The sequence below is a fragment of the Salvelinus alpinus genome, chromosome 1 (assembly GCF_045679555.1).
Source record: "Salvelinus alpinus chromosome 1, SLU_Salpinus.1, whole genome shotgun sequence".
NCBI lineage: Eukaryota > Metazoa > Chordata > Actinopteri > Salmoniformes > Salmonidae > Salvelinus > Salvelinus alpinus.
Window position 1 is genome coordinate 71930278 of NC_092086.1, and position 121896 is coordinate 72052173.

General features: G+C 43.1%; 2 protein-coding genes and 2 long non-coding RNA genes across 9 annotated transcripts; 1 reads left to right on the forward strand and 3 right to left on the reverse strand.

Annotated features, from left to right (window-relative positions):
* Positions 1–30051: 30051 nt before the first annotated feature.
* LOC139584674 (ATP-sensitive inward rectifier potassium channel 1-like) lies at positions 30052–36736 on the reverse strand. The gene is made up of 2 exons (XM_071416795.1): positions 32943–36736; positions 30052–32208 (listed from the first exon to the last, which is right to left on the reverse strand). The coding sequence occupies exons 1-2, from the start codon at positions 32957–32959 to the stop codon at positions 31056–31058; spliced, it is 1170 nt and encodes a 389-aa protein (XP_071272896.1). The 5' UTR covers positions 32960–36736; the 3' UTR covers positions 30052–31055.
* Positions 36737–60046: 23310 nt separating this feature from the next.
* Positions 60047–71825, reverse strand: LOC139584683 (uncharacterized). The gene is made up of 2 exons (XR_011676806.1): positions 71490–71825; positions 60047–61364 (listed from the first exon to the last, which is right to left on the reverse strand). It is a non-coding gene; the product is annotated as an uncharacterized lncRNA (long non-coding RNA).
* A 1737-nt stretch (positions 71826–73562) lies between these two features.
* Positions 73563–80609, reverse strand: LOC139584714 (uncharacterized). The gene is made up of 2 exons (XR_011676816.1): positions 80435–80609; positions 73563–75953 (listed from the first exon to the last, which is right to left on the reverse strand). It is a non-coding gene; the product is annotated as an uncharacterized lncRNA (long non-coding RNA).
* Positions 80610–80739: 130 nt separating this feature from the next.
* Positions 80740–118310, forward strand: LOC139584688 (BRCA2-interacting transcriptional repressor EMSY-like). Of its 6 annotated transcripts, none has more exons than XM_071416820.1 (21): positions 80740–81066; positions 82196–82271; positions 83698–83794; positions 83938–84037; positions 84218–84292; positions 84415–84590; positions 84804–84959; positions 85196–85455; positions 85919–86162; positions 91551–91769; positions 91962–92111; positions 92316–92489; positions 102973–103109; positions 105973–106149; positions 106679–106883; positions 107251–107424; positions 114269–114427; positions 114924–115081; positions 115356–115919; positions 116628–117062; positions 117189–118310. In XM_071416820.1, the coding sequence occupies exons 2-21, from the start codon at positions 82224–82226 to the stop codon at positions 117387–117389; spliced, it is 3909 nt and encodes a 1302-aa protein (XP_071272921.1). In that variant the 5' UTR covers positions 80740–81066; positions 82196–82223; the 3' UTR covers positions 117390–118310. The 6 variants fall into 6 exon arrangements, with proteins under 6 accessions (XP_071272921.1, XP_071272931.1, XP_071272940.1 ...); XM_071416830.1 differs by having other exon boundaries at positions 83701–83794; XM_071416812.1 differs by having other exon boundaries at positions 80741–81066; positions 83686–83794.
* The last annotated feature ends 3586 nt before the right edge of the window (positions 118311–121896 follow it).

Genomic DNA, 121896 nt, shown 5'->3' on the forward strand with positions numbered 1-121896 from the left:
TGAAAATAAGGAAACATATTCTGTACAGGCACTAAAGTAAATCTGCAAAGAAATTGACAAAGAAATGTACTTTATGTCCTGAACACAAAACGTTATGTTTGGGGCAAATCCAACACAACACAACACATCATTGAGTACCACTCTTAATACTTTCAAGCATGGTGGTGGCGGCATCATGTTATGGGTATGCTTTTCCTTGGCAAGGACTAGGAGTTTTTTTAGGATAAAAATAAACAGAATAGAGCTAAGCACAGGGAAAATCCTAGAGGAAAATATATTTCAGTTTGCTTTCCAACAGACACTGGGTGTCACGCCCTGACCTTAGAAAGCCTTTTTAGGTCTCTATTTGGTTTGGTCAGGGTGTGATTTGGGGTGGGCATTCTATGTTTTTGTTTTCTATGATTTTGTATTTTTATGTTTTGACCGGGTATGGTTCTCAATCAGGGACAGCTGTCTATCGTTGTCTCTGATTGGGAACCATACTTAGGTAGCCCTTTCCCTCCTTTCAGTGTGGGAAGTTAACTTTGTTTGTGGCACATAGCCCTTAAGCTTCACGGTTGTTTTGTATTGTTTATTGTTTTTTGTCGGCGTCATCCTAAATAAAAGGAATACGCTCACCACGCTGCGCTTTGGTCTACTTCATTCGATGGCCGTGACACTGGGAGACAAATTCACCTTTCATCAGGACAAAAACTAAAACACAAAGCCAAAAATTCAGTGGAGTTGCTTACCAAGATGACATCACTACCTTGATTACTTCCACTTTATTTAGCACTCTATAGCCTCATTCATCAGGCACTATTACTTCTGTTTTCTTGTCCAGATGTTTCTCTTGTTTTGTATCACTCCATGTTCATTATTATTAAACTCACTAACTGCACCTGCTTCCAGACTCCCTACATCTCTGTTACAGAGTGCTGCCTCAACAAATGGAAGCAGCAGATAATCAAGACATCTCCCAGATGGTCGGCGAACAGGGACACCTACTTCGCCAACACCACGACCAGCTGGCGCAACTGGGGACGGCTATGGATGAGGTCCTCCACGTTATTCCACGCCTTGACATTACCCAAGGGGCGTCACCTCCAACTAGCGGAGGATTCTCTACCACTAGTTGACCCAGCACCCCAGCTCATCCAGCAGTCCACCCAGGTCAGCGATGCCCGGTTGTCCCTCCCGGACAAATATGACGGGACTCTATCTAAATGCCGTGGCTTCCTACTCCACTGCTCCCTCTATTTCACCCATTAGATGGAAGCCCCCACCCCCAAGAGGTCCATGGTTATTTCCCTGCTGACAGATGGGCGTTGGAGTGGACTACGGCTGTCTGGGAGAGAGGAGAGCTGGGTTCCACCAGAGGGCAGAGAGGGGGGTGAGTGCCTACTCCGACTACAGTAGGTAGGCCAGACCACTGCGGAGTACGCCCTCACCTTTCCGGATAGTGGCCGTGCTTCTATACCTGCATTGCTTGCTGTTTGGGGATTTAGGCTGGGTTTCTCTACTACACTTTGTGACATCAGATGATTTAAGAAGGGCTTTATAAATACATTTGATTGATTGATTGATCCATCAAGAAAGTCTTCCTCATAATTAGTGCACCCGTACACAAGATCATCCTCGGCCTCCCATGGCTCCAATGTCAATCACGGACTGGGCACCCGAATGCCGGAGGACCTGCTTTCCCTTCCCCTGTGGTTCCATGTCGGTTGAGTGTCCTGTGGTTGCTCTTCAGCCTAACATCCCGGAGGTATACCAAGAACTGCGGGAGGTTTTCTTCAAGACCAGCATCACCTGTCTCCCTCCTCATCGTGCTCTGGGACGTAGGTGTGACCATTCTCCATGGCTTGGAGAGGGCAACCGCGCCTGCTACCTGTCCTCCTGAACGGACCTACGTTGCTACAGGGATACGGGATCGGCTGTTGACCTGGGCGCACACAGCTGTCATCACTGGACATCCAGGTTTCGCCCGCACTAAAAGTGAAGAGAAGGGGGAGAGAAAGAGAGAGGGTCAAATGATCTTGTTCCACCCCATTCCCAGTCTCCTATGGCAATGTCAGGAAAACATACTTTTAACTTATTTGTCTCTTCCATCAGGTCTTGTCAATGTGAATTAGTAGCTGGATAAAGAATGAAGTGATGATCAAATCAAGTGTTGCGTTGTGTCAATTTAGACGTTCCTGAGAGGGTCCTCCCTGGTTGTCTCAGTGGAAGGGACTTTCTCACATTATCAGGATCCGTGAATTTGAATTCCCAGCTGATGACTGACTGACAGGATGTGTCGTTCAGGAGTTCCAACAGAAACTGCCACAACTGGATAGGACCCCCTCCTGTGGAAGCACAACCAAGGACATATACTGTTTGTTACTTGAATTTGTTGTGGTTTGTTTCTTTGGCATTCATTCAAACAGTTACCAGGTAGTCAGCTATTGTGTTGAATTTTTGGGTAACACACACATACACACATGTGTATCCCGCAAAAGCTACTGCTGGTATGACCGACTTGGCTTTGGTCAGGTCCGTGCGCTGAAGTAGTCTTTGAAGGTGCCCTTGACCGTGTGACCATGCAGCATGGCAGGGTAGTCCTCCAAGTCAAAGCTGTTGTAGGAGGGCACGCGCTGCAGGCTGCAGAATGGGGAGTGGCTGCCCAGGACTGGGTTAGATGCTCACAAGCCTCTAGGCTCTCTACACTCTCAAAGGAATCTTAGCCTCCAAGTTTACCTAGAAGGAAAGTGTGGGATACCAGCCCCCCCCCCCCCCCCCCCACACACACACACACACAGTGTACTCTATGTTTGTCAGCTAGGGGGAGAAGTTAGTGGAGGAGTGGCGGAGCGAGGTCTGGGCCATCTCTGCCCAGGGCACGAACGCTGCCCTCTCCCCCGGCCGGTCCTGGCAATAAGACCTCAGAAACCTACCCACATCCTGGTTTACTCTCTCCACCTGCCCATTACTCTTGCGGTGAAAACCCGAGGTAAAGCTGATCGAGACCCCCAGACGTTCCATGAACGCCCTCCAGACCCTCGAAGTGAATTGGGGACCCCGATCAGACACTATGTCCTCAGGCACCCCGTAGTGCTGGAAGACGTATGTAAACAAGGCCTCCGCGGTCTGTAACTCCTCCTGCTGCCCAGGAGACCGGGCAGCAGGAGGAGACGGCAGGACTTAGAGAAACGATCCACAACAACCAGGATCGTGGTGTTTCCCTGTGATGGGGGAAGATCGGTCAGGAAATCAATCGACAGGTGTGACCATGGCCGCTGTGGAACGGTTAAGGGTGTGGCTTACCTCTGGGCAGGGGCCTAGGAGCCTTACACTGGGCGCACACCAAGCAGGAGGAAACATACACCCTCACGTCCTCAGCCAAAGTGGGCCACCAGTACTTCCCACTCAAACAGCGCACCGTTCGAACGATGCCTGGATGACCAGAGGAGGATGACGTGTGGGCCCAATAGATCAGCCGGTCACGGGCAGCAGACAGAACGTACAGACGCCCGGCGGGACACTGGAGGGGAGCGTGCTCTGCACGCAACACCTGCTCAATGTCTGGGTCCAGCTCCCACACTACCGGCGCCACCAGGCAGGAGGCCGGGAGAATGGGGGTGGGATCCATGGGCCGCTCCTCTGTGTCATACAGCCGGGACAGTGCGTCTGCCTTACAGTTCTGGGAACCTGGTCTGTAGGAAAGAGTGAAAACAAAACGGGTGAAAAACATGGCCCACCTTGCCTGGCGAGGGTTCAGTCTCCTCGCCTCCCGGATGTACTCCAAATTGCGGTGGTCAGTCCAGATGAGAAAAGGGTGTTTAGCCCCCTCAAGACAATGTCTCCACGCCTTCAAAGCCTTAACAACAGCAAACAGCTCCCGGTCCCCCACGTCATAGTTTCGCTCCGCGGGCTGAGCTTCCTCGAGAAGAAGGCACAGGGGCGGAGCTTCGGTGGCGTACCCGAGCGTTGAGAGAGCACGGCTCCTATCCCAGCCTCGGACGCGTCCACCTCCACTATGAATGCCAAATAGGGATCCGGATGGGCCAGCACCGGTGCCGAGGTAAACAGAGCCCTCAGGTGACCAAAGGCCCTGTCCGCCTCAGCCGACCACTGCAAACTTACCGGTCCCCAATTCAGCAGTGAGGTAATGGGAACCGCTACCTGACCAAAACCCTGGATAAACCTCCGATAGTAATTGGCAAACCCTAGAAACCGCTGCACCTCCTTTACCGTGGTGGGAGTCGGCCAATTACGCACGGCTGAGATGCGGTCACTCTCCATCTCCACCCCTGAGGTGGAAAAGAGGTACCCTCGGAAGGAGACGGACTGTTGGAAGAACAGAAATTCTTCAGCCTTGGCGTACAGGTCATGCTCCAACAGTCGACCAAGCACTTTGCGCACCAGGGACACATGCTCGGCGTGTGTAGCGGAGTATATCAGAATGTCATCAATATACACCACTACACCCTGCCCGTGCAGGTCCCTGAAAATCTCGTCTACAAAGGCTTGGAAGACTGATGGAGCATTCATCAACCTGTACGGCATGACGAGGTACTCATAATGCCCTGAGGTCGTACTGAACGCCGTCTTCCACTCGTCTCCTTCCCGGATACGCACCAGGTTGTAAGCACTCCTTAGATCAAGTTTGGTGAAGAAGCGCCCCCCGTGCATTGACTCAATAAGAGGTAGCGGGTAACTGTACCTCACAGTTATCTGATTAAGACCTCGATAGTCAATACACAGGCCCAGACCTCCCTCCTTCTTCACAAAAAAGAAACTCGAGGAGGCGGGGGAAGTGGAGGACCGAATGTACCCCTGACGCAGGGATTCGGAGACATATGTTTCCACCTGTGACAGAGGATACATGTGACTCCTGGGAAGTGCAGCGTCTACCAGGAGATTTATCGCACAATCCCCCCGTCGATGGGGTGGTAATTGAGTCGCCTTATTTTTTGGAGGAGGCGAGAGCCAAATCGCCATATTCGGGGGGGAATGCGCACGGTGGAGACCTGGTCTGGACTTTCCACCGTAGTAGCACCTACAGAAACCTATAAACACCTCCCCGAGCATTCTCGCGACCACCCTGTGAGAGCCCTCCGTAGCCATGAAACAGTCGGGTCATGACAAGCTGACCATGGAACGCCTAGCACCACGGGAAACGCAGGAGAGTCAATGAGAAAGAGACTGATTCTCTCCGTGTGACCCCCCCTGCGTCACCATGCCCAGAGGACCGGTGGCCTCCCTAATCAACCCGGCCCAAATGGTCGACTATCTAAGGTGTGAACTGTGAAGGGCGTAGCCACAGGAACAATGGGGATCCCTAAACTATGGGCAAATGATCTGTCAATAAAATTCCCAACCGCGCCTGAATCAACGAGCGCCTTATGCTGGGAATGCGGGGAAAACTCGAGAAAAGTGACGAACAAAAACATGTGTGCCTCAGAGGGCTCTGGGTGAGAATGGTGCCTTCTCACCTGGGGTGACGCCAGAGTGCCCTGCCTGCTGCCTCGACCCCCAGAGGAACCAACCCGGCACCGACCGGCAGTGTGACCTCTGCGTCCACAGATGGTGCCCGAGATGGAACCTCCTCCGGTCTCCCTGAGCGCAGCACCTCCCAACTCTATGGGCATCGGAGCGGTGGTGCTGGGGGATATGGAACCAACAGACCCCGATCTGGACGTCTGCGGGTAGCCAGCAGGTTATCCAGTCGAATGGACAGGTCCACCAGCTGGTCGAAGGTAAGGGTGGTGTCCCTGCAGGCCAACTCTCGACGGACGTCCTCACGCAAACTGCAGCGATAGTGGTTCATCAGGCCCCTGTTATTCCATCCCGCTCCGGAGGCCAGGGTCCGAAAGTCCAAAGCAAACTCCTGTGCGCTCCTCGTCCCCTGTTGCAGGTGGAAAAGATGTTCACCCGCCGCTCTGCCCTCGGGCGGGTGGTCGAAGACTGCCCGGAAACGACGGGTGAACTCCTCAAAGTGGTCCAGCACCGCATCTCCTTCCACCCACATGGTGTTGGCCCACTCAAGGACTTTCCCCGAGAGGCATGAGACGAGGGCGGACACCCTCTCATGGCCCGAAGGAGCCGAGATGGTGGATCATTGCCTCTTGCTCCAGGACGCGCTCCTCGACCCCTATACCAGGGGCACCTGCTCCTGCTGACTCCATCTGTAAGGGGTGCATAACTGGTGGCAGGGAAGTCAGACGTAGGAGAGCAGAGGTAATAGGTAATATCCGGAGCAGTTTGATTGTAAAACCAACGGCATAACGAAATAAACAAACATGGGTACAAAACCCGACGCGCACCAGTAACATGAGCACAAGCACTTACAATAAACAATTCCACACAAAGACATGGGGGGAACAGAGGGTTAAATACACAACAATAAATGAGGGAAATTGGAACCAGGTGTGTAGGAAAACAAGACAAAACAAATGGAAAATTAAAAACTGATCGACGATGGCTAGAAGACCGGTGACGCCGACCGCCAAACACCGCCCGAACAAGGAGAGGAAACGACTTCGGTGGAAGTCGTGACATCATTAAAGAAAACCTTTTGAGTTCTATTAGATAGATAGCTCTGAATCCACAATATGGCAGAGGTTGAAAAGCCATAACACAAGTTTTTTCAACAACAGGTTATGGTCAATATTATCAAAGGCTGCACTGAAATCCAACAGTACTGCTCCCACAATCTTCTTATTAGCAATTTCTTTCAACCAATCATCAGTCATTTGTGTCAGTGCAGTACATGTTGAGTGTCCTTCTCTATAAGCATGCTGAAAGCCTGTTGTTAATTTGTTGACATAGAAATAGCATTTCATTTGATCAAACACAATTTTTCCAACAGTTTGCTAAGAGCTGGCAGCAAGATTATAGGTCTGCTGTTTGAACCAGTAAAGGCCGCTTTACCACTCTTGGGTAGCGGAATCAATCCTGCTAACTACACAGCTAATCACAGGAAACCCTCTGTTGATGTATTCTATGACATTAAGGGGTGAATTCTAACTTTCACTTAACCCTATCAATCCCTAGACTAATAAAAAAAACGGTGTTTTATTTATCTGCATTTCAAGCCTTTACATTTATACTCACAATTAAGTGTTTTACCATTTTCTTTTCAGGAAAACCCGGGCTACAAGTACAACAAAAACCAATTTGACATAAACAGTTGTCTCCATGACAAATGTCAATAAAAATAATTATGTCCGCCAAAGCAAAAAACAGATAATAAATGAATTTATATGAATGCTGTACAGAAATGAAAGTACAGAAATGATTTGCTCAGTTGGAAATGAATATCCAACTAGTCAGTGACAACTGTGTGGAGTTTGGGGTTTGTGACGTCTACAGACGTTTTTGTAGAAAGACCCAGCACCGGGCCCCTTCGGGATCTGCCCTTGTCTCAAAAACACAGCTCTAGCTCAGCCCCTATTAATCACACAGAAGCAAAGTATCACCAGCCACATCATATCATGGTGATGTGGCCGGTGACACTTTGCTTCTTGAAAGTCCAATATCTTAAAAAACTCGACTGCTGACTTACAAAGCAATTTTGGACTGTATCAACAGTGGACTAATAAAAAGTCAAACTGTGACGTATTGACAGCATTACAGTGACATCCATGCCTTACTAAGTGAAAATTCAACTTAAGTGGACAGGATTCACCCCTAAATCAGCAAGTCTTTGGGCGTAATACAACATAAAAGGTTTATCCTCTACTGGCTTGGTTTACAGTGCATTCAGAAATCATTCACACCCCTTGACTTATTCCACATTTTGTTATGTTACAGCCTAAATTTAAATGTAATTAAATATTATTTTTCCTCACACATCTACACACACTACACCAGTAATGACAAAGTGAAAACATGTTTTTTGAAATATTTGCAAATGTATAAAACATTTAAAACAGAAATATGTAATTGACATAAGTATTCACACCCCTGAGTCTATCAATCAATCAAATGTATTTATAAAGCCCTTTTTACATCAGCTGATGTCACAAAGTGCTGTACAGAAACTCAACCTAAAACCCCAAACAGCAAGCAATGCAGGTGTAGAAGCACGGCGGCAAGGAGAAACTCCCTAGAAAGGCCAAAACCTAGGAAGAAACCTAGAGAGGAACCAAGCTATGAGGGGTGGCCAGTCCTCTTCTGGCTGTGCCAGGTGAAGATTATAACAGAACATGGCCAAGATGTTCAAATGGTCATAGATGACCAGCAGGGTCAAATAATAATAATCACAGTGGTTGTCAAGGGTGCAACAGGTCAGCACCTCAGGAGTAAATGTCAGTTGGCTTTCATAGCCGATCATTCAGAGTGTCTCTACCGTTCCTGCTGTCTCTAGAGAGTTGAAAACAGCAGGTCTGGAACAGGTCAGTGTTCCATAGCCGCAGGCACAACAGTTGAAACTGGAGCAGCAGCACAACCAGGTAGACTGGGGACTGCAAGGAGTCATCAGGCCAGGTATTCCTGAGGCATGGTCCTAGGGCTCAGGTCCACCGAGAGAAAAAGAGAGAGAGAATTAGAGAGAGCATACTTAAATTCACACAGGACACCGGATAAGACAGGAGAAATACTCCAGATATAACAGACTGACCCTAGCCCCCCGACACATAAGCTATTGCAGCATAAATACTGGAGGCTGAGACAGAAGGGGTCGGGAGACACTGTGGCCCCATCTGACTATACCCCCGGACAGGGCCAAACAGGCAGGATATAACCCCACCCACTTTGCCAAAGCACAGCCCCCACACCACTAGAGGGATATCTTCAACCACCAACTTACTATCACCGGAGACAAGGCCGAGTATAGCCCACGAAGATCTCCCCCACAGCACAACCCAAGGGGGTGCACCAACCGAGACATGAAGATTACGTCAGTGACTCAACTCACTCAAGTGACGCACCCCTCCTAGGGACAGCATGGAAGAGCACCAGTAAGCCAGTGACTCAGCCCCTGTGCTTCTACACCTGCATTGCTTGCTGTTTGGGGTTTTAGGCTGGGTTTCTGTACAGCATTTTGAGATATCAGCTGATGTAAGAAGGGCTATACAAATACATTTGATTTGATTTGATTTAATAGGGTTTGAGGCAGAGAATTCCAGTGGAGAGAGGGGAACTGCCCAGGCAGAGACAGCAAGGGCGGTTTGTTGCTCCAGTGCCTTTCCGTTCACCTTCACACTCCTGGGCCAGACTACACTCAATCATAGTACCCACTGAAGAGATGAGTCTTCAATAAAGTCTTAAAGGTCGAGACCGAGTCTGCGTCTCTCACATGGATAGGCAGACCATTCCATAAAAATGTAGCTCTATAGGAGAAAGCCCTGCCTCCAGGTGTTTGCTTAGAAATTCTAGGGACAGTAAGGAGGCCTGCGTCTTGTGACCGTAGCGTACGTGTAGCTATGCAATCTGGTTTCCGAGCTGGTCATGGGTGCACCTCAGCCACGCTCAAGGTCCTAAACGATATCATAACCGCCATCGATAGACAGTACTGTGCAGCCGTCTTCATCGACCTGGCCAAGGCGTTCGACTCTGTCAATCACTGCATTCTTATCGGCAGACTCAATAGCGTTGGTTTCTCAAATGACTGCCTCGTTCTGGTTCACCAACTACTTCTCAGATAGAGTTCAGTGTGTCAAATCGGAGGGCCTGTTGTCCGGACCTCTGGCAGCCTCTATTGGGGTGCCACAGAGTTCAATTCTCGGGCCGACTTTTTTCTCTGTATATATCAATGATGTCGCTCTTGCGGCTGGTGATTCTCTGATCCACCTCTACGCAGACGACACCATTCTGTATACACCGACCCTTTGGACACTGTGTTAACAAACCTCCAAATGAGCTTCAATGCCATACAACACTCCTTCTGTGGCCTCCAACTGCTCTTAAATGCTAATAAAACTAAATGCATGCTCTTCAACCGATCACTGCCCGCACCTGCCCACCCGACTAGCATCACTACTCTGGACGGTTCTGGCTTAAAATATGTGGACAACTACAAATACCTAGGTGTCTGGTTAGACTGTAAACTCTCCTTCCAGACTCACATTAAGCATCCTTCACTCGTACTGCCAAACATACGCTCGTAAAACTGACTAACCTACCTATCCTTGACTTCGGCGATGTCATTTACAAACTAGCCTCCAACACTCTACTCAGCAAATTGGATGTAGTCTATCACAGTGCCATCCGTTTTGTCAACAAAGCCCCATATACTACCCACCACTGCGACCTGTATGCTCTCGTTGGCTGGCCCTCGCTATATATTCGTCGCCAAACCCACTGGCTCCAGGTCATCTATAAGTCTTTGCTAGGTAAAGCCCCGCCTTATCTCAGCTCACTGGTCACCATAGCAACACCCACCCGTAGCATGCGCTCCAGCAGGTATATTTCGCTGGTCATCCCCAAAGCAACACCTCTTTGGTTGCCTTTCCTTCCAGTTCTCTGCTGCCAATGATTGGAACAATTTGCAAAAATCACTGAAGCTGGAGACTTATATCTCCCTCAATAACTTTATGCTTCAGCTGTCAGAGCAGCGTACCGGTCACTGCACCTGTACACAGCCCATCTGTAAATAGCCCACCCAACTACCTCATCCCCATATTGTTATTTGTTTTCTCTTTTGCACCCCAGTATCTCTACTTGCACATTATCATCTGCACATCTATCACTCCAGTGTTAATGCTATATTGGAATTATTTCACCACTATGGCCTATTTATTGGCTTACCTCCCTAATCTTACTACATTTGCACACACAGTATATAGATCTTTCTATTGTGTTATTGACTGTACGTTTGTTGTTGTTTTTGTCGCACTGCATTGCTTTATCTTGGCCAGGTCGCAGTTGTAAATGAGAACTTGTTCTCAACTGGCCTACCTGGTTAAATAAAGGTGAAATAAAAAATAAATAAAAATCTACGGCAGTACCAAATCAGAAAGATAGGTAGGAGCAAGCCCATGTAATGCTTTGTAGGTTAGCAGTAAAACCTTGAAATCAGCCCTAGCCTTAACAGGAAGCCAGTGTAGACAGGCTAGCACTGGAGTAATATGATCACATTTTTGGGATTTAGTCAATATTCTAGCAGCTGTGTTTAGCACTAACTGAAGCTTATTTAGTGATTTATCCGGGTAGCCGGAAAGTAGAGCATTGCAGTAGTCTAACCTAGAAGTGACAAAAGCATGGATAAATTTTTCTGCATCATTTTCAGACAGAAAGTTTCAGATCTTTGCAATGTTACTTAGATGGAAAAAAGCTGTCCTTGAAACAGTCTTGATATGTTTTTCAAAAGAGAGATCAGGGTCAAGAGTGACGCCGAGGTCCTTCACAGTTTTATTTGAGACGACTGTACAACCATCAAACAACCATTAATTGTCAGATTCAACAGAAGATCTCTTTGTTTCTTGAGACCTAGAACTAGTAACTCTGTTTTGTCCGAGTTTAAAAGTAGAACATTTGCCGCCATTCACTTCCTTATGTCTGAAACACAGGCTTCCAGGGATGGCAATTTTGGGGCTTCACCATGTTTCATCGAAATGTACAGCTGTATGTCATCCGCATAACAGTGAAAGTTAACATTAAGTTTCCGAATGACATCACCAAGAGGTAAATATATATAGTGAAACAATAGTCGTCCTAAAACGGAGCCTTGAGAAACACCGAAATTTACAGTTGATTTGTCAGAGAACAAACTATCTACAGAGACAAACTGATATCTTTCCGACAGATAAGATCTAAACCAGGCCAGAACTTGTCCGTGTAGACCAATCTTTCCAAAAGAATGTGGTTATCGATGGTATCAAAAGCAGCACTAAGGACTAGGAGCACGAGGACAGATGCAGAGCCTCTGTCATTTACCACCTTCACAACTGCAGTCTCAGTGCTATGATGGTGTCTAAAACCAGACTGAAGCATTTCGTATACATTGTTTGTCTTCAGGAAGGCAGTGACTTGCTGTGCAACAGCTTTTTCAAAACTGTTTGAGAGGAATGAGAGATTCGACATAGGCCGATAGTTTTATATATTTTCTGGGTCAAGGTTTGTCTTTTTCAAGAGAGGCTTTATTACTGCCACTTTTAGTGAGTTTGGTACACATCCCATGGATAGAGAGCCGTTTATTATGTTCAACCTAGGAGGGCCAAGCACAGGAAGCTGCTCTTTCAGTAGTTAAGTTGGAATAGGGTCCAGTATGCAGCTTGAAGGTTTAGAGGCCATGATTATTTTCATCAATGTGTCAAGAGATATAGTATTAAAAAACTTGAGTGTCTTGCTTTATCCATCAAGACATGATATAATCCCCATTGGCAGCAATTACAGCTGTGAGTCTTTCTGGGTAAATCTAAGAGCTTTGCACATCTGGATTGTACAATATATGCACATTATTCTTAAAAACAATATTCAAGCTCTGCCAAATTGGTTGATGATCAATGCTAGACAGCCATTTTCAAGTCTTGCCAAAGATGTTCAAGCCGATTTAAGTTAAAACTGTAACTAGGCCACTCAGGAACATTCAATGTTGTCTTGGTAAGCAACTTTAGTGTATATTTGGTCATGTGTTTTAGGTTATTGTCCTGCTGAAAGGTGAATTTGTCTCCTAGTGTCATTTGGAAAGCAGACTGAACCAAGTTTTCGTCTAGGATTTTGCCTGTGCTTAGCTCTATTCTGCTTCTTTTTATCCTAAAAAAAACTCCCTAGTTCTTGCCAATGACAAGCATACCCATAACATGATACTGCCACCACCATTCTTGAAAAGAGTGGTACTCAGTGATGTGTTGTTTTGGATTTACCCCAAACATAACGCTTTGTGTTCAGGACATAAAAGTCATTTCTTTGCCACATTTATTGCAGTTTTACTTTAGTGCCCTGTTGCAAACAGGATGCATGTTTTGGAATATATTTATTCTGCACAGACTTCCTTCTTTTCACTCTATCATTTAGGTTAGTATTGTGGAGTGATCCATCCTCCGTTTTCTCCTAAGCCACCATTGGCCTCCAGGTGAAATCCCTGAGTGGCTTCCTCTCCGGCAACTGAGTTAGGAAGGATATCTGTATGTTTGTAGTGACTGTGTGTATTGATACACCATCCAAAGTGTAATTAATAACACCATGTTCAAAGAGATATTCAATGCCTGCTTATTACATTTTTTTATCCATCTACCAATAGGTGCCCTTCTTTGCGAGGCATTGGAAAACCTCCCTGGTGTTGGTGGTTGAATCTGTGTTTAAATGTACTGCTCGACTGAGGGACCTTACAGATAATTGTATGTGTGGGGTACAGAGATGAGGTAGTCATTCAAAAATCACGTTAAAAACAAGTATTGCACACAGAGTCCATGCAACTTATTATGTGTTTTACTCCTTAATTTCTATAGGCTTGCCATAACAGAGGTTGAATACTTATTGACTCAAGACATTTCAGCTTTACATTTTTTATTAATTTGTAATTATTTCTAAAAACATAATTCCACTTTCACTCCACTACCGTTTCCTCCCTACTGTTTTCTTCCTGTCATTTAGGTCAAACAAACCAGAACAGAATTAGGGTTTCTATACGGCAACAATACCTCATGGCCATTACACAAACGTGCATATTCATTTCTCAATTTCTCCATATTTACTTTTTTTGACAGCTATGAATTCATGTATGTTCATAGAGGTACATATGCAGTTTGACTCTCTCTGTGTATTAATTCCTGTGTTCTCATATGAGTTTGAAAGTATAGTTAGCCAAGCTTAGTCTCCAGCACAGAAGCATATGGGTCATTCCACGAAATTAGTTCCTTTTGCATCCCTTTGATATTTTTTGTAGAAATTGTCAACCAATATTGAATTTTAGAAGCCTGCTATAATTAAGTGCCCTTTAAGAGACCACATGGAGAATTCAATGAATCAGAATTTCGATATGAATAAAGACTTGCTAAAGTACCAGAATTCAGCATTTTGACATGCACCGTCTGTTATTTCTAGGAAGATTTTAACACACTTAACCACAACATTTCAAAAGAAATTCACCATCATTGTAAAGCCCTGGTTATTTTGTTGAATATTATTATTTATTTCATGTGATTTGTGATTCATTTACATCTGTTCCTCATTTTAAGGTCAACCCTGTTATGTGAACTGAACTCTTGTTTTATTAATATGGTAAAACTATTAATTCTTTCATTTTAAAGAAACATTGAAAATCGTATAGTCAAATCATAGTGTAAAAGCAGGTGAGCTGGTTCTACTCTTTTCTGGTGTTTTCTGGTGGATAACTGAGCGGGTCAAGCATAACACATCAACCCTATTACCCATAGATAGACAGGCTACAAATGTTTTATTAAACAATTTTTTTATCATTAAGCTCACATTCAATTGCTCCTCCCTGTTGCATACAACAATCTTCCATTCCCCCTGTCACAAAGGATTTTTGGCTGATTTAGGATGAAATCGTTAACCCTGTTACAGTCAACCATACTACTTCATTTGGCACTTAATAGGCACTTAATATAGGTGGGAAAACATGTTTTTTATGACAATGAACATGTACCCATTATGACATCAAGTTTTTCCAAGTTACACTTCTCAAAATGCACCAAATTGGTGCAATTATTTAAGTCATGCATGGTCTCCCTTTGTTGTTATGAACTATGAGCCAGGTCGTAACACAGGTCACTGACCTCCTCCCTGTGATCTGGCCTACCACCGTCGTGTCGTCAGCAAACTTGATAATGGTGTTGGAGTTGTGCGTGGCCACACAGTTGTGGGTGAACAGGGAGTAAAAGACGGGACTAAGCACACACCCCTGTGGGGCCCCTGTGTTAAGTGTCAGCGTGGTGGAGGTGATGTTGCCTACCCTCACCACCTGGGGTCGGCCCGTCAGGAAGTCCAGGATCCAGTTGCAGAGTGAGGTGTTCAGACCCAGAGTCCTAAGCTTGGTGACGAGCTTGGAGGGGATAATGGTGTTGAATACTGAGCTGTAGTCAATGAATAGCATTCTCACATAGGTATTCCTCGTTATCTGGGTGGGTGAGGGCAGTGTGGAGAGTAATTGAGATTGCGTCATCTATGGCTCTATTAGGGTGGTATGCAAATTGGAGTGGGTATAGGGTGGCTGGGATTGTGGAGTTAATGTGTGCCATAACCAGAGTCTCAAAGCACTTCATGATTACAGACGTGAATGCTACAGGGCGGTAATCATTGTCGGCATGAAGCATTAGAGTTCTAGGAACAGGAATGATTGTGGTCATCTTAAAACATGTGGAGATTACAGACTGGGACAAGGAGAGGTTGAAAATGACCGTGAATATGCCTGCCAGCTGTTCTGCACATGCTCTGAGAATGCGCCCTGGAATACCGTCTGGGCCTGTGGCCTTGCGGGTGTTGACTTGATAAAAGACCCTTCTCACATCGGCTTCGGAGAGCGAGATCACCCAGTTCTCTGGATCGGTGACTGCTCTCACACCTGACTTGACAATATTTTTCTATGGACACAGTAGGGATTCACAGGAAGTTAACTTTGATAAATCTGGTCTCATAGAAACCCGCCAAAATAAATATAAATAATTTATTGAATAGTTTGATTTCTTAAATGTTATCTAGCCCACTACCTGGAATAAGAGTCAAGGACATTCAGGATAAAAAATTAACAGTCAACATTGCCCTCTTGTGGAAATATCATTGTTAAACACCATTCAGTCCAAGGACAGGACCCATATCAACAAAATGGCTTTTTCACCTCACCTGCAAATTATTTGTAAACCATAATTAACTTTTTCACTGTCTGTATTTCACCTGTAATAATATGTGCAAATAGATAAATTAGAATCTATTAAGCAGCTTGAAGTGTTAAAGTCTACTGTGTGCTCAACCCACCTCGGTTCTCTCACCATCTGCCCTTTTCTGTCACTTTCTCTGTATCTTGCCTGTTGCTGTCTCAGGCTCTTGTTTGTTACTATCTTCTTTGTCTATTGTCTTCTGTTATGGCCTGTTCTGTTCTTCTGGTGTCTCTCTCCATCATATGGCACCGGAGAAGGCAGACATTTTACGTGTCCCCAACCAATTTGCGTTTTTTGTAACATGTTTTTTACTTATTTTGTACATAATGTTGCCGCTACCGTCTCTTATGACCGAAAATAACTTCTGGACATCAGCACTGCGATTACTCACAACGGACTGGCAGAATCCTTTTTTTCCTTTAACGAGTCTGACAAGCCCAACGCGAACGATATACTGCTTTCTCGGGAACAGGCCCAGATCCCCCTCATTTGCGTGAAGAGGAGGCGGAGAAAAAGGGGCCAAAGGGTGGGCTGCCTTCTGAGAATTCGTGGGCGATCGAATAAACACCAACTCCCTTCCATTCTGCTAGCAAACGTGCAATCAAAACTGTAATATCTTACGCTTCACGGAGTTGTGGCTGAACGACGACACTATCAACATACAGCTGGCTGGTTATACGCTGTACCGGCAGGATAGAACAGCAGCGTCTGGTAAGACAAATAATAGCTGGTGCACGATATCTAAGGAAGTCTCGAGCTATTGCTCGCCTGAGGTAGAGTATCTCATGATAAGCTGTAGACCACACTATCTACCTAGAGAGATTTCATCTGTATTTTTCATAGCTGTTTACATACCATCGCAGTCAGAGGCCGGCACTAAGACAGAATTGAATGAGCCTTATTCCACCAAAAGCAAACAAGAACACGCTCACCCAGAGGCGGCGCTCCTAGTAGCACGGGACTTTAATGCAGGGAAACTTAAATCCGTTTAACCAAATTTCAATCAGCATGTTAAATGTGCAACCAGAGGGAAAAAAACTCTGGACCACCTTTACTCCACACACAGAGACGCATACAAAGCTCTCCCTCGCCCTTCATTTGGCATATCTGACCATAATTCTATCCTCCCGATACCAAGCAAAAATTAAAGCCAGGACTGTTTTCCTAGCACAGACTGGAATATATTCTGGGATTCCTCCGATGGCATTGAGGAGTACACCAGATCAATCATTGGCTTCATCAATAAGTGCATCAATGACATCGTCCCCCCACATTGACCGTACGTACATACCACAACCAGAAGCCATGGAATACAGGCAACGTCTGCATTGAGCTAAAGTCTAGAGCTGCCGCTTTCAAGGAGCGGTTCTAAAACCCGGAAGCTTATAAGAAATACCGCTATGCCCTCCGACCAACCATCAAACAGGCAAAGCGTCAATACAGGACTAAGATCGAATCGTACTACACCGCCTCCGACGCTCGTCGGATGTGGCAGGGCTTGCAAACCATTACAGACTACAAAGGGAAGCACAGCCGAGAGCTGCCCTGTGACACGAGCTTGACAGATGAGCCAAACTACATCTATACGCCCTAGTAAGCAAATAACACTGAAACATGCATGAGAGCACCAGCTGTTCCAGAAGACTGAGTGATCATGAACTCCGCAGCCGATGTAAGTAAGACCTTTAAACAGGTCAACATTCACAAGGCCGCAGGGCTAGACGGATTACCAGGACGTGTACTGCGAGCATGCGCTGACCAAATGGCAAGTGTCTTCACTGACATTTTCAACCTCTCCCTGTCCGAGTCTGTAATACCAACATGTTTTAAGCAGACCATCATAGTGCCTGTGCCCAAGAACACTAAAGTAACCTGCCTAAATGACTACTGACCCGTAGAACTCACGTCTGTAGACATGAAGTGCTTTGAAAGGCTGGTCATGGCTCACATCAACACCATTATACCAGAAACCCTAGACCCATTCCAATTTGCATACCGCCACAACAGATCCACAGATGATGCAATTGCTATTGCACTCCACACTGCCCTTTCCCACCTGGACAAAAGGAACACCTGTGTGAGAATGCTATTCTTTGAATACAGCTTAGTGTTCAACACCATAGTGCCTTCAAAGCTTATCAATAAGCTAAGGACCCTCGGACTAAACACCTCCCTCTGCAACTGGATCCTGGACTCCCTGACGGGCCGCCGCCAGATGGTAAGGGTAGGTAACAACACATCCGCCACGCTGATCCTCAACACAGGGGCCTCTAAGGGGTGCGTGCTCAGCCCCCTCCTGTACTTCCTGTTCACTCATGACTGCACAGCCAGGCACAACTCCAACACCATCATTAAGTTTGCAGATGACACAACAGTGGTAGGCCTGATCACCGACAACAACAAGAGAGCCTATGGGGAGGAGGTCAGAGACCTGACCATGTTGTGCCAGAAGAGCAACCTCTCCCTCAACGTGATCAAGACAAAGGAGATGATTGTAGACTACAGGTAAAAGAGGACCGAGCACGCCCCCAGTCTCATCGACGGGGCTGCAGTGGAGCAGGTTGAGAGCTTCAAGATCCTTGGTGTCCACATCACCAACAAACTAACATGGTCCAAGCATACCAAGACAGTTGTGAAGAGGGCACGACATAACCTATTCCCCCTCAGGAGACTGAAAAGATTTGTCATGGGTCGTCAGATCCTCAAAAGGTTCTACAGTTGCACCATCGAGAGCATCCTGACTGGTTGCATCACTGCCTGGTATGGCAACTGCTCAGCCTCCGACTGCAAGGCACTACAGAGTGTAGTGCGAACGGCCCAGTACATCACTGGGGCCAAGCTCCCTGCCATCCAGGACCTCTATACCAGGCGGTGTCAGAGGAAGGCCCTACAAATTGTCAAAGACACCAGCCACCCTCGTCATAGTCTGTTCTCTCTGCTACGGCATTATCTATGCATAGACACTTTACCCCTACCTGCATGTACAAATTACTTTGACTAACCTGTACCCCCCCACATTGACTCGGTACCGGTACCCCCTGTATATAGCCTCGTTATTGTCATTTTATTGTGTTACTTTTTATTTTATTTTTTACTTCAGTTTATTTAGCAAATTGTTTAACTCTATTTCTTGAACTGCATTGTTGTTATAGAGCTTGTAAGTAAGCATTTCACGGTAAGGTCTACAGCTGTTGTTTTCGGCGCATGTGACAAATACAATTTCTGGAGAGACAGCGATGCTCCCCATCCAACCTGACAGAGCTTGAGAGGATCTGCAGAGAAGAATGGGAGAAACTCCCCAAATACAGGTGTGCCAAGCTTGTAGTGTCATACCCAAGAAGACGAGGCTGTAATCGCTGCCGAAGGCGCTTCAACAAAGTACTGAGTAAAGAGTCGGAATATGTATGTAAATGCAGTGGTGTAAAGTAAAAATAATTTCAAGTCCTACTTAAGTTGTTTTTTGGGGTATCTGTACTTTACTATTTATATTTTTGACAACTTTTACATTTACTCCACCACATTCCAAAAGAAAATATTGTACTTTTTACTCCATACATTTTCTCTGACAACTCAAAGTACTCATTACAGTCAAATTCATGCCCTTATCAAGAGAACACGTGGTCATCCCTACTCCCTCCCTCGGACACACTAAACACAAATGCATATTTTTTAAGTACTGTCTGAATGTTGGAATGTGCCCCTGGCTATCCATACATTTAAAAACAAGAAAATGGTGCCGTCTGCTTTGCCACTTTACCACTATTTGAATACAGTTGAAGTCGGAAGTTCACATACACTTAGGTTGGAGTCATTAAAATTCGTTTTTTCAACCACTCCGCAAATTTCTTGTTAACAAACTATAGTTTCTGCAAGTCGGTTAGGACATCTACTTTGTGCATGACACAAGTCATTTTTCCAACAATTGTTTACAGACAGATTATTTCACTTATAATTCACTGTATCACAATTCTAGTGGGTCAGAAGTTTACATACACTAAGTTGACTGTGCCTTTAAACAGCTTGGAAAATTCCAGAAAATGATGTCATGGCTTTAGAAGCTTCTGATAGGCTAATTGACATAATTTGAGTCAATTGGAGGTGTGCATGTGGATGTATTTCAAGGCCTACCTTCAAACTCAGTGCCTCTTTGCTTGACATCATTTTCAAAAGAAATCAGCCAAAACCTCAGAAAAGAATTGTAGACCTCCACAAGTCTGGTTCATCCTTGGAAGCAATTTCCAAACGCCTGAAGGTACCACGATCATCTGTACGAACAATAGTAGGCAAGTATAAACACCATGGGACCACGCAGCCGTCATACCGCTCAGGAAGGAGACGCGTTCTGTCTCCTAGAGATGAACGTACTTTGGTGCGAAAAGTGTGGCAAAATGGCTTAAGGACAACAAAGTCAAGGTATTGGAGTGGCCAGTACAAAGCCCTGACCTCAATCCAATAGAAAATTTGTTGACAGAACTAACAAGGCGTGTGCGAGCAAGGAGGCCTACAAACCTGACTCAGTTACACCAACTTATTGTGGGAAGCGTGTGGAAGGCTACCCAAAACATTTGACCCAAGTTAAACAATTTAAAGGCAATGCTACCAAATACTAATTGAGTGTATGTACATTTCTGACCCACTGGGAATGTGATGAAAGAAATAAAAGCTGAAATAAATCATTCTCTCTACTATTATTCTGACATTTCACATTCTTAAAATAAAGTGGTGATCCTAATTGACCTTAGACAGGGAATTTTTATTTCAATTAAATGTCACGAATTGTGACAAACTGAGTTTAAATGTATTTGGCTAAGGTGTATTACCTCAATTACCTCGACTAACCTCAGCACATTGACTCGATATCTGTACCCCCTATATATACTGTAGCCTCGTTATTGTTATTTTATTGTGTTACTTTAGTAAATATTTTCTTAACTGCATTGTTGGTTAAGGGTTTGTAAGTAAGCATTTCACGGTAAGGTCTGCACCTGTTTTATTCGGTGCATGTGACAAACACATTTGATTTGATTAATATAAGGAATTTTAAAAGATTTATACTTTTTCTTTTGATACTTAAGTATATTTAAAACCAAACCTTTTAGACTTTTACTCAAGTAGTATTTTACTGGCTGACTTTCACTTTTACTCTAGTAATTTTCTATTAGAAAGGTATCTATACTTTTACTCAAGTATGACAATTGGTACTTTTCCACCGCTGTGTAAATGTGATATTTCGAGGGGGGGGGGGTTACATTTGCAAAACTTTCTACAAACCGTTTTTATTTTGCCATTATGGGCTATTTTGTGTAGATTGATGATGGGGAAAAAACTATTCAATACATTTTAGAATAAGGCTGTAACACAACAAAATGTGGAGAAAGTGAAGGGGTCTGAATACTTTCCAAATGCACTGTATTTTAACAAATCAAATTATATTGGTCGCGTACACATATTTAGCAGATAGGATTGAGGGTGCAGAAATATCTAACAATTCACAACAATACACACAAATCTAAAAGTAAAAGAAAGGAATGAAGAAATCTATAAATATTAGGACGAGCAATGTATATACAGTGTATATATAACATGCTGTGCCTTGAGGAACTCTCAGGTACATAGCTGTGGGACGTAGGGGTGCTGAGGGTGCTGTAGCAACATAAATATATTTCTCTGTCAAGTAATTTATGCTAAGATAGCAAGAGCCAGTGTCTGGAATGTGTTTAATAAGACACTTCTTCTACAACACCTTGGGGGTGGCACGTAGCCTAGTGGTTAGAGCGTTGGCCCAGTAACAAAAAGGTTGCTGGATTGAATCGCCGAGGGGAGGGTAAAAATCTGTCGTTCTGCCCCTGGACAAGGCAGTTAACCCACTGTTCCCTGGTAGGCCGTCATTGTAAATAATAATTTGTTCTTAACTGACTTGCTTAGTTAGTTAAAAAAAATCTTGCTACGAAAATAGCTTGCAACCCAGTTTCAAAGTTTCATTATGTAAATACATGTTACCATGGAAATGGTATCAACTGTGAATTGAATGCCTGGTCTTGAGTCAGCTCAGCTGTCCTAAAACACAATATTCTATAACTTTCCAGTCTCGTCTCTCCTTATGTTCGCTGTTAGAGCTTTTCTGGAGACAAACCCCAGAACTTGCTCCTGAGTGGCGCAGTGGTCTTATGCACTGAATTTCAGTGCAAGAGGTGTCACTACCACTAGTCCCTGGTTCGAATCCAGGCTGTATCACATCTGGCTGTGATTGGGAGTCCCATAGGGCGCCGAACAATTGGCCCAGCGTTGTCCGGGTTTGACTGGGGTAGGCCGTTATTGTATAAGAATTTGTTCTTATCTGACTTGCCTAGTTAAATAAAAGGTAAAACTAATAATATCCCTACAACAGGTATAGGCTACATGTCGACATTACACAAACAATGCACAGCTTGAGTGTAGATACATCAACAACAACAAAAATTGGTGAGTGTGTTCGTGTTACAAAGACCAATTATTTTGCTGTAAATATCATATTGATGTGCTTATAAAGACAGCATGCCTACACTTACCTAGTAAATAAAAATAAGTTGTCTGTAGAGTATAACTTCAGCTGTCTAACCAGAACTAGAATGCATTCTATTTGTCTATTTGGCCAAATCTAAGGATTTGGCTGTCTAACCACACAGCACATGCACAGCCCTCTGGGTGAGGTTCTGTCTTCAAGTTTCCAGTGGGTGATGAAGTCACTTCCATCTATGTAATGGTTTACAGGTTATGGACAGGTGCAGTCAGGTTGCATGAAGGGTGAAGTGCATGACACTTCATCCTGGATATGACAGAGTTTGCCTCATGGGTCCAGCAGGCAGAGTTCAATAACTACAGGCAGATGTGAGATGCAGTTGGATGGCACTCTTATCATACCACTCTGTAGGCTACTGACAAATGCAAAGCGTCCTCCAGGAGTCAGTAGCCTTCAGAGTTGCTATTGCATGCAATTGCTGAACTTATTAGGAAGAGTTGATGTGTGACATATATTGAAAGGGTGATATTACTAAACACTTATAATGTAGTGTCTTATCAGTAATCACCTTTTGTCCCTTCTGAGGTGTTTACCAATGCCTGATTGCATTGCAGCATAGATCAGCTTCTATATTGGACCCAGCTCCCTATATTGGACCCAGCTCCCATACCACAGAGAAGGACTGTTACCATACAGTCATGGAAGCCAACAATAAATACACGGTTGAACAGCCAATCAGAGATCCTGATTTACAGCTAATTCACAAGGGATATGTGCCAGCAAAGTACTGACTGTTTGGCACTACTCAATTGGGCCCATGAGTAGTCCATTGGCACAGTGGAAGGGGGCACCTCCTTACAACATACAAGACACACATCACAGATTACATTATCAATGGTTCTTAGGTGAATTCCAGGACATAAAGTAGTTTGACCGTTGAGCAGATCAAATGTGACCAAGCTGATTCGAGTGTCTTCCATTACTCTGAAGCAGGACTGGGGTCTGGCCTCAGACTTCTGTAACAGCATCTGATATGGTAGTCAGTGGCATATACTCATGGATGCCAAGGGAAGCCAGGCTTCTCCAAAAATGTTATCAATAAAAAAAGATGAATGTATCTTTCGTCTCTCTGTGTTTCATAATTTTCCTTCAATTCGCAAGAGCCTGAACGTACACTACATGACCACAAGTATGTGGGCACCTGCTCGTCGAACATCTCATTCCAAAATCATGGCCAATAATATGCAGTTGGTCCCCCCTTTGATGCTCTAACAACCTTCAATCTTCTGGGAAGGCTTTCCACTAGATGTTGGAACATTGCTGCAGGGACTTGCTTCCATTCAGCCACGAGAATTAGTGAGGTCGGGCACTGATGTTGGGCGATTAGGCCTGAGTTCCAATTAATCCCAAAGGTGTCCAATGGGGTTGAGGTCAGGGCTCTGTGCAGGACAGTCAAGTTCTTCCACAACGATCTCGACAAACCATTTCTGTATGGACCTCGCTTTGTGCACGGGGGCATTGTCATGCTGAAACAGAAAAAGGCCTTCCACAAACTGTTTGCATAAAGTGGGAAGTACAGAGTTGTCTAGCATGTCATTGTATGCTGTAGTGTTAAGATATCCCTTCACTGGAACTAAGAGGCCTAGCTCGAACCATGAAACAGCCCCAGACTATTATTCCTCCTCCACCAAACTTTACAGTGGGCACTATTTATTCGGGCAGGTAGTGTTCTCCTGGCATCCGCCAAACCCAGATTCGGCTGTCAGACTAGACTGCCAGATGGTGAAGCGTGATTCATCACTCCAGAGGACGCGCCAATGGCAGCAAGCTTTACACCACTCCAGCTGACGCTTGGCATGCACATGCTGATCTTAGGCTTGTGTGCAGCTAATTGGCTATGGAAACCCATATCATGAAGCTCCCGACAAACAGTTATTGTGCTGACATTGCTTCGTGAAGCACTTCAGAATTTGGTAGAGAGTGTTGCAACCAAGAACAGATGATTTTTACGTGCCATATGCTCCAGCACTCGGCGGTCCCATATTGTGAGCTTGTGTGGCCTACCACTTTGCGGCTGAGATTTTGTTGCTTCTAGACGTTTCCAATTCACAATAACAGCACGAACAGTTGACTGGGGCAGCTCTAGCAGCGCTGAAATGTTATGAACTGAATTGTTGGCATTCTTTGTTGAAAGTCACTAAGCTCCTCAGTAAGGCCATTCTACTGCCAATGTTTGTCTATGGAGATTGCATGGCTGTGTCCTCGATTTCATACACCTGTTAGCAACGGGTGTGGCTGAAATAGCCAAATCTACTAATTTGAATGGATGTCCACATACACTAAATATACACACAACAGTATATAGAACACAACATAGACATACAAATACTAGATCACCCCCTATCCACGCCCTGACCTACTGTACCATAGAGAAACAATGGCTCTCTATTCTCAGGGCGTGACAAGATAATTATTTATTTCAGCTTTTATTTCTTTCATCACATTCCCAGTGGGGCAGAAGTTTACATACACTCAATTAGCATTTAGTAGCATTGCCTTTACATTGTTTAACTTGGGTGAAACGTTTCAGGTAGCCTTCCACAAGCTTCCCACAATAATTTGGGTGAATTTTGTCCCATTCCTCCTGACAGAGCTGGTGTAACTGAGTCAGGTTTGTAGGCCTCCTTGCTTGCACATGCTTTTTCAGTTCTGCCAACAAATGTTCTATAGGATTGAGGTCAGGGCTTTGTGATGGCCCTCCAATACATTGACTTTGTTGTCCTTAAGCCATTTTGCCACAACTTTGATAGTATGCTTGGGGTCATTGTCCATTTGGAAGACCCATTTGCGACCAAGCTTTAACTTCCTGACTGATGTCTTGAGATGTTGCTTCAATATATCCACATAATTTTCCTGCCTCATGATGCTATCTATTTTGTGAAGTGCACCAGTCCCTCCTGCAGCAAAGCACCCCCACACCATGGATGCTGCCACCCCCGTGCTTCATGGTTGGGATGGTGTTCTTCGGCTTGCAAGCCTCCCCCTTTTTCCTCCAAACATAAGGATGGTCATTATGGCCAAACAGTTCTATTTTTGTTTCGTCAGACCAGAGGACATTTCTCCAAAAAGTACGATCTTTGTCCCCATGTGCAGTTGCAAAACGTAGTCTGTCTTTTTTATGGTGGTTTTGGAGCAGTGGCTTCTTCCTTGCTGAGCGGCCTTTCAGGTTATGTCGATATAGGACTTGTTTTACTGTGGATATAGATACTTTTGTACCTGTTTCCTCTAGCATCTTCACAAGGTCCTTTGCTGTTGTTCTGGGATTGATTTGGACTTTTCGCACCAAAGTACGTTCATCTCCAGGAGACAGAATGCGTCTCCTTCCTGAGCAGTATGACAGCTGCGTGGTCCCATGGTGTTTATACTTGCGTACTATTGTTTGTACAGATGAATGCGGTACCTTCAGGCGTTTGGAAATTGCTCCCAAGGATGAACCAAACTTGTGGAGGTCTACAATTTATTTTCTGAGGACTTTTTTTTTTCTTGCCCGTGTTGTCAAGCAAAGAGGTACTGAGTTTGTAGGTAGGCCTTGAAATACATCCACATGTACACCTCCAATTGGCTCAAATGATGTCAATTAGCCTATCGGAAGCTTCTAAAGCCATGACATCATTTTCTGGAATTTTCCAAGCTGTTTAAAGGCACAGTCAACTTAGTGTATGTAAACTTCTGACCCACTAGATTTGTGATACAGTGAATTATAAGTGAAATAACTTGTCTGTAAACAATTGTTGGAAAAATGACTTGTGTCATGCACAAAGTAGATGTCCTAACCGACTTGCCAAAACTATAGTTTGTTAACAAGAAATTTGTGGAGTGGTTGAAAAACGAGTTTTAATGACTCCAACCTAAGTGTATGTAAACTTCCGACTTCAACTGTATTTTGAACTTCTCGCAGCTCTGGTATGTAAAGCTTTTTTGAGGCCTTACTCACAATTCATTCTGTGGCAGCACAATGACCAATTTATCAGAACACAAGGTGAGACCAATATGCAGACACAGGAGGCATATGGTTGGAGTCTTACAATGTTTAAATCCAAAGGGGTAGGCAATAGAATGGTCGTGGACAGGCAAAAAGGTCAAAACCAGATCAGAATCCAGGAGGTACAGAGTGGCAGACAGGCTCGTGGTCAAGGCAGGCAGAATGGTCAGGCAGCCAGGGGTCAAGGGTCAAAACCGGGAGGACTAGAAAAATCGAGAATAGCAAAAGGAGTACGGGGGAAACACGCTGGTTGACTTGACTAAACATACAAGACGAACTGGCACAGAGAGACAGGAAACACAGGGATAAATACACTGGGGAAAATAAGTGACACCTGGAGGGGGTGGAGACAATCACAGGAACAAGGTGTGACACAAACGAAATATTGTATGTGAGGCTCTTGATCATATTTTTTATCATGACACTGGTGAGGAGGAGAGAGTCCTTGTTAAACTTTGACACAAAGTAGTGTGTGATAAATAGCACAATATGTTTCATTTGAGTATTTGCTATAGTCAAAATAATCCATACATTATGATTTTTTTACTCAAAAACAAGTTGTATGAGCTCAGGTCAATGAGGCCTACAGGCCACAAATAGCAAATAGAACTTAAGTTGATAAAAAAAGATCTAACACAACATTAGGTGATAATATATGTATTATCATGGATTTATAATCAGCTTTAATGGGGCGGTCATTTTGGACCGGGAACACAGAATAAAAATAACATGAAACGAACACAACAGGAGGTTTGAACAGACTGTCTCAGCCTGACTGAGCTGGAAAGAACATGACATGAACTTGGTGGGTGGGGTGTACATTCGTGGCCAAAGGTTTTGAGAATGACACAAATATAAATTTTCACAAAGTCTGCTGCCTTAGTTTGTATGATGGCAGTTTGCATATACTCCAGTATGTTATGAAGAGTGATCAGATGAATTGCAATTAATTGCAAAGTCTCTTTGCCATGCAAATGAACTGAATCCCCCAAAAACATTTCCACTGCATTTCAGCCCTGCCACAAAAGGACCAGCTGACATCATGTCAGTGATTCTCTCGTTAACACAGGTGTGAGTGTTGACGAGGACAAGGCTGGAGATCACTCTGTCATGCTGATTGAGTTCGAATAACAGACTGGAAGCTTCAAAAGGAGGGTGGTGCTTGGAATCATTGTTCTTCCTCTGTCAAACATGGTTACCTGCAAGGAAACACATGCCGTTATCATTGCTTTGCATAAAAAGGGCTTCACAGGCAAGGATATTGCTGCCAGTAAGATTGCACTTAAATCAACCATTTATCGGATCATCAACAACTTCAAGGAGAGCAGTTCAATTGTTGTGAAGAAGGCTTCAGGGTGCCCAAAAAAGTCCAGCAAGCGCCAGGACCGTCTCCTAAAGTTGATTCAGCTGCGGGATTGGGGCACCACCAGTATAGAACTTGCTCAGGAATGGCAGCAGGCAGGTGTGAGTCCATCTGCACGCACATTGAGGTGAAGACTTTTGGAGGATGGCCTGGTGTCAAGAAGGGCAGCAAAGAAGCCACTTATCTCCAGGAAAAACATCAGGGACAGACTGATATTCTGCAAAAGGTACAGGGATTGGACTGCTGAGGACTGGGGTAAAGTCATTTGCTCTGATGAATCCCCTTTCCGATTGTTTGGGGCATCCGGAAAAAAGCTTGTCCGGAGAAGACAAGGTGAGCGCTACCATCAGTCCTGTGTGCCAACAGTAAAGCATCCTGAGACCATTCATGTGTGGGGTTGCTTCTCAGCCAAGGGAGTGGGCTCACTCACAATTTTGCCTAAGAACACAGCAATGAATAAAGAATGGTACCAACACATCCCCCGAGAGCATCTTCTCCCAACCATCTAGGAACAGTTTGGTGACGAACAATGCCTTTTCCAGCATGATGGAGCACCTTGCCATAAGGCAAAAGTGATAACTAAGTTGCTCGGGAAACAAAACATCGATATGTTGGGTCCATGGCCAGGAAACTCCCCAGACCTTAATCCCATTGAGAACTTGTGGTCAATCCTCAAGAGGCAGGTGGACAAACAAAACCCCACAAATTCTGACAAACTCCAAACATTGATTATGCAAGAATGGGCTGCAATCAGTCAGAATGTGGCCCAGAAGATAATTGACAGCATGCCAGGGCGGATTGCAGAGGTCTTGAAAAAGAAGAGTCAACACTGCAAATATTGACTCTTGGCATCAACTTCATGTAATTGTCAATAAAAGCCTTTGACACTTTGACACTTATGAAATGCTTGTAATTATACTTCAGTATTCCATAGTAACATCTGACAAAATATCTAAAGACACTGAAGTAGCAAACTTTGTGAAAATTAATATTTGTGTCATTCTCAAAACTTTTGGCCACCACTGTAGTAGAAGTCTTTGTTAGAAGGTTGCATGTAGTTGTTGGTCTGAATTTCCTGGGCACATAAGTCGCTTGATATTTGGAGTAGAGAGAACATGTTGGTCTCATTAGAAAGCTAGGATTCATTACTATAAAACTCCAAATGTGTTTTGGGGTCAATGTCACTGATTTATGATAGACCAAGTCACAAATATCCTCATGGCAGCTGGGGCGGACCACAAATTGGGCATCATTGGCATAAGTAGGCATGTAAATAATCCATACCCAACCCTCCAGTAAGTCGTGATGAACTCACTTACAAAACTCAATTTTGTACGAGACTGACTTTATGACCAAAATGATCTTCATTTTACACTATGTAGAACATTTTCACACTAGAATGAATGTTTCTGACTCATATCAATGCCACAAAGGCCTCTTAAAACCAGAGAAATTGGTTCTAAGGGGCAGTTACCTTTTAAATGGAACATGGCTACATTTGTGTCTTTGTTTTAAGTCCAGTGCCTCAGGCTGTTGTTACATTTGTATCATTTGAGGGGTGTGCATCAAGAGCAAAGTAATTTGTTTCATTTAACTTTTTCTGTGAAAACCATTAGCACAGACAGGTCTGATTAGGCTGAGCCAGAGTCATTTATTTCTTAATATATGTCTCTGGTAGGGCTTACATATGCCACAGCCTCTGTCATAGAAACAAACGGAGCATGGCTTTGTGTCTGTAGCCCAATCATTCAAAACTAAAGACCTATTTTACCTGACCTACATGTTTCTACTTTCTGGCTCAGACTCCCGGGACGCTCTTAATGGATACACAGAAATTAATCATCATAAGTAACGAACTATCAAAACTATGAAAACATTTCAAATAAACCCTATTTAATTAATCTATAAATAACGTGTCTCACAGAAAATAGATGATTAGCATTATTGATCAGATGAGATGGAGGTCATTACCACTAAATACATTTATTTTAGGTGTGCCGAAGAATTTTCTGTCCCATCATGGTGTGTCACGGTTCCAAAAAGTTTGGAAACCACTGTTTTAGACCATTCCATTGGTCCTTAAGTGAAATCTCCACTCAATCGGGGCCCTGGGCCATGCAAAATGAACTCGCCCACGGTCAATGAGCGTCATCACTATCTTTCCTTTGTGGTACATCAAACAATCATTATTACCAGCTGAGATAAACATTCATGAGTTGATTTTACTCCTGGCTCAGAGTTTGTCTGGGCAGTGTCTTAACATCATTTTAAAATCTACTCTGAGCTGTGTTTTTTTGTTGTCTTAAAACAGGTTTTAACAGGATTCCTAGGACCTTTTCTGAGATGCTTTGAGGGATACAGGCCCAGGTGGCAGAAAGGAAAATACTCAAGGCATTGTCAAAAAACATGTATTTATTCTAAACAGGAATGCTGCATTCCCTGAGAACAAGTAACTCAATATTACAAAATAAGACATCTACACAATGTAGATTAGTCACATTAATATTCCCAGTCAGTGCAATTAGCAGCTATTCACAGTATTCTAAAGGAATTAAGGCATACGTGATGAATCTGTTATGGCACATAATATGTACTCTGTCATTCCAGTTAAGAAAAAGACTATGTAAAGACTCTAGGGAAGCAAGTTCTACCCTATTGTTATTCCTCCATCCCTGACATATTTCATTAAAACAGGCTCAGGTCATAAGCTTCTCATGAATACCCCCTGTGCTTTACTCTCTCTCCCACTCTCTCCTTCAGGTCATGACCAAAGCCCTTTTTAATAGTTACTGTACCTAGTACAATAGTTACTGTTTGTATGTCACAAAGGTGCTTTGAGTGTAATGAGCTGTTCTTACCAACAGTTTAGCTCCTACCGGAGCTTGAAAACACCAGTTCAACATTGACAAGAGCGAACCTCTCAACACATAGCAATGTCTTTTTTCAGCTCTGCTGTAAATGTTGTTTTTCCAGGGATCATTGATTTATTCGGTCTTTTGCATTGTATGTCATTTTTTTAAACAACACATAAAGGCTGATATTTTGTCTTTTAAAGGCATAGACGTAAATAATACTGAGTTGTTCGGTCTTAACTCAAATGTAATACCCAATGCTCACATGAAGCAAAGTAAAGATTTGCACCATATCCAAGGTGTACATTATTCTTTGGCTCACTGGTAATTAGAACTGGGGCTACCTGTTCATTGTCTATGACTCACTATGAGCCCCTGACCCCAATGTGAGCTTTCTGTCATCCACATCAGACTATAGAGAGGACATGAATACTCTCATAAACAAGTGCTTAATCCACATCTCTCTCGGCGAGCCACGTCCCACATCCTGGGGGCTGCTGTCTGTTAGTCTGTGGTTTACAGCGGAAACTTTCAATTTCACCCTCTTTCCTCCGGCTCACATTTTTGTGATATCCATTGTGTCTTGAATGTCAATCACCTCGAATCCGGGGTTGTCAATACCTAGCTTCCTGTGGTGGTTGTTTTGGCTATTGTTGTGGTTGCGTTGGTCTGGATCACTCTGAAAGCATTGGACACAGTGTGGGGTCGTCACCGGCACGGTTCTGGAGAAGTTGGAGAAGTCCACACGGTACTTGCCTGTCTTGGTGCGGGAGATGATGGGCAGGAAGCTGTATCCCCATTGGACCTCCTGGGGGATGAAGGAGGTCCGTACCTGGCAGGCGGAGCTGGTGGACTCGGCCATCCCGTCCAGGAAGACCACCAGCTCAAAGTCCTGCTGCTGGAGGGTGTCCGCTGACATGTCGTAAAACGGACTGGCCTTATCGATGATGTGGTACAATGTCAGCGGGCAGACAAAAAACAGGTTGTCCTTGCCAGCGTCCACTGCAAAGTCAATGCCTACCTGGTCGAGAATTATAGTCTCACCTTCCGGCGTGACAGTTGTCCTAAGCAGCTTGCCGTAGATTTGGCTCCCGATGAGCAAGGTCTTGCGGAGGTTGGCCACTCGGATAAGCAGGCACAGGCTGCCCTTCTTCAGGCAGATGACCGCTGTGTTACTGAAGGTCACTGTCTTTGCCCTCTTCTTGGGAAGGGAGATCTTGGCCAGGATCACCCCACACATGAAGCAGTTGACAAAGACGCCAATGAGGGATTGGACGACAATGAGGGCCACGGTGGCAGGGCAGTGCCCAGTGAGTGCCCGTCCACCATAACCAATTGTTGTCTGGGTCTCCAAGGAGTACAGGAAAGCCGTGGTGAGACCATTGACATTGTCTATACAACGGACGTGGCTGTCTGTGCGGTTCTGTCCAATCAAATCACCATTGCTCTTGGCAATCCAGTACCACAGAAGGCTGAAGACGAACCAGCTGCCTGTGAAGGAGGCGACGAAGAGGAGGAGGACGAAACGCCAGCGAATCTCCACAACCGTCGTCCAGAAATCCCCCAGGTAGGCAAATTGGTTGTGGTACTCGATGTTGCCAAACTCAATGTTGCAGCGGCCATCTTTGGTCACCAGACGAGTCCGGTGGATTATGCGCTCCATCAGGTGGTCGTGGATGTGCCTCTGGACGAACTGGAACATCCTGGAGCTTTGGGAAAAAAAAGTGTATAAGACCGGGATAAACCACAAACGTGGTCAACTAGCAAACACTAATTTAAGTTGGATATAGAAAATGAACATCAATAAAATGAATATATATATAAAAAATATATTATAACCTAAGTGTTGTTTATCTCAGTCGAAGTTTTGGGAACTAACCTTTTTGTTTCATAAAACACCTCGTCAGCAATAGATTTGAAAATGTATCTTTGATATTCCCTCATTTCTATTCCTAACAACACATACTACATTTGTCTTAGATATATGAGATAAAAACACAACATTTTGAGTGTCTCAGGAGATTAAATAATTGATAAAAGTGACATTTAAGATTTCACAGTTACTCACCCTACAAAGTGGTGAGGGTACATTTGTGGTTCTAATTGTTCCACAAAACTAATCCCTGGCAGCAGTTCCACTGAAGGGAAACCAGACAAAAGTAATGACCTTGCACTTTAAAACTTGCTGGCCTACATGACTATGGCAACACAATTAACTGTTTAACATAGGTCACTCATCCTCTAATAAACCTCAATGAGGCAACACCATTTCTGTCTTTTTTCAAAATTAGAAAAGTGAAAACGTTCACCCTCCTCTCCTATTCAGCAAAGAAAAACACAAAACGTCTCACTTTATGAAAATCCCATAACAATACTTAAGAAATAGATCACTGTCACACTGTCGGTCTGTCTATCTGAACAGCAGAAAATCCACTTCACGTACCTGCTAAGTGAAACCATGGGCCAAACTGCAGAGACAGGATCAGTCTGGGACCTCACACTCCTCAGAGTGAGTTGCAATGTAGGCGTTGCAAAGGTTTTAATCCACAGGGAAATGTCCTAATCCCAGCCACATGCCACGGTGTACAGCCCTCATACAGACAGACAGACAAGAGAGGCAAGTCGGAATGTTATGACAGTGCGTCACCATTTTAGCTCTTAGATCCAAGTCAACATCCCACCACACACTCCTCCAGAGTCCCCAGTACAGCCACTCACTCCATCCCCAGTCAGGGTGTTGTGGTTGGCTGTGGCTCCCTCCCCCTGACCATGGTATCCACCACCACCACCACAAGTGAAGGCTCAACTCCAAAAATGTAGTATTCTGGATTCCATGGCCGCACAGTTTGCCAGAAGGCACACAATAACTATGGTAGACAGAAGGTGCACCTATTGGAGAAGGGGCAATGTAACCAGTGCAGCACTCATGCTGTTGTTGTTTTCAACTCCACTGAGAACATTAGGGCTTTACTTTGAGGCCCACACAAAGAAATCCTTGAATCGCATTCCCCTTTTTTTCGCTAGTCCCCAACCACCCCTCCTCCTCAAAACTTCAGCCTTCTTAGTATTTGCATCAGAATGAAGTATGCTGGAGTGGCAGGGAGCGAGTTTCCAGTGGCAGAATGAGTTTGGAAAATAACATTTTTCTCAACTGTGGAACACATAGTCGGATTGGCCATCTGGCAATTGCCAGAATGGCCAGACCATCTTTTATTGGGGTGGGCTGGTCAAATCATTTTAATAAATAAATAAGACCGATTTCTAGGATGTCTCATGGTCTGACAAACACCACTCTAGCTCTGTCACTTTTCACCACAGATGCAAAAGTGCAACATAAGCGGATGCATCCAATGAAAAAAACTGATTTATTAAATTGTATTAGTCACATGCGCCGAATATAACATTTCACCTTACAGTGAAATGTTTACTTATGAGCCCCTAACCATCAATGCAGTTAAAAAATATGAATAAGAAAAATAAATACATTTAGAAGTAACAAGTAATTAAAGAGCAGCAGTAAAATAACAATAGCGAGACATTGTACAGGGGGGTACCGATACAGAGTAAATGTGCACGGGCACCGGTTAGTCGAGGTAATATGTACATGTAGGTAGAGTTATTAAAGTGACTATGCATAGATGATAACAACAGAGAGTAGCAGCGGTGTAAAAGAGGGAGGGGGGATGTAAATAGTCTGGGTAGCCATTTGATTAGATGTTCCGCCTGGTATAGATGTCCTGGATGGCAGGAAGCTTTGCCCCAGTGATGTACTGGGCAGTACGCACCACACTCTGTAGTGCCTTGCGGTCGGAGGCCGAGCAGTTGCCATACCAGGCAGTGATGCAACCAGTCAGGATGCTCTCGATGATGCAGCTGTAGAACCTTTTGAGGATCTGAGAACCCATGCCAAATCTTTTCAGTCTCCAGAGGGGGAATAGGTTTTGTTGTGCCCTCTTCACGACTGTCTTGGTATGCTTGGACCATGTTAGTTTGTTGGTGATGTGGACCCCAAGGAACTTGAAGCTCTCAACCTGCTCCACTGCAGCCCCGTCGATGAGAATGGGGGCGTGCTAGGTCCTCTTTGATTGCATCATCTGTGGATCTGTTAGGGCAGTATGAAAATTGGAGTGGGTCTAGGGTTCCTGGGATAATGGTGTTGATGTAAGCCATGACCAGCCTTTCAAAGCACTTCATGGCTACAGACATGAGTGCTACGGGTCGGTAGTCATTTATGCAGGTTACCTTGGTGGTCTGCTTAAAACATGTTGGTATTACAGACTCGGACAGGGAGAGGTTGAAAATGTCAGTGAAGACACTTGCCATTTGGTCAGCGCATGCTCGCAGTACACGTCCTGGTAATCCGTCTGGCCCTGCGGCCTTGTGAATGTTTACCTGTTTAAAGGTCTTACTCACATTGGCTGCAGAGAGTGTGATCAGTCTTCCGGAACAGCTGGTGCTCTCATGCATGTTTCAGTGTTATTTTTGCTTACTAGGGCGTATAGATGTAGTTTAGCTCATCTGGTAAACTCGTGTCACTGGGCAGCTCTCGGCTGTGCTTCCCTTTGTAGCCTGTAATGGTTTGCAAACCCTGCCACATCCGACGAGCGTCGGAGACGGTGTAGTACGATTCGATCTTAGTCCTGTATTGACGCTTTGCCTGTTTGTTGGTTCGTCGGAGGACATAGCAGGATTTCTTATAAGCTTCCGGGTTAGAGTCCCGCTCCTTGAAAGTCGCAGCTCTAGCCTTTAGCTCAATGCGGATGTTGCCTGTAATCCATAGCTTCTGGTTGTGGTATGTACGTACGGTCACTGTGGGGACAACGTCATCGATACACTTATTGATGAAGCCAATGACTGATGTGGTGTTCTCCTCAATGCCATCGGAGGAATCCCGGAACATATTCCAGTCTGTGCTAGCAAAACATCTGCTTCATCTGACCACTTTTTTATTGACTTAGTCACTGGTGCTTCCTGCTTTAATTTTTGCTTGTAAGCGGGAATCAGGAGGATAGAATTATGGTCAAATTTGCCAAATGAAGGGCGAGGGAGAGCTTTGTATGCGTCTTTGTGTGTGGAGTAAAGGTGGTCCAGAGTTTTTTTCCCTCTGGTTGCACATTTAACATGCTGATAGAAATTTGGTAAGACCGATTTAAGTCTCCCTGCATGAAAGTCCCTGGCCACTAGGAGTGCCGCCTCTGGTTGAGCGTTTTCCTGTTTGTTTATGGCGGAATACAGCTCATTTAGTGCGATCTTAGGGCCAGCATCAGTCTGTGGTGGTATGCTACAAAAAATACAGATAAACTCTCTAGGTAGATAGTGTGGTCTACAGCTTATCATGAGATAATCTACCTCAGGCAAGCAAAACCTTCGAGACTTCCTTAGATATCATGCACCAGCTGTTATTTACAAAAATACATAGTCCCCCACCCTTGTCTTACCAGACGCCGCTGTTTTATCCTGCCGATATAGTGTATAACCAGCCAGCTGTATGTTGATAATGTCGTCGTCAGATTCGTTAACGTAAAAAAAGGATTCTTCCAGTTCGTGGTGAGTAATCGCAGTTCTGATTTCAATAAGTTATTTTCGGTCATAAGGGACGGTAGCAGCAACATTATGTACAACATAAGTTTAAAAAATAAATGACAAACAAAAAACACAATTGGACAGAATCACGTAAAACATCAGCTTGAAAGATTATTATGGGGATGTTTTTATTATGCTAATTATATTTCTGCGAGGGCACAGACTTCAACCTTATCAGAAAAACAACAGCATTTGGTTTTCTGTGTTCACAGCAATGCTTAAACCACATCAGAGGACGACTTTTGAGGTCGGGGAAAAATGTAAGAAACTTTGATTCTTGGTTCTTGAGTGTAGTTGCCCTTTAATTCAGTGTGCATGCCCTACACTCATCACAGTTTGCAAATCAAATGCCCACTTGTAGTGCCACTGGACAGAAAAAAAACAAGTAAGTTAACCTTTATTTATGGTAATTTAAATTAGTTTGTAGTAGTTAAGTGTTGCGTTAGATTACATAGCTAATTCAAATAATTTTGGTGACTTCATAGAAATTGCTAGCTAGATAGCTAGCACGCTCAGCAAAATAAAAATGAATATATATATACAGCCTCGTGTCATATACAGCCTAGTGTCATTCATATCATAAAATTTGTAAATGAAAGAGGAACATAATAATATGAATCTAATGGAGTTTCCCCATCTCCCCATTTAGAGTATTTCTGGGCAGCACAAAAATGCCACTATCCAGATGGTGTGACAAAGGCATTTCCTAACAGACCTGCTAACTTTCTTTGTTGTTACTTTTAAGGTTGGAACCAACATGCAGTACCTCCAGCAGGCAGAGAGGCAAGAACATTCGTCCGCCAGCTCAGGGAAAAGTTACACTATTCACAGCCCTGTGTAATGTTCAATGTAATGACATTGCTGAACTTTTTGAAACGTAATGTATTTGTATTGTTGTGAAAATGTAAAAATCAAAGGAAATGTATGGTTTAAACATGTCTTTAATGTTTATTCTTGTTAGCTCTTAGTGATAATACCAAGTGTTAATACATTTGTGTTTGCATCATAATGACCAAAGGTGTCTGACTTTATATGATAAGGCATTTATGTATGCTTTTTGTCATTCATAAGGGGTCTGACTTTAAAGTAAGTACAGCATCATGCGATATAGTGTCTTTATGGATGTGTTATAAGTGACCGAAGGTGTCTCACTTCAAACAAAGTATTACAGGAGATTACATAGGTTACTAACATTCTGCTGATTTATTAAGGACAGCCACAAAGTCCTAAATAGTTTGATGTGTTGGTGCACCAGATCTTCCGCGCATTTGGGCGGAATTGTCTGGGAATGAGATTAGGTTTAATGTGACTATAAATGACTTCACTTTAGTGCGTGTGCCAGGCTTTATGAAGCCTTTATAAACTGAACGCCATTTAAAGCTGGACTGAATGTGCCACTATAAACAATTACATGATAATTAAAACATTATAAATTACTCATAAAATGTAGTTAGGTAACACTAAATGGCTCCACTGATTTATCGGCTGATGTTGAAGAACTACTCAAATAAATAAAAAATGTAAGTAATTGTAACTCAATTAGGACAACCAAATGATGAATTTACCTTTTTTTACTAAGAGCTTGTGAAAACTACAGAGACAAGTATGGTAGTTATCAGTTGATGGAAAAAAGTATATGGACACCCCTTCAAATTAGTGGATTTGGCTATTTCAGCCACACCCTTTGCTGACAGGTGTATAAAATCGAGCACACAGCCTTGCAATCGCCAGAGACAAACATTGGCAGTACTGAAGGGCTCAGTGACTTTCAACGTAGCACCGTCATAGGATGCCACCTTTACAACAAATCAGTTTGTCATATTTCTGCGTCGCTAGAGCTGCCTTTCTTTTTGTCCTTGAATGCACTTAAGTCGGAAGTCAGATATTTCGCAGCTCCGAGTTCCCAGTTGCTGTTAACGCGCATTAAAAAAGATTATGCCAAAGTCTCCAGTCGTAAAATGATGTTGAATTGCATGAAATCCGTTTATAAAAGGCCAAAAAAGGGCCTCTACTCAACTGCTCAATGCCACTACGCAAATGATATGATATGCATGCAATGCATTATTATAAAGGTGTTTTGTTTTATCTCTTGCGTTCCGGTACCTCAGAGCTCCCCAGGTCACCCCCCTTTCGCGCTCACTTTTTGTTCTTGCACATCCCGATTGACAAATGAAGCACTGAGAGTATACCATTTAAAGTGAAAAAAGTGAGTGAGAGAAAATAGTTTCCACAGACTTGACTAGACAGTATTGAGTTTGTGGTTGAACCGTTGAGAAGAAGGTCAGGTGGAGATTTTCAAATGGGTGTGACAGCCTAGTTCCGTTGGAAGTTTACATACACTTAGGTTGGAGTCATTAAAAATCGTTTTTCAACGACTCCATTAATTTATGTGTTAACAAACTATAGTTTTGGCAAGTCAGTTAGGACATCTACATTGAGTAATTTTTCCAACAATTGTTTACAGACAGATTATTTCACTGTATCACAATTCCATTGGGTCAGAAGTTTACATACACTACGTTGACTGTGTCTTTAAACAGCTTGGAAATTCCAGAAAATGATGTCATGGCTTTAGAAGCTTCTCATAGGCTATTTGACATAATTTGAGTCATTTGAAGATGTACCTGTGGATGTATTTCAAGGCCTACATTCTAAATCATTGCCTCTTTGCTTGACATCATGGGAAAATCAAAAGAAATCAGTCAAGAACTCAGAAAAGAATTGTAGACCTCCACAAGTCTGGTTCATCCTTGGGAGCAATTTCCAAATGCCTGAAGGTACCACGTTCATCTGTACAAACAATAGTATGCAAGTATAAACACCATGGGACCACACAGCTGTCATACCGCTCAGGAAGGAGACGCGTTCTGTCTCCTAGAAATTAACATACTTTGGTGCGAAAAGTGCAAATCAATCCCAGAACAACATCAAAGGACCTTGTGAAGATGCTGGAGGAAACAGGTACAAAAGTATCTATATCCACAGTAAAACAAGTCCTATATTGACATAACTTGAAAGGCCGCTCAGCAAGGAAGAAGCCACTGCTCCAAAACCGCCAAAAAAAAGCCAGACTATGGTTTGCAACTGCACATGGGGACAAAGATCGTACTTTTTGGAGAAATGTCCTCTGGTCTGATGAAACAAAACTATAACTGTTTGACCATAATGACCATCGTTATGTTGGGAGGAAAAAGGGGGAGGCTTGCAAGCCAAAGACCACCATCCCAACCATGAAGCAAGTGGTGGCAGCATCATGCTGTGGGGGTACTTCGCTGCAAGAGGGACTGGTGCACTTCACAAAATAGATGGCATCATGAGGTGGGGAAATTATGTGGATATATTGAAGCAACATCTCAAGACATCAGTAAGGAAGTTAAAGCTTGGTCACAAATGGGTCTTCCAAATGGACAATGACCCAAGCATACTTCCAAAGTTGTGGCAAAATGGCTTAAAGACAACAAAGTCAAGGTATTGGAGTGGCCATCACAAAGCCCTGACCTCAATCCTATAGAAAATTTGTGGGCAGAACTGAAAAAGCGTGTGCGAGCAAGGAGGCCTACAAACCTGACTCAGTTACACCAGCTCTGTCAGAAGGAATTGGCCAAAATTCACCCAACTTATTATGGAAAGCTTGTGGAAGGCTACCTGAAACATTTGACCCATTTAAACAATTTAAAGGCAATGCCATCAAATACTAATTGAGTGTATGTAAACTTCTGACCCACTGGGAATGTGATGAAAGAAATAAAAGGTTGAAATAAATAATTCTCTCTACTCTTATTCTGACATTTCACATTCTTAAAATAAAGTGGTGATCCTAACTGACCTAAGACAGGGATTTTTTTACTAGGATTAAATGTCAGGAATTGTGAAAAACTGAGTTTAAATGTATTTGGCTAAGGTGTATGTAAACTTCCGACTTCAACTGTATTATTCGAAAGCTACACCACTTTTTTAATTGTACCTTTATTTAACTAGGCAAGTCAGTTAAGAACAAATTCTTATTTACAATGATGGCCTAGGAACAGTGGGCTAACTAATTTGTTCAGGGGCAGAACGACAGATTTTTACCTTGTCAGCTTGGGGATTCGATCTAGCAACTTTTCGGTTCGTGGCCCAACACTCTAACCCCTAGGCTACCTGAGCTCAAACCTTACTGTTGGGATGTCACAAGAATGCCTCTGCCTCGTTTCCAATGGAAAAAATTCAGAGGAAAAGCAGATTGAAGTTTCCTCGCCTGTCTGTGTTATTTAAAAAAACAAGGGTCATTTTAAGATGTCAGGTCTGAAATTCCATTTAGCCATTTTCGCACAGTAAGTCACTACCCAAACCAGACACATCTGGTTTCAAGTGGCCAAGATGCATCGTGTGATCTTCTACTGCAATCTAGTGGACGAACTGGGAAATTGCATGAGCTCTGATGACGTCAGTGAAAAGGTTATGACTTCAGCTTTCTCCTCATATGTATATCAGTCCTCTAAGATGAAAAATTAAGACACGCACAAGCCATGCACAAGTGTATACATGTGTGACCGTGTGTGTGCATGCGTCTGTGCATGTTTGTGTGTGTCTAATCCTGGAACATCCCAAATGTTGCGAGCTCCATCTACACAGTCGGTATACCAAAGTAGGATTAGTTTAAATCACCCTATTGTTGCAGTTAATATCCGGCACAGAAGTTAATACAAACTTGTAATGTATTTGAGGTATAAAGGCTTCTAAAGTATGTCATTTTCACTTTTACATTTCAGACTTGATTTGCCCTAGCAAAAAATGTATCAACCCCCACAAAAATGTCCATTAATTATAATCCACACAATAATTCACATTAGCTGTGGCTGCACGGTTATTTTCCTGCTGTGAGAAAATGCTCAAATTAAGACCCTACATCAGTAGATAGACCTCCTATATAGTAAATTTGTGATCCTTTTCCCGGTATGCAGCAGATACACCCACCTAGAGTATGATTGCCAATACAGTGCCTTGCAAAAGTACTCACCACCATTGGCGTTTTTCTTATTTTGTTGCATTATAACCTGTAATTTAAATGGATTTTTATTTGGATTTCATGTCAAATTCATGTAAAATTAAAAATGGAAAAGTGGTGCGTCCATATGTATTCACCCCTTTCGCTATGAAGCCCCTAAATAAGATCTGGTGCAACCAATTACCTTCAGAAGTCACATAATTAGTAAAATAAAGTCCACCTGTGTGCAATCTAAGTGTCACATGATCTCAGTAGCTATACACCTGTTCTGAAAGGCCCCAGAGTCTGCAACACCACTAAGCAAGGGGCATCACCAAGCAAGCGGCACCATGAAGACCAAGGAGCTCTCCAAACAGGTCAGGGACGAAGTTGTGGAGAAGTACAGATTAGGGTTGGGTTATAAAAAATATCCCACCGAGCACCAATAAATCCATTATTAAAAATGTTTAAGAATATGACACCACAACAACCTGCCAAGAGAGGGCCGCCCACCAAAACTCATGGGCCAGGCGCGGAGGGCATTAATCAGAGAGGCAACAAAGAGACCAAAGATAACCCTGAAGGAGCTGCAAAGCTCCACAGTGGAGATTGGAGTATCTGTCCATAGGACCACTTTAAGCTGTACACTCCACAGAGCTGGGCTTAACGGAAGAGTGGACAGAAAAAAGCCATTGCTTAAGAAAAAAATAAGCAAACACGTTTGGTGTTCGCCAAAAGGCATGTGGGAGACTCCCCAAACATATGGAAGAAGGTACTATGGTTAGATGAGACTAAAATTTTGATTTTTGGCCATCAATGAAAACGCTATGTCTGGCACAAACCCAACATCTCTCATCACCCCGAGAACACCAGCCCCACAGTGAAGCATGGTGGTGGCAGCATCATCGGCAGGTACTGGGAAACTGGTCAGAATTGAATGAATGATGGATGGTGCTAAATACATGGAAATTCTTGAGGGAAACCTGTTTCAGTCTTCAAGAGATTTGAGACTGGGACGGAGGTTCACCTTCCAGCAGGACAATGACCCGAAGCATACTGCTAAAGCAACACTCGAGTGGTTTAAGGGGAAGCATTTATATGTCTTGGAATGACCTATTCAAAGCCCAGACCTCAATCCAATTGAGAATTTGTGGTATTAAAGATTGCTGTACATCAGCGGAACCTATCCAACTTGAAGGAGCTGGGCAAGTTTTGCCTTGATGAATGGGCAGAAATCCCAGTGGCTAGATGTACCAAGAGACTTGCAGCTGTAATTGCTGCAAAATGTGGCTCTACAAAGTATTGACTTTGGGGGGGGGTGAATAGTTATGGACACTCAAGTTTTCCGTTTTTTTGTCTTATTTCTTGTTATATTCACGAGAAAAAAAAATATTTTGCATCTTCAAAGTGGTAGGCATGTTGTGTAAATCAAATGATACAAACCCCCCAAAATCTATTTTCAGTCCAGGTTGTAAGGCAACAAAATAGGAAAAATGGCAAGGGGGTTGAATACTTTCGCAAGCCACTGTATGTATTTGCAGTCAGTATATTCAGCTGGTAAAACATTATGGCACGATTGAATCTTGTTACAGATCTATCCAGAAAGATGCCTGTTTGCACCTGGTACTAACTGCATTAGAGTTACACCCCCTTATCATAAATGTCATCATTCACTTTTCGTATCACAGATGTTCACTTTCCCAATTGCTGAAACTTAGAAGGAGACGAGTGCTCAAGACCAGACAAAGAGCATTTGTTTTGCCATTCAAAAAGGACAGCTGTCATGGAAGAAGCTAACACAAGATTAGGGCACAATGTAAATCATCAAATACAGATTGCAAATACTGATGAGACCAATTGTCAATGTCAACCTACTGAGGCTCATGAACATTTGCTCCATATTGATGGAAAAGTACACTGATTTGCACTAGACCCCCCCCCCAATGCCTTATCTGTCAGAATTAAAAAGTGTTAGGATAAACATGAATGCAGGTATGAATGCATACAGTGCATTCAGAAAGTATTCAGACCCCTTGACTTTTTCCACATTTAGTTTTACATTACAGCCTTGTTCTAAAATGGATTAAATACACATTTTTCCTCATCAATCCACACACTACCCTATCATGACGCAGTGGTCTAAGACACTGCATCCCAGTGCAAGAGCCGTCACTGGCCGTGATTGGGAGTCCCATAGGGCGGCGAACAATTTGGCCCAGCATCGTCCGGGTTTGGCCGGGGTAGGCCGTCATTGTAAATAGGAATTTGTTCTTAACTGACTTGCCTAGTTAAATAAAGGTTAAATAAAATATGACAAAGTGAAAATAGATTTTTTAAATATTTTTTAAGCAATTGTTAAAAAAAAAAAACGAAATACCTTATTTACATAGGTATTCAGACCCTTTGCTATGAGACTCAAAATTGAGCTCAGATGCATCCTGTTTCCATTAATCATCCTTGAGATGTTTCTACAACTTAATTGGAGTCCATCTGTGGTAAGTTCAATTGATTGGACATGATTTGGAAAGTCACACACCTGTCTATATAAGGTCCCACAGTTGACAGTGCATGAGCTCCGAGACGGGATTGTGTCGAGGCACAGATCTGGGGAAGGGTACCAAAACATTTCTGCAGCATTGAAGGTCCCCAAGAACACAGTGGCCTCCGTCATTCTTAAATGGAAGAAGTTTGGTACCACCAAGACTCTTCCTAGAGCTGGATGCCTGGATAAACTGAGCAATCGGGGGAGAAGGGCCTTGGTCAGGGAGGTGAACAAGAACCCAATAGTCAATCTAACAGAGCGCCAGAGTTCCTCTGTGGAGATGGGAGAACCTTCCAGAAGGACAACTATCTCTGCAGCACTCCACCAATCAGGCTTTTATGGTAAAGTGGCCATATGGAAGGCACTCCTCAGTAAAAAGGCACATGACAGGCCGCTTGGAGTTATCTATAAGGCACCTAAAGACTCTCAGACCATGAGAAACTGGTCTGATGCAACCAAGATTTGCCAAGCGTCACGTCTGGAAGACACCTGGCACCATCCCTATGGTGAAGCATGGTGGTGGCAGCATCATGCTATGAGGATATTTTTCAGCGGCAGGGACTGGGAGACTAGTCAGGATCGAGGGAAAGTTGAACGGAGCAAAGTACAGAGAGATACTTAATGAAAACCTGCTCCAAAGCCACTCAGGACCTCAGATTGGGGTAAGTTCACATTCCAACTATCAGGTATGAAGGTAAGACCCAGATGCAGACCACGTCAAATAAACAATAGTTTAATATTCCAACAGGGGTAGGCAATAGACAGGTCAAGGCAGGCAGGGGTCAATAAATACCTGCCTGCCTTGGAAACGAGAGACAAAGGGCTGTGAGACAAGGGTTTGACTCTGGACACATGAACGGTGGGATGTATACGAAGGATACAGGGCAACAGAAGATGAACAGCAGAGGGGCTAATGATCTTGGAGATGGGGAACGGGCCGATAAATCGGGGGGAGGGTTTGCGGGATTCCACCCAGAGGGTCAGATCCTGGGTGGTTAGCCATACCTTCTGCCCAAGACGATACCGGGGTGCCGTGGTCCGATGGAGAACCGCTTGTCGTCGATACCTGGAGGTAGTCTTGATGAAGACCGACCAGGCTCTCCTCCAGGTACGACAACAGTGGCGGACAAACAGCTGGGCAGAAGGTATGCCGACCTCCTCTTCCTGCTCCGGGAAGAGTGGGGGCTCATACCCCAGGGAACACTCAAACGGTGATAGGCCCGTGGCAGAGCAGGGAAGGGTGTTGTGGGCGTATTTCACCACACCAACTACTGGCTCAAAGTGGTGGGGTTGGCGGAGACCAAGCAGCACAGGGTGGTCTCGAGGTCCTGATTGGTTCGCTACGACTGTCTGTTAGACATGGGGTTGGAACCCGGTAGACAGGCTGGCCGACAACCAATGAGGGTGCAGAACGCCTTCCAGAACCAGGATAAGAACTGAGGGCTGCGGTTGGAGACCATGTCCACGGGCAGTCCATGGATCCGGAAGATGTGCTGCACCATGAGCTGGGCCGTCTCCTTGGCAGAGGGTAACTTGGGGAGAGGAATGAAGTGGGCGGTGAGGATGGCGGTGTTGCTTGATAAAATCGAGGGAGATGTGAGATCAGGGGCGATGAGGGATCGGCAGAGGTTGGAGGAGGCCAGCTGGAGTTTGTCAAGGGGTCTTGTTCCATGCACAGACCGTGCAGGTGGCGACAAAGGCGGCGACACCCGGAACCATGGTAGGCCACCAAAAGCATTGTCACACGAAGGCCAGCGTCTGCCGGTAGCCCGGGTGGTAGGCAAGCCTGGAGGAATGGGCCCACTCCAGGACCGTGGAGCAGACAGCATCAGGCACGAACATCCGGTTATCTGGCCTCCACCCAGGGTTCGGCTAGGACTGCTGCGCCTCCGGGACCTGTTTCCCTTAGCTGAGTGCTGTCGCTAGGCACGAGGTGGGAAGGATGGTCTTGGGCTCCGGGGTGGTAGCGGTGGGGTTATAGCGGCAAGACAGGGCATCCGGCTTGGCGTTCTTGGACCCTGGTCAGTAGGAGAGGGAGAAGTTGAACCGGGTAAACAGCAGGGCTTATCTCGCCTGCCTGGATTTGAGGCGCTTGGCGGTGCAGAGATACTCCAGGTTTTTGTGGTCGGCCCACACAATGAACGCATGTTCCCGAGAGATTTGGACTAGTTTCTCCACAGCAGAATGGGGTGTGAGTAAGGGAAGCAAAGTTTCCCATATGGCCCACCAGAGTACTCGCTCCTACCGGTGAGCCTGTTTTTTTACTGGGCACGAGGACACAAAATGACCAAAAGTCCCGCAATACAAACAGCTCCTTGTGCTGATCCGGTGTTGCCGTTCCGGTGGCTGTAGCCCAGCCCTGCCTAGATGCATGGGCTTGGGAAACAGTGCCTTGGTCCTCCTCGGTGACTCTCGAGGAAGGACTGAGGGGCAGCTCCGGACTGAGGGGTAGCTCAGGACTGAGGGGTAGCTCAGGACTGAGGGGTAGCTCCGGACTGAAGGGCAGCTCCGGACAGAGGGGCAGCTCCGGACAGAGGGGCAGCTCCGGACAGAGGGGCAGCTCCGGACAGAGGGGCAGCTCCGGACAGAGGGGCAGCTCCGGACTGAGGGGCAGCTCAGGACTGAGGGGTAGCTCAGGACTGACTGGCAGCTCCTGACTGGCGGGCGGCTCTGGCGGCTCCTGACTGGCGGGCGGCTCTGGCGGCTCCTGACTGACGGGCGGCTCTGGCGGCTCCTGACTGACGGGCGGCTCTGGCGGCTCCTGACTGACGGGCGGCTCTGGCGGCTCCTGACTGACGGGCAGGTCTGACGGCGCTGGACAGACGGGCGGCTCAGGCGGCGCTGGACAGACGGGCGGCTCAGGCGGCGCTGGACAGACGGGCGGCTCAGGCGGCGCTGGACAGACGGGCGGCTCAGGCGGCGCTGGACAGACGGGCGGCTCAGGCGGCGCTGGACAGACGAGCGGCTCAGGCGACGCTGGACAGATGGGCGGCTCAGGCGGCGCTGGACAGACGGAAGACTCTGGCCTGCTGAGGCGCCCAGTAGGCCTGGTGCGTGGTGCCGGAACTGGTGGTACCGGGCTGGGGACACGCACCTCTGGGCGAGTGAGGGGAGCAGGAACAGGGAGTACTGGACCCTGGAGACGCACTGGATGCCTGGTGCGTGGTACCGGCACTGGTGGTACCGGGCTGAGGACACACACCTCAGGGCGAGTGAGGGGAGGAGGAACAGGGCGTACAGGGCTCTGGAGACGCACAGGAAGCCTGGTGCGTGGTGTTGGCACTGGTGGTACTGGACTGGTGCGAGGGACTGCCACAGGCGGACTGGTGCGTGGAGAAGGCACCGGATAGACCGGACCGCGGAGCTTATTTTTTCCTGAGTTCCCTGTTGTCTTGAACTCCCTGAAGTCAGATTTCCCAGCTCTGAGTAAAAAATTGTTTTGAGCGCGGCAGAAATCATGCTTGAATGCCAGCATGGCCAATGTTGAATGTTTATCATTTTAAGCTTGGAAAAAAGACCCCTAAACCCAGACTTGGGACTACACAGCCACTCAACTGAATATCAGGCTAGTGATTGCTTTGCAATGCTTGCAGTTAGCCACTGATTCCTTCCAAACCATTCGTTGTTGAATTTGCAATTCCCAACTTATTGTGTAATGTTTAGGTCCAATGGACGATGAGCAGCGATATGTTTTATCTATAATTTCTCTTCATTATTTCTCTTCATATGACAAGAATTAAAAAGGATTTGCCAGTAGATTGTTGACTTACTCCATGATGATGACTGCTAGCTTGCTAGCTAAGATTTTGAAAGTATGATGTTGACATGATCAGTCCAATCAAAGTGACGGTAGATATAACGTGATTTGACGTTGTTTTATCTGTGGCCAATGTCCTTGAGCATTCTTGGATGGACACTTCTAATGTAACTCTATGGTAGCACCCAAGGGGCTTGAATATTTTAGCTCTACCCGTAGATTTGGCGATGACGTAGTGTCTCCATGAGTGACAGAACACTGACCCAATCATAGCGAAACTAAATACATTACCAACCCCTATGCTCTGTATTTTCCGCTGGCTGCCCGACCTCCACAGAAAGCACTGAGCTAGGCTGAAACACCTGCATTTTGTAGCTGCCATACTCACTAAAGCAAAAAAGAGACCATGTTTGTATGCGGCTTTAATAACGCAATGATTTTTTTAAATGTGGGACTCTGAATGACGGGTCGCCACTGGAAATTACAATTAATTTATTCAGAGTATTGAGTCTCAATCCTTGAGTCTCAAAATACACTCTCTCCACACTTATTAGTCTCAGTGTATCTTCAGCATCGTTGTCGGTCCTCTTCAGTACTTTTTGGAGATGTGAGAAAGACTGTCTGAGCTGAGACAGAAATTTGAAGACTTCCTTAAATGAGAATGGACCAAGATCTCCACTAGAGGTGGGTTGAAAATAATACTGAAATATACTGTATGTTTTGTAAGAACAAAAACTGTACACCAATGAGATATAGCCATTTCTTCATATTGTGTCATATGGTATTGCAATCATATCCCATCTCTTTGTGAATGTGTTTGTGTGCCTGTAGTAAAACAAGTGGATGTTTTACTGCCTCCAGAGCCCAAGACCAGAGAAGACATCTTACAGTGCAAGTCTCTTTATTCTGAAGTAACTCTTTTTCGAGACAATCCTCACAAACTAAGATCAAAATACAGTAGGTAACAATAGCAGATCTAGTCCAAGAAGACAGGGTAGACAGGGTAGATACAGTATCTGACTTAACTTATTGCTCCAACTCCCCTCATTTGTCTCTGCTCTTCTCCAGATTCTTGTCAGCTTACACTGGACCCAAACACAGTAAACAAGGAAGTCTCTCTGTATGAGGGGAATAGAAAGGTGACATATAAAAACCCAATCATATCATGACCATCGAAACAGATTCACTGGCTTGCGGTAGGTGTTGTGTAGAGAGGGTCTGATTGGACGATGTTACAGGGAGGTGGAGTGGCGTGGTAATGGTGTTTGTACAGCAGTCTCATATAAAGACATCAGCAGAAAAGGGCAAGGCAATGACTTATCATTTGGATACAATGACAAGTCCTGTAGTTTACAGTGATCTGATAGTGGTTGTTTCAGTCACAATAATGTTCAGACTGAAGTATCAACACCTCAGTCCTCCAGAATAGGAGTACAACTTGATCACAAGGCAGGTATTCTATCCTACATTGTCTCTAAAACAATGACCCTCCTCCACAGAGTCCAAGCCACATTCACACAGCCCCTATATACAGGATTTTGGCCTTGTGGATGGTATGATTGTACTGCTGAGCTTTTTCAGCTGGAGTAGAGGTACTATAGAATATGGTTGTTTTATCATTTTAATATTATATAATATCATATTGTTAGTTTTTCTGTACAATTGTTCTCAGTGAGTTGATCTTAAGAGAAATGGTTAGTTGAATGCACTGACTACGTCTCTCTGCATAAGAGCATCTGCTAAATTACCAAATATAAAAAATGTAATAAAAAGTATAAATATTTTAAAGCAAAAATCTGGAATTGGTTTGCAGCAAAACTGCCACCTCTTGAAATTGTACCCTAATATAATGTATATCCAACTCTGCTCTTGTGGGAAAAAAACAGCAGATGTATATTCTATACGAACTGTATACAATGGTTTATACAGTTTAAGTCTGAAGTTTACATACACCTTAGCCAAATACATTTAAACTCTGTTTTTCACAATTCCTGACATTTAATCCCAGTAAAAATTCCCTGTCTTAGGTCAGTTAGGATCACCACTTTATTTGAAGAATGTGAAATGTCAGAATAATAGTAGAGAGAATTATTTATTTAAGCTTTTATTTCTTTCATCACATTCCCAGTGGGTCAGACGTTTACATACACTCAATTAGTATTTGGTAGCATGGCATTTAAATTGTTTAACTTGGGTCAAACATTTTGGGTAGCCTTCCACAATAAGTTGGGTGAATTTTGGCCCATTCCTCCTGACAGAGCTGGTGTAACTGAGTCAGGTTTTGTAGGCCTCCTTGCTCGCACATGCTTTTTCAGTTCTGCGCACAAATTTTATATAGGATTGAGGTCAGGGCTTTGTGACGGCCACTTCAATACCTTGACTTTGTTGTCCTTAAGCCACTTTGCCACAACTTTGGAAGTATGCTTGGGTCATTGTCCATTTGGAAGACCCATTTGTGACCAAGCTTTAACTTTCTGACTGACGTCTTGAGTTGTTGCTTCAATATATCCACATTTTCCCTGCCTCGTGATGCCATCTATTTTGTGAAGTGCACCAGTTCCTCCTGCAGCAAAGCACCCCCACAACATGATGCTGCCACCCCTGTGCTTCACAGTTGGGATGGTGTTCTTCGGCTTGCAAGCATCCCCCTTTTTCCTCCAAATATAACAATGGTCATTATGGCCAAACAGTTATAGTTTTGTTTCATCAGACCAGAGGACATTTCTCCAAAAAGTACAATCTTTGTCCCCATGTGCAGTTGCAAACCGTAGTCTGGCTTTTTTATGGCGGTTTTGGAGCAGTGGCTTCTTCCTTGCTGAGCGGCCTTTCAGGTTATGTCGATATAGGACTCGTTTTACTGTGGATATAGATACTTTTGTACCCGTTTTCTCCAGCATCTTCTCAAGGTCCTTTGCTGTTGTTCTGGGATTGATTTGCACTTTTCGCAACCAAAGTATATTCATCTCTAGGAGACAGAACGCGTCTCCTTCCTGAGCGGTATGACGGCTGCGTGGTCCCATGGTGTTTATACTTGCCTACTATTGTTTGTACAGATGAACATGGTACCTTCAGGCATTTGGAAATTGCTCCCAAGGATGAACCAGACTTGTGGAGGTCTACAATTTTTTTGGGAGGTCTTGGCTGAGTTCTTTTGATTTTCCCGTGATGTGAAGCAAATAGGCACTGAGTTTGAAGGTAGGCCTTGAAATACATTCACAGGTACACCTCCAATTGACCCAAATTATGTCAATTAGCCCATCAGAAGCTTCTAAAGTGATGACATCATTTTCTGGTATTGTCCAAGCTGTTTTAAGGCATAGTCAACTTAGTGTATGTAAACTTCTGACCCACTAGAATTGTGATACAGTGCATTATAAGTGAAATAATCTGTCTGTAAACAATTGTTGGAAAACTGACTTGTGTCATGCACAAAGTAGACATCCTAACCGACTTGCCAAAACTATGGTTTGTTAACAAGAAATTTGTGGAGTGGTTGAAAAACGAGTTTTAATGACTCCAATCTAAGTGTATGTAAGCTTATGACTTCAACTGTATATAGAATTGATGCTTTTTAATAACAATGGAGAAAAAAAGTATGACAATCCGGTTGGAGAAGGTATACAGCCAACAGTATCCTGCATAGTAAACTAGATTGATCAGTGTCAATAAAATGTCACACTAATATTATATGATGACTTCATGGCATTTTATGATGATTCATGCAGGAAAGTTAGGGGTGATACCTCTAGTTTTGGACTAACTCCAACAGTTTTGGATCTTTGTTAGGATATAGATTGTCATTTGTTTAGAAATGTATGAATAAAACTCAAGACATGAAATATATTGGGTTATTTATTATGTGCATATTTGCTCAATTCAACATATCAAACATTTGAATTGTAATAAAGGAAATTCATCCAAATATACATTATGAGTACAGATGTGAACAAAAATGACCAAGAAGAACCATTTGACATAAGGTCCGGTCAATACCTAACAAATAAAATGTCACTCGGGCGGCAGGTAGGTATTTACACTGCCGATATGAAAAGAGTAGGAGAGAGAGTACCGCTACCCGACACACACATCAGCAGAAGAGACTGCCTAGAGTGTAGCCTGTTTGCCAGATAGCCAGTAGAGGATGGATAAGACACACCAATGTGAACACAGCACAGGGGGTAACCCAACTAACAATATATCATGCAATAACGGTTAGAGCAACTCCGGGACAACTTCATAGAGGCAATAAAGAACCCAGTTATCAACGTTAGATTATTTGCAATCATTTGTATTCATTCACAGCGAGGAGTATGTAGGTGCACAAATGTGTGTGTGTGTGTTTGTCCAAAACCAAAATGTCCCAAAGTCTTTTAGGCCATACACATTAGTCCCACAATAAATCCATTCATTCAGTTCAAACTATATACCACATTCATAGCCACAGTGCAAACATTAGGGCTTAGGCCTAGATTCAATCAGACCATTATGAGCAAAACCACACAATCTGGTTTTGTTTTTATGTTGTTTTAACTGGAATGATGTGGTAAAGCCTTTTTTGCACAAAGAACATCTATATGGTCTTTCCCCTGTGTGATTCCTCATATGCACTCGCAGATGTCCAATATGACCATAGCATTTCCCACATTCAGTGCAGAAATAAGGTTTCTCCCCTGTATGGGTCATCATATGCCTTTTCAAAGAAGATTCCCAATTGAACCATTTGCCACAAACATGACACCTGTATGGTTTCTCCCGGTTGTGAGAAACCATATGCACCTTCCTCATATGCCGCTTTAGATGTCCAAACTGACGATAGAATTTGTCGCAGTCATTACAGCGAAAAGGTTTCTCCCATGTATGGGTCTTTATATGCCTTTTAAAATCCCAGTTACATTTGAAACATTTGCCACAAATATGACAAGTAAGTGTTTTATCTGATACACTGTAGCAGTCTCCATCAGGTTCTGTTTTCATCACTTCAGTTATGTTGGTGGGTGAATCCACAATTTGGATTTGGAAAAAATGTGAGGGCTGAGATGGTTCCTGATTTTCCACAGTGGTAGGAGTAAATATGAACTCTTTGGTATCAGACTCTAGCCCTTTAAGCTGCTCTCCACTCTGACTTGTCCAGACTTCCTCATGTTCCTCTAATCTGTTTGGACTCTGGGTCCTCTTGCCCCAGACTGGGTCTCCACTCCTGCCCACAGTACTGCTTAGGGGGAACCTCTTCAGAGACCGGGAGAGAAAGCTGCTGGAGGTCTGGAGAGAAGGATAGCAAATAAAAATACGTTTTATACATATTTTCAGAAGAATTGGCACATTATGGCCTATGGGGTTGTTTTACATTAATTCAAATCACTGACTGCCCCCCTTTTAATTTTAATGAAACCTTCCATACTTGCCCATGGTAGAAGTGGTCAGAAAGTGGGCATAGTTTTTCTGAAGTTATCTATCGGGATTTCGCCTTTCGGATAGGATTAAATGCATAGAAATAGAGTGGACAAATCATTGACTTAAATGGGGACTTGTTCTATTAATTCTATTTGTATGCATTTAATTGCATCCGAAAGGCGAAATCCTGATAACCTTTGAAAAACTGGGCCCAGGAGATATATGTGCTCAAAGTTCCCCAATTTTGCATACCTCACCCTACCATGAGACATCCATGTCTTCATCACTGAAAAAAATATAAACGGTTGAGTCTGATATCATTTGAAAGCTTACAAACAGGGTTGTCAAACATTTTTATGATTTCTTGAATGATTCTTTGTTTTTTTAAATTAAAATTACTTTAACCTTTGAGGGCAAAGATCTAAAAATGGGTAAACTCATTTTCATAAATGTTGTAGTTTAGACCCTATTTCACATCATCAGAGGTGTTTTTGCTGTGCCTGTCATCGTTGAATACAGGTTGGGGTCATTACAATCATAGAAATATAATCAATAGAATGGATCTATCCCTTCAGACCACTGCAATTTAGCTGGTAGACCATTGAAATGTACATTGAATTGAAACTTTAACTTCCAATTATTCTACTACCAGAAAGATGCTCGCCAGGCCTCCCAATATCTAATGTCAACTTTAATGGGAATGTCTATTCTATCATCTATATTTCTATGATTTCCTATTGAAGGTTAACAGTTTAATTTATAACTATGGATATTCCCTCTCATGTGCGGCGCTCAAACCATCTTTGTGGTACCATTTGGAAGTGAAAATATAGATGAATTTTTTTTTATTGCCTTTATTTAACCAGGTAGGCAAGTTGAGAACAAGTTCTCATTTAACACTGCGACCTGGCCAAGATAAAGCAAAGCAGTGCGACAAAAACAACAACACGGAGTTACACATAAACGTACAGTCAATAACACAATAGAAAGATCTATGTACAGTGTTTGCAAATGTAGAAGAGTAGGGAAGTAAGGCAATAAATAGGCCATAGAGGCGAAATAATTACAATTTAGCATTAACACTGGAGTGATAGATGTGCAGATGATGATGTGCAAGTAGAGATACTGGGGTGCAAAAGCGCAAGAGGATAAATAACAATTTGAGGTAGTTGGGTGTGCTATTTACAGATGGGCTGTGTACAGGTACAGTGATCAGTAAGCTGCTCTGACAGCTGATGCTTAAAGTTAGATAGGGAGTTATAAGACTCCAGCGTCAGTGATTTTTGCAATTCCTTCCAGTCTTTGGCAGCAGAGAACTGGAAGGAAAGGCAGCCAAAGGAAGTGTTGGCTTTGGGGATGACCAGTGAAATATACCTGCTGGAGTGCGTACTACGGGTGGGTACTGCTATGGTGACCAGTGAGCTGAGATAAGGCGAGGCTTTATCTAGCAAAGACTTATAGATGACCTGGAGCCAGTGGGTTTGGCGACGAATATGTAGTGAGGGCCAGCCAACGAGAACATACAGGTCGCAGTGCTGGGTAGTATATGGGGCTTTGATGACAAAACGGATGGCACTGTGATAGACTACATCCAGTTTGCTGAGTAGAGTGTTGTTGGAGGCTAATTTGTAAATGACATCGCCAAAGTCAAGGATCGGTAGGATAGTCAGTTTTACGAGGGTATGTTTGGCAGCATGAGCGAAGGAGGCTTTGTTGCGAAATAGGAAGCCGATTCTAGATTTAATTTTGGATTGGAGATGTTTAATGTGAGTCTGGAAGGAGAGTTTACAGTCTAACCAGACGCCTAGGTATTTGTAATTGTCCACATTTTCTAAGTCAGAACCGTCCAGAGTAGTGACGCTAGTCGGGTGGGCGGGTGCGGGCAACAATCGGTTGAAGAGCATGCATTTGGTTTTACTAGCATTTAAAAGCAGTTGGATGCCACATGAAGGAGTGTTGTATGGCATTGAAGCTCATTTGGAGGTTTGTTAACACAGTGTCCAAAGAAGGGCCAGATGTATACCGAATGGTGTCGTCTGCATAGAGGTGGATCAGAGAATCACCAGCAGCAAGAGCGACATCATTGATATATACAGAGAAAAGAGTTGGCCCGAGAATTGAACCCTGTGGCACCCCCATAGAGACTGCCAGAGGTCCGGACAACAGGCTCTCCGATTTGACACACTGAACTCTATCTGAGAAGTAGTTAGTGAACCAGGAGAGGCAGTCATTTGAGAAACCAAGGCTATTGAGTCTGCCGATAAGAATGCAGTGATGTGATTGACAGAGTCGAAAGCCTTGGCCAGATCGATGAAGACGGCTGCACAGTACTGTCTTATCGATGGCGGTTATGATATCATTTAGGACCTTGAGCGTGGCTGAGGTGCAACCATGATCAGCTCGGAATCCAGATTAATAATCTGTAATAATTAGTAATCACATTTTAGTATATTTACCAGCCAAAACATGACACACCAACACCTCAAATAATGTAAAATAGGGTCTAAGCTGCTACACACACATACACACTCAACAAAAATATAAAACACAACATGCAACAATTTCAAATATTTTACTGAGTGACAGTTCATTTAAGGAAATCAGTCAGTTTAAATACATTCATCAGGCCCTAATCTGTGGATTTCACGACTGGGAATACAGCTATATATCTGTTGGTCACAGATACCCTTAAAAGAAAAAGGTAGGGGTGTGGATTAGAAAACCAGTCAGTATCTGGTGTGACCACCATTTCAAATCAAAGTTTATTTGTCACGTGCACCAAATACAACAGGTGTAGTAGACCTTACAGTGAAATGCTTACTTACAGGCTCTAACCAATAGTGCAAAAAAGGTATTAGGTGAACAATAGCTAGGTAAAGAAATAAAAAGACAGGCTATATACAGTAGCGAGGCTACATACAGACACCGGTTAGTCAGGCTGATTGAGGTAGTATGTACATGTAGGTTAAAGTGACTATGTATATATGATGAACAGAGAGTAGCAGTAGCGTAAAAGAGGGCGGGTGGTGGGTGGGACACAATGCAGATGGCCTCATGCAGCACGACACCTCTCCTTCACATAGAGTTGATCAGGCTGTTGATTGTGGCCTGCGGAATGTTGTCCCACTCCTCTTCAATGCCTGTGCAAAGTTGCTAGATATTGGCAGGAACTGAAACGCGCTGTTGTACACATCGACCCAGAGTACACCAAAAATGCTCAAAGGGCGACATGTCTGGTGAATATGCAGGCCATGCAAGAACTGGGACATTTCCAGCTTCCAGGAATTGTGTACAGATGCTTGCGACATGGGGCCATGCATTATTATGCTGAAAAATGAGATGGCGGCGGATGAATGGCATGACAATAGGCCTCACGATCTCTTCATGGTATCTCTGTGCATTCAAATTACCATTGATAAAATGCAATTGTGTTAGTTTTCTGCAGCTTATGCTTGCCCATACAATAACCCCATTACCACGGGGGAACTCTGTTTACAACTTTGACATCAGCAAACCACTCCCCCACACAACACCATACACATGGCCGAATTCTCTAAAACGACATTGAGGCGGCTTATGGTAGAGAAATTAACTTTCAATTGTCTGGCAACAGCTCTGGTGGACATTCTTGCAGTAAGCATGCCAATTGCACGCTCCTTCAAAACTTACGACATCTGTGGCACTGTGTTGTGTGACAAAACTGCCCATTTTAGAGTGGCCTTTTATTGTCCCCAGCACAAGGTGCACCTATTTAATGATCATGCTGTTTAATCAGTTTCTTGATATACCATACCTGTCAGGTGGATGGAGTATCTTGGCAAAAGAAAAATGCTCACTGACAGGGATTTAAACAAATTTGTGCACAAAAGTTGAGAAAAATAAACTTTTTCTACATATAGAACATTTCTTGGATCTTTATTTCAGCTTATGAAACATGGGACCAAAACTTTACATGTTGCGTTTATATTTGTGTTCAGTGTGCGTACTGTATGCATGTACAGTGGGGAGAACAAGTATTTGATACACTGCCGATTTTGCAGGTTTTCCTACTTACAAAGCATGTAGAGGTCTGTAATTTTTATCATAGGTACACTTCAACTGTGAGAGACGGAATCTAAAACAAAAATCCAGAAAATCACATTGTATGATTTTTAAATAATTAATTTGCATTTTATTGCATGACATAAGTATTTGATCACCTACCAACCAGTAAGAATTCCGGCTCTCACAGACCTGTTAGTTTTTCTTTAAGAAGCCCTCCTGTTCTCCACTCATTACCTGTATTAACTGCACCTGTTTGAACTCGTTACCTGTATAAAAGACACCTGTCCACACACAATCAAACAGATTCCAACCTCTCCACAATGGCCAAGACCAGAGAGCTGTGTAAGGACATCAGGGATAAAATTGTAGACCTGCACAAGGCTGGGATGGGCTACAGGACAATAGGCAAGCAGCTTGGTGAGAAGGAAACAACTGTTGGCGCAATTATTAGAAAATGGAAGAAGTTCAAGATGACGGTCAATCACCCTCGGTCTGGGGCTCCATGCAAGATTTCACCTCGTGGGGCATCAATGATCATGAGGAAGGTGAGGGATCAGCCCAGAACTACACGGCAGGACCTGGTCAATGACCTGAAGAGAGCTGGGACCACAGTCTCAAAGAAAACCATTAGTAACACACTACGCCGTCATGGATTAAAATCCTGCAGCGCACGCAAGGTCCCCCTGCTTAAGCCAGTGCATGTCCAGGCCTGTCTGAAGTTTGCCAATGACCATCTGGATGATCCAGAGGAGGAATGGGAGAAGGTCATGTGGTATGATGAGACAAAAATAGAGCTTTTTGGTCTAACTCCACTCGCCGTGTTTGGAGGAAGAAGAAGTATGAGTACAACCCCAAGAACACCATCCCAACCGTGAAGCATGGAGGTGGAAACATCATTCTTTGGGGATGCTTTTCTGCAAAGGGGACAGGACGACTGCACCGTATTGAGGGGAGGATGGATGGGGCCATGTATCGCGAGATCTTGGCCAACAACCTCCTTCCCTCAGTAAGAGCATTGAAGATGGGTCGTGGCTGGGTCTTCCAGCATGACAACGACACGAAGCACACAGCCATGGCAACTAAGGAGTGGCTCCGTAAGAAGCATCTCAAGGTCCTGGAGTGGCCTAGCCAGTCTCCAGACCTGAACCCAATAGAAAATCTTTGGAGGGAGCTGAAAGTCCGTATTGCCCAGCGACAGCCCCGAAACCTGAAGGATCTGGAGAAGATCTGTAGGGAGGAGTGGGCCAAAATCCCTGCTGCAGTGTGTGCAAACCTAGTCAAGAACTACAGGAAACGTATGATCTCTGTAATTGCAAACAAAGGTTTCTGTACCAAATATTAAGTTCTGCTTTTCTGATGTATCAAATACTTATGTCATGCAATAAAATGCAAATTAATTACTTAAAAATCATACAATGTGATTTTCTGGATTTTTGTTTTAGATTCCGTCTCTCATAGTTGAAGTGTACCTATGATAAAAATTACAGACCTCTACATGCTTTGTAAGTAGGAAAACCTGCAAAATCGGCAGTGTATCAAATACTTGTTCTCCCCACTGTATGTATGCATTTATTTTTGCTCGTCGAACATCTCATTCCAAAATCATGTGCATTAATATGGAGTTGGTCTCGCCTTTTCTGGGAATGTTTTCCACTAGATGTTGGAACATTGCAGGCTCTTGCTTCCATTCAGCCACAAGCATCCGTGAGGTCGTGCACTGATGTTGGGCGATTAGGCCTGGCTCCCAGTCACCGTTCCAATTCATCCCAAAGATGTTCGATGGGGTTGAGATCAGGGCTCTGTCGAGTTCTTCCACACCGATCTTGACAAACCATTTCTGTATGGACCTTGCTTTGTGAAATGCTTTGTGCATTTCCCTTCACTGAAACTAAGGGGCCTAGCCCGAACCATGAAAAACCCAGACCATTATTCCTCCTCCACCTAACTTTACAGTTGGCACTATGCATGGGGGCAGGTAGCATTGTCCTGGCATCCACCAAATCCGGATTAGTCTGCCAGATGGTGAAGTGTGATTTATCACTTCCACTGCTCCAGAGTCTAATGGTTGCGATCTTAGGCTTGTGTATAGCTGATGGGCCACGGAAACCCATTTCATGAAGCTCCTGACTAACAGTTCTTGTGCCAACACTGCTTCCAGAGGCAGTTTGGAAGTTGGTAGTGAGTGTTGCAACCAAGTACAGACGATTTTTAAGCGCTTCAGCACTCAGCGGTCCCATTCTGTCTGTGAGCTTGTGTGGCCTATCACTTCACGTCGGAGCCGTTGTTGCTCCTAGACGTTTCCACTTCACAATAACAGCACTTAAAGTTGACAGCTCTAGCAGGGCAGAAATTTGACAAACTGACTTGTTGGAAAGGTGGTATCCTATTAAGGTACCACATTGAAAGTCATTGAGCTCTTTAGTAAGGGCATTCTACTGCCAATGTTTGTCTATGGGGATTGCATGGATGTGTGCTTGATTTTATACACCTGTCAGCAACAGGTGTTGATGAAATAGCCAAATCCACTAATTTGAAAGGGTGTCCACATACTTTTGTATATATACACTACCGTTGAAAAGTTTTATTCAAAAACATTTTTTTAATAGATCATTAAATAGTTTGACAACTCTGTTTGTAATCTTTCAAATTATATAAAACTCAACCGTTTATCTGAATAGTGTTAAAGACATGGATGACTCATATTAGGGTGGGGTATGCAAAATAGTTCAACTTTGAATGGCAGGTAGCCTAGTGGTTAGAGCGTTGGGCTAGTAACCGAAAGGTTGCAAGATCGAATCCCCGAGCTGACAAGGTAAAACTCTGCCGCTCTGCCCCTGAACAAGGCAGTTAACCCACTGTTCCTAGGCTGTCATTGAAAATAAGAATTTGTTCTAAACCGACTTGCCTGGTTAAATAAATAAATAAAAAATTGATTATTTTGGGATTCAGGTCCAAAATAAAATCACTTTCTGACCACTTCTACCATGGGCAAACATGTTTGAATTGTTTTGTTCAAAACTACTGCAAAGGGGTGCAGCCATACCGTTTTTGAAGTCATATGGAACGACCCTTTGGTAATGCTAAGACAACTAAATATACAGTAGATATTAAGTATTTGAGTAGGGAAACTAAATACACAAACATTGTCTTGGTGAATTGACTACAGCCAAGGTATTTGAAGTAAGTAGAAGGAGGTATTGTGAGATTAAACTAGGACATGAAAGGCATATACATCAACAAAATAAAATGTTCTTTAAAATTAGATCCATTTAAAACACATCTTTATTAAAACATACATTTGTTTTTAACACAGTAATGTTTGTCCCAGAAAAGACAGACTGTTGTATGCCGGTCATGTTTAAGAGCATCTGTAAAAACATCTGCCTCCCAACCTGCAGAGGATAAGAGTTTGCAGGAAGGAAACAGAAACACATGATCAATTTAGATGGGGATTGACTGGGAATGTGCTCATCCCCAGGTTCAAAATGTTAGATTCAATGGTCAATTTTAACACACCATATTCTAGAATACAGCTGTACAACTTTTATTCATAAAAGTTTGAGACTGCTTACAAATCCTAAATATCTTCGCCAAAAACAACAAATGTGATAATGTAAGTCCATTAGTCAACTCATACTGATCCAAATGACACGTTCATGTTTCCTCCCTCTGGTGAATAAGGTGTTTCTCATTTACTTTTCAAGATATCCGAATCCAATCTTTCCAAACCATTTTCTGAGGTCCTTGCACTGATGTGGATTGCACTTGTTTGAATTCGTTGCTGGAGCATTAAAATGTGGCCACAAAATACATTTTCTCCTCTGTGTAAATCATGTTAAAAAAAAATGTTCCACTCCAGTTGAAGCATTTGCTGCATTAATTGCTCCTGTGTGATTCCTCATATGCCGTAACAGGTTCCTCTTCTGCCTGAAGGATTTAACACATTCCTTGCACTGATACGGTCCATCCCTAGTCTCACGACTGTTACCAGCACACAAACGAGATTTGTTTTTGGATGTCCCCGGGATTATGTTACTCCCCTGCGTGTGAGTGATTTTATGTGATTTTAATTGGGATGCTGTGATGAAGTATTCTCCACACAAAAAGCATCTGTATGATCTCTCCCCTGTATGTCCCCTCATATGCACTGTCAGATTTCCTATCTGACTATAGCATTTGCCACATTCACTGCAGCAATAAGGTTTTTCACCGGTATGAGCCCTCATATGCCTTTCCAGACCAGAATTACAGTCAAAACATTTACCACAAATATGACAAGAAGAGTTTTCACCAATGTGACATGGTTTCATCTTGATCTCTTTAGTTGTACTGGTGGGTGAGACCACAATTTGCATTTGGAAAAGATGTGAGGTCTGAGGTGGTTCCAGATTTTCCAAAGAGGGAGTGAATATTAACTCTTTGGTATCAGGCTCTAGCTCTTTAAACTGTTCTCCCCCCTGACTGGTCCAGCCTTCATGTTCCTCTTTAATCTGTGAGGGCTCTGGGTCCTCTTGCTTCAGACTGGGGCTCCACTCCTGCTGCTCAGGAGAAACCTCATCTGGGAGATAGAGCTGATGTAGGTCTGGAGAAAAGGAAAGAAGAATCTTTCAAAAACGATTAACTCCTTAACCATTGCCTTACATGGTTAGTTGGTACACTTATGTTCAATTTACACTGAGTGTACAACACATTAAGAACACCTACCTAAAATTGAGTTGCGCACCCCCCCCCCCCCCCTTTTGCACAGAACAGACTCAATTGGTTTGGGCATGGACTCTACAAGGTGTCGAAAGCGTTCCACAGGGATGTTGGCTCATGTTGACGCCAATGTTTCCCACAGTTGTGTCAAGTTGGCTGGATGTCCTTTGGGCGGTGGACCATTCTTGGTACACACAGGAAACTGTTGAGTGTGAAAAACCCAGCAGTGTTACAGTTTGACACAAACCGGTACGCCTGGCACCTACTACCATACCCCATTCAAAGGCACTTAAATCTTTTGTCTTGCCCACTCACCCTCTGAATGGCACACATACACAATCCATGTCTCAATTGTCTCAAGGTGTCTCTAACCAGTGTCCTCCACTTCATCTACACTCATTGATGTCACTTGTTAAATCCACTTCAATAAGGGATCATAGCTTTCACCTGGTCAGTCTACAGTGCATTTGGAAAGTATTCAGACACCTTGACTTTCATCCCATTTTGTTACATTACAGACTTACTCTAAAATGTTTTCCCTCAATCATCACACAATACCCCATAATGACAAAGCGAAAACTGGTTTTGATTTTTCTGCAAATTTAAAAATAAAAAACTGAAATACCTTATTTACATAAGAATTCAGACCCTTTGTTATGAGACTCAGAATTGAGCTCAGGTGCATCCTGTTTCCATTGCTCATCCTTGATATGTTTCTACAACTTGATTGGAGTCCAACTGTGGTAAATTCAAATGATTGGACATGATTTGGACCTGTCTATATAAGGTCCCACAGTTGACAGTGCATGTTAGAGTAAAAACCAAAGACTTGAGGTCAAAGGAATTGTCTGTAGAGCTCCGAGACAGGATTGTGTCAAGGCACAGATCTGGGGAAGGGTACAAAACCATTTCTGCAGCATTGAAGGTCCCCAAAAACACAGTAGCCTCCATTCTTAAATGGATGAAGTTTGGAACCACTAAGACTCTTCCTAGAGCTGGCTGCCCAACCAAACTGAGCAATCATGGAAGGGCCTTGGTCAGGGAGGTGAGCAAGAACCCAATGGTCACTCAGAGCTCCTCTGTGGAGATGGGAGAACCTTCCAGAAGAACAACCATCTCTGCAGCACTCCACCAATCAGGACTTTATGGTAGAGTGGCCAGACGGAAGCCACTCCTCAGTAAAAGGCACGACAGCCCACTGGAGTAGGCAAAAAGGCACCTAAAGGACTCAGACCATGAGAAACAAGATTCTCTGGTCTGATGAAACCAAGATAGAATGCTTTGGGCTGAATGACAAGCATTACATCTGGAGGAAACCAGGCAACATCCCTATGGTAAAGCCTGGTGGTGGCAGCATCATGCTGTGGGGTTGTTTTTCAGCAGCAGTGACTGGGAGACTAGTCAGGATCGAGATCTTCAAACTGGAGCGAAGGTTCACCTTTCAACAAGACAACGAACCTACGCGCACAGCCATGCCAACACAATGCAGGAGTGGCTTCGGGACAAGTCTCTGTATGTCCTTGAGTGGCCCAGCCAGAGCACGGACTTGAACCTGATCTAGCATCTCTGGAAAGACCTGAAAATAGCTGTGCAGCGACACTCTCCATCTAACCTGACAGAGCTTGAGAGCATCTGCAGAGAAGAATGGGAGAAACTCCCCAAATACAGGTGTGCCAAGCTTGTAGCGTCATAATTATTTTTGGGTGAGACTGTAATTGCTGCCAAAGGTGCTTCAACAAAGTACTGAGTAAAGGGTCTGAATACTTAAGTAATTAATCCAATTTCAAATAAGGCTGTAACGTAACAAAATGTGGAAAAAGTCAAGGGGTCTGAATACTTTCCAAATACACTGTATGTCATGGAAAGAGCAGGTGGTCTTAATGTTTTGTAAACCCAGTGTATATTGGATAAACGCTTGGCAGTGAAGTACTGTCGCTTATGTGCATTTGAGTTTGGAGCAGTCTAACCGGATGCCTTTTTATCGGATTCTCCCAAAGAATCTTAAAGCCTCAGACGCCTGACCTGCTATCATGCTACACTAAAAACGTAAAATTCCTATGATTTACGATGTTAAATAACACTAATATGTGAATGAACATTGTGAACTAATGTTTCATTTCGTCGCTAGGAAGGAACGTGAAAATAGCTTAGAAAATCTGTTGGGGATCAAGTCTACCTCAAAACCCACAATATAGGCCTTATGGTCTTTCTGGGCAGGGACACAGGCCAGCTGTCACCAGCCTAGATGGCGGCTGAATGATGGCTAGCTAACGTTACTTTCAGCATCCAAATGTTAAACAAATGAAAAAGTAATGTCATTTTTTTAATGTTCCCGGATGCAGGCACCCACAAGTTCTATTTTATAATTAGCTAGCTATTGCCTACAGTTAGCCAAACAGTTAAACTAGCCATGTCCCTCGATCAACCCGCCTAATTTACACAGATACAGTTGAAGTCGGAAGTTTACATACACCTTAGCCAAAAACATTTTTAAAAACTTTCACAATTCCTGACATTTAATCCTAGTAAATATTCCCCGTCTTAGGTCAGTTAAGATCACCACTTTATTTGAAGAATGTGTAATGTCAGAATAATAATAGAGAGAATTATTTATTTCAGCTTATACTTCTTTCATCACATTCCCAGAGGTCAGAAGTTTACATACACTCAATTAGTATTTAGTCGCACTGCCTTTAAATTGTTTAACTTGGTTCAAACGTTTTAGGTAGCCTTCCACAAGCTTCCCACAATAAATTGGGTGAATTTGGCCCATTCCTCCTGGCAGAGCTGGTGTAACGTAGTCAGGTTTGTAGGCCTCGTTGCTCGCACACGCATTTCAGTCTACCCACACATTTTCTATAGGATTGAGGTCAGGGCCTTGTGATGGCCACTCCAATACCTTGACTTTGAAGTCTTTAAGCCATTTTGCCACAACTTTGGAAGTATGCTTGAGGTCATTGTCCATTTGGAAGACAAATTTGCGACCAAGCTTTAACTTCCTGACTGATGTCTTGAGATGTTGCTTCAATATATCCACATAATTTTCCTGCCTCATGACCCCATCTATTTTGGGAAGTGCACCAGTCCCTTCTGCAGCAAAGCACCCCCACAACATGATGCTGCCACCCCCGTGCTTCACGGTTGGGATAGTGTTCTTCGGCTTGCAAGCCTCCCCCTTTTTCCTCCAAACATAACAATGGTCATTATGGCCAAACAGTTCTATTTTTGTTTCATCAGACCAGAGGACATTTCTCCAAAAAGTACAATCTTTGTCCCCATGTGCAGTTGCAAACCGTAGTCTGGCATTTTTATGGTGGGTTTGGAGCAGTGGCTTCTTCCTTGCTGAGCAGCCTTTCCGGTTATGTCGATATAGGACTCGTTTTACTGTGGATATAGATACTTTTGTACCCCTTTCCTCCAGCATCTTCACAAGGTTTGTTGCTGTTGTTATGGGATTGATTTGCACTTTTCACACCAAAGTATATTCATCTCTAGGAGACAGAACGCGTCTCCTTCCTGAGCGGTATGACGGCTGCGCGGTCCCATGGTGTTTATACTTGCGTACTATCTTTTGTACAGATGAACGTGGTACCTTCAGGCATTTGGAAATTGCTCTCAAGGATGAAACAGACTTGTGGAGGTCTACAATTTATTTTGATTTTCCCATGATGTCAAACAGAGGCACTGAGTTTGAAGGTAGGCCTTGAAATACATCCACATGTACACCTCCAAATGACTCAAATGATGTCAATTAGCCGATCAGAAGCTTCTAAAGCCATGACATCATTTTCTGGAATTATCCAAGCTATTTAAAGGCACAGTCAACTTAGTGTATGTAAACTTCTGACCCACTGGAATTGTGATACAGTGAATTATAAGTGAAATAATCTGTCTGTAAACAATTGTTGGAAAAATTACTTGTGTCATGCACAAAGTAGATGCCCTAACCGACTTGCCAAAACTATAGTTTGTTAACAAGAAATTTGTGGAGTGGTTGAAAAACGAGTTTAATGACTCCAACCTAAGTGTATGTGAACTTCCGACTTCAACTGTAGCTACCTACTTATTATTATTTTCTGAAAATTTGGAACACTGTAAACACCAAATAAATGATGAGTAATACCAGAGGCTGTCCTAACAAACAAAAAAGTATTAAACCTTTATTACACCACAGCAAAGATTAAAAACAGCCCAAAATAATTTATCAGACGTTGTGGTTGCTTGAGGCTTGGTGCTCACGGAATCAGTAGCCAATTAAACAAACACTCAAACAGGCAACACAAGCAGGATCGGTCTTATTTCTGTAGCTAGATATACAGTGCATTCGCTAAGAATTCAGACCCCTTGACTTTTTCCACATTGTTACATTACAGCATTATTCTAAAATGAAGTAAATAGTTCCCCCCCCCCCCCCACAATCAATCTACACACAATACCCCATAATGACAAAGCAAAAACTGGTTTTTAGAAATGTTGGCAAATGACTAGTATCAATCAACTCAAGAGACTAACAAAACCATTTTGCAATGACAAAACATAGCTAGTCCAATAACTTTTCACAGACTTCCTTTGGCAGACCCAGAATTACTGAGGCTTTGGCTAGTTGTTATGCAAAGATGCATAAACACTCCCATCCACAGACTTTATGCGTTGGCCCTACTTGTTTGTAGCGAGCCCTTCTCTGATGACGACTTCTGTAAACCACCAACAAGAAAAATGATTGGTAAAAACACATTAAGAAAACAGCTATACCAACCATTGAAGGATGTCGCTGCGCCTGACTAGAACCAGCAGAAATTGAGATGAGATATGCTATAAAGTTAGCTAGCATCACTGATGAAAGGGGGGGACACTGAATCTGTTGTTATTTTGTTTATGTTAGCTAAAGGTTTGCTTGATACCTAGCCAGCCTCACAAGTGTGTGTTTTTATATAAAGTAAACATCTAGCTATTTTCATGTTGTGCTTCGCAAATATTGTTATATCATTCTGCAAAACACAATTTGCCAATGTTAGATTACTTAGGCAGTTTTCACATATCCCCTGTATGATTCAGATCCTGTAGCTTTTGTTTGATTGGCTAGGTCTACCTATAGTTAGGTCTATAAAGCATGAGTGAAACGCAATATCATACCCAGGTGAGTCACGTGGAACTTTTTGTCTGATGTAAACAAGCTAGCTATCTAGCTAGCTTACAACATGTAGAATGTGCGTCTCACATCTCACCCTGAAACAGTTATGTATAGGTCTTGTGAAAGCACAACATTTTCTGTATAAAATGTCACCAATGCTCCCTGGAACCGAATTTCAAATGTGAAAACACCCCTACATTGAACATGAGCTGGAGGTAGACACGAAGCCACTGTATTGAGTAATGCCATGGTTCTATTATTGGGTAGGCTAATACATAGTGTGGGATCCTGGCTAGGGTGGATCCAGTTCTATTTATCCATGATATGCAGGCTCATGTCAAGGCAGCACAGAAATTAGTGGGTTGCCCATGGCTGCTGAGATATCCAGTTTACCAAAATCAACTACTCACCTAGCAAAAGCCAACCTGGAACCCATGGAACAACTGCATCAGAATCTGTAGATATCACAGAACTGAGATTGCTGCTCTCCAGTCCACAGCAGGCAAACCCACGCACAATGCGTTCCACCTCAGGGATCTACCATGCGTTACCCTTACCACCTGGGCAAGTGCAATGATAAATATTTTTTTATATATAGTTAACAGAAATAATACTGCATATCAAAACAGTTATCAATAATGCTTTCACTTATATGTATAAATGATTGATTTGGCATTGTCTTTTTTTTGTCACAAGAAACCTCAAGTGAGGATTTTTCAAGGCTATGTTACATGTATTGTAAGGACTATTTGATCTTCTACACATTTGCAGTATAAACAAAATAAATATTAATGCAAAAAGGAGAATAGAAAGGGGAGGAAAAGGTAATGCATATATATATATACACCAAGTCACTTGGCTCTGTCATATCCTCACATGGTCTCTCCTATCATTGCTATGCAGACGACACACAATTAATCTTCTCCTTTCCCCCCCTCTGATAACCAGGTGGTGAATCGCATCTCTGCATGTCTGGCAGACATATCAGTGTGGATGACGGATCACCACCTCAAGCTGAACCTCGGCAAGACGGAGCTGCTCTTCCTCCCGGGGAAGGACTGCCCGTTCCATGATCTCGCCATCACGGTTGACAACTCCATTGTGTCCTCCTCCCAGAGTGCTAAGAACCTTGGCGTGATCCTGGACAACACCCTGTCGTTCTCAACTAACATCAAGGCGGTGACCCGTTCCTGTAGGTTCATGCTCTACAACATTCGCAGAGTACGACCCTGCCTCACGCAGGAAGCGGCGCAGGTCCTAATCCAGGCACTTGTCATCTCCCGTCTGGATTACTGCAACTCGCTGTTGGCTGGGCTCCCTGCCTGTGCCATTAAACCCCTACAACTCATCCAGAACGCCGCAGCCCGTCTGGTGTTCAACTTTCCCAAGTTCTCTCACGTCACCCCGCTCCTCCGCTCTCTCCACTGGCTTCCAGTTGAAGCTCGCATCCGCTACAAGACCATGGTGCTTGCCTACGGAGCTGTGAGGGGAACGGCACCTCCGTACCTTCAGGCTCTGATCAGGCCCTACACCCAAACAAGGGCACTGCGTTCATCCACCTCTGGCCTGCTCGCCTCCCTACCTCTGAGGAAGTACAGTTCCCGCTCAGCCCAGTCAAAACTGTTCGCTGCTCTGGCACCCCAATGGTGGAACAAACTCCCTCACGACGCCAGGTCAGCGGAGTCAATCACCACCTTCCGGAGACACCTGAAACCCCACCTCTTTAAGGAATACCTAGGATAGGATAAAGTAATCCTTCTAACCCCCCCCCCCCCCTTAAAAGAGTTAGATGCACTATTGTAAAGTGGTTGTTCCACTGGATATCATAAGGTGAATGCACCAATTTGTAAGTCGCTCTGGATAAGAGCGTCTGCTAAATGACTTAAATGTAAATGTAAATGTAATGAGCCATCGGTGGATGGCTGTTCAAAAGGATACTGAAAGCACTAATCTGCCTCCTTGAATCCAGTGTAGACACCGGTGGGTGAGGGGTACTTGTCGCGGATGGTGACAACACAACTGGGTAACACTCGTCTCTAACCACATCCAAGTCGTTCGCTTTTCAATTCCCATTCCAAGACCACTCTGTAAGCCACAAGTCTATATTGCCTAAAAATAAAAAATAATTTAAAAAACATCAGCTCGCTGTGCGGAAGCAGAATAACACTAGGTTGATCTACTGATGACCATATGGGTGACTCATGACATATAGCCTATAATACTGTGAAGTCTATTTATCACACACAAACTACCTGTACTTACTTTATTGACAGCTGGCCATTAGGTCCCTATGGCCAAGGTCTCTTCTTCCAGTTCATTTTCAGTACACGGAAAAACATTTCTACAACTGCTGGGTTTATAAGGGTTGGAAAAGTAATTGTCAATGATTACACAGTGTGGTGGGCTCGCGGGACAACGTTATCTCGTCGCCGGACAATTCTAGATTTTCCAAGGCTGGCATAAGCAGGTCTCAATCCGCACAGCAAAGACACTCGTCTTCAGTGAGCTTCTCTTAGCATTGCAGGTACACCACCAGTTCCCAGATGGTGAGTCGAGCCTCAGCTGCTAGTTGAATATCTGCCTGAGCCTCTCTGCTCCGTCTCTCTCCCTCATCCCCGATCTGTTAAAGATCCCCGTCTGTGTATTCCGATTCAAATAAATAACCTCGCCTCCTTGTATTCGTAGTCAGACAAGTTGGTAGCGTAGTAGTTTGAAATAAAAAATTATTAGCTTGCTTGGTAGATTAGAAGCTCTGTAATTACAGTAGGGCTGGGCGATATATCAAATTAATTTGAATGTATGTTTTTCGTGTATTGATCTAAATGCATGTAACCCAATTTTTTCATTCGTTTTAAATGTGCGTTCCGTCTCTTTTTAGTGTAGTGTCCTTCGCTCCTCCTATGCTGTGTGCACTTTCCCACTCGCACAGACATCAAGACCCTCCCCCTGCCACTCACAACAAAGATGAAAGACTCACTTCTGACAAGAAGCAGTTTAACTCACTATTTGAGGTTTGATTCAACAGAATCAGTCAAATTGACACTGAAACACTTAAGAGACATTCTTTTAATGTAATAGATAAGAACTTACCCTTTTTATGTCCCAACTCACAAAATGTAGAACAGAGCAGACCCAACTAAAACGAGAGTATCAATGAACATGTAGAAAATGTATGCTCAGTTTGTCGTGCTCTGAATTGTGATACTGCTAGCAGTATTTTAGCCACAGACTTATGTGCTAGCTGTCTGTTTTATAAATGTGCAATGATCATAAAAATATGCATTTATATAAGGAATTGGCAACTCGTTCCCATTCTGAGAAATAAGCATGTTCTTATCCACATCTAAACAAAGTGAACAGGCTGCTGTTCAAAGAGTTGGAGATGGACAGGAGGGTCTATTCATAACAGTTCAACTGTTCTACCTTGTTAGCAAACAAATAGATCCAAGATGGCTAGACTTGATATGTAAAGATTAGCTGGCTATTCACTAGCACGTGGCCTTGTACTTGAGAGATTGTGTATGAGACCCGTGTTCAGTTTCTATAATGCCTGCTACAAGAAGTCAGTCATTATTAGTGAATGTGCATGGTTCTGGTAACATTTGTAACAAAAAAGGGGCATTTTCATAGACAGACTTGAAAGCCAGATTAGTGATTATTGCAAAAAAGCAGGTTAAACTACTTTGATAAAATAATGAAATTATTAGTGGGTCATATGGTTGTCAAAGGCTTATATTTAGCCCAGGTATAATTTTCCATTCCCTGAATTCATTTGATTATTCCTGACTGTTTGAAATGCAGTGTATTGACCTTTACTTGTACAAAGCTTTTTGATATCATGAATCGGCCATAAATCTGAAAGAAATCAAGATGAGTTTTAGGCCTTATTGCCCAGCCCTAGTTTACAGTTGACACGTTGTGGACCTGGCTAGTATGCTTCTGATCAAATTTACACGCTGGAAAATATCATTTGAGTTTAACAAAATGGATTATAACCTTGCAGATCAAGTAAGGTTTGACACAATTTAATGTGTACAACATTAAAGACCTGCAGAATGAGTCTAATTAAGTCAATTTCTTCATTTTGGGACCTTCTATAACCGAGCTTTCCAAACCTGTTCCTGGAGTGCTAGCATCTTGTAGGTTCACTACAAACCTAATATAGTACACCTGATTCTAATAATTAGCTGGTTGATAAGCTGAACTAGGCTTGTTCCAACTGGAGGGTAAACTCTCCAGTTACAGGGTTGGAGACCCTTGTTCTACAACATTGCATTTACATAATATATACAGATTAGGGTCCTAAATAGTGAAATTCTCCTTTAAGGTGTTTGTAATAGAATAAACGTGGCAAAAACAAATGCAGGTATGAATAAATGCATTTATATTGCTTCCAAAATATTATTTTTACAATATGGGGGAGTTCCAAGATGGAGGCGAAGTGGCTTCAAAACATCACCCCATGTCAGTCATCCAGCATAAACCATTCGATGCACATGCGATGACCCATGTTAGTTACGACTTCGAGAGTATTCACAAACCCCAGGTAGGATATGACCTACTACGAATACTTTTCCTACCATATGAGCAAAATACGTTAAATACGTATTTTTGGTTGAAAAGACGTATTCGCAACGTCTTGTGCTCACCAAATCCCTCCCTTCCATAAAGTAGGTAATCAGTGATCTGCAAATCTGTGGATAGCTCAGAAAGGTTTAGAAATGCATCTATTGCTTGGGAAACTCAGTGAAGCCTTGCCCCCCATAGAAGAAACGGTTGGCCGTGGCCTAAAACATAGATCCTATTAAATTACTGATAGTATTCTAATTCCATGTTACACGTTTCAAATCGTGACTCTGCACAGTAGTTGCTACAAACCTGCTCGATGTAATTTTATTTCGGGATTGAAAACCAAATCCAGCAGCCGCCGTAAACGCTTGATCTCCTCCTTCGAACTGGAAATTTCGTTCTCGTATTCTGTTATGGTTTTTTCCACTTCCACATATATCTCCACAGCAGCCGCGGTTAGTCGCTTGGTAAGAAACACATTCAACAACTGTAGTTTGGACATTTTGCAGGAGGTAAAGTAAAAGTCGGACAGCCCGAAAAGACTAGCTAACGTTACTAGGCAAGATATGATGGAACCCAAATGTATCCACGTGAACTCAAAATGAGCCGCAAACATCGTCATGTGATCAAAATAGGAGGTGTGGTTGTCCCTAGTTACCACAGCCACAATGTCAAAATTGGCTATGTAAACATGAATGAAAAAAAAATATATATATATTTGGTCTTAATTTAAGGTTGGACATAAGGTTAACAGTATGGTTAAGGTTAGGTTTAAAATATGATTTTATGAAGATAAATTGCAGAAAGCCAGGTTGAGTGGAAAGGCCTGAGATATTTGATTATTAACCTTCAAGGTTCCCCATGAAAAGACAAAATAATTTGTGTTTGATAGTGACAACAATGGGGACACCTTTTCTGCTTATGGTGGTATTATATGGTACCATCAATTCAGTATGTATCTCCTTTCATTATCTTTCATGCATTTACATTCACATCTAAGCTCATTAACCCATGCAAGGCTGCCGGCCCAGAAGGCACCCCTAGCCGTGTCCTCGGAGCATATGTAAACCAGCTTGCTGGAGTGTTTAGAGACATATTCAATCTCTCCTTATCCCAGTCTGTTGTCCCCACTCGCTTCAAGATGTCACCACGGGGCCCCACAAGGGTGGTTGCTCAGCCCCCTCATGTACTCCCTGTTCACCCATGACTGCGTGGCCACACACGTCTCCAACTCAATCATCAAGTTTGCAGACGACGCAACGGTAGTGAGCCTGATTACCAACAATGATGAGACCGCCTACAGGGAAGAAGTGAGGGCCCTGGTGGAGTGGTGCCAGGAAAATAACCTCTCCTTCAACGTCAACAAAACAAAGGAGCTGATCATGGACTTCAGGAGACAGCAGAGGGAGCACGCCCCCATCCACATCGATGGGGCCACAGTGGAGAGGGTGAAAAGCTTAAAGTTCAAGAAGATCTAAATTCAAGAAGATCTAAATGCATATTCCCATGAAACTAAATGAGATCAAATTATTGGCATGTAGACGCAGTTTGGACATTTTAACGGTCAAACGTGCAGAATTATCATTCACAACGATATCGATGATATCCTATTTTGAAATGAGATGCTTAACTTGGTATTAAAAATAAAAACATTTATTGAGACTATATGTGTGGGCATAGGCAGAAGTTGCAATTGGAGCATGCATTTTATTCATATTCTATATTCATTTTCAATAGACTACATCTATAGGTCAAACTTTGATTGAGAATTGATTACCTGTTTTTTTTTAAATAGTGCTACTCCACTGCCCCTAAGACCCTCATGAACTTCTACAGATGCACTATTGAGAGCATCCTGCCGGGTAGGGCTGCACGATTAATCGAATTCAGATCGGAATTGCGATAATAAAGAAGGGCACATCTTCAGGTGAATGGCAGTATTTAGGCTACAGGCTAACCAAATGCAAGTGTTGTGCAGAAAAGTACCTGAGTCAGGGGTCCAACCCCCCCCCCCCCCCCCCCCCCCATTGTGATACCAAAGCAGCATAGGTGTGCTTTAGGACCATGCGGACGCCTCAGAGCGGTCAGGTAGGGTGTTTGGTGGTTCAACCAGCTGGGTTTAGAACCTGGTGGACACCACAGAGCATGCGGACAGGCTTAAGAAATCCTCAGCAATCTAAATCAGAGTACAATTTTCATCAGTACAAAACTAATTATTATGTTGATACTGAGCATTCTCCCCTTGGTCAGCATAGTGGAAATAACTATTTCCATCCCAGAAACTAAAATTAGCATATCTTGTTGGACAAATCCAGGTGGTGACTCCCACTTTAAGTAAAATGTATTGCGTTGGTGCCTAATGAACATGACCCAGGACAAGCATCATGATTCCACAATTTATAAGGCAACGCCTATGGATTCTGTGTGCCATTAGCACCATACCTGCTACAATTACAGAGTTTTATCATTATCATCGAAAATGTACTTTGGCAATGGATATAAGTCAAATAAATTAGGATCAGTTTCATTCTCAGGATCAGAGTTCACCCTCTCCATTCACCAGGGCATGCTGAGAATAGTGTCAGTATCTTCAGTTCACACAACTTCTTTACCCATGTCACAATTAGTACATCAACAATCAAAACAATCAATCCCTAATACATGAATTGCTTCACTCATAGTTATTAACCGTCTAAAAATCATTCAGTTTCCAAATCATAATCAAAAACCCAATTAATTATCCAACCAAAATTGAGAATGACATTCTTCAGTGATTCACATTGGTTCTATCACTCAATGTTAAAACCCACAAGTTAACACATCGACAATGGCAGAATGTACAATTATATTAACATACAGTATGATTTTCCTATAATTCTAGTATTAACTTTCTTATCACAATTTTAATTCATGTTCAGGGGATGCAGGTAGCCTAGTGGTTAGAGCGATGGCCCAGTTACCAAAAGGTTGCTGGATCGAATCCCCGAAGCCAGTTAACCCACTGTTACCCATGTAGGCCGTCATTGCAAATAAGAATTTGTTCTTAACTGACTTGCCTAGTTAAAAAATATATATATTTATATATATCTTAATGCATTCTTAATCTAATTTACTATACATTTAGCAGTGTATAGACCTCTACAGTCACCCGGATACCCTAAAATAAACAATTTTAGACAAGTCTAAATCAATTATGGGCACAGTTGACCAAGTCCCCCTTCAGGCACTCAATCTTCTGTCGTCTCTTCATTGGTTCTTCTTCAGATAGCTTCATAGTTCAAAGTGGATGGCCCATGATAATGTCCCAATTTCAATGTCTCACCAGCACATTTACATCTTGACCATTTGCCAACCAGCATACCAGCATCATGAGAGAAGTTTGGAACAGATCTCTCGCCATGCTCACTCCACGTGGACGCCTTTGTCCTTCTTCAGCCGCTTAGAGGGCTTTTGAGGTTCACACCATTCTCGGCCGAATTATTTTTTTATTTTACCTTTATTTAACCAGGTAGGCAAGTTGAGAACAAGTTCTCATTTACAATTGCGACCTGGCCAAGATAAAGCTAAGCAGTTCGACCCATACAACAACACAGAGTTACACATGGAGTAAAACAAACATAGTCAATAATACAGTAGAAAAATAAGTCTATATACAGTGTGCGCAAATGAGGTAAGATAAGGGAGGTAAAGGCAAAAAAAAGGCTATGGTGGCGAGGTAAATACAATATAGCAAGTAAAACACTGGAATGGTAGATTTGCAGTGGAAGAATGTGCAAAGTAGAAATATAAATAATGGGGTGCAAAGGAGCAAAATAAATAAATAAATACAGTAGGGGAAGAGGTAGTTGTTTGGGCTAAATTATAGATGGGCTATGTAGAGGTGCAGTAATCTGTGAGCTGCTCTGACAACTGGTGCTTAAAGCTAGTGAGGGAGATAAGTGTTTCCAGTTTCAGAGATTTTTGTAGTTTGTTCCAGTCATTGGCAGCAGAGAACTGGAAGGAGAGGCGGCCAAAGGAGGAATTGGCTTTGGGGGTGACCAGAGAATTATACCTGCTGGAGCGCGTGCTACAGGTGGGTGCTGCTATGGTGACCAGCGAGCTGAGATAAGGGGGGACTTTACCTAGCAGGGTCTTATAGATGACCTGGAGCCAGTGGGTTTGGCTACGAGTATGAAGCGAGGGCCAGCCAGCGAGAGCGTACAGGTCACAGTGGTGGGTAGTATATGGGGCTTTGGTGACAAAACGGATGGCACTGTGATAGACTGCATCCAATTTATTGAGTAGGGTATTGGAGGCTATTTTGTAAATGACATCGCCGAAGTCGAGGATTGGTAGGATGGTCAGTTTTACGAGGGTATGTTTGGCAGCATGAGTGAAGGATGCTTTGTTGCGAAATAGGAAGCCAATTCTAGATTTTACTTTGGATTGGAGATGTTTGATGTGAGTCTGGAAGGAGAGTTTACAGTCTAACCAGACACCTAGGTATTTGTAGTTGTCCACATATTCTAAGTCAGAACCGTCCAGAGTAGTGATGCTGAATGGGCGGGCAGGTGCATGCAGCGATCGGTTGAAGAGCATGCATTTAGTTTTACTTGTATTTAAGAGCAGTTGGAGGCCACGGAAGGAGAGTTGTATGGCATTGAAGCTCGTCTGGAGGGTTGTTAACATAGTGTCCAAAGAAGGGCCAGAAGTATACAGAATGGTGTCGTCTGCGTAGAGGTGGATCAGAGACTCACCAGCACTGCCATGCATCAAGACACCATCTGACGTCACCTTTCATGATAATCGAGAGAGAGAGAGGACAAATCAGAACAGTTTAGTTCAGTTCATTTCTGATTCAGGAAATCCAGACAAGCATTGACCATATGACAAATTATAACTTTTAACAATTATTCTTAATACCAGTTGTTTTGAAAGCACCACAAATCAAGAGAATGTCAGACTTTGATGACAAAATTTGCCCACGAAGGATCGCCGTGCCACCTTTCTGGTGGAGTGAGTACAGCACAACAAGGTGAGTCCAAAAATGTATTGTATGCTGCTGCGTAAATGATGTAATATGCCAGGGAGATATGTATACTGTAGCTAAGAAAGTAATACTAAGTGTATGTTGTGTAGTAAGATGTTAGTAGCCCATGTGCCTCACCCTAATAATTTGGTCTATTTACCCCTCTTAATTTAGTCTACTGTTCGGACTTGGTGGTGTACATGTAGCCTATAACCTGTTTTTAGAGAAATGTAATCATCGAATAATGTAAGAACTTTCATTGTCTGCTTATGTGCCCCCTTTATTTATCCTACAGTTCTGACTTGGTGTACAGGGAGAATAGTGGAAGAACGGCCGATGTTCTGAATTCTGTCGCTGTACATTTCAAAAGTGCTAAACAAATAGTTATATTGACTACGTCCGTCCTAGCTCGCTCGTTAATGTCTTAATCAAAATTAGAAAACATTAGAAACCACATTTCTTTAAGCAAGTCAGCCATATCAGCTATGTTTTTTTTAAAAGGCAGTAAATGAGGCTAAATGAACTGTTTCGCTGCCAGACAAGGCTTCGATGATAGCCAGGTGTGGCAGTGGTAAGATGTTGGGACTGCTGTTGGGACAGCTTTATGTAGGCCCTTACAATTTGTGGGCACCGCTTGTCACCGTTATAGTGCAATTAATGTATTGTTTAGTGTTGTAGCTTTGCTGGCATACATCCCCCGGTATTTTTTATTTTTGGGGGGGCCCACCAAGATTTACATGCTAAAATCGCCACTGGCTATAGCCATGGTGTGATCCATGTTATATAACCTCTATATGGTTTCTCTATAGACCTGGAGGTGCAATGGATGCACGGAGAGAAGGGCCAGGGCATTGAACAGTTCTACATCCCCCATAGTGTGGCAGTAGATAACTATCTAATTAATCAAAATAGGTACTGCAATTCTCAAATAAACCATAAGGTGGGAGCACGACCACAAATTACAGTTTCTGATGTTTCCTTGAGATTTACTTTGTGAATGTGCTATCTAGTGGAAAGCAGATTTCAGACTCTTGCTACTGACAATAGAGTGCTAATCTATCTAATTTACATATTTCACGAGATATCAATTACCTTGAAATGGTATGCCATTGCCTGAAATCTCATGTAAAAGGCTTAAATTTTTTTAAAGAAAACTTGCTGCATGCAAGATTCGAACTCGTGAAGTAAGTATCATGAGTCAAGTGAGCAAGTTAACTACGGTACAAATGATTATCTTTACACTAATGTGCAGGTGACTTAAATTACTGGCACTTTCAAGAGGGCACGGTTAGCCGCTCTGCCTTCTCACACAAGTAGCCAACTCAACAAGCCACGCCACACTCTGCCTTCTTGCACAAGTGAAGGGCTTGTCGAGGTACACTGAACAAAAATATAAACGCAACATGTAAAGCGTCATGGGACCAAGCGTATTTCTCTCAAATTTTGTGCACAAATCCGTTTCTATTAGTGAGCACAACACAATACCACAGATGTCTCAAGTTTTGAGGGAGTGTGCAATTGGTATGCTGACTGCAGGAATGGCCACCAGAGCTGTTGCCAGAGAAGTGAATGTTCATTTCTCTACCATAAGCCACCTCCGTTGTTTTAGAGAATTTGGCAGTATGTCAAACCGGCCTCACAACCGTAGACCACGTGTTTGGCGTTGTGTGGACGAGCGGTTTCAGTGCCCCGTGGTGATGGTGGGGTTATAGTATGGGCCAGCATGAGCTATGAACAATGAACACAATTGCATTTTATCGATGGCAATTTGAATGCACAGAGATGCCGTGACGAGATTGTTGTGCCATTCATCCGCAGCCTTCGACTCATGTTTGAGCATGATAATGCACAGCCCCATGTCGCAAGGGTCTGTACACAATTCCTAGAAACTGAAAATGTCCCAGTTCTTCCATGGCCTGCATACTCACCAGACATGTCACCCATTGAGCACGTTTGGGATGCTCTGGATCGACATGTACGACAGCGTGTTCCAGTTCCCACCAATATCCAGCAACTTCTCACAACCATTGAAGAGCAGTGGGACAACATTCCGCAGGCCACAATCAAAAGTCTGATCAACTCTACACGAAGGAGATGTGTTGTGTTGCATGAGGCGGTATCTGTGATGCATATCTGTATTCCCAGTCATGTGAAATCCATAGATTAGGGCCTAATGCATTTATTTCAATTGACTGTAACTCAGTAAAATCGTTGAAATTGTTGCATGTTGCGTTTATATTTTCATTCAGTATAATTTGCTAGCAGAGAGGGTTGCATGATGTAATCTCTTGGCGGGCTATGGAAGATGCACTCTCTTGAGAATTTTCTACTCCGAGGTTGTTCATTGACACTGGCATATGAGATATTGCGTCTGGTTAAACAAAAATACACACATTTAGTGTAGTGTGAGGTTAGCGCATCTGAACAGTAATAATTTGGACGGGGTTCTCAATAGCTGCTATAGTCGTTGTTTTTTTGCACTCTCAAAAGCAACACAGGCCTAATAAGGTAGATATATAGATGCATGCTATTTTATGTCAATCATATTGCTGTTTGAAGCCTATAACTAACTTAAAGATAATCTTCTGAAAATGGTCTTATGGTTTGTGGTCTTATGCTGCCATCTATTGGAAATATATTTAGCAATTTCAGTATATTTTACCTTTTTTTTTTTTTTAAGTCCCTAGAGTCGATGTCTTCGCCCGCGTGGAAATCTAATTAGCATAATAAAAAAATACCTATGAAAATCCGTCAGTTTAAGATAGAGCTATTTGTTTTTAGCATGGGGTTTGTCTCAATCCACCGCATCTGCTGATGTTGCCCTTCTGCATCTGTGGTTAAAGGTGGCAGAGCTAGAGCAGTGTTTGTCAGAACATGAGACATAGCCGGTTTGGCCTACAAAAATCTCACAAACACAACACTAGTCTGAAGGTAGCCAGGTACCAGTTTAGAAAACGGCATAATCTGTTTCAGTAGTTATAGTTAGCTAGCTAACAATATAGCTAGGTGTCATCATCTAAAATAACCCTAATTTAACTGTTTTTATTTGATTAAGTCTCTGCTAGGTAAAGCCCCGCCTTATCTCTGCTCACTGGTCACCATAGCAGCACCCACCCGTAGCACGCGCTCCAGCAGGTATATCTCACTGGTCACCCCCAAAGCCAATTCTTCCTTTGGCTGCCTCTCCTTCCAGTTCTCTGCTGCCAATGACTGGAACGAACTGCAAAAACCTCTGGAGCTGGAGACTCTTACCTCCCTCACTAGCTTTAAGCACCAGCTGTCAGAGCAGCTCACAGATCACTGCACCTGTACATAGCTCATCTGTAAATAGTCCATCCAAACTACCTCATCCCCATACTGTATTTATTTATTTATCTTGCTCCTTTGCACCCCAGTATCTCTACTTGCACATTCATCTTCTGCACACCCTACCATTCCAGTGTTTAATTGCTATATTGTAATTACTTCACCACCATGGCCTATTTATTGCCTTACCTCTCTTATCCTACCTCATTTGCACATGCTGTTTATAGATTTTTCTACTGTATTATTGATTGTATGTTTGTTTATTCCATGTGTAACTCTGTGTTGTTGTATGTGTCGAACTGCATTGCTTTATCTTGGCCAGGTCGCAGTTGCAAATGAGAACTTGTTCTCAACTAGCCTACCTGGTTATTTTCAAGAACTAAAGTTCAATTTCAATAGGCGAACAAGTGGTTACCTAGCTAATACTTACTCACAAGGATTCCTAAATCATTGTTAAGAATAATGAAAATGACTCAGTTTCTACTGGTCATTGTTTTCAGGCTGGTTGTATTTGTGCTAGCTAGGTACCAAGCTAAATCTAGCTACCCAACACAACATTCTACATTCTATTAAACTGTGTTATTTGACGTGTATATTTTTGACACGCAAAGACCCAAACGGCGTTCCATAAAAAGATACACGTCAAATAACACTATTTGACATGTTAATTAAATAAGCTTTTAATTTTATTTGACGTATATTTTTGACACGCAAAGACCAAACGGCGTTCCATAGGAAAGTCGGAGCTCTATGCCGAGTTCAAAGAAACTTCGAGCTTTGGAACTCGGTTTCCGACTTCAGTTGGACCAAAACTTGGACCAAAACGAGCTCGGAATTCCAAGTAGGGAATTCAGGCCTTTTTCTAGAGCGCGGTTTTTCCGACCTTAAGATCACTGACGTCATGATTTGACCTAGTTTCTTTCCCCGAGTTCCCAGTTACCTTGAACCCATCAATAGAAAGTGGCTCGAGTTCCAGAGTTGGAATTCCGAGTTGGATGACCGTTCAAATCGATTTCTTTCCCCAGTCGGAGTTCGTTTTTTTTTCTCCAGTTGTTTGAACGCATTGAAGTCAGCGATTTCTCAGTTGCCAGTTGTTTTGAACGCGGCAATTATACCCAAAGATGGTGGTACGAAGAACGTCAACAGTGACGTAAATGGTCCTAAAACTAGGGGTAGAAAAAGCGCCTATTTGGATTGATGTCTGTGCATAACTGTATGAGTTTATTTTTAGAGGTCTTTAAATTATTATGTATGTAAAAGAAAATATTGGTGATAGCGATTCCTAACTGGATCCATATTTGTTCGAAACAATGGTGATCATTTCCAAGTTACGTGTCAATCCAATCCAGGCTTATGTTTAGACAGCATTATTTCAGGACCAAGTGTTTTGGCGTCGTTCAATCATGGCGGTATGGAAGGTCTATTGAACTGAGGTGGATCCTCAGTAAAGAAAAACATATATCTGTCATGTTTTGGCGGGTGCAACTGATTTTGGATTAATATGTAGCGAATCGTTTGATCCTGTAATTCAGGACTGTCATAACGACGTTGTACTTGTCTCAACACTACATGGTAAGTTGGAAGACGGGAAGTTCACTCCGAGCAAGCTGAATAACTTCGGTAACGAATCTAGCTAGCTTACTTGCTAAATTTCTCTGAGGGATGCTTGGACAATTTTAAATCCTTGATAACAACAGATATGCAAACACAGTTTAACAAGATATTATACGAATATACACTGATTTACACCCCCCCCCCCCCTCAATTATTCAGGGAATGGACTATACAAGGTTTCGAAAGTGTTCCACAGGGATGCTGGCCCATATTTAGTCCAATGTTTCCCACAGTTGTGACAAGTTGGCTGGATGTCCTTTGGGTGGTGGACCATTCTTGATACACACGGGAGATAGTTGAGTGTGAAACCCAGCGGCGTTTCAGTTCTTGACACACTCGAACCAGTGCGCATGGCGTCTACAACCATACCCCGTTCAAAGGCACTAAAATATTTTGTCTTGCCCATTCACCCTTTGAATGACAAACATACACAATCCATGTCTCAAGGCTTAAAAATCCGTTAACCTGTAACTTTTCCGTCTTCTGCACTGATTGAAGTGGATTTAATAAGTGACATCAGTAAGGGATTATAGACTGACCAGGTGAAAACTGTCATGGAAAGAGCAGGTGTTACTAATATTTTGTACACAGTGTATATTTACTGTAATGTTTAAAGTTGGTAAGTTATATATGGCACCCTTTAGCTTCGGACCGCAACTTGGATCTAGACTAGGTAGATAGCTACAGTCGTAACGGGATATGTGAGTCTCCATATTGCAATTACAGCTTCGCTAGTGTAAAGTTTAGCAAGGAATGTTTCAACTAATCTATTCTTGTCGATATTTCTTTCGTTCTTGATTTGGAAGAAAAGTGTATTTTATACATGTCTGTCCAGTTGCATGTGGTTGTAAAAAAAAACAGAGAAATGCAGAAAGATTTTAAATCCAAGTGAGGAATGCCTCATGCATGTGTGTATGTCTTTGTTTTGGTTGCACTGCATGTGGCCGCGTCTCATAGAAACGACTAGTTTCTGCAAAGATGTTGAGAAATGCGAGATGTCTGGCAGCCAACATGACGAGGGAACTCCTGTCAGTGCAAAATGTGGATTTAATATCTTTCTATATTATTATTGTTTCATTTTTTTTAGAGCCACCTGCAACTGGACACCGACATTTATGTTAACATTTTCTAAAGACTCGAAGATACGACAAAAGCGTTGCCAAGTAAGTTTCAAGTTAATGTCACATGCACAAGTACAGTGAAATGCCTTTCTTGCAAACTCGAAACCCAACAATTCAATAACAATGCATTACTAGAAAAAAAGTGTATCTCCTTATTGCAGCCAAACAGCAGCTTATGTACAACCATATATTTCTCACTTCCATTCTTTGCGTCCCCTGACAAAACAAAGCAATGACAGGCTTCTCCTTCATTAACAAACAACGGCTCCCTTGGCAGAGGTCACTTAAAATGATACTTTTATCAAAAACTACGGATTTTAGCACCCAAAGTAAAGCTTGCAGTTACACAGGACAAACCATAGGTACAAGGAAAGCATGAAATAATGGACATCGATTGGTAGACTCGATGTAGTCAGTGGTACACTCCACTGACACTCATCGCAACTAAACTCTGTTGGAAGGAGTTGAGTTTACTAAGCTAAGAGATCCTAAACCCAATGTTCTGTCGATCCTATTTGTGGTCCGAAGCTAGGCACCCGTAAGCTAGACCCGTAGGCAAAGTTAAACCATAAATCTATGCACAAGGATGACTTTTAACAATTTCCATTGAACATTTTACATAACACATTTACTTGAATAACAGTGCAGATGCAAAGTTTGGTAACAGAATGACGGCACCAACGACACATACGTCAAACTTTGCATCTGTTATTCAAGTTAATGTGTTTTTGTAAAATTTTCTGTGGAAATTGTTAAAGGTAGGTATTGTGCATAGAGTTGTATGGTTTGTTTAACTTTGCAATCATTGGTTTTTGTTTGGCATACATTTTAAAGGGGAAAATCAGAAGCTCAGCATCATTCTGTTACTGTGTAATTGCCCCTGGGCTACTGAAAGAGCTAGCCAACTAGCTATGTCATTGATGTCTAGATGGTAACATTATAGCTAACCCTAATTTTTGGCTTAGTTAAGCCTCTTACTGAAAGCATGGTCAGCAGGTTCCAACTCAGGGAATAAGCATACTCATAACAGACCTCAGGTTAGTTGGCTTGTTTCAATCTAGCTTCGGACAGCAACTAGGATCTTGACGGGACATTCTGTGTCCAATATCCTGTCAAGATGCTAGTTGCAGTCCGAAGCTAGTATCAACCCTGATTTGGAAGCCGCTGGCCGTGCTTGTTTATAGTAACATCCAGAATTGAAGAAACTCATTCATATTTCAAATGAAGGATTTGTATTGTATGGATAATCTGGAACACATTTGTATTGTAACCCTGGACAAGCACACCTGATTCAACTTGTCAACTAATTGTCAAGCCCTGAATGAGATGGGTATTTCCAGGGCTACAACAAAAATGTGTACTGTTTGGGACACTTGAGGACGAGGGTTGGGAAACACTGATCTAGAAGATGACATATGTGCCATGTCCTCTCCTCTTCTGCTCACTCTAAATGTAGTTGATGATTCAGCAGGTGAAACCGCGTCTGACCGGCACCATGCCTGTGGTGTGGCCCACCCTCCTTGACCTGGGCAGGGATGAGTGTAAGAGAATCCTCCGTAAACTTGGTAAGACCCTTTCAACTTCTCCGGCCTCTCTGGCTTGCCTCATGCATTAAGTGACTTGTCACTTTCAAAGGACCCAAAATGTTACTGATGTTTCAGAGGGAAAACAAAGTTGTTTTTAATGATAGCCTGTATTGCTTCAACAGAGCTGGAGGCGTACGCCGGAGTAATCAGTGCTTTGCGAGCCCAAGGCGACCTCACCAAGGACAAGAAGGACCTCCTCGGAGAACTCACTAAAGTCCTCAGGTAAACCTGCAAAGTCACTGTATTTTTTTCCCATTGCTAGATGAACCTAGGAAATATGGGTCCCTTTGTAAAAACAAACTTTGCCTGTGACTTAATTGCTCATTCTTACTTAGAAACAAACTTTGCCTGTGACTTAATTGCTCATTCTTACTTAGCTAATTGTATGGTTGTCTCCCACAGCATTTCAACAGAGCGTCATCGCGCCGAGGTCCGTAGGGCCGTCAATGATGAGCGCCTTACCACCATTGCCTATCAGTAAGTCATGTTACCCCCCAAGATGATCAATACTAAAACTACATACACATTATGACTTACTACCAAATAGTAGTACACTCATCAGTCCATCAATTTATCATGACAATTCTCTTTTGTCACAGCATGTCGGGTCCCAACAGCTCCTCAGAGTGGTCAATCGAGGGACGTCGGCTGGTCCCCTTGATGCCCAGACTGGTCCCCCAGACGGCGTTCACCGTGACTGCCAACGCAGTGGCCAGCGCCACAGCCAATCAGAATGCTTCTCTCTTGCTGCCTGCGGAAACAGGAAATAAAGAAGGTAAGATCACCGACAGCTCAAGGTGGAAATTGCCCTTAACCACAAGTTTAGGATCAGATTACTTTACTCCTAATCATAACTGGAGGGATTTTGGAGATGAAAAAATATACCTGCAGGATCAACGGCAGAGGGAGGAAGACTATAAATGATCAATCAATCAATCTCTCCTTATAGTGTATTTTTATATGAAGTATGGTTGTTATTTGTTTGCAGTGGTTGTTTGCTACTCCTACACAACCACCACGTCCACCCCCACCAGTGCCACGGCGCCCAGCGGCAGTGCGACAGCTACGGTGAAATCCCCCCGTCCGGCCAGCCCTGCCTCCAACGTGGTGGTGCTGCCCAGCGGGAGCACTGTCTATGTGAAAAGTGAGTGTCAGAACAGAGATTCCATGTTTGTTTATTCCTTTACTTTGGAAAGAAAAATAACTGTTTAAGAGCGTTGCATTGGTTAAGGGATCTCCGGTGTAACACTCCTTAAACAGAACCTGCAAATCAGAAAAATTCATAACCTCTTAATGTATCAATGAATTTTGTCTCAAATTCCATTTGTCTCTGTCTGTATGTTTAGTTTTTCTCTCCCTCTGTCAAACTCTCACTCCCAGGCGTTAGCTGCTCTGACGAGGACGAGAAGCCACGCAAGCGGAGGCGGACCAACTCCTCGAGCTCCTCCCCCGTGGTGCTGAAGGAGCTGGCCAAGGTTTCCCCTCCCTTGTCCAAGACCATCACCGTGCCAGTAAGCGGCAGCCCCAAGATGAGCAACATCATGCAGAGCATCGCGAACTCGCTGCCACCGCACATGTCCCCCGTCAAGATCACCTTCACCAAGCCCACCACCCAGACCACCAACACCACCACGCAGAAGGTGAGCAGGAGAGAACTGTCCGTAATTCGTAAGAAAGCCTCTTGTTCTATAGTCAGAGTCAATATAGCGAGGTGTGAGACAAATACTATAGGAATGGTTGAATATGTTTGTATGATCGTAATTATTGCATAATGTCTGCAAACTTGATGTGCAAGTGATTTTGTACATACACTGAACAAAAATATAAAGCAACAATTTCAACGATTCTGAGTTACCGTTCATATAAGGAAATCAGTCAATTGAAATGAATTCATTAGGCCCTATGTATTTCAATTGACTGAGCTGAGGCCCCACAAAAGGGCTTTATTACAGATAGAAATACTCCTCAGCACCCCTCACCCCCCAGACAATCCCATCTTTTATTTCAGCCAGCACTTTATATGATGCGCTACTATTTTTGTTCAGTATATGAACTTGATTGTACGTGGCTATATAACTTACTGTATAATATATGATTTGTCAGGTAATCATTGTGACGACCTCTCCAAGCTCCAACTTCGTTCCCAACATCCTGTCCAAGTCTCATTCCCACAACTACGCGGCGGCCATGTCAAAGCTGGTTTCCACCTCCATGCTGACCTCGGCCAGCCAGAAACAGACGGTGTTCATCCCGGCCAGCTCAAGTCCCTCCTTGGCCCCCAACACGATCGCTGTGACCACCGTGGTCTCCTCCAGCCCGTCTGTGCTCATGTCGACCATAGCGCAGAGTAGGTTTGAGTGTCCCGCAATATCAAATTTTACAAGTCACATACACATTTAGCAGATGTTATTGCGGGTGCAGAGAAATGTTTGTGCTCCAACAGTGCAGTAGTATCTGAGTGCCTTAGTATCTAAAAACGATTCACAACAATAAATCTAAAAGTAAAAGAATGGAATTTATACAGTTGAAGTCGGGAAGGTTGGAGTCATTAAAACTAGTTTTTCAACCACTCCACAAATTTATTGTAAACAAACTATAGTTTCGGCAAGACGGTTAGGACATCTACTTTGTGCATGACACAAGTAATTTTCCCAACAATTGCTTACAGACAGATTATTTCACTAATAATTCACTGTATCACAATTTCAATGGGTCAGAAGTTTACATACACTAAGTTGACTGTGCCTTTAAATAGCTTGGAAAATTCCAGAAAATGATGTAATGGCTTTAGAAGCTTCTGATAGACTAATTGACATCATTTGAGTCAATTGGAGGTGTACCTGTGGATGTATTTCAAGGCCTACTTTCAAACTCAGTGCCTCTTTGCTTGACATCATGGGAAAATCAAAAGAAATCAGGCAAGACCTCAGATTTCTTTTTGTAGACCTCCACAAGTCTGGTTCATCCTTGGGAGCAATTTCCAAACGCCTGAAGGTACCACGTTCATCTGTACAAACAATAGTACGCAGGTATAAACACCATGGGACCACGCAGCTGTCATACCGCTCAGGAAGGAGGCGCGTTCTGTCTCCTAGAGATGAACGTACTTTGGTGCGGAAAGTGCAAATCAATCCCAGAACAACAGCAAAGGACCTTGTGAAGATGCTGGAGGAAACAGGTACAAACGTATCTATATCCACAGTAAAACTAATCCTATATCGACATAACCTGAAAGGCCGCTCCGCAAGGAAGAAGCCACTGCTCCAAAACTGCCATAACAAGCCAGACTACGGTTTGCAACTGCACATGGGGACAAAGATCGTACTTTTTGGAGAAATGTCCTCTGGTCCGATGAAACAAAAATGGAACTGTTTGGCCATAATGACCATCCTTATGTTTGGTTGAAAAAGGGGGAGGCTTGCAAGCCGAAGAACCTTATCCCAACCTTGAAGTACGGGGGTGGCAGCATCATGTTGTGGGGGTGCTTTGCTGCAGGAGGGACTGGTGCACTTCACAAAATAGATGGCATCATGAGGCAGGAAAATTATGTGGATATATTGAAGCAACATCTCAAGACATCAGTCAGGAAGCTAAAGCTTGGTCGCAAATGGGTCTTCCAAATGGACAATGACCCCAAGCATACTTCCAAAGTTGTGGCAAAATGGCAACATAGTCAAGGTATTGGAGTGGCCATCACAAAGCCCTGACCTCAATCCTATAGAAAATTTGTGGGCAGCACTGAAAAAGAATGCGCGACCAAGGAGGCCTACAAACCTGACTCAGTTACACCAGCTCTGTCGGGAGGAATGGGCAAAAATTCACCCAACTTATTGTGAGAAGCTTGTGGAAGGCTACCTGAAACATTTGACCCAAGTTAAACAATGTATAGGCAATGATACAAAATACTAATTGGGTGTATGTAAACTTCTGACCCACTGGGAATGTGATGAAAGAAATTAAAGCTGAAATAAATCATTCTCTATTATTCTGACATTTCACATTCTTAAAATAAAGTGGTGATCATAACCGACCTAAGACGGATTTTTACTAGGATTTGATGTCAGGAATTGTGAAACGTAGTTTAAATGTATTTGGCTAAGGTGTATGTAAACTTCCGACTTCAACTATATATATATTAGATCGAGCAAAATACAGTAAATATGAGGTGAGTAAAGCAGTATGTAAACATTATTAACGTGGCCAGTAATTCTATGTATATTTTAATTTAACCTTTATTTAACTAGGCAAGTCAGTTAAGAACAAATTCTTATTTACAATATAATACCCCGGCCAAACCCTAACCCGGATGACGCATGGCCAATTGTGCGCCGCCCTATGGGTCTCCCAATCACGGCCGGTTGTGATACAGCCTGGAATCGAATCAGGTTCTGTAGTGACTTTTCTAGCAATAAGATGCAGTGCCTTAGACTGCTGCGCCACTCGGCGGCAGCCTCTAAAGTGCAGAGTTGCTTAACTGGGTGGAAGCTGGCTAGTGATGGCTATTTAACCATCTGATTGCCTTAAGATAGAAGCTGTATTTCAGTCTCTTGGTCCCAGCTTTGATGTACCTGTACTGACCTCGCCTTCTGGATGATAGCGGGGGGAACAGGCCGTGGGTCACGTGGTTGATGTCCTTGACATCGGAAGCTGTAGGTGTCCTGGTGGGCAGGTGGTTTGCACCCGGTGATGCGTTGGGCAGACCGAACCACCCTCTGGAGAACTCTGCAGTTGCATGCGGTGCAGTTGCCGTACCAGGCGACGCTCTCAGTTGTGCATCTGTAAAAGTTTGAGGGTTTTATGGGCCAAGTCAAATTTCTTCAGCATCCTGAGGTTGAGGCGCTGTTGATTTCAATACATAAATGGGACTTCTCAAACATATATAATGATTTAAAAAGAGCGGTCCTATAAACACACCTACCCACTAACACATTTTGTTTTTGTAAATGGCAAGTTAAATGGTCAAAGAATGTCCAAATATGGCTGGAACATTTCAGATCGTCAGTGATGTGTACGCCGAGGAACTTAAAAGGTTTCCACCTTCTCCACTGTGGTCCTGTCGATGTGGATAGGGGCGTGCTCCTTCTGTAGTTTCCTGAAGTCCACGATCAGCTCTTTTGTTGACGTTGAGTGAGAGGTTATATTCCTGGCACCACTCTCCCAGGGCCCTCACCTCCTCCCTGTAGGCTGTCTCGTCATGTTGTGTCGTCTGCAAACTTGCTTGATGATTGCGTTGGAGGCCTGCGTGGCCATGCAGTCATGGGTGAACAGGAAGTACAAGATGGGGCTGAGCACCCACTCTTGTGGGGCCCCAGTATTGAGGATCAACGAAGTGGAGGTTTTTGTTTCTTACCTTCACCACCTGGCGGTGGCATGTCAGGAAGTCCAGGATCCAGTTGCACAGGGCAGGGTTCAGACCCAGGGCCCTGAGCTTAATGATGGTACTATGGTGTTGAATGCTGAGCTGTAGTCAATGAACAGCATTCTTACATAGGTATTCCTCTTGTCCAGATGGGATAGGGCAGTGCGATTGCATCGTCTGTGGCTTTATTGGGGTGGTAAGCAAATTGAAGTGGTTCTAGTGTCAGGTAAGGTAGAGGTGATATGATCCATAACTAGCCTCTCAAAGCACTTCGTGATGACAGAAGTGAGTGCTACGGGGCGATATTCCAATAGACAATAGATGTTAAATGTGTTCCTTCCAGCAGTGTACAACAGATGTCAGTTGAATTGAAGAGTTTTACTCAGGATATATTAACAGCCTTCGCCAAATTAGGGACAGCGTTTGTCTTGTTGTAGCTACCAAGACCTTTTTATATACAGTACCATTCAAGGGTTTTTCATTCTTTTTGACTATTTTCTACATTGTAGAGCAATAGTGAAGACATCAAAACTATGAAATAACAGTCTTGAAGGAGTTCCCACGTATGCTGAGCACTTGTTGGCTGCTTTTTCTTCACTCTGCGTTCAAACTCAGCTGACGTAACTCTGGGTCTCTCTTTCCTTTGGCGGTCCTCATGAGAGCCAGTTTCATCATAGTGCTTGATGGTTTTTGCGACTGCACTTGAAGAAACGTTCAAAGTTCTGAATTGACTGACCTTCATGTCTTAAAGTAATGATGGATTGTCGTTTCCTTTTGCATATTTGAGCTGTTCTTGCCATAATATGTTCTTGGTCTTTAACCTTGTGGTAATCTTCTGTATGCCACCCCTACCTTGTCACAAAACATCTGATATGCTCAAACACATTTTAAGAAGGAAAGAAATTCCAAAATTAACTTTTATCAAGGCACACCGGTTAATTTAAATGCAGTCCAGGTGACTACCTCATGAAGCTGGTTGAGACAATGCCAAGTGGGTGCAAAGCTGCTCTCAAGGCAAAGGGTGGCTACTTTGAAGAATCTCAAATATAAAATATATTTTGATTTTACACTTTTGGTTACTACATGATTCCATGTGTGTTATTTCATAGCTTGGATGTCTTTACTATTATTCTACAATGTAGAAAATTTTAAAAATAATGAAAAACCCTGGAATGAGTAGGTGTGTCCAAACTTTGGACTGGTGCTCGTTGAACATCTAATTCCAAAATCATGGGCAGTAATATGGAATTGGTCCCCACTTTGCTGCCGTAACAGCCTCCACTCTTCTGGGAAGGCTTTCCACTAGATGTTGGAATGTGGCTGCAGGGACTTGCTTCCATTCAGCCACAAGCATTAGTGAGGTCGGGCACTGATGTTGGGCAGTTAGGCTTGGCTCGCAGTCAGTGTTCCAATTCATCAGAAAGGTTTCTGATGTGGTTGAGGTCAGGGCTCTGTGCAGGCCAATCAAGTTCTTCCACACTGATCTCAACAAACCATTTCTGTATGGACCTCGCTTTGTGCACGGGGGCATTGTCATGCTGAAACAGGAGAGGGCCTTCCCCAAACTTGCCACAAAGTTGAAGCAAAGAATTGTCTAGAATGTCATTGTATGCTGTAGCGTTAAGATTTCCTTCCACTGGAACTTAGGGGTCTGAACCATGACAAACAGCCCCAGACCATTATTCCTCTTCCACCAACCTTTACAGTTGGCACTAAGCATTGGGGAAGATGCCGTTCTCCTGGCATCAGCCAACCCAGATTTGTCTGTCTGACTGCCAGATGGTGAAGCGTAATTCATGGTGATGTTAGGCTTGTGTGCGGCTGCTCGGCCACGGAAACCAATTTCATGAAGCTCCTGACGAACAGTTCTTGTGCTGACTTTGCTTCCAGAGGAGGTTTGGAACTCAGTAGTGAGTGTTGCAACCAAGGACAGACGATTTCGCCGTGCTTCAGCACTCGGCGGTCCCGTTCTGTGAGCTTGTGTGGCCTACCACTTCGCAGCTGAGCCGTTGTTGCTCCTAGACATTTCCACTTACTACACAATAACTACACTTACAGTTGACCGGGGCAGCTCTAGCACGGCAGAAATGTAACAAACTGAATTGTTGAAAAGGTGGCAACCTATGACTTTGCCACGTTGAAAGTTGCTGAGCTCTTCAGTAAAGGTATTCTACTGCCAATGTTTGTCTATGGAGATTTCATGACTGTGCTCGATTTTATATACCTGTCAGCAACGGTGTGTGGCTGAAATAGCTGATTCCACAAATTTGAGGTGTTCACATACTTTTGTATCCATCTATCTATTCAATACAAATTTTAAACTGGAATTGTGCATCTCTGATTGGGACACTATTTTCTTTCCTCTCCCTGTGCCAGGTGGCTCATCGGCAGGCGTGAAGGTGGCCTCTGCCAGGCTCCCCTCTCCTAAGACCATGGTGGGCTCTCCCACCCAGATTCTGTCCCAGTTCCCCAAGCAGCACCCGCAGTCCCCCAAGCAGCTGCAGCAGGGCTCACCCATGGGGGCTGGCGCCATGGGCCAGGCCTCCAACACTCCCCCCAGCTCCAAGCCCATCATCCAGATCAAGCAGGAGTCAGGTGAGTACAGGGCGTAAACCCCAAACCCACTGGCGTTAGTACTCTACACTGAGTTTCCCATTGTCTTTTTAATGAGTGTGCAATGTTTCATTTTCTGGACCTTCTCGCCTGAACTTCAAGTGTACCAAAAATCTGGGGGGAGGACAAATATGTGACCTATGTAATTACTTATTTGTCTAATTGTTCCTATAGGTGTGAAAATCATCACCCAGCAGATGCAGCCCAGTAAGATCCTGCCCAAGCCCTCCACTGCAGGCATGCCCAGCAGCAGCTCCTCCCCCATCATGGTCGTCAGTAGCAACGGGGCCATCATGACCACCAAGCTGGTGTCCCAGCCCACAGGTCTAATTTCTCATAGAAAACTCCCTAAACAGACAGAACTCTCGTCCAAGCATGTATATAATACTCAAAATAATACTCAAAAAGTTAATTGGTTAGGTGTTGTTCTGTGTTCTTTTATATTCTATCTATAGATATTGAGTGCTGAAAGAACTGTGCTAAGCAAGGCCCTTTTTTAAATTGAGGAAAAACATTGTTTTTGTTCAGGCACCCAGGCCACTTACTCAAGGCCTGCCATGAGCTCCACTATTGGAGCCAGGATGGCGACGTCGGCCAGTGGTGCCACCTATGTCAAGACCACCAGTGGCAGTATCATCACGGTGGTCCCGAAGTCTCTAGCCACACTGGGCGGCAAGATCATCAGCAGCAACATAGTGTCTGGTGAGACTGGTATTATTATTTTTATACAGTTTAGGGGTGTGAACGTTTAAACATTTAAACAAAATTGTCATCTTTAACTTGAAGAAAAAATCCTAACTGAAAAACATATCAAACGGGTCCCGATCAACATCATAGGGAGAAAAAAATAATAATAAACAAATACTTAACCCAACAAAGCTGTAATTTAGGAGGAGAATATATATTTTTTGCTCCTTTATTAACCGGAGCTGTAATGCACGAGGGAGAGAAGCAGCAGAGTTACTCACACCATGTGTTGTGAGTAACGAGGGGTGCAGGGAGGGGCAACTAAGCCGACTCGTGCTGGTAGACTAACTTATTGCTAGTTAGTTATCATCTCATCTGATTACATAGTGTCTGTCTTGACTGCATCAAACCGAGAGAAGTTAGCTAGCTAGCACTAGCTAGGCTAATTAAGACTACGTAACTGTGCACTTTCTCACCTTCCTACAGTAAATAAAAATGCCATGCAGATTATTAAAGGGGAATAGGGACAAACACATTTTCAAAATGTGCTTTTAAGTCCAACAACGAGTCAGAGGGGAGAGCGAGGTAGAGCGAGAGCTATGTCACATGGTTATACTGCAGCACTAGATAGAACTTATATAAATGTTCTGTCAGAGCGATAGGGCTGACCCCATGTCGATAGGCTGTTGGTCGACTGAGATTTCTTTAGTCGAGCAGTAGCAAAACATTTAATATCATGGTGCACAAGACACATGTCTTATTCACGCTTGTCTGAGTGGACTGATCCATTGTGGAGGCTGTTGGGATGGCACAGTCCATCAGTTGACCGAGATTTCTTTAATTGAGCAGTGAAAAATATACAGTACCAGTCAAAAGTTTGGACACACCTACTCATTCCAGGGTTTTTATGGAATCATGTAGTAACCAAAAATTGTTACATCAAAATATATTTTGTATTTGAGATTCTTCAAAGTAGCCACCCTTTGCCTTGATGACAGCTTTGCACACTCTTGGCATTCTCTCAACCAGCTTCATGAGGGAGTAACCTGTAATGCATTTCAATTAACAGGTGTGCCTGTTAAAAGTTAATTTGTGGAATTTCTTTCCTTCTTAATGCATTTGAGCCAATCAGTTGTGTTGTGACAAGGTAGGAGTGGTATACACAAGACAGCCCTATTCGGTAAAAGACCATGTCCATATTATGCCAAGAACAGCTCAAATAAGCAAAGAGAAACGACAATCCATTATTACTTTAAGACATGAAGGTCAGTCAATCCGGAAAATTTGAAGAACTTTGAAAGTTTCTTCAAGTGCAGTCGTAAAAACCATCAAGCGCTATGATGAAACTGGCTCTCATGGGGACCGCAACAGGAAAGGAAGACCCAGAGTTACCTCTGCAGAGGAAAAGTTAATTAGTCAACTGCACCTCAGAAAATGCAGCCCAAATAAATGATTCACAGAGTTCAAGTAACAGACACATCTCAACATCAACTGTTAAGAGGAGACTGTGTGAATCAGGCCTTCATGGTTGAATTGCTGCAAAGAAACCACTACTAAAGGACACCAATAATAAGAAAAGAATTGCTTGTGCCAAGAAACACGAGCAATGGACATTAGACCGGTGGAAATCTGTCCTTTGGTCTGATGAGTCCAAATGTTCAGATTTTTAGTTCCAACCATCGTGTCTTTGTTATATCCAGATTAGGTAAATTGATGATCTCCGCATGTGTGGTTCCCACCGTGAAGCATGGAGAAGGAGTTGTGATGGTGTGGGGGTGCTTTGCTGGTGACACTGTCAATAGTGTATTTAGAATTCAAGGCACACTAAACCAGCATGGCTACCACAGCATTCTGCAGTGATACGTCATCCCATCTGATTTGCGCTTAGTGGGATTATCATTTGTTTTTCAACAGGACAATGACCCAAAACACACCTCCAGGCTGTGTAAGGGCTATTTGACCAAGAAGGAGAGTGATTGAGTGCTGCATCAGATGACCTGGCCTCAACAATCACCTGACCTCAACCCAATTTGAGATGGTTTGGGATGAGTTGGACTGCAGAGTGAAGGAAAAGTAGCCAACAAGTGCTCAGCATATGTGGGAACTCCTTCAAGACTGTTGGAAAAGCATTCCTCATGAAGCTGGTTGAGAGAATGCCAAGAGTGTGCAAAGCTGTCATCCACTCAAAGGGTGGCTACTTTGAAGATTCTGAAATGTAAAATATTTTTGATTTGTTGAACACTTTTTTTGGTGACTGCATGATTCCATATGTGTTATTTCATAGTTTTGATGTCTTCACTATTATTCTACAATGTAAAAATTTCACAAAAACCCTTGAATGAGTAAGTGTCCACTTTTGACTGGTACGGTATATAAAGGCTGTTAGGATATTCATGTTTTAAGAAAGGAGTGTATATATTTGACCTGGCGAAGTGGTTTTGTGTGCTGACTGAATGGAAGCTGATCATTTTTTATTCCAAGTCAAGACAGAGTACAAATGCATCCGACACCGAGACACTCAATATGTGGTCTCGAGACTGGTCTCGAACTACAACACTGGAGCAAACCACAACTTAGTCTATAATCAATAGCTTAACTGTTAAATGTGCCTGGCTTTATAAATAATCAGTATATCTACAGAAATAAGTCCGATCAACCAATCAAATGTATTCATAAAGCCCCCTTTTTTACATCAGCCGATGTCACAAAATTCTATACAGAAACCCAGCCTAAAACCCCAAACAGCAAGCAATGCACGTTGGCTAGGAAAAACTCAGTAGAAAGGCCGGAAACCAAGGAACAAACCTAGAGGAACCAGGCTGAGGGGTGGCCAGTCCTCTTCTGGCTGTGCTGGGTTGAGATTATAACAGTACATGGCCAAGATGTTCAAATGTTCATAGATGACCAGGTCAAATAATAATAATCAGTGTTTGTAGAGGGTGCAACAGGTCAGCACCTCAGGAGTAAATGTCAGTTGGCTTTTCATAGCGAGCGTTCAGAGTTAGAAACAGCATGTGCGGTAGAGAGAGCGAGGCGAAAAACAGCAGGTCCGGGACAAGGTACCACGTTCGGTGAACATGTCAGGGTTCCACAGCCGCAGGCAGAACATTTGAAACTGGAGCAGCAGCACGACCAGGTGGACTGGGGACAGCAAGGAGTCATCAGGCCAGACAGTCTTGAGGCATGGTTCCAGGGTTCAGGTCCTCTGGGAGGAGAGGGGGCGAGAGAGCGAATTAGAGGGAGCATACTTAAATTCACACAGGACACCGGATAAGACACGAGGAATACTCCAGACGTAAGACTAACCCTAGCCCCCCGACACACACTATTGCAGCATAAATACTGGAGGCTGAGACAGGAGGGGTCGGGAGATCTTGTGGCACCGTCCAACGATACCCCCAGACAGGGCCAACCAGGCAGGATATAACCCCACCCACTTTGCCAAAGCACATCCCCCACACCACAAGAGGGACATCTTCAACCACCAACATACTACCCTGAGACAAGGCTGAGTATAGCTCCCGAAGATCTCCCCCACGGAACGAACCCGAGGAGGGCGCCAAACCCAGGCAGGAAGATCACGTCAGTGACTCAACCCACTTAAGTGACGCACCCCTCCTAGGGACTGGATGAAAGAGCGCCTGTGACTCCGTAATAGGGTTATAGGCGAAGAATCCCAGTGGAGAGAGGGTAACTGGCCAGGCAGAGACAGCAAGGGCGGTTTGTTGTTCCAGTGCTTTTCCTTTGACCTTCACACACCTGGTCCAGACTACACTCAATCATAGGACCTACTGAAGAGATGAGTCTTCAATAAAGACCTAAAGGTCGAGACCGAGTCCGCATCTCTCACATGGATAGGCAGACCATTCCATAAAAATGGAGCTCTGTAGGAGAAAGCCCTGCCTCCAGCTGTTTGCTTAGAAATTCTAGGGACAGTATGGAGGCCTGCGTCTTGTGACCGTAGCGTATGTGTAAGTATGTACGGCAGGACCAAATCGGAGAGATGGGTAGGAGCAAGCTAAAGTAATGCTTAGCAGTAAAACCTTGAAATCAGCCCTAGCCTTTACAGGAAGCCAGTGTAGAGGCTAGCACTGGAGTAATATGATCAAATTGTTTGGTTCTAGTCAAGATTCTAGCAGCCGTGTTTAGCACTAACAAGTGTATTTAGTGCTTTATCCGAGTAGCCGGAAAGTAGAGCATTGCAGTAGTCTAATCTAGAAGTGACAAAAGCATGTATTAATTTTTGGACAGAATTTTGTTTTTTTTGCAATGTTACAAAGATGGAAGAAAGCTGTCCTTGAAATATTCTTGATATGTTCGTCAAAAGAGAGATCAGGGTCCAGAGTAACGCCCAGGTCCTACAGTTTTCTTTGAGACTGTACAACCATCAAGATTAATTGTCAGATTCAACAGAAGATCTCTTTGTTTCTTGGGACCTAGAACTTGCATATAAAAGTAAAACATTTTCCACCATCCACTTCCTTATGTCTGAAACACAGGCTTCCAGAGAGGACAATTTTGGGGCTTCATGTTTCATCGAAATGTACAGCTGTGTGTTGTCCGCATAGCAGTGAAAGTTAACATTATGTTTCCGAATTACATCATATATATATATAGTGAAAACAATAGTGGTCCTAAAACGGAACCTTGAGGAACACCGGAATTTACAGTTGATTTGTCAGAGGACAAGCATACCACAGAGACAAACTGATATATTTTCGACAGATAAGATCTAAACCAGGCCAGAACTTGTCCGTGTAGACTAAATTGGGTTTCCAATCTCTCCAAAAGAATGTCATGATCGATGGTGTCAAAGCAGCTCTAAGGTCTAGGAGCGTGAGGACAGATGCAGAGCCTTGGTCTGACGCCATTAAAATGTAATTTACCACCTTCGCGAGTGCAGCCTCAGTGCTATGATTGGGTCTAAAACCAGACTGAAGCATTTTGTATACATTGTTTGTCTTCAGGAAGGCAGTGAGTTGCTGCTTCTGTTGCCTGTTTGAGTGTTTGTTTAATAGCCTACTGATTCTGTGAGCACCAAGCCTCACGCAATGACATTTCAAGTATAACGTTTCAGAAATTCGGCTGTGTTTAATCTTTTCAATGCTTTAATAAAGGCTTTACACTTTTTGTCATTAAAACAGCCCCTCTGGTATTATTTATTGATTTATTTAGTGTTTGCATTGTTCCAAACGGTCAGAAAAACTAATAATCTACGCAGCACCTGTTTGGCACACATAATATGCACGCAGTGCTTGCTCCTTATCATCTTTTTCTTTATCTCCAGTATTTTCCACAACTTGGCAAATTTATTCCACATCTTACTTTCCCCTCACCTCTTGATTAACCAGTAAACATTCCCCATTTTTTAGTTTTTGTCACGTCCTCTGCATCCATTTTGCTGTCACGTGTTACGGTGTTCAGAGTTTGTTATAACCAATTTATTGATGTGATATGATGCTATAGGTCAGGACATATTGTGCCCTCTTCAGACTGGATTCATTTTACTGGGGTAATGTAATTATGTGCACGAGCACAAAACACCACATCTGTAATATTAGTCCTGTGCCGAATCTGCCATGTCAGTAATTTCTACATGGCAGCTGAGTAACAATTCCAGCCAAAATAACCTACTTTTTTTTAGCGAACTCCAATGTCCTCTGATAATAATAGTCCAGTGCGAATCGACATCCCTGTGTTTTAAGAGAAATGTCTGAGTTTGACCGGTGTTGCTCGTGGTTTGCGGAGGAAAATAATAACTGATTTGATAAATTTAACTTAGTGCTGCGCATAAGCTGTATATGAATAGGCTACATGTAGGCCAATCAACACAGTGAATGCTTTTGTTTGTGTTGTGCGAATGAGTTGAATATTGCCAAATTTATTAGTGTAAAATATTTCATGCAACCCTTTCTGTTAATAGATCGTAAAGCAGCATACAACTGACATAAACATTTGGAAATGTTACGTTTAACTTTCTCATCCATAGCCTTATAATGCACCTCAAGTGCAATTGCACTGTTTAGCTCACATCTGAAGGCTGGGGGGCATTTTAGTACATACTGTGGATTGCTAAAATATCCTAATGATTATGATATCAATTCAAATATTATGGCGTCACTATACCAAAGATGGTTTAGAAACTTGGGAACCATGCTGGAGTTATCAGTGTGACCCTATCACCTGGACATGTTTAAATACTGTATCCCGTGTGGCTCAGTTGGTAGAGTATGGCGCTTGCAACGCCAGGGTTGTGGGTTTAATTACCACGGGGGATCAGTACTGGGGAAAAGGTATGAAAATGTATGTACTCGCGTCTGCTAAATTACTAAAATGTAAATCTTCACGTCATAACTTCACTCTTCTGTCATAACTGGCAATTTATTGAAAAAACAAAACAATTTGAATTACAGGGGTCAGTTTGTTAAAAAAAACTTGATCCTGTCAGAATTGTCCTCTGGAATAACGAACATTCTGGAGTAATAATTACATAACCAACGTTCTTTAGTAATATTAGTCCCATGCGAATACGTCTTTGGTCACGTGCATGCGATGCATACATGAGTCACGTAAAGAAAGGGTTAAAGGAATAGGGAATGTTTTTCCTAAACAAATGAGGGATTTCGGCAACAGAACTTTTCAGTCAGAAATGGCTCTAATTATGTTGCAGCTTCAGCAACACCTACAGCGTGATAAACACGGATGTTCTGTGGTGTTCGCTGCACCAGGGAGGCGAGAGAGAACGGGTGCAAGTCACATAGCAAGTGACTGTCTCTTTTTTTTTTTAAGAAATTCTTTTTTTAAATGTACACAGAGCAGCAAGTCTGAGCCCAGCCTGGCATAATCAAATCAATTGCTGGTTGGACTCCCTCTAGTCATTTTTGTGTCAATTATTGAATCAAACGGTGTGCTTAAATTATCATACAAGCTCAGTGCATATCAACTCAGCAAAAAAAGAAACGTTCTCTCACTGTAAACTGCGTTTATTTCAGCAAACTTGACATGTGTTCATACAAATATTTAACACAACAAGATTCAACAACTGAGACATAAACTGAACAAGTTCCACAGACATGTGACTAACAGAAATTGAATAATGTGTCTCTGAACAAAGGGGGGGTCAAAATCAAAAGTACCAGTCTGGTGTGGCCACCAGCTGCGTTACGTACTGCAGTGCTTCTCCTCTTAATGGACTGCACCAGATTTGCCAGTTCTTGCTGTGAGATGTTACCCCACTCTTCCACCAAGGCACCTGCAAGTTCCCGGACATTTCTGGGGGGAATGGCCCTAGCTCTCACCCTCCGATCCAACAGCTCCAAGACGTGCTCAATGTGATTGAGATCCGGGCTCTTCGCTGGCCATGGCAGAACACTGACATTCCTGTCTTGCAGGAAATCACGCACAGAACGAGCAGTATGGCTGTCATTGTCATGCTGGAGGGTCATGTCAGGATGAGCCTGCAGGAAGGGTACAACATGAGGGAGGAGGATGTCTTCCCTGTAACGCACAGCGTTGAGATTGCCTGCAATGACAACAAGCTCAGTCCGATGATGCTGTGACACACCGCCCCAGACCATGACGGACCCTCCACCTCCAGTTGACAGTGAGAGGACGTTTCTTTTTTTTGCTGAGTTTGTGACCCACCGCCTCGATTTGGTCTTATGCAGTAAGCTTTAACTTGTAATGAAAACAACTTTCTGATCAAATTAGAAACGTATAATATCTGAAAATATAGCTAGGCTCTTACCCGTATACATGGATGAATGCTTCACGGCAGACTTAAACCATTTTAACTCAGTTTTGTTTGTAGCTTGTTTGACCAGTGTTGTCAAGTCTCTCCGGTTCACACTGACTGTGGCGTGTGCAGAAAGTAGCCCGTCACTTTTTCTAACTGATCTGTCGATTAGCGCCTGCTAAAAATTCAGGGCATCAGTGTTGTTGAGAAAAGTAGTTGAACTTTTGTAGTTCCCGATGGCTAACGTTATATCTTTCAAAAACGGTGTGGTAGAAAGGAATATCAACAGATACTGAGCAGCTCACATTATAGATAGAAGCATGCTACATGGCAGACCAATCCAAACTCATCTCATGTCCAGCCCATCCATTATCTCAGCCAGCCATTCCTAGCGGGAAGGTTCCTGTCTCGTAATTTAAGCCCGTTATTTATTTTACTGATGGAATACACGTTTGTTATTAATGCACATGAAAGTTCACTTGTTCCAGAACACAGTTCTGCCCCAAAATGCTTCTTTTTAAAATTTTATTATGTGTATGTTCAAATGCCTCTCCTGTGAAGTAGTGACGTGCGACATACGCCTAGTTTCCTGAAACGAGTCACATATGTATGTATGTATGTATGTATGTATGTATGTATGTATGTATGTATGTATGTATGTATGTATATAAACAGTGGGGAGAACAAGTATTTGATACACTGCCGATTTGGCAGGTTTTCCTACTTACAAAGCATGTAGAGGTCTGTCATTTTTATCATAGGTACACTTCAACTGTGAGAGACAGAATCTAAAACAAAAATTCAGAAAATCACATTGTATGATTTTTAAGTAATTAGTAGGCAAGTCAGTTAATAATGAAGTCTTAGTTACAAGGACAGCTTACTCCTTCCTCCCCGTTGGGAGGCACTGGTCTCCCGTGTGCCCCGCAGGGATTCTTTAGCTAAATAGCCCAGTACTGTGCTGCCGACCGTCACGTTGTGCAGTGCCATATTTTCCGTTCCATCCTAATTGAAACCCAGAGGGATTTTCGTTTTTCTTGGAATAGAAAAAACATAATATTAATCAAATTAATTAAGCAATTACCAGTCAAAAGTTTGGACACATCTACTCATTACAGGATTTTTCTTTATTTTGACTATTTTCTACTTTGTAGAATAATAGTGAAGACATCACAACTATGAAATAACACATATGGAATTAGTTAAGAACAAATTCTTATTTACAAGGACAGCCTACTCCTTCCTCCCCGTCTGGGATTTGAACCCCGGTCTCCCACATTCTGCAGTACAGACATGGCATGCTCTCCCTTATGTAAGGAATTAGGCACATGTTTACTACAGTATGTATTGTAGACTGCACAGTAGCCTAATCAACAAATGCAGGTGGCTTATATCTTATAAGACATATTTTGCCGTAATGATCTGATCACACCATGCAACGAGGGATGTAGCCTACAGTCAGAGACAAGATGGACAATGTTTATTGGCAGGTGAAATGATGTCCAATGGGGTTGCAAGGTAAAAGTGGGAGGTGGGATTAGGTTGCCTCCTTTCTTCCTTGCTTGGCAGAGTTCTCAGAACCCACAACCCAAATTTATCACAAAATGTATATGCCATATCTCACAATCGATTGGACTTCACAAGTTTAGTATTTTCGCTGTGACATAATGTTTTTTGCGTTATTCCACAAAATTCTATCTAGCGCTGCAGATAGTGGGGCGCAGTATAACCCTGTGACGTAGCTCTAGCTCGCTCTCCCTGAGTGAGAGGGGTGTGCACTTTAATAGACAGTCAAACAATGAGTCAGAGGGGTTTAGGAACATGGACACATTTTCGAAAGGTGCCAATATTCCCCTTTAAGTAGCAGCCTACCTGTTGCGTCTTTGTGTGGTAGCCTGTCCTTCCCATTTTAACTTTTAGTTCTGTCATTTTATTTTCATCTTCCATTGATTAGCCTAGATATCTCCTAATAACTTGCCACACTGAGGCTCTAGCTCTGACTGTTGCCTAGTGCCGGTTGTGATGACTTGTGATTGGACGACAACCGCAACAAGCTACAGAGATTACTCTCGAAAAACGAGAGCAGCAGTAGCATTCATTTAAAAATATATATCTTTCTTCGCGGGATGCGAGATGTAGACCATCTACATTTTGAATATTTCCTTATTGTTTTAAAGGAAAATAACTTTTTAAAAGATTGGCAATTACCTTAGTAGTGTTACTAGAGTTGCAAAGAGAAGAAATATAACCAGTATTGTTTACAGAATTTTGGAAGCGTTCAAGGATTTTGGTTAATGGTCATAACATGTAAAATATTTTTTTTATATGAAAAATTAAATCACAAAGCTGTGAAACATTATCTTATGTATAACCCATTACCATTGTTGTTTAATACAAAGATTTCTGTGTGTGTTATTTTAGTACATAATATCTTTGTTGTAAATCATTTGGGCCCTAACTGGTGTAACTAGTGAAATAAGTCAATAGTTGGAAGAAACTCATGGACAGAGATATAGAAAAATATATTAATGGATATTTTAAAAAGTTAAGTAATTTACCAACATTTACATAGATTACCAATATTATCTGTTAGTTACCAAAAACGAATTTAAATTCTGATAATATTGATAAATTATCGGGTGTTTTGCAACCCTAAGTGTTACCAATTCTGACGGACAATTCTGCAACTAAATGTTCAAAGTATAGTGACTTAAAAGGTTGTTTTGGCAAACCTTTTAGATCTTCTTTGCCCCTCCATTGCAGGTACAACAACTAAGATCACCACCATTCCCATGACGTCCAAGCCCAATGTTATCGTGGTGCAGAAGACTACTGGCAAAGGAACGACCATCCAGGGTCTGCCTGGCAAGAATGTGGTCACCACATTATTGAACGCAGGGGTCAGTTCAACATATTTTTTTATTATTAATGAAGCCATTTTGTGATGTTACAGTTTATCTACATTGTAATGATTTATTTCAGAATCTTTCAAATGTATTTACCCGACAACTTATTTTAGGTTTACAGGTAGTTCTAGTTTAGCCTTTCCGTCTGATCAGTCTATTGCTTTAAGCTTCATATTATACGTGAAGGTTTTTAATTTTAGTCATTTAGCAGACACTATTATTAATAGCAACTTAGATTAAGACAACCACATATCACAGTCATAGTAAGTCAGTGCTATTAAGAAAAGACCAGTGAAAGTGTTGGTGCAAGAAAGGCAAATGACTATGGTAGCGTCAGAAATGTCACCCTATTCCTGTTATAGTGCACTACTTTTGACCAAGGCCCATAATGGCTCTGGTCAAAAGTAGTCCACTATATCGGGAAACGGGTGCCATTTGGTACGTATGCTAATTATGGCTGTCAATGTTAATGCTAGCTTTAATGCGTTACAATTTTAATGTCGTTCATTTTGTTGACGCCATTAGCGCATTTTTCTTAGTTTGACCCCCTGAACCATCCTTATTTCAAATTCAAGCCCCGGCAGCCGATGCGCTAGTTTGACAACTAGTTTACTAGCTAGCTACGTGTATGACTGAATGATGGATAATGCTAGTAAGGGGCTTTTAAATGGCAAATTCTATTTTAAAACGCTCCCAGATGGCTCTCTGGATAAAAACCAAATTAATTTGTGTCTACTGCAAGGCTGAATTTGTTTCAGCACCGAAGTACATCGAGTCTTCGTTATAATTTACAACCGAAACAGACGCCAGAAATACAAGTAACGTGACTAGTAGCAACGTAGGACATCTTTGGCAGGCTAAGCTAGAAGAGTATGCACGCAGGAGGCCTGTGGACAAGTCGACGAGCAGCACATAAGCAATAGCCAAGTGGAGAGCTACAGCTTGCAGGCCAGTCCACATTGTGGATGACGAAGGCTTGAGGGATATCATTCGGATCTCATCGAATGACTCAACATATGAGTTACCCTCGAGCCACAAGAATTCACGAGCTGTATGAAAGTGAGAGGGCTATGAAAGGAGTTGAAACATGCAGCGGCTGTTGTTCTCACTTGAGACCAATGGACTTTTTAAATTTATTTTACCTTTATTTAACTAGGCAAGTCAGTTAAGAACAAATTCTTATTTTCAATGGCGGCCTAGGAACAGTGCCTTGTTCAGGGGCAAAACAACAGATTTTTACCTTGTCAGCTTGGGGATTCGATCTTGCAGCCTTTCGGTTACAAGTCCAACGCTCTAACCACTAGGCTACCTGCCACCTACTTTGGTGAGTAACCACAACTACCTTGGGGTTACTGCGCACCACATCGGTGAAAACTGGGCACTGCATTCACACCCTCTGGCCATAATGAAAACAGAAGAGGCACAATGCTGAAACGTACGCCAAGTATTTCATGGATGTAGCAAATCAGTGGGAACATTGAAAACAAAGTTACCACACTTTGCACACACAGTGCATGGAACATAATTGCAGCTGCGAGACATCTTCCTTTTGAACACCTGCCCTGCATCCATGCACAGTCTCCGAAGGCCCATCAGTGTCCCTACAGAACAACGGGATCGACAATGCCCTAGCCAAATGCTGAATTATTTTTTGGGCATTTCAAACACAACCCACCAAACGTTGCAGAACTAGGACAACAGCAAGTTGCAAATGGGCAAAAGGAGTCGTCACTTGCACAAGATGTCACAACAAGATGGAATTCCACTTTGCAAATGGTAAAGCGTGTCCACAGAAACCAACAACCACTGAGAGATGCTCTGGCCGAACAGAAAAACGAACATCACCATGCCAACCACAGCTGAACTGGACAAACTGCAGAAGCTGGAGCCGCTACTGGAGCCCTGCCGGTTATCTTTATCTCAGTGTTAGTGTTATAATAATATTTTGTGTGTGTATGTGTGAGAGAGAGAGCTAGTGTGTAAATTGTGTGTGCGAGAGAGAGAGCGGTGTGTCTGTATTAGTCTCACAATTGACTGAAGTGATTTTGAATGATCTTCCATTTCAGGCACTTGACTGAACTACATTTCCTGCTCTGTGTTGTTGCCTGCTTTGTGCCTGCTTTGTGCCATCTCCTTCGGGTGATGGAGAGCTCTGATGATGACCCTGCCTAAGTGGTAAGATTCATGCTGACATTCACAACAGACCTGGAGAAACGCAAGGAAAACACCAACCTCACATGGATGAAGATCGCCACAGCACTCGACCCAAGATTTAAGGACCTGAAGTGCCTTCCCTGTCTTGTTGTTTTCACTCTCTGGACAAATCGTACAAAAAAGAAGAGAGCAGCGTTATCATCATGTCAACAGGCTTGTTTTGTCTTTGTCACTGGCTTAGTCAAAATAAATAGGAGGACGTCTGAAATGTATAGTCACAGGTTTATGTTCTGTGGAATTCATGACTTTCTTGGACAGGTTTTTGCTCTTGTGTCCATAGAGACAGGTTTTCTTCTTAGAGCCAACCCTCCAATAAGTAATTTGGAGAACAATCATTTGGAATGGCTGAAGCTTTAGTGTGTGTGTGTGTGTGTGTGTGTGAATTTGAGGGAGCATTAATAGGCCTACTGGGCGCATTAGTAAGTTACAGGACTTTTGTATTGCTTAAGTTGTTTATGGTGACTATGCCATTAAAAACATTCTGACACAGAATGTTTTGTGTTTCAGTCCCTTACATGCCTATAACTTTTTTTTAAATGGAATAATCTTTATTTAGCACCGAATTTGAGCAGAATTGAATCTCGATTCATTATTTTAATCGTTTGACAGCCCTAATCCTAATATGAATTCTTCTGTGCCTTAGGGGGAGAAGACCCTACAGGGTGTTCCGGGGTCCAAGCCAGCCATCATCACAGCCTCCAGACCCATCACCAAGATGATTGTGACACAGCCCAAAGGCATGGGTTCCGGGGTGCAGCCCACCACCACCACCAAGATCATCCCCACCAAGATAGTGTACGGCCAGCAGGGCAAGACCCAGGTCAGTACCAGTCCAGTGACGTCTCAGCCGGTGTAGGGGGAAGTTGCCCCTTGACGCTGGGTCTTGGGTCTGTTTTGTCTTTCCCCCGACTAATGGTTAGGACTGGGGGAGGGGAAACTGATCTTATATCTGTTTGTACCCAGGGGAAACTTCACCCCGTAGAGTTTCAGCCACCCAACAAGTAGTGTCAACAAGTGTGGAGTTTGCACTCAAAGCTCCTTTGTCTTGGATATATTTAATATATTTAAATCTCTTGTCTTGAATTACCAATACATCAAGTCAGTGGAGCTATAATTCAACAAATCAATGCTGTAGCTTTAAGATATTAAGTCCCGACTACTTTATATAGGCACATTAATTAACTGTATGGTGTAAAAAAGGAACACCAGCCAGGACACTTGACAATGGTCTCTTGACAATGATCTCTTCTTTACATTATGGAAAAAGTCAAATAAAAAAAAATTCCCTGGTGCCATTCACTGAGACTATTCAACATGTGTAATATTTATTAACCTTTATGCCTCTCCAGGTGCTGATCAAGCCCAAGCCCATCTTCCAAACAGCGGTTGTGAGCGAGCAGACCAGGCAGCTGGTGAGCGAGACCCTGCAGCAGGTGTCCCGGGTGGCCGATGCGGGTCCTGCTTACGCACAGGAGAGGGCACTCAAGGATGAGTCGGGTGCCATCGCTGAGGACAGGTCCCCGCCTGTCGAGGGCTCCCACGGAAGCGGTCACGGTACGTTGCGTCACTCCACATCACAGAGCAAGAAATCCGTAATATAGTCTGCAGGCTAATTACGGGAACATAAGTCATGGTCAAGTTAAAACTGCTGTGTATAGCTCTTGCATTGTGGTCTCACACAGCCGTTACTACTTCAGCCGTAGTATGAAACTGTATCTATTCTCACTAGTATTCAGCTAAGTTCAACATTTCCCTTCACTTTCTCAAGTTTCAAATGGTAAAAGGTCCACTCACATAATATAATTGTTTCAGTTATTTCCTTCTACTTGAATGCCATGCCTAAATCGACTGGAATCTAAAAGGAATGAACCCAATTTGATATAAAACATGAATTGTAATGGTTGTCATCTTCGATCATCAGACTCCCAGTCCGTAGTGCACATCATCTCCTCCAGGGGTCAGGATTGGGCTGAGCAGCACGAGGTGTCGGTGGAGTCCAGCCCAGCCATCATCTACCAGGACGTGTCTACGGGTGACGTGTCCCAGTCGGCCACCTCGACCATCAAGGCCCTGCTGGAACTGCAGCAGACCACAGGTGACTGACCGTCGTCATCATGGCAACTATCACCAGGGTTGGGGTCAATTCCATTTCAATTCAGAAACTGAATTTATTGAATTGGAATTGGCCCTGCCACTAACTCTTTTCTCTCTAACTCTTCTCTCTCTCTCATCTCTCTCTCATGTGTCATTAAGCATAGACTCTACAGGGATCGAAATTATGACTTGTCCTCTTGTCCGGGGCAAGTAAAACAAATAATTGAAGGAGATCCAGAATATAGATGAAAAAAGAATCACCCCAAAATCACTATCAAACAATTACTCCGATCAGAATTGGATCAGGTAGCGCACAGCAGGGGAGTGTATGGTTGACATTCTGAGTAAATTGCTTATATTCCTATTTGCTATAGCCTATTTCAATAAATATGTTATAATTAACACAAAGTAAAATAACAATTTAGACAGAGCTAAGAGTCTTACCAAAGCAGTGCAAAATATCCAGTCTGAGAATTGTTTGTTGAGACATTTTCATTGGCTAAATTAAATTAGATCTGTATTTTTAATTGTGTGCTCCGTATTTAGTTTAAGATGGGTTATAAGGGTTTGTTGTAAAATAAATAACATCAGCCTATTTCAGTCATTTGTTGGGTAGGCACTTGCCTAATTTTGGTAATTGCTGCCATATACTGTATCCTGTTCAGAACTTTTGAAGGTTTAAAATATTTCATTCTGTTGAGACATTTTCTTTGGCCAAATTAAGTTCCATCTGTCATGCTGTGTTTGCGCAATATTATAGCCTGCTCCTATATTTGTTATAAACAATGGATTGACTTACTTTTGATATTACCCTAATAAAGTTCAGAAACATTTGTAAAGGTTTGGTATGGCTATTAAGCTTTAGCTACTGCAAACCTGTGATTTGAAGGCAGTGCGCACCAGCACTCCAATTGACTACCACAGTCGAACTTGAGGTGACGAAGAATGTTTCAGGCCTACCAGAGTTACTCCTATAATCAAACAATATAATACTTATTTTTATACAAAATATTCTGATTGAAAATGCATGTCGGTGTCATAGCATGCTGCTGGCATATCTCTATCTTACTGGGGATAGGCCTAACCTTATCTTCCTTTATTTATATATACACTGCTCAAAAAAATAAAGGGAACACTATAATAACACATCCTACATCTGAATGAATGAAATATTCTTATTAAATACTTTTTTCTTTACATAGTTGAATGTGCTGACAACAAAATCACACACAAATTATCAATGGAAATCAAATGTATCAACCCATGGAGGTCTGGATTTGGAGTCACACTCAAAATTAAAGTGGAAAACCACACTACAGGCTGATCCAACTTTGATGTAATGTCCTTAAAACAAGTCAAAATGAGGCTCAGTAGTGTGTGTGGCCTCCACGTGCCTGTATGACCTCCCTACAACGCCTGGGCATGCTCCTGGTGAGGTGGCGGATGGTCTCCTGAGGCATCTCCTCCCAGGCCTGGACTAAAGCATCCGCCAACTCCTGGGACAGTCTGTGGTGCAACGTGGCGTCCCACATGTGCTCAATTGGATTCAGGTCCCACGTGCTCAATTGGATTCAGGTCTGGGGAACGGGCGGGCCAGTCCATAGCATCAATGCCTTCCTCTTACAGGAACTGCTGACACACTCCAGCCACATGCGGTCTAGCATTGTCTTGCATTAGGAGGAACCCAGGGCCAACCGCACCAGGATATGGTCTCACAAGGGGTCTGAGGATCTCATCTCGGTACCTAATGGCAGTCAGGCTACCTCTGGCGAGCACATGGAGGGCTGTGCGGCCTCCCAAAGAAATGCCACCCCACACCATGACTGACCCACCGCCAAACTGGTCATGCTGTAATTGTTGCCATTACTTCAGCCAGTTAGAGGAGGTGAGGCTCACACTGTTCTTGGTCAAATGATCCCTTCCATGCATCTAGATACCATAACCTCGAGAGCGGACAGACCAGAACAACGGTTTAGTTTAGGGTATTTCTGATTCAGGAAATCCAGACAAATTATTCACTGTATGACAAATGAATACTTCTAGAGGCGAACGAAACTAACACCTATTTAGGAGAGGTGCTGGCTAGCAGAGTGGAACGCTTACAAAAATAAAGGAGAGCCGCACACTAGAAGCTCAGATGCAAAAATATTTATGTCCAACGTTTCGACAGACAAGCTGTCTTCATCAGGGTATAATGACAAACACTGCGGGATGACTCATTTATATAGTGTCAAAAGACACACAGGTGTCTGTAATCATGGCCGCGTGTGGCCTGATATCATTTGTTAATTCTCATATATTAAAATAGCATGCAAAAAACATAAATGGATAGCGTACGATCATAGATACAATTTGGCTACATAAGTCTACAAACATTTACAATAGCAAAATCACAAGAATGGCTTCAGATCAAAGTCTACGTTGAGACTGAAGGGAGCAACGGTCTTTCAATTAAAGATCCAAGGCAGCCTCTCGTTTTAAGAATAAATTGTCGGTCCACCCCCTCTCCTAGGGAGGGTGACATTTTCGATGCCAATATAACGTAGAGACAAAATCGAGTGGTTTTCTTCCAAAAAGTGAGCTGCAACTGTGTGTCGAGTTTTTGCACCTAATGATGCTCCGAGATACGTACTTTTAATTTGCGCTTTGTTTTACCCACAATTTTTACCACAAGGACAAGTTATAAGATAACTGTCTTAGTGGAGCACGTGATAACACCTTTTATTGGGATCTGTTTCCCTGTTTGGGGGTGTTTGAAGAATCTACATTTATAAGTGTCATTGCATTGAGCACAGCCATTACACTTGTAGTTTCCATCCAGTAGGGGTGCAAATACACGTTGTGCAGTGATATCTTGGGGTGGTATATCAGAGTTTACCAATTGATCTCTGAGGTTTCTGCCCCGCGAGAATACGACCAAGGGAAGGTCCGAAAACACATTACTGATATTATCATCAGATCTTAGAACGTGCCAATGTTTGAACGATTCCCTTAATTTGTTCAGAGCACTTTGAATAGCGAGTAGTTAGAACGCAAGAATGCTTATTTTTGCGAGACATGACCTTTTTCAAGGTCAGTCTCGTTTTGTTTAGAATTTTCTCAATGGCAGTATTAATCTGACCATTTTTGTACCCCCTCTCCTTGAATTTTCTTTGCGTCTCAGCCATATGTTTTTTGTATTGAGAAAATTGAAAACAAAACGAGACATGACCTTTTTCAAGGTCAGTCTCGCAAAAATAAGCATTCTTGCGTTCTAACTACCCGCTATTCAAAGTAAAATAGACTAGAGACAGGGTTCCCTCATTCAGGGGCAGCACTCTCTCTCCTTCTCGTGGTCTGAATCACACATAGGACTATTGATAAATTATAAACTTCTTCCTAATTTTCAGTGTTTACATATTACATTTAAATGTCACCCAATGTCTCTAGCTTTTCTAGTGAGGGTGATCAGGCCACACCAGGAAGTTAGAACAGAAGTCAGAGGTCATTCAACCCCATTAAGTGAGTTTTTTTCCCTTTTCTTTCGCTGTACTTCAGACTCATTATTTAAAGACATTTCAAACATTTCGTGTACCAGGTTTACATTGAGTTTTTAGGACATTTCTTATCAAGAGAATTTACACGTGTGCAACCAAAACTCGGACAATAGATACCTACAAAAATGTAATTCCTGTGCCCTTTTAACCCACTAACAGCAAATAAAAAGACCCCACAATTAATCAAACGGTATTACATTTACATTACATTTAAGTCATTTAGCAGACGCTCTTATCCAGAGCGACTTACAAATTGGTGCATTCACCTTATGATATCCAGTGGAACAACCACTTTACAATAGTGCATCTAATCATCTAGTGTATTAACACCACTAACAAATATTCATAACAGGTGGCCAGGCCTTACTTAATTTGGGAGCTCCCTTAACAGCCGGATCCGGGTACCTTTATACTGTGTAGTACAGTCTCAATAACTGCTCTCCTAAGGCACCTGCCTCAGGAATCCTTACAAAGGGAGAGATACAGAATCATTGGTAAACATGTAAAAAATAAAAATAAAAAAACGGGTAGCTTTCCACACCTGGATTGTGCAACATTTGCCCATTTTATTATTTTCAAAATTCAAGCTCTGTCAAATTGGTTGTTGATCATTACTAGACAGCCATTTTAATTTCTTGCCATAGATTTTCAAGAAAATTTAAGTCAAAACTGTAACTTGGCTGCTAAGGAGTATTTACTGTTTTCTTGGTAAGCACCTCCAATGTAGATTTGGCCTTGTGTTTTAGGTTATTGTCCTGCTGAAAGGGGAATTAATCTCCCAGTGTCTGGTGGAAAGCTTCCAGTCAGTTATTCAAACTCAATCAGCATGACAGGGTGATCTCCAGCCTTGTCCTCCGCAACACTCACACCTGTGTTAACGAGAGAATCACTGACATGATGTCAGCTGGTGCTTTTGTGGCAGGGCTGAAATGCAATGGAAATGTTTTTGGGGGATTCAGTTCATTTGCATGGCAGAGGGACTTTGCAATTCATCTGATCACTCTTCATAACATTCTGGAGTATATGCAAATTGCCATCATACAAACTGAGGCAGCAGACTTTGTGAAAATTAATATTTGTATCATTCTCAAAACGTTTGGCCACGACTGTACTGTAGTCATTAAACCAGTCATGTTACAAACTATTATTGTTACCTGTTAAGCACATTTTTTACTCCTGAACTTATTTATCCTTGCCATAACAAAGGGATTGAATACCTCGACTCAAGACATTTCAGCATTTCATTTTTTATTAATTTGTAAAAATTTGTGAAAATAATGCGTGTAGGCCAGTGACAAAAAAATCTAAATTCAATCCATTTTAAATTCGGGTTGTAACACAAAAACATTTGGGAAAAATCAAGAAATACTTTAACTTGGTTCAAACATTTTGGGTAGCCTTCCACAAGCTTCCCACAATAAGTTGGGGGAATTTTGGCCTATTCCTCCTGACAGAGCTGGTGTAACTGAGTCAGGTTTGCAGGCCTCATTGCTCGCACACGCTTTTCTTTTGATTTTCCCATGATGTCAAGCAAAGAGGCACGGAGTTTGAAGGTAGGCCTTGAAATACATCCACAGGTACACCTCCAATTGACTCAAATGATGTCAATTAGCCTATCAGAAGCGTCTAAAGAAGCGCCATGACATAATTTTGGGGAATTTTCCAAGCTGTTTAAAGGCACAGTCAATTTAGTGTATGTAAACTTCTGACCCACTGGAATTGTGATACAGTGAGTTATAAGTGAAATAATCTGTCTGTAAACAATTGTTGGAAAAATCACTTGTCATGCACAAAGTAGATGTCCTAACCGACTTGCCAAAACTATAGTTTGTTAACAAGAAATGTGTGGAGTGGTTGAAAAACGAGTTTTAATGACTCCAACCTAAGTGAATGTAAACTTCCGACTTCAACTGTCGGTATTTAGACCCTTTGCCATGAGACTCGAAATTGATCTCAGGTGCATCATGTTTCCATTGATCATCCTTGATGTTTCTACAACTTGATTGGAGTTCACCTGTGGTAAATAAAAAAAAAATTGACATGATTTGGAAAGACACACACCTGTCTATTTTAGGTCCCATAGTTGACAGTGCATGTCATACCAGAAACCAAGCCACGATGTCAAAGGAATTGTCCGTAGAGCTCTGTGACAGGATTGTGTCGAAGCACAGATCTGGGGAAGGGTACCAAAACATTTCTGCAGCATTGAAGGTCCCAGAGAACACAGTGGCCTCCATCATTCTTAGATGGAAGAAGTATGGAACCGTCATGACTCTTCCTAGAGCAGGCCGTCCAGCCAAAGGGAGAACAATTCTCTGGTCTGATGAAACCAAGATTGAACTCTTTGTCCTAAATACCAACTATCACATCTGGCGGAAACCTGGCACCATCCCTACAGTGAACCGTGATGGCAGCAGCATGCTGTGGGGATGTTTTTCAGCGACAGGGACTGAGAGACTAGTCAGGATCAAGGGAAAGATGAAAGAAGCAAAGTCCCGAGATATCCTTAATGAAAACCTGCTCCAGGACCTCAGACTGAGGCGAAGGTTCACCTTCTAACAGGACAACGTCCCTAAGCACACAGCCAAGACAATGCAGGAGTGGCTTCAGGACAAGTCTCTGTATGTCCTTGAGTGGCCCAGCCAGAGCCCGGACTTGAACCCGATCAGACATCTCTGGAGAGACCTGAACATAGCTGTGTAGTGACGCTCCCCATCCAACCTGACAGAGCTTGAGATGATCTGCAGAGAAGAATTGGAGCAACTCCCCAATTACAGGTATGCAAAGCTTGTAGCGTCATACCCAAGAAGACTTGAGGCTGTAATTGCTACCAAAGGTGCTTCAACAAAGTACTGAGTAAAGGGTCTGAATACGTATGTAAATGTGATATTTATTTTTGCTAAAATGTTTTTGCTTTGTCATTGTGGGGTATTGTGTGTAGATTGAGGGGGGGAGGGACAATTAATACATTTTAGAATAAGGCTGTAACGTTACATTTTTTTGAAAAAGTCAAGGGGTCTGAATACTTTCCGAATGGGGGGTGTGTGTGTGTTAGTTATACTATTTTGATATTGATTACTGCACTGTTGGATAGAGTATGCAATTTAAGCATTTCACTGTACTTGTGCATGTGACAATTAAACTTGAACTTGGGACGAAAGTCCCAGCTCCCGACAACTGACTTTTCAGACTGCTCCGAACTCTAATTCACATATAAGCGACAGTACTTTGTCGCCCCACTTCCCTCCAATATAAATGAGTAGTAGGTTATGAGATAATTGTCACTATCAATCTCTGTTGCCCACACAGTGAAGGAGAAAGGCGAGGCCAAGCCCAGGCAGCAAACCATAGACCTGAGCCAGGTGGCTGTTCCCCTTCAGATGGCCCAGGAGAAGAAGCAGCAGGCCCTAGGCTCCCCCGAGATGTCCACTGTAGAGACTGAACCACCCATTAAATATATCACTGCCGGTACGTGACCTGACCACTCAGTATTTCCCAAATGGCACCCTAATCCCTATACAGTAGTGCACTATATCGAGCAGGGCTGTTCAATTCCGGTCCTGGAGTGCCGAAACACTTCTGTTTTTTGTTTATACCTAGTAGTGAATTGCACTCACTAGGTGTCCCAGGTCTGAATTAGTCCCTTATTAGGAGAGGATGAAAACCAGAAGTGTTTCGGCCCTAAATGGATGTTCACTGCCCTTTCATAATGTGTTGTTTAATACATTGAAGTATATCATACTTAGTCACCACTTAATAATGGTATTACACCATGGATGTAAAATAATGCACTTTATACACAATTGTTGCCTCCGCACTAACCCGGCTAAAATGAGCTAAGTGGAAAAACAACAGGCTGTTCGGTACTTCCCCATGCTCACTAAGGAATGGCTCGAAGTGAGGCAGTTCATGTCGATTAGTTTTATTCCATGTGTATGACTGTCTTAACTTTGTGCCGGTAAAGCCAGCAGGGCCGGACCATCCTCTGGAGGCTTGGGGGACGTGGTCATGTCCGCTAGCCAGCAGCAGGGGGCACCCTCGCAAAACACCAGTCACACCCCCGTGGTGGTTAATTCCATCCCTACCTCCTCTACAGTCACCGTCACACGCATTGTCCAACTGGTGAGAGAAATGCCTACCTAGAATACATGACCTTGTCAGTCTTTGTATTCTTCTTCACCTATGTTTTTTTTATCAAATACATTTTTTCCAAAATTATACAGTTTATAGATAGTGGGTGTTATACTCATTATCTCTGTCATATGATCCCACTGTTCACTGGGTAAGTGTTCCAGTGTATCAATATGCATCCATCTACCAGTATTACATGTTCTGGTAGGCATTAGTTTATTTGACTTGTGACACTAGTCTCAATGATAGTACATTGTTATTCCAGGCTTCGGCGGACCAGCTGATCCACAGTAAGCAGGCGGAGGAAACTGGGATGGAGGAGGGAGAACTGGAGGGGGACACCCTGGACCCCCAGACGGGCCTGTTCTACCGCTCCATCCAACCCGCTGCAGCCCAGCCCCCCGCCCCCCAGCCCCACACACACCCCCACCACCAAAGCCAGTCACACCTGGCGCCCCAGTTGGAGCAGGGCAGACACATACCCCACACCACCCAAACCCCACCCCCACAGCTACACAGCAAGCCCCAGATGAGCCTGCCTTCCACCGCCACCGTGGCGAAGAAGCCACCCCAGCTCCAAGAGCAGTACCAGCCCAAGCCTCACGCTCCAGGGCAGAGCCTGAAGGAGAGGCCCTCCTCTGCCTCGGGATCCCCCCAGCTGGCAAGCCTGGGCACCCCCACCAAGCCTCCCTCACTCACCCCCCAGCTCCCCAAGTTGCAGCAGGCGCCCACCTCCCACCACAGGCCCATCCACACACAGCTGTCCCAGCCGCCGCCATTACAGGCCCACCACCCGGTGGGTGCAGACAAGACTCCTGCCACAAGCCAGGTGAGTACCCTCCCTCTTTGATGCACATCCAGGGTCATGTGCCTATTTGATTTATTTTGACATTTTATTTGTCCGGGACAGATCCGGTTGACACAGTGAATCATCAATACTCAGATGCATTGTGCCATAATGCTTTAGAATAGAACTTCATTTAAACTTTATTTGCCCTCAAGATGGATTTTGTCCTGCGCATTTAAAAGCATTTGCAATACACAGATGTACATAGTTCCCATTCCATACAGAAATAAGACGTGTTAATCCTGTGCTTATTCACAGCACCTGTCCCTTGATATGCCTTTAAGATAAAAAAGATAAGACGGAGCTCTGAGCACCGTTGCCTCAATGCTCAATTCCCTTCCAATCACATCATCGTTATTTGTACAGCAGGGCAGGGAGCCTGACAAAACCTTCAAAGCCCTCCACTTATGACCACCTGAAAAGAAATTCCCATTGTTTTTCTTTCAAAAGGAGCACCTGGGTTATAGAGTTTTCCCATGCCCTACTCTAGTTTCAACCATAGAAATATACTTACTAGAATGGGAAAAGCCCTTTCAGACCATGGCAATTTTACTAACACTCATGGGTACATTCAATATGGCTGCATGTCCACTCATAACAAAATGTTGACTTGAATGTCAATATTTGTTTTAGTAATTATATTTCTATGGTTCCAACCACATCTTTTTTTGCCTCTCTCTCCCAAAAAAGGCGCCAATCATCACCCAGGGCGCCAGCGTCACCAAGATTACCTTCGGCAGTAGCAGCAGCCACCCGTCCCCTCCCGTATCCAGCAGCGGTGAGGCCACTGCCAAGCTGGTCCCTGCCGAGCCCAGCAGCTCAAGCTCGTCCGGTGGCGAGAAGCCCTCTGTCTCGGACATCCTTAAGATCTCCATGATGGAGGCGGAGATCGACCCCAGCGCCGAGCCCATGGTGGTGGACTCGTCCAGTGACTGCAGCTCCTACATAAAGGCCCTGGGCTTGGGGGCAGGGGGAGGCTCAGGGGCGCTTGGAGGCTCAGGCCCGGTCATAAGCAGCTCAGGGGCCTCCCTTCATCACTCATCCCACTCCAAGCCCCTGCATGACCAGTTTAGCCACATCCAGGGCCTAGCAGCCAAGAGCAAAGAGAACATGGACGTCATTGAGGTAAATTGCTGCGAGCCATATGATAAACATTTCTGTAACATATCTTTTCATAGAACACCACTCATCATCTCAGCTTTAAAAATCTATCAACAATAAAAGCTAAACATGCGTTACTCCACTCCCCAGGTGATCCCTCAGTACTCCATCATGCCAGACTCCAGTCAATCCAACGTGGTGATGGAGCCCAGCGGCTTCCTGGAGATCACAGACTACACCAGCCAGCGGCTGGACGAGGAGAGCGTCATGGAGCAGGAGGTGGACAGCAGCAACGACGAGGCCACCGTTGTCAGCCCCATGGAGGAGGGCTGCCCAGACCAGTCCCAGTGACACCATCACTTGTGACGGGAATGACGTTGTGGCTTTGGTGTGAAGGGGATGATCTTGGTGTGACAGGGAAGATTTGGAAATGATCATGACTGTGTCATCGTGGTTACCTTCTGATGCAGCTGGAACTCTAAGGACTAGACAGCAAGTGGACACAAATGTGTGATAACTGCGGAAGGACTTTTCTGTTTTTTTATTTTTTATTTAATTGGGCAGCAACTTCATAAATATGCCTGGATGATGTCCGATAAGGCTTTGTGAAGAACTTAAAGGCCTGGAAAGGAAAAAAATATATACATTTTTTTTAAGAGTCAAAGGGAGACCTAAGTTAACCCTAGCTAAGCTGAACGGCTGCCTTGTGTACAGGTGAAGTTGAACAGGAATTGCATCCAGGGAAAAAAGGACAATGGTTTTCGATAATTTCAAAGTGGACATTTTGTATTCACTGAATTGGCATTTTAGTAAAGCAATGCTGTGTTCAGGAGCTTAAAAAGTTGATGTGGCTCTTCTGGTCATTTATTTAATATTTTATTTAACACTTATAGCAAGGCAATATTGAAAACTGGAAATAGGGCCTAGCCTGAAACATGACCACATTTTAAGAACTTCATCTACTTAACTCAACAAAATAAGTAGAGGAGATTGGACTGACCTTGCTGTAATTATGCTGATTCATCGTGCTTGCATAGCAGTATTTGTTGAACACCATTTTTGATTTGCAAAGCCTTTTCTTGTTTTTCAAGGTACATTTTAATACATGACATAATTGTACACATACAGATTGTTTATAGTGGGCACGTGCATGCTAAATAACACAAATGTAAATGATAAAGTGCTTGTAGTAAGCCTTGAGGAATTAGCACTTTGTAGTTGATACTGTTGGTAAGAACATTGTTGGAAGAAAATAAAAACATTTCACCCATGTTCCTTCAGTGGTGTTTCTGTTTTGTGTTCTCTTTTCGTGTAACGTTTAGAATTTTAACTCGATAAACTTTTATACAAAAACGGAACTGTTTTTCTGTTCTCTCATTTACCTTTACTGCACACAATTTTGCGTTCCCTTGATGAATTTCGTTTTGTACATAACCCGGGGACCTGCAGTCCGTATTAATGAAACAACCTTTCAACATGAGGAAATCACCCATGTTTAAGCGAAACATTTTATTTTGGCTGAATTAAAAATGTTAAATGTCACTGTTTGCCATAGTAGATGCTGCATCATATCATAGGGGTACAAATAAAGCATCAACTGAGAACTTTGTGGGCAGTGGTGGAGGCTAGATGTACGCCATACAGTTTCTAGCCTAAGGCATGTGTACGTTTGGAAGTTTCGGTGGAAACCAGCACCCTTATGATAGTGCCATAATAGTGTGGATTGTATAATGGCAAGCTATATAGGTTTTGTGCGTGTTTACACCAGATAGTTGAGCTAAGTGCTCTGTAAGCAGCAATTGGGGTTAGAGGCTTGCCATTGTGCGTACTAGCCCACAGAGCATCAGTGTACAACTGGCTCATAGGGTGATTTTGCGCTATCTCTCACCGGGCTTCTGCAAATCTTCCCATGTAAATCTGGGGACTTTCCATATCCGGATATCACTGAAGCGTATTCCACAGGGAGTATACCCAAGGCAGGATGACGTAGGCCTACAACTAGCTCTCCCCTCATTGACTTTGTTGAGGAGAGTTCAGCATTGTGTGCTAACAAATGACATCAGTAGTCAAAAACTGGTTCAAGTGGTTCTGGCTGAACATGCGACAAGCGCCTGTTTTGTAAATAAAAATGATACCTCAAAATTCACTTGAATCTTAGCAGCATGCTAATCATGCCTCAAAGCCTTTGGAAAACTAAGTATGTAAGTACATGTAACCGATGTGAAATGGCTAGCGAGTTAGCGGGATGCGCGCTAATAGCGTTTCAATCAGTGACCTCACTCGCTCTGAGACCTTTGAAGTAGTTGTTCCACTTGCTCTGCAAGGGTCGCGGCTTTTGTTGAGCGATGGGTAACGATGCTTCGAGGGTGGCTGTTGTCGATGTGTGCAGAGAGTCCCTGGTTCGAGCCCAGGTAGGGGCGAGGAGAGGGACGGAAGCTATACTGTTACATTGATGCTGTTGACCCGGATCACTGGTTGCTGCGGAAAAGGAGGGGTGAGTGTGACCGATGTGAAATGGCTAGCTAGTTAGTGGGTTGCGCGCTAATAGCGTTTCAATTGGTGACGTCACTCGCTCTGAGACCTTGAAGTAGTTGTTCCGCGGCTTTAATGGAGCGATGGGTAACGATGCTTCGTGGGAGGCAGTTGTAGATGTGCGCAGAGGGTTCCTGGTTCAAATCCAGGTAGGGGACACTAATAAAACGTGTGTTTTGTAAGAATGGGGAACCACAGACATAATCATTATTGTCTTTTTATTTAGGAATAAAATAAACTGGTGATTTTGAATCTGTCTTACAGAAAGAGCACAGTTCATCCAGGTTTAATTACAAAGTGGATATTTGTCAAATCTGTCATGATTGATGTGTTGTAACAGGCCCGCAATGTGGTTGCTAAAATACAATTTGGATATATTTGGCTGTTTTTGCTGCATAACATTTAAAAGTAGTCCCTTTACAGGTTTAGAAGAAGTGACCGCTAAATGCTAACTCCCATTCGTATAAGTTGGTAGCATAGACAAATCGGTGGTCGTAATCAGTCATTTTTAACTGTAATGCAGTTGATTGGTGATGATGACATAAACATGTATTGGGGTTTACATCCATACAAGCATTATATTCAGATTTTTACATCAACATAGTGTGAAATACACATTTAAACAATTTTGCTGAGGGATAATGAGGAGATTCGGGATCTTTCCCCCACGCATTTCAATGGAATTTCCATTGTTTTAATCGAGTTCCATTGGTCTCTTTACCGCATCAATGAGCATACACTGGCCATCATGTATTGTTTGCTGCACATATTATTCAACTATGTTTACCCATTACAGCTAATGGGGAACTGCACTCTCTCGCTGACAACAATAGTACTATTAAGCCTTGTTCACGTTGGCAGTTTGAAGTAACTCAAATCCTATTTTTTGCATATCTGATTAGAATGTTATTTTGCTGCAGTCTGAAGAGCTAAAAGCATATGGAATCTGATATTTCTAGCCATCTTTGTAGGATTTATTTGCCCTCAATTGAGTTTTAGACTGATATTTGGCATATTGTTGCTTGCTAGCTACTCTGTTGACAGTTTGACAAGAACATGTGTTAGCTAACTAGCTTGTTAATTGTTTATAAACAAATGAGTGAATGTGTTAAAGTTAAACCGCTACCTAGATAGCTAGTTGATTGCTGTGGCTAGCCAAAAATGACTTGTTTTGAAAGTTGGATCATCTTATCCTTTTTTGAGGCTTTAAAAGTGTTTATTACACTATGCTTTTGAACATTCAAAGCAACTGAGAAACATCCATGGCAGGAACCTTAGCTTGGCAGGCACCACCACCAATCAGCCTACACCACTGCACACACCTGTCATTACTATGACATTTAGCGTAGCCATGTCAGCAAATGACTGCTGTCTGAACACACACATCCGATTTGGTCACATGTAACTTGCTGTTCGGACAGTCAGTATTCCAAAACAGATATGAAAAACAAAACTTATTTGAGCATTAAGGCCTGCAGTGTGAACAGTGTTAACACAGTGTGTCCTTAAGAGATAAGGAAGTGAGGTCACACGGGAAGCCCCTTGTGGCATGTCATAGCAAAAGCTGATTGAACTATTTGTTTGGTCATGATGAATGTCAATTAGTATCCACTCTATCTGAACCCTGTTCCAATTTATTCCATTGAATACAATTTTTCCATTGAATACAAAATTATATTCAGCAGTCTCAACTGATGAATATAACTTCATAAAAGAGGAACTCAGAGCAATTTCACTGCCATGCTTGTGGTTCAGGCTCCCAAACCTCTGTGTATTAAAAGACCTTGCCACCACATATCGACTAGTGCGACCACAACTTTAACACAACCACTCAACGCTGCTACCTACCTCAGCATTGGGGCAAGCAAGCATTCTTGGCACCCTAAAGGTGTGCCTCAATATAGAAATACTATTTTACCTAACCGTGCTGACCTCAAACTGTACTGTACTGGCTCAGATATTTTAATTTCACTTCCAGTACGATTCCAGCAACTCTGGTGGATGCGTAACCAGGCCAGCCCAATACAGTGTGGCTTGTTCGGTTTGGCTTGGCTCAGTAGTGTGCATTTATTTCACTCACACATACAGTCGTGGAAAAAGTTTAGAGAATGACACAAATATTAATTTCCACAAAGTTTGCTGCTTCAGTGTCTTTCAATATTTTTGTCAGATGTTACTATGGAATACTGAAGTATAATTACAAGCATTTCATAAGTGTCAAAGGCTTTTATTGACAATTACATGAAGTTGATACGAAGAGTCAATATTTGCAGTGTTGACCCATCTTTTTCAAGACCTGCAATCCGCCCTGGCATGCTGTCAATTA

Excerpts from the sequence above, each read along its gene's own strand:
- LOC139584688 (XM_071416812.1), top strand. The coding sequence starts at position 82,224 with ATGTTAACATTTTCTAAAGACTCGAAGATACGACAAAAGCGTTGCCAA. Across the intron at positions 83,795-83,937 it reads GAGAATCCTCCGTAAACTTG|AGCTGGAGGCGTACGCCGGA; the intron begins GTAAGACCCTTT and ends TTGCTTCAACAG. Across the intron at positions 107,425-114,268 it reads GGAACTGCAGCAGACCACAG|TGAAGGAGAAAGGCGAGGCC; the intron begins GTGACTGACCGT and ends TTGCCCACACAG.